At 40.1% G+C, this 144,179-nt stretch overlaps 1 protein-coding gene and 1 pseudogene across 1 annotated transcript; one reads left to right on the top strand and one right to left on the bottom strand.

Moving 5' to 3' along the window:
- Nucleotides 1–35,932: 35,932 nt before the first annotated feature.
- On the bottom strand, nucleotides 35,933–127,611 carry Dkk2 (dickkopf WNT signaling pathway inhibitor 2). Its single transcript, NM_001106472.1, is given in 4 exon segments — nucleotides 35,933–37,746; nucleotides 40,311–40,466; nucleotides 41,567–41,717; nucleotides 126,647–127,611. Coding segments are annotated over 4 exon segments (780 nt in total). The 5' UTR covers nucleotides 126,869–127,611; the 3' UTR covers nucleotides 35,933–37,495.
- A 13,454-nt stretch (nucleotides 127,612–141,065) lies between these two features.
- Nucleotides 141,066–142,273, top strand: Actr10-ps1 (actin related protein 10, pseudogene 1; annotated as a pseudogene).
- Nucleotides 142,274–144,179: the final 1,906 nt, after the last annotated feature.

The raw sequence follows: 144,179 nt of genomic DNA, 5'->3' as shown, positions 1-144,179 counted from the left end.
ACCTCTGACCTCACAAGTCACAGATGTTTTTCTAACTTACAGTAGTAGATACAATTCTTTCTGTGGATGGGCCTTAAATTCAAGTGGAAAGTTGCACATATAGCAATCATGGCACTATTACATCAGTAGGCACATGTTATATAGTCTGTTCATAGTATAGCACATGGCATATACATGGCATATATAAGCAAGATTGCCAGTGAAAAACTATCTCCAGAAACCATAGTGCCCATGGAACTAAGCTAGGCAACAGAGAAGGGGCTTCCAACACAGTCCAGAGCTGATTTCCCTATGTCTTATAGAAAAAGCAAGTGGTTTTTTTTCAATATGGATGTATCATCTAGATCTAGCAGGTGATTAGTAATTAGTAGCAATTGCCTTCATGGGTTTGGGGATTTCAGGAGTCTCTTTGGTCAATAACTCACCATGTAGCAGCCTGCTTTGTATACCAAAAGGTTTATTTAGTAATATTGTAATTTCTAGAAATGTTTTTGAAAAGTGTATGACTGCTTGTTTTTAGAATGTGGACAGGGTCTCTGAAAATTCTCTCCATCTGTTCTAAGTCAATGAGCATCAGTTAGTCTTGGACAGCTTAAAGAATTATAAACACTAAACATGACTGAGTTCCAATTTGTATCAATTCTTTCCTCAATGCTAGGTACAGTGGTATGAGTAGAGGATTCTGTCCCATCTAGCGCTCCATAATCCACAGCCATTTCCCATGATCCTCTAGTCTTTGCATTCTAAAGTACTTCCATTTCCATAGAGCCACTGTCTATCTTCTTAGCCCGCTTAGTCTCAGTGAGGCCAGCTTGTGGTGGTCAGCCCTAAGGGACAAGAAAACTAACTGGAGTAATAACTAAAAAGAAACAAACTACCTATTAGAATACAGAAGTAATCAATGGAAAATAACCACCCACAACTTCAGTATTTGAGGGGGAAAGAATGCAGATAATATCTAAAGAAAGAGCACTATATTTGTTAATAAAGCTAGGAACAAAACAAGGAGTGATAATACTACAGAGTAAGACCAAAAATAAGAGAAAGAATAAAAAGAAAAAAATAGATGAGAGGAAACAGAAAGAAACAAGACAGTTCAATAATATTTAAACAAAAAGCAAACTAAAACAAAGAAACAAGCAAACAAAAACAAAAAGGAAAAATGTTTAAAGTGAGAAATTAGAAAAAATAAGAAACACGAAAGAGAAAAAAATGTTTCTAATTAGGGCAAAACGTGGACAAAGAAGAAAACAAAGATTAGAATTAAACATTAAAAGCTTGCCTTGGTTTAGACAGCTGTACCCTCAGTGCTTGTGAGCTTGAGGCAGGACCATGAACATGAGGTCAACCTTGGTCTCAACCACAAAATGCGTCTCAAAACACATCTCAGAAACACCCACCCCAAAGGAATATGACACACATGCTTGTTGCTGTATGTTATACAGCAACTACAACGCTCGTCAGTGGATGGTCAGGTGAAGAAATATCTACTTACTCAAGAAGTAAAGCATGGAGAAATAAAGCTAGCCCTTACTGGAAGCTTCATGTTACCTGGTGAATGTTCATAGTGCTACAAGGTGGTATGCGTGCTAATGGAGTTCAGTTTTTCCCAACTAGGAATCCTGTGTGCTACAATTAACAACTGGCCTGCCAAACTGCTCGCCGAAGCAATAGTGGAACCAATGTTATGAGAGTAATCAGACCCTTTATGATTGGGTCTAAGGCCCCACACCATGATACTCAACACATACTTGGCACTGTTAACATGGCCAAGAACCTGTGGCCAGGCAGGTTATAGATCCTAGGGAATAACCTAATACTATTATCTTGCTCACTGGATATAGTATGAAGATAATTCCTAATGATTTATTGATAATGCCTGTGTATTTATGCTCTCTTACCTCTCTTTAGAGAAGCCTCTAGCAGTAAATGACAACTAACATGGAGACCCTCAACTGTTGGATATAAGTAGAATAAGAAACGAGTCCTCAAGTCCAAATGAGATACACATGCTACCCTTTCCCCCAAGGCTCAGGTATCTTCACAGAAAAGGGGCTGGAAATTCTGTTAAGGCCAGAGGTGGAGGTGCTTGTGTTTATAGGCTTGTGTGTGTACTTGTGGGTCTGCTTGTGTTTGTGTATGTGTACTTGTATGTGTGTGTTTGTGTGTTTGCTTGTGTTTGTGTATGTGTACTTGTATGTGTGTGCTTGTGTGTGTGTGCTTGTGTTATAAAAGCAAAAATAGGACCATGAAAGCAGAGTGGGGAATCTTAAAGTTGGGGGTTGGAGGCAATGTAATTCACCATCCAGTGATTTAAAAGCAGAAAGGAGGACTCTTTGCAGGCAGATGGAAGGGTAGTGGGGGGAGGGGTGGATAGGAGCAATGTATGGAAACAAAAATGCATGAAAACGGAATAATGAAACCTATCTTCTCACAAGCTGGGGAATTTAATTTCGAAAATACAGAAAAGTATTCCCAAACAATTCTTTCATTAGAGATTGAAAGAGTAAAAGGCAAAGAGTAAAAGTAGTTACAACATAGAAGAAAAATACATAGGGGTCATAGAGTTGGTTCAGTTGTTAAGAGAACTTGGTTTCCAGCATCCAGAGGACAGTTCACAACCAGTCACTTGTAACTTCCAGGGGTTCTGACACCCATGTCTGGCTTCCACAGGAGCATGGCACACACACATGCACACATGCCACAGACACACACATACACACACACATACACACACACATACACACACATACACACGCACACTAAATAAGTAAAACCTAAAAATTTTATATGTAAAAATAGTCTCCAAAGAAAAAGAAACAAATGAGCAACAAAAATTCTAATGCCAGGGAAAATCAAGCAAGCAAACACACACACACACAAAAGTGGATACTTGTTCTTCTGCATGAGCATCATTAGTGTGAGCAGTCAACTTTTTTTTTTGGTTCTTTTTTTCGGAGCTGGGGACCGAACCCAGGGCCTTGCGCTTCCTAGGTAAGCGCTCTACCACTGAGCTAAATCCCCAGCCCATGAGCAGTCAATTTTAAGCTCAGTCCACCGGAAACAGACTTCTGTCTACCATGGCTTCTGCTATGTATCCCTTTGTGAGAGTGAACGTTGCCTTTTCTTTCTCCTTTTATGTTTTTAAATTAAATTTCTTCTTTGAAATTTTCACTCTGAGTTTACAGATTAAGAAAAAAAGAAGCAAAAAGAAACACATCTCCCCATGTTGCGAAGTCTCGACAGCATTAGGCCGTGGAATGGACTAGAAGACCGCGTTCTCCTTGACTGGTCTTCCAATACCACCAACTTAGGAACCATGGACAATCTGGGATTCCTTCTCTTCTCCTTCCATCCAGAAGCCTTGAGGATGTTTACAAGTTCTAACCAGATTGTGTTTAGTTTGTGCATAATCCTTGGAGCAGATCCTGGAGAATGCAGGGCTGCTGGTCGGAGCTGAGTTGAAAGCAGAACCATCGCCCTCTGCTGGATGAACATTTAGCGTCCCATTACTCGCAGGGCACGGTTACTCACTCTCCTGAGCTCTGAAGTTGAAGTGGTTTTATGACAAGCTGATAACACAATATCATCAATGCTAAATCCAAACGTCCAAATCAGAACTAAATCCCAAGTAGATTTATTTTAGAATGAGAAATAACTATGACATACAGTCACACGAATAGAGGGTTTCCTACAGCGGTGTGTGTGTGTGTGTGTGTGTGTGTGTGTGTGTGTGTGTGTGTGTGTCTGTGTGTGTGTGTGTGTCTGTGTGTGTGTGCATGTGTGTATGTACCGAGTTTTGCCTTGATTTGTCACACCTTCAGACGTTGCTCTTGTTTCCTTGAATTCGAAGTTTTGACATTGTCCTTTAAGAATGAATAAAAGCAACACCTACAGGGATTGAAACGTTAAGGTTAGTATTTATTTTTCCTATTTCATGATTTTAATGTGGTTAACATATTAGTTTCCTTATTCTTTCTCTTCATAAATCTAAGTATGTCCTTGATACTTGATACAAATAAATTGAGATTTATTTTCTATGGAAAAGGTAATTCCAGAAACAATAGTCATCATCCCTTAGGGCAGCTACTTCTAAGTTTCTTTGGGTTTTGTTAGTGACTCATCAAATACAGTCACAACTTCTCCAGCAGAGAAATGGTCAATACTAGCTGACAATTTGATGAATGTGAAATTATGACTCTTTAAAAAGATGTTATGAAGATCTTAAAGGTTAAACTTTAAAGGGATTTTAACAATAAGTACCCTTAATTTTCTAATTCATGGTAAGGACATTGAAAGCCTGACAAAACCTATCAGAACTGACTGAAAGTAGTTAATAGAACTTCTCTCTCTGAGGGGCACTAACTTGAGTCAGGTGTACAATTCTTCAAAGCTGTGCTTAAGGACTGGCTGCACCCTTAGTCTAGGTGTTAAAACCTGTGCCTGGTGAGTTTCCCTCACATAGGCACGGGGGTGGGGTGGGGTGGGGGGGTGGGGGGGAGTGTCCTCTGGAATTTCACTGCTACTTCCCTTTCTAGATATAGTTGTTTAGTTCTGTTGGAAATGTATTATAATAAAAACTCAGTTCTTAGCTGGCAGACTAGTGCCATCAGAAGGTGAATGCCGGCCCTCAGTCACGATGCTCCACTCTCTGCAGAAGCTTCTACTGCCACAGTGGGAAGTGCCAAGAATCAAATCTCCCTGAAAAAAAAATGCTGAGTGGGGAGCATCAAGAATCCTGAGATCAGGAGCAAACTTGAGCCTCGGAACCACAGGTAAGACCAACTTTTCTGCTGCAAGAGACCTGCCTGGTGAACTCGGGACACACAGAGGCAGAATTCCTCTAGGACCGGGCACTTCTTGTGTTTACTGGGAGTCCCACACCCTCGGATCCTGGCCCGCAGCAGCTCTCTGCTCCCAGACACCGTGGGAGAGAGACCCAACCGCCTGGTCAGGTGGGCACTCCTGAGGCTGCAGAGCGGAAGAGACCACCAACACTGCCCACACCTGCCCACATCCCTGGCCCAAGAGGAAACTGTAAAAGGCCTCTGGGTTCCCATGGGGGAAGGCCCAGGAGCAGCAGGACCCCTGCGCCTGAGACACCGCCTGAACCTGAAGGAACAGACCGGATAAACAGTTCTCTGCACCCAAATCCCATGGGAGGGAGAGCTAAACCTTCAGAGAAGCAGACATGCCTGGGAAACCAGAAGAGACTGCACTCTGCACACATCTCGGACGCCAGAGGAAAACACCAAACGCCATCTGGAACCCTGGTGCACTGAAGCTCCCGGAAATGGCGGCGCAAATCTTCCTGGTTGCTGCCACCGCAGAGAGCTCGAGGGCAGCACCCCGAGAGCGAACTTGAGCCTCGGGACCACAGGTAAGACCAACTTTTCTGCTGCAAGTGACCTGCCTGGTGAACTCAAGACACAGGCCCACAGGAACAGCTGAAGACCTGTAGAGAGGAAAAACTACACGCCCGAAAGTAGAACACTCTGTCCCCATAACTGGCTGAAAGAAAACAGGAAAATAGGTCTACAGCACTCCTGACACACAGGCTTATAGGACAGTCTAGCCACTGTCAGAAATAGCAGAACAAAGTAACACTAGAGATAATCTGATGGCGAGAGGCAAGCACAGGAACCCAAGCAACAGAAACCAAGACTACATAGCACCATCGGAGCCCAATTCTCCCATCAAAACAAACATGGAATATCCAAACACACCAGAAAAGCAAGATCTAGTTTCAAAATCATATTTGATCATGATGCTGGAGGACTTCAAGAAAGACGTGAAGAACTCCCTTAGAAAACAAGTAGAAGCCTACAGAGAGGAATCGCAAAAATCCCTGAAAGAATTCCAGGAAATCATAAATAAACAAGTAGAAGCCCATAGAGAGGAGTCACAAAAATCCCTGAAAGAATTCCAGGAAATCATAAATAAACAAGTAGAAGCCCATAGAAAGGAGTCACAAAAATCCCTGAAAGAATTCCAGGAAAACACAATCAAACAGTTGAAGGAATTAAAAATGGAAATAGAAGCAATCAAGAAAGAACACATGGAAACAACCCTTGGTATAGAAAACCAAAAGAAGAGACAAGAAGCTGTAGATACAAACTTCACCAACAGAATACAAGAGATGGAAGAGAGAATCTCAGGAGCAGAAGATTCCATAGAAATCATTGACTCAACTGTCAAAGATAATGTAAAGCAGAAAAAGCTACTGGTCCAAAACATACAGGAAATCCAGGACTCAATGAGAAGATCAAACCTAAGGATAATAGGTATAGAAGAGAGTGAAGACTCCCAGCTCAAAGGACCAGTAAATATCTTCAACAAAATCATAGAAGAAAACTTCCCTAATCTAAAAAAAGAGATACCCATAGGCATACAAGAAGCCTACAGAACTCCAAATAGATTGGACCAGAAAAGAAACACCTCCCGTCACATAATAGTCAAAGCACCAAACGCACAAAATAAAGAAAGAATATTAAAAGCAGTAAGGGGAAAAGGTCAAGTAACATATAAAGGCAGACCTATCAGAATCACACCAGACTTTTCGCCAGAAACTATGAAGGCCAGAAGATCCTGGACTGATGTCATACAGACCCTAAGAGAACACAAATGCTAGCCCAGGTTAATGTATCCTGCAAAACTCTCAATTAACATAGATGGAGAAACCAAGATATTCCATGACAAAACCAAATTTACACAATATCTTTCTACAAATCCAGCACTACAAAGGATAATAAATGGTAAAGCCCAACATAAGGAGGCAAGCTATACCCTAGAAGAAGCAAGAAACTAATCGTCTTGGCAACAAAACAAAGAGAATGAAAGCACACAAACATAACCTCACATCCAAATATGAATATAACGGGAAGCAATAATCACTATTCCTTATTATCTCTCAACATCAATGGCCTCAACTCCCCAATAAAAAGACATAGATTAACAAACTGGATACACAACGAGGACCCTGCATTCTGCTCCCTACAGGAAACACACCTCAGAGACAAAGACAGACACAAAGACAGACACTACCTCAGAGTGAAAGGCTGGAAAACAACTTTCCAAGCAAATGGTCGGAAGAAGCAAGCTGGAGTAGCCATTCTAATATCAAATAAAATCAATTTTCAACTAAAAGTCATCAAAAAAGATAAGGAAGGACACTTCATATTCATCAAAGGAAAAATCCACCAAGATGAACTCTCAATCCTAAATATCTATGCCCCAAATACAAGAGCACCTACATACGTAAAAGAAACCTTACTAAAGCTCAAAACACACATTGCACCTCACACAATAATAGTAGGGGATTTCAACACCCCATTCTCATCAATGGACAGATCATGGAAACAGAAACTAAACAGAGACATAGACAGACTAAGAAAAGTCATGAGCCAAATGGACTTAACAGATATTTATAGAACATTCTATCCTAAAGCAAAAGGATATACCTTCTTCTCAGCTCCTCATGGTACTTTGTCCAAAATTGACCATATAATTGGTCAAAAAACGGGCCTCAACAGGTAAAGAAAGATAGAAATAATCCCATGCGTGCTATCAGACCACCACGGCCTAAAACTGGTCTTCAATAACAATAAGGGAAGAATGCCCACATATACGTGAAAATTGAACAATGCTCTACTCAATGATAACCTGGTCAAGGAAGAAATAAAGAAAGAAATTAAAGGCTTTTTAGAATTTAATGAAAATGAAGGTACAACATACCCAAACTTATGGGACACAATGAAAGCTGTGCTAAGAGGAAAACTCATAGCACTGAGTGTCTGCAGAAAGAAACAGGAAAGAGCATATGTCAGCAGCTTGACAGCACACCTAAAAGCTCTAGAACAAAAAGAAGCAAATACACCCAGGAGAAGTAGAAGGCAGGAAATAATCAAACTCAGAGCTGAAATCAACCAAGTAGAAACAAAAAGGACCATAGAAAGAATCAACAGAACCAAAAGTTGGTTCTTTGAGAAAATCAACAAGATAGATAAACCCTTAGCCAGACCAACGAGAGGACACAGAGAGTGTGTCCAAATTAACAAAATCAGAAATGAAAAGGGAGACATAACTACAGATTCAGAGGAAATTCAAAAAATCATCAGATCTTACTATAAAAGCCAATATTCAACAAAACTTGAAAATCTACAGGAAATGGACAATTTCCTAGACAGATACCAGGTACCGAAGTTAAATCAGGAACAGATAAACCAGTTAAACAACCCCATAACTCCTAAGGAAATAGAAGCAGTCATTAAAGGTCTCCCAACCAAAAAGAGCCCAGGTCCAGACGGGTTTAGTGCAGAATTCTATCAGACCTTCATAGAAGACCTCATACCAATACTATCCAAACTATTCCACAAAATTGAAACAGATGGAGCACTACCGAATTCCTTCTATGAAGCCACAATTACTCTTATACCTAAACCACACAAAGACCCAACAAAGAAAGAGAACTTCAGACCAATTTCCCTTATGAATATCGACGCAAAAATACTCAATAAAATTCTGGCAAACTGAATCCAAGAGCACATCAAAACAATCATCCACCATGATCAAGTAGGCTTCATCCCAGGCATGCAGGGATGGTTTAATATACGGAAAACCATCAACGTGATCCATTATATAAACAAACTGAAAGATAAAAACCACATGATCATTTCATTAGATGCTGAGAAAGCATTTGACAAAATTCAACACCCCTTCATGATAAAAGTCCTGGAAAGAATAGGAATTCAAGGCCTGTACCTAAACATAGTAAAAGCCATATACAGCAAACCAGTTGCTAACATTAAACTAAATGGAGAGAAACTTGAAGCAATCCCACTAAAATCAGGGACTAGACAAGGCTGCCCACTCTCTCCCTACTTATTCAATATAGTTCTTGAAGTTCTAACCAGAGCAATCAGACAACAAAAGGAGGTCAAGGGGATACAGATCAGAAAAGAAGAAGTCAAAATATCACTATTTGCAGATGATATGATAGTATATTTAAGTGATCCCAAAAGTTCCACCAGAGAACTACTAAAGCTGATAAACAACTTCAGCAAAGTGGCTGGGTATAAAATTAACTCAAATAAATCAGTGGCCTTCCTCTACACAAAAGAGAAACAAGCCGAGAAAGAAATTAGGGAAACGACACCCTTCATAATAGACCCAAATAATATAAAGTACCTCGGTGTGACTTTAACCAAGCAAGTAAAAGATTTGTACAATAAGAACTTCAAGACACTGAAGAAAGAAATTGAAGAAGACCTCAGAAGATGGAAAGATCTCCCATGCTCATGGATTGGCAGGATTAATATAGTAAAAATGGCCATTTTACCAAAAGCGATCTACAGATTCAATGCAATCCCCATCAAAATACCAATCCAATTCTTCAAAGAGTTAGACAGAACAATTTGCAAATTCATCTGGAATAACAAAAAACCCAGGATAGCTAAAACTATCCTCAACAATAAAAGGACTTCAGGGGGAATCACTATCCCTGAACTCAAGCAGTATTACAGAGCAATAGTGATAAAAACTGCATGGTATTGGTACAGAGACAGAGATAGACCAATGGAATAGAATTGAAGACCCAGAAATGAACCCACACACCTATGGTCACTTGATTTTTGACAAAGGAGCCAAAACCATCCAATGGAAAAAAGATAGCATTTTCAGCAAATGGTGCTGGTTCAACTGGAGGTCAACATGTAGAAGAATGCAGATCGATCCATGCTTATCACCCTGTACAAAGCTTAAGTCCAAGTGGATCAAGGACCTCCACATCAAACCAGACACACTCAAACTAATAGAAGAAAAACTAGGGAAGCATCTGGAACACATGGGCACTGGAAAAAATTTCCTGAACAAAACACCAATGGCTTATGCTCTAAGATCAAGAATTGACAAATGGGATCTCATAAAACTGCAAAGCTTCTGTAAGGCAAAGGACGCTGTGGTTAGGACAAAACGGCAACCAACAGATTGGGAAAAGATCTTTACCAATCCTACAACAGATAGAGGCCTTATATCCAAAATATACAAAGAACTCAAGAAGTTAGACCACAGGGAGACAAATAACCCTATTAAAAATGGGGTTCAGAGCTAAACAAAGAATTCACAGCTGAGGAATGCCGAATGGCTGAGAAACACCTAAAGAAATGTTCAACATCTTTAGTCATAAGGGAAATGCAAATCAAAACAACCCTGAGATTTCACCTCACACCAGTGAGAATGGGTAAGATCAAAAACTCAGGTGACAGCAGATGCTGGCGAGGATGCAGAGAAAGAGGAACACTCCTCCATTGTTGGTGGGGTTGCAGACTGGTACAACCATTCTGGAAATCAGTCTGGACGTTCCTCAGAAAATTGGACATTGAACTGCCTGAGAATCCAGCTATACCTCTCTTGGGCATATACCCAAAAGATGCCCCAACATATAAAAAAGACACGTGCTCCACTATGTTCATCGCAGCCTTATTTATAATAGCCAGAAGCTGGAAAGAACCCAGATGCCCTTCAACAGACGAATGGATACAGAAAATGTGGTACATCTACACAATGGAATATTACTCAGCTATCGAAAACAATGACTTTATGAAATTCGTGGGCAAATCGTTGGAACTGGAAAATATCATCCTGAGTGAGCTAACCCAATCACAGAAAGACATACATGGTATGCACTCATTGATAAGTGGCTATCAGCCCAAATGCTTGAATTACCCTAGATGCCTAGACCAAACGAAACTCAAGACAGATGATCAAAATGTGAATTCTTCACTCCTTCTTTAAAAGGGGAACAAGAATACCCTTGGCAGGGAAGAGAGAGGCAAAGATTAAAACAGAGACTGAAGGAACACCCATTCAGAGCCTGCCCCACATGTGGCCCATACATATACAGCCACCCAATTAGACAAGATGGATGAAGCAAAGAAGTGCAGACCGACAGGAGCTGGATGTAGATCGCTCCTGAGACACAGCCAGAATACAGCAAATACAGAGGCGAATGCCAGCAGCAAACCACTGAACTGAGAATAGAACCCCCTTGAAGGAATCAGAGAAAGAACTGGAAGAGCTTGAAGGGGCTCGAGACCCCATATGTACAACAATGCCAAGCAACCAGACCTTCCAGGGACTAAGCCACTACCTAAAGACTATACAGGGACTGACCCTGGACTCAGACCTCATAGGTAGCAATGAATATCCTAGTAAGAGCACCAATCGAAGGGGAAGCCCTGGGTCCTGCTAAAACTGAACCCCTCAGTGAACTAGACTGTTGGGGGGAGGGTGGCAATGGGGGGAGGGTTGGGAGGGGAACACCCATAATGAAGGGGAGGGGGGAGGGGGATGTTTGCCCGGAAACCGGGAAAGGGAATAACCCTTGAAATGTATATAAGAAATACTCAAGTTAATAAAAAAAAAGAATCCTGAGATCAAGGAAGGCAGAGATTAGAAGCAGCTTATTCGAAGGATATGGTATAGCAAATGAGAAGCCGCCTCCAGGGTAAGTCTCCAGGGAGTCAGGTGGGTAAGACAGAAGCTGGGCTCTCCCACTTATTTCGAATGACAAAGGTCAGCTTTGCATGGGTTTGGTAGCTAGGAAAGGACATAGAAGATGCAATAAAGTGGGAGGAAGACTTGAGTTTCTCAAAGGAATGACATGCATTTATCATGCAGAGAAGTGTGTAGAAAGGAAGTAACAGAACAGGAATCTGAAGGGTGAAAGGATATTAAAAATCCATGATTTTAAGAGTAAACTGGGGCTGACGAGATGGCTCAGTGGCTAAAGGGGCTTGCCTCCAAGCCTGATTAAACCCGAGTTCCATCCTTGGGTTGCACATGTTGGAAAGAGCGAACTGACTTCTACAAGTTATTTTCTGGCTTCCAGCATACCCAGTGCCACACACACACCAATGTGTGTCTGTTGCCCACACAAACATAAACTAATTAACCAGGGAAGAAAGAATAAATGGGTTGCCATTGCAACAGTAATCAAAGGCGTTATGCAAATGAACTGTGGGGAAGAAAAGCGCTCTTCTGTGACATGAGAAACCGATTGTAAGAAAAGTCTGACCACAGAGCACGGGATACTCTGCGGATCCTGCTTCAGACTAACAACCCTTCACAATCCACAGCACTTCATGGCTCAGTGAATTTTGAGGAGGAGAAATAAGCCATGCTTCCCAGAGTCTTTTGCTTTGATAAATAGGGGGATGCTGATGTAGAGAGAGAAAATAGAGTGTTGGCAGGGGAGAAGAAAAAGTTTCCTTGTTTGATGTTAGGCTAGCAGTGTTTGTGAGATATTCAAGAGACAGGATCCCAAGACACTTGGTACACAGTGAGATTTCTTAACAGGAGTCACAGCTTGTTGACCTGTGGTTGGTTAATACATGTTACAGTGGCCCACCTGACATTCCTTTTTTAATCTTCTGTGAGCCACTTAACCCCTTCTATTTGAGAAACTACTACTAATCCTGTGTTGTTTCACATCATGCATGGTTTCTGGTTAAATTCAATGGCTCCAAGACGAACACATGAAATTATGGAATTCAGAGATTAATGGAAGGTGCAGAAACTGGACGGAGCAGAATCATCCTGACTGAAGGAACCCAGACACAAAAGAAGCAAAAAGTACGCATTTTCTCTCACCAGTAGATGACTCTTTTGAATATTCTCTCTTGCACATGGGTATTAATTTTGAATCTACAGATAGGTGTGTTTCATTTGGAATACCCATAAAGGGCAGGACATTACTAAGCAACAGTTAGAGATGGGTGTTATAAGGATGAGAGAACACACTGGAATAAGGATGAAATAGGAAATAAAGGAACAGGAAGTGTTAAGCTAGGGATAAGAAGCAAGGAATCATGTAAAGGAGGGAATATGGGGAGAGAAAGTAGCATTAAAGACATTTCAAAAAGACATATGGAAACCTACTATCACAGCAGCTATGTGCTCTCTCTCTCTCTCTCTCTCTCTCTCTCTCACACACACACACACACACACACACACACACACACACTCACAACAGAGAGAGAGAGAGAAAAGGAGGGAGAGGGAAGGGAGGGGAGGGAAAGAGAGTTAACAAATGGAGCTGACCTACAACTGGGCAATAATGTCCTTGTCAGACCCTAGAAGTTAACAAATAAAATGTCGGTGTCAGGAGTGGGTTACTTGTTTGGGTGTTGTTGGCCAGCGAGGTCTCATAGACCCAGAGATATTAAAGGCTTTGGCCATTTCTTCTGGTTATTCTCCAGTACTTAACGGTAAGATCTTATTGATGAAAACACCACATAATTGAGTTATAAATAGAAAAATCTCAGCCAAACACACACATAGAAGAGCGCTTGGCCAAGAATGAGGAATGATGGCATCCGATGACTTCAAAGTACCTGTGTGTTAAGATCTCATCTTGAGGCAATGTTCCAGTACACTAGTCTTCCTGATTCTAACTTTTCCCCACTAATTCTAGCCACAAGAATAATCTAATCAAGTTATGTTAAGCTATGACACTCTTTCTGCCAAACATAGTCACATCTCTTATTTCATTCAAAATAAAAGCAGTACACTTACAAAATTCTCATGTAGAATGCTGCCAGGTGCCTCACTCTTACAATCTAGAATACCCTGTAGTCATTTCTTGGGGAATAGGCCTGATCCTCTTTTTGTCTCCCTGTAACCTACTCTGACAATTTTGTTCACATACTTAAATCTTATATATGTATTTTATTGTAAACCACTTATAATGCCATCAGGAATAGTCCTTTTTATCTATTAATTCTTCTTTAAAATGAAAACCACTGAACAAATGAGTACAGTGCAAACCTCACTGTGCCTAAAACTAGATCTTTCTTCAAATGATAATCCAATCTGTATCTTATTTTGAAATCAAGTTGTTTTCATTTGAATTGGTGTCATTAGCTTCTGACATATCCCTGACCAGGCATATTCATCAAACAGATGCAATGTAAGGCAAAATTCCTTGAACTGGATTCCCTCTGAAAATCTGCAGAATTGGAAGAATAAAGATTTACAGGTTCTTCAGATACTTTGGGCTATGTTGAGAGAACAGAAGCCTAAATATGAGACCAAGTATTCAGGGGAAGAACTTCCTCTAAGATGCATCACCCCAAAATGCTGCAAACTATCCCAGGAAGTCAAATGAGATGCACTGAACTTCCAGCTCACAATTTGTTGTACAGTATACATTTCTTTTTAGATAATTTTAGTGGTCCTTTTCCATCTCTGATATATATGAAATTATGTGATTTGTTTCCTGACTAGTTACCTTTCCACACTAGTAATGGACCCCTTTACAGAACCTTTGAGATTTTTCACTATTGTTTTTATATAATGTGTTTGGGTTGGTACATAAATAGAACAATAGAGACCATTATCACTTTGCCGTAACCTAGCTTGAAATATGTGCAATATATTAGAGGCAGAGCGTGGAGAGGAGAGACTACAAATGATCAGGAATCATTCACGCTTGCCACCTTCAAAGACGTCAGGGAAGAGATTCTTCTTTCAGAATATTAATTTCCATAGTAACCACACGAGTATTCTGTAGATGGAATCCATGAATTAAAAGAAAAGAGAGCCCCAGCAGGGCAGGGGACACGATAATGGAAAGTGTTACTTTTTAAAAGATGAGCAGCTGGAATCTCCATATCAGGCCATTCGAGCTAAACCCCCATGTATTAATGCGCTAATACATTCTAAAGGTTTTCCGGAAGTGTTTTAAAGTGCAGTCACACAAACCCTTTCACTCTGTCTGGGAGCTTTCAGGTGCCTAACCTCTAATAAAGATGAGGATGGCTCCCTCTTCCCCACACCCAAGGGGATAGTTCTGCTGAATAAAATTTCTCAGCTTATCCATCACATCTCCTTGAGGACCCGAATGTGAAGGCTGCACATGCAATCAGTCTATCTTTCCAGGTGATAACTTTTATGTTTCAGTCTGCTTTCCAAAGATAGCACCAGGCCTTGCAAAGGACTTCTTCAAAGTCCAACTCCACAACCACCATGGTCAGAGTAAAACCAGGGTCCTGACCATCACTTCTCCAGAAGTGACCACCAGAGTCCCTTCCACTCATTCGGAGATGGGGCCTGTCAGTAAGAAGGAAAAATTGTGTCCCCATAGTCCATTTTCCGGGCTGAGGCTTTTTTTTTTGACAGAACAAAGACTGCCATTTGGGCCAAAGTTGAGGTCTTTACTAATGCACCGGGAGCTTTAGTTCTCTGGGAATAGTGCCAAGACCACCAGACGTATTGAGCTCACAGAGTTTTACCATCACGTCATCAGAATGAGCTCCAGTCCCTCTGGCCAACATTGGATTCTGACCAACATGAGCCAGGTTAAAGGTTACCAACTTCAGGATTGCCTTGTTCCCCACCCCCTCTATATACTTCACATCGTTCCAGTAATTAAACTGTGTTTATCGTTGCTTAATGTGTACCAGATTTCAGGCTACTGACTGACAAATGGATGCTCTGCTCCATACAGTTATTTTACTTGAATTCTTACAATCTTATTTAAGAAGGCTTATTCATGGGACGCTTTGAAATTAGAATTAAGAAGTAACTCTAAAAGCAAATTCTCATGTTTCACTCTACTGAGCCTTGCCTTTCCGAAAAATGAAGTAGACATAGTGGCTTCATTACTTTTGTAAATTACAGTAAGGCTGATGGGAAGAAAATATATAATTGATTTAATGACACTCCAGTGTCAGTAATGGTATCTGTCTCTATGAGTATTAACACATCTCAGAAGTATTTTGTGTTGGTATAAAATTGTGGGCCTTAAAGGGGATAGGAACTCCACAGGAAGACCAACAGAGTCAACTCGCCTGGACCCTTAGACTCTCAGAGACTGAACCATTAACCAAAGACCATACATGGGCTGGACCTAGGTCTCTCCCAATTCCTATGTAGCAGATGTGCAGTTTGACCTTGATGTGGGTCCTGAATAACTGGAATGGAAGCTATCCCCCAAAGCTATTGCCTGTTTGTGGGATATGTCCTACCAGCTGGGCTGCCATGTCTGGACATAATAGGAAGTGCTTAGCTTTGCAGAGATTTGAGGTGACAGAGTAAGGATTACCCAGGGACATCTATTTTCTCAGAAGAAGTGGAGAGGTGATGTGGAAGGATTGTGGGAGGGGGCAATAATCTGGATGTAAAGTGAATAAATAAAATAATTAATTTAAAAAGTAATTCTAGTATCTCATGAAATGTAACTGCTCTGAACAATGTAGTTTTCTTATAAAATAGCTGTAGGAAATGAACATCCTCCATAGTCATGGATTTTACTAGCAATTTTTATTATAATAGGCAACAGATTTATTGAAAACCTATATCTTAATTGGAAATACAGATGGAAACCAAATAAACTGAGAATGTATGTCCAAGAACTGACAGAGAAGCTACACTCAAGATGTTTCAATATGGCAGCCTAAACAGAAAACAAACAATGATGGTAGCAGTTTGTACTAAGTAGCTAAGGAGGAAGAAGGGAAGTCTCAGAGGCTCCTACCCCAACAGAAAAATATCACAGGCAACTAGTGACTTCTACCTGTGGAAATTAGCCTCTCCCAGGATGAGCCCCATAATTGGCCACTCAATAAAAAAAATAATCATTCCTGAAATCATATATACACAAGCTTCACTAAACAAACTCAGAAGGCTATTTTTATGGATTTCTGCATATGCACAGACATATACTACACATGTAACAACAATAAGCAAAATTAGGTTATCCATTTAAGAGGGAGTGAGAGGAATTTTATGAAAGGGATTCGGGGAGGACAGGGAGTGGGGAAAGTGATATGAATATATTTTAATTCAAAAATAAAAGTAAAATAGATACTGGTAAAGATGAAAATAGGCAAATAATATTCTATTAAGAAAGTCAGATAAAACTATTTATTTAAGTAAAGTTAATTCCTGAAAGGTCAAAAAATAGATTTATTTTATTTTATGTGTATGAGTGTTTCATTTGCATGTAGGTATGTGTACCCAATGTGTGCCTAATACATGAAGAAATCAGAAGGGGGCTTGAGATTCACCCCAAACTGGAGTTACTAATAGTTGTGAGCTGCCATGTGGGGGCTGGGAACTTAACCTGGGCCTTCTGCAAGAGCAGACAGTGCTCTTAACTATGGAGCCAGTTCTACCCTCCCAATAATTGTTATATTTGCTGTTTTGTTCTCTCTCTCCCTCTCTCTCTCTCTCTCTCTCTCTCTCTCTCTCTCTCTCTCTCTCCCTCCCTCCCTCCCTCTCTCTCTCTCTCTCTCTCTCTCTCTCTCTGCTTTTTAAGTGAGGGAGTTTTTCTGGAATCTTCTAGACAGGGTAGGACTTTTCAAGCCTTTGCTATTCCTTTTTAGAGGTATGAATCTTGACATCTTATTTCTATTTTCAAACCACTGTGTGTGTTTCTGAAGGTATGGATGCTCGCACAGAGCTCCCCTCAGGAAAATCTCTCTTCTCAGAGAATGTCTCCTTCCCTGGGGGAACAAGTTAAGTGTTTTCTAACTAGAACACATTACTGAAGAGGTAGGGTCTCTGGCTTCTATTCCCAACTGCATCCTCAGACCATTGAGTGACCTTCCATAATTCAACTTCTCCATGACACGGAGGACATTGCTAACCAAAATCAGAAAAGAGATAGGATATCTGCTTAATGTTTAGTCCAAACATCTTGCCTGAAAGCTATAAGCTTGAAGAGAGAGAAAGAGATCAGCACGTGATGTCATTGCTTCCACCAAAATAACAGAAAAAAGAGGCTAACTAAAACAACTGTACTTCCTGGGGGGGCATTGTCAGGTACTGAGGAAGGCATGGACAAAGAAGTAGGTGTCAGGCTGCTTTCCCAACGTAAAATACAATGTGCGCATCTTGTTTTTCTGACAAAGTGAATTTATAAAAAAAAAAAGCCTTCTAGCAAGGTGTGATGTGCATTGGGAATGTTTGATGAAAGAATACGGGGAAGTGATTGGGGAACCTGGCAATATGGACTTGATTTGAATCCTTGGATGAAAATCCTCCTTTCTGGGCCATTTCCATGACTTGTAAGATTAAGGTGATGACATTTGCATTCTCCAGTCCAGGATTATCTAGAGGGGAAGGAGAGCTCAGTTGAATTGCTTTAGTGAATGCATAAACCATGACATTTCCGGAAAGATAATTCTGATTAAAGGATCATAAAGCCTAAGTCCATTCGCCTCTCAGCATGGGCAGCAGAATTATACACAAGTGTGACATTTGCCTGAGTTGAAAGAGGAAATTCTTCTTCATCATCATCTGCATCCTGGTTCTGGGTTGAGGGAAGCCATAATTTTCAGATGGTGATGTCACATCCATTCCCACAACAGAGATTAGACCATACCACAAACACAGATTTATGCTTTCATGGGAGAAAGCTTATGTTTTCAAACATTTGTCTTTAACAATGGGCTACTGGCAGGGAAGAAAGCTACCAGGCACACATAAAAGTATGTACTGTGTTCTCAGTTGATGGACAGCCCACAGACAAAGGTACTGATTACTTGGTGGATTCCATTTCTGTGATGTACATGCATTAACTATTCCATCCAAGTCATAACTCAATTAGTGTCATAGCACATTTTAGTAGGATAATTACAAAACTGTTTACCACAGTGAATGGTAAAACTGTAATTAAATATCAATGGAATTTCTGTGTCAAGAACTTAGAGTTTCCATTTTTAAAATCCATATTTAATAATTGAGGAAATGGGAGCAAATACATTGTTATTTTACCCTCCTCTGTAAAAATATAATTGACTTAAACATCAAAACTTTTAGCTTTGAAAGTATTGCATTACATATTTTTTACTGCTAAAAGTTATTAATGTTTTATAATATCATGACTTTGGACATAGTGGTTTCAAAACAAAGTACCTTAGGAAGTCATTGTCCCCATTTCAGTATCTGTTGATTCATCTGTGCTTTTTATTATTATTTCCTTTTCTTATTTTTTGGTATGAATGTATATGGTATGTATGTGTGTATGTCACTGAATATGTATGCAGATGTGATTGCACTTCTGTGTGGTACCCAGAGGTCAAAGTCAGGTATCTTCCTAGTTCTTCATTCTTTTTCTTCTTTTGAGACAGAATCTGCCATGGATCTTGGAGTTCACTTGTCTTAGACTTGCCTTGCTGGCCAGCAACACTCAGATTTCCTCCAGTACTGTCACACAAATCTGGTATTACACATTCATGTTAGAGAACTCATCTATTGATGTGGTTAGAATACTAAGAATCTAAATTGAGGTCCTAGTCTTGCATGGCAAACACTTTAGAGGATGGGTCATTTCCTCAGATTCTGCTTTCCAGAAATGAGGCTAACATTTGGTTCTCATCTTTCCAAAAGTCAGAAACAAATGAGAAAACAGTATCAATGACAAGATTTCACTGCTTCATTTAAACAAATATTTATAAATTTTCATCCTCTGCAAGATTAGGATGTGCTCTTAACCACTTTGCTGTCTTTCTAGCCTGATTTCTTTAACATCCCCGAGATGTGCCTTGAGATTACATGAGTTTACTTTGGTCCTCCAGAGGTTGTAAAGTAGAAACCAATTTTTGCAAGATGACCATTAGTAGTGGGCTAAGGAAGAAATTTGGAAAAATATCCATCACGATAGCCACAAATAATATAAAATATGTTGGTATAACTCTAACCTAGCAAGGAAAGGATCTGTATGACAAGAACTTCAAGTCCCTAAAGAAAGACATCGAAGAAGCCTTCAGAATATGGAAAGATCCTCCATGCTCATGGATTGGTAGGATTAACATGTTGAACATGGCCATCTTACCCAACACAATCTACAGATTCAATATATTTCTGATCAAAATTTCAACACAATTTTCTATAGACATTGAAAGAGCAATTCTTAACATCGTATAGAAAAACAAGCCCAAGCTAGCCAAAAAAAATTCTGAATAATGAAAGAACTTCTGGAGTAATCACCATCCCTGACCTCAAGCTGTACTATAGAACAATAGTGATAAAAAATGCATGATATTAGTATAGGTTTAGGTTGATCAATGGAATAGAATCAAAGACCCACAAATAAAGCCACACACTTACAGACACTTGATTTTTTATAAAGAAACTAAAACTATACACTGGGGGGAAAAGCATGTTCAATAAATGGTGCTGGTCTAACTAGAAGTCTGCATGTGGAAGAATGCAAATTTATTAATATTCATCACCCTGCACAAAGCTCAAGTTCAAGTGGATCAAGGACCGCAACATAAAACCACATACATTGAATCTAATGAAAGAAAAATTGTGAGATAGTCTTTAATGCATTGGCATAGGTGAAAATTTCCTGAACAGAATTCCAGTGGTTCAGGCACTAAGATCAACAATTAATGTGACCTCGTGAAACTGCAAAGCTTCTGTAAGGCAAAACAACAACAACAACAAAAACAAACAAACAAACAAACAAACAAACAAACAAAAAACTGTCCAAAGGACAAAATGGCAACCTCTTGATTGGTAAAAGATCTTCACTAACTCTACATCCAGCAGAAGGCTAATTACAAAATTTATAAAGAACTCAAGAATTTAGACTCCAAAAAAACAAATAATCTGATTTTTAAAAATGGGAAACAGGGCTGGAGAGATGGCTCAGTGGTTAAGAGCACTGACTGCTCTTCCAGAGGTCCTGAGTTCAAATCCCAGCAACCACATGGTGGCTCACAACCATCTGTAATGGGATCTGATATCTTCTGGTGTGTCTGACAGCTACAGTGTACATATATATATATATATATATATATATATATATATATATATATATATATATATATAAAATAAGTAAATCTTTAAAAATGCTTTTAAAAATGGGATACAGAGCTAAAAGGAGAATTTTCAACATAGGAATCTCAAATGGCAAAGAAGCATTTAAGAAATGTTCAACATCCTTAGTCATCAAGGAAATGTAAATCCAAATGACCCTGAGATTTCACATTCCACCAATCAGAATGGCTAAGATCAAAACATTAAGTGACAAACATGCTGGCTAAGATGTAGAGAAAGAGAAACACGCCTCCATTGCTGGAAGGATTGCAAACTGTAAGACCACTCTGGAAATCAACCTGGTGGTTCCTCAGAAAATTGGAAATAATTCTACCTGAAGACCCAGCTATTACACTCTTGGGTATATACCCAAATGATGCCCCACCATGACATGAGACATGCTCTACCATGTTCATAGCAGCCTTATTTGTGATAGTCAGAAGCTAGAAACACCCCAGATGTCCTGTAACTGAGGAATGGATACAGAAAATGTGGTTCATTTACACATGGAATATTTTTCAGCTATTAAAAACAAGGGCATTATGAATATTTCCGGCAAATGGACGGAACTAGAAAATACCATCCCGAGTGAGGTAACCCAGACCCAAAAGGACATGCATTCTATGTACTCACTGATAAGTGGATATTAGCCCAAAAGTAAAGCATACCCTGATACACTCCACAGTCCTTAAGATGTTCAAGAAGTGGAAGGCCAAAGGAGGCTGCTTAAATCCCACTTATAAGGGGGAAAACAATCATGGGGGCAGAGGAAGGGAGTGACCTTTGTGGGACAGGGGAGTAGGAAGGGAAAGGGGGGCAGGATCAGTTTGGGGGGAGATAAGAGAGAGACCCACAGGACCAGGAGAATGAGTGGAAATATGCAGTAGCTGGGACTAAGGAGTGGGAGGAACTTTAGAAAGTCCCATAGATCTAGGATTGGGGGAAACTCCCAGAACTCAATGTGGGTCACCTTTGCCGAAATGCCCAAGAGTGAATGGATATGGAATCTGAAGGCACCACCTCCAGCAATCAGACAAAAACTCCAGCAGAGGGATGGGGAGAGTAACCCATCTACAATGTTCAACTTAAAATTGCCCCCATCTAAAAAATATACAGGGACAAAATGGGGCAGAAGCTGAAGGAATGGCTGAACAGAGACCTGCCCAACCTGGGATCCATCCCATGGGCTGGCACCAGTCCTTGACATTATTATAGATGCTATGCTGTGCCTGTCCCCTGAGAGGTTCCACCAACACCTAACTGAGACAGATGCAGACACTCACAGCCAAGCATTGAACTGAGACCCCTAAGAGATGGGGGAAGGACTGAGAGAACTGAAAGGGATGGCAACCCCACAGAAAGATCAGCACTGTCAAGTAACCTGGACCCCTGGGAGCTCTCAGAGACTGAGCCACCAAACAAGGAGTGTATGTGGGCTAATCTTTGGCCCCAAGCACATATGTAACAGAGAGATGGCTTGTCTGACCTCAGTGGGAGAGGATGTTCCTATTTCTAAAGAGATTAAGCTTAACAAAGGACATACAGAATCTTAAAAAGAGTCCCATAATGTTTGCAACGATGTAGGGTCTGTTTGTTTGTGTTAGACATCTGAGATCTTCCCTGAGTAAAAGGAAAGTTACATGGGTAGCCTGGTCCGGGGAATAATTTGCTTAAATTCTAGTAAAACACAATTTTAATTATTCTGTATATTATAATGTAATTATATCATTCTTTCCTTCCTGTTTTTTCCTCCAAACCCTCCCATATTTCTCTCCTTGCTCTCCTTCAAATTCGTGGTTGCTTTTTTCTTTAATTGTTGTTACATGCATATATGTATATACATATATATTCCTAATTATAACCTGCTAGGCCTGTATAAATGTTACTTGTTTGCATGCTTTCCAGGCTGACTGTTATTTGATAGCAAATGGGTGTGCCTTTCACTGGGGAAGACGCTCAGCATTCCTTAGTTGGCTGTAGGTTTTTGTGTAGAGTTAAGGCCTCCTAGGCTTTCCTCCATCCACATAGGCATGTGCATTGTTGTTTTAAATAACTACATGGGTTAGGTATAGAGCGATGGACTAGGAGGGAGAGATAGAGCTCCCCAAGAAGAGAAATAGAATACAAAGTTATGGATAAAATTGGGTGGGTAGGGAGGTGGGGAGGAGCTGAGGGAGGGGAAACACACTTAAAATATATTGAAAACTCTATTTTCAATGAAGAAATAATATAAAATAAAAGTTTACAACACCGTAGGGTCCTAGAGAGATGACTCAGTGGCTACTAGAAGTCTCTTATAAGAGACCTGAGTTTGGGTTTCAGCATGCAAATGTCAACTCGCAACCATCACTGACCCCATTTCCAGGAAATGCAATGCCATTTTCTGATCTCTATATACTTCTGGATGTGCATGGTGAAAATACATATACTCAGGCACATACAAACATGTGAAATATTTTTAAGTATAAAGCAGCAACAAAACTCAACAAAACTTCTCCTTTATTATTACTTCTATTGGCATAAATTAAGGGAAACTATCTCATGTTATACTGTCGGTTAGTTATTCAATGATAGAAAGAATTGACAAGTTCAGTTTTCCTGTATTGGATCCTGAAAAGAATAATCTCCCTTGCATGCCATGATGTCATATGCTTGCGATACTCCTGTGACATAGAAATAGAAATGCAAATGTTTCACAGAGTAGGAAAACACAGCTCCTTTTAGTTTGGTGTACTAGTGTGCGGCAGTGGAAAGCTCTTGGGAAGGCTGTTCATTGACAACTGTATCTTCTGAGGTCACTAAGGAGGATTTACCGTTTTCTCGATTATAGACCAGAACACTGAGATGTGAGTGCAGGATGGCATTAGCCAGAGATTCAGTAGATTTATAAGGTTTTATTTATAAGCAGATTTATAAGGTATCATTGACAGGTGAACTAACCTTATCCGTACATGATTTGCAATGGGCTCATGTATTTAAGAAGCAAACGTGAGCTGCAAATATTATATCAAAATTTCACTTGGTAATGGAGAAAGATTAAAAGTTCAAAATGGGATTTCTACTGAATTCAGGTTGCTTTCATATCTTGGTAAAGCAAAAATAGCTAGAGTTACACAATGGTTACTGAGAAAAAGTGAGGTCAAGAACAATGTCAGTATGAGAAAGAACAGTGTAAGGAACGTCAAACTCCAAGGGGGGAAACGTGTCCAGATTCAGAAGCCTGAGAGAGTACTCTCAGTGACTAATGTTGTTTCAGCAGATATTTAATTATTCTTTGAACTGTCAGGAGGAGGACTTCACACACACAGTCATTGTGGGAGTCAAATGAAAGTCTACCCATACAAAGCATGTCACAGATCAAGGGCTCAGCTAATGTCACTGCAGCAAGAGCTGCAGAGTGTGCTGTGCTGAGAAATGGAACCTGAAAGCAGAGAAGAAAAGGCTCACTGGGGTCAGCGTGGAATAATTTGCAGGGGAGTTAAACCTGCATCTTTGGGACTACTAAGTGGAGTGGGAAGTTCTAATGTTCTTGGTGGACCATAGATTTGAAATCTAATGGATGAGGGAGGATCAGCCCCAATGTCTATATGTACAAGTGCCAGAAACACAGAAAGAACGCCCAGGTCTCCAGAGATGGACGTGGAAGTGCTAAAATGCAGGGAAGCAAGAAGGATAAAGGGCATGTGTAGGTTATTAAAGTGGCTAGAGAGGAGCTAAGCACCTCTCTCTACTTACGGGACCAATTTGCTCCATTCCCTCCTCCCAAATCAAATCTTACTTTCTCCCAGGGGAATCCTTTGAAAAGCAACATTTCAGAGGGATCTGTCTCTTGTTTTATTTATTTTCTCCTCAGAAAATATACATTATGCACATTGGAAATACATTGACTCTCTCTTTCGCTCTCTCACATTCACAGACCCCAATAATGAATGCTCCAAATTATGTCTACATGTTCTTGAAGACATTTACATTTTTTGCTTCCTCATCCAAAAAACTTGAAAAATAGAAGATTATGAAAGGGAAAGGCTCACAGGCACATTAGTGGAAATGAACGTTAGAAAACATTCAAGGATCGTCAAATGTAATGACTTTCCAATTCTTTGCATATTTTAACGGTCATAGTGGTATAGCCTCATTTTATTATTGTACTTTTCCTGCTTACAAAGCATCACTACTCTAATTTAAATAACATAGTCTGGCTTTCATAGTGCACTATAACTCTTATCCCCCTAATCCAAGGCACAACCACAGTCTGGACCATTTAGAGGTCATGCAGATTCAGTTCTCTTGGTGCTACATTTATAGATTTGCTGGATGATACAGGAAGACAGTGTTGTGGAAGTTTAGAAAATAATAATCAGATAGTAGAAAGTAGAAAGTAAAGCCAGAACAAGACACAGGAGTTGTATGCACACAGGTAAGAATCTTCTCTCATAATGCACAACATCAGAGTGCAAAGGACCACCATTTTACAGAGGTAATAATACCTGGTGATTCTTTGGGAGTAAGACATGGTCATAATGTTTGTTGCTCCTATCTAGGTAGAAATATCATGAGCAGAAAAGCTGAAGCAGGGAGAGTTTGAGGTTCTAAACATCAGAGAACTGAGCGTGGCTGGAGGGACAGGAGAACAACAGTGGTAGAAGCAAGGACAGGAAGATTGGCCAGAGTGTGCAACATTTAGAAGCCAATCAGGGGTGATGGAAGATATTGGAGAACTGGTAACAAAAATATAATATTACAACCTTTCCTTAATATTCAAAATGGGGAAAAGGCTGCATTCAACATTAGAAAAGAGAAAATCACTGTGTGTAATGGCACATGGTGGGTGAATGAAAGGGTGAGGGAGCGAGAGAACTCTGCTCTCTAAGCCCTACTAATGCCAAGCAGAAACTCAGGCATTTTTCTGCAGCACATGGTATTTCGTTTTGAATTTCTGCTTTGTTTTCCTTTGTTCTTTGGGCATATCTAAAAAAACAACAATATTTTATAGGAGAAACATGTAGTTGTCAAATGATACGAAGTTTTTTACAATTGGCATATAAGCCAGAACTCTGTAGACAAAATTGAAAATCCTTGGAAGTCAGACAGAGCCCTGGTTTTGAATATTTAATGACTTTATGATGCTATATCTCAACTTTCATAGATGGGGAAGAAGGACAATGAGAAAGTAAAAGTCAAGGGTCAGGATTCAGTGTGGCTGGTGTCAGGCAGGAAACTTATGAATGGCAGGGACTGAGTAAGTGCAGAGGGACAGACAAGAGAACTGTATGACAGCATCAGGATTGGGAACAGGAAGCAAGGGGGGCGTTGAATTATCGAGGAATGGAAACACAAGAGGTACAACCATTGGGCCCAGAGCAGCCCATGCTGATACTCAGTTGGTGCTGCACACCTAACAACTCCACCTAACTACACAGGTCAGGGCTAACTCAGAGGACGTGACTACTAAGTCCTCAGTTCTCACTGTTAGAGCTTCTATGGGCACCTCCTGTTAGCCAACATCTGTAAGGAGCTTGAGGAACAGGAAGTCCAGAGCATGAAGCAGATGCTTGTCAATCTTCCAGGATAGAGAAGACAAAGGTAGAAAATCCAGATACCTTTATTATTTCCACATTACTATTTATGTTTCAGGTATGAGTGATTTCAAAAATTCTGATACCTCTGAAAATGATAGCAAATTAATGAAAAAAAAAGAGTTTTATAGTTGGGCCATTTAAAAAACATACCCCAATTACAAACTGGCCAAAACCAGTTTAAAGTTTGACTCATTTAACATGCATATTGTTAGAAAATCATGTCAGACAAGCCTTTTCCTTTTGATTATTCACGTTATTCTTTTCCAAAATAAAACAACATCAAAGTCCAAGGGGGTCGCAGAGACTGAAGCAACAATCACAGAGCCTACACTAAGTTATTTACAGTCTGCTAGGTCCTCTACATATATGTCATGTTGTATAACTTGGTCCTCTTATGGGCTCCTAACAGTAGGAGTGGGGAATGTTTCTGGCCTTTTTCCTTTTCTTGAGACCTTCTGGATTGCCTTGTCTAGGCCTGATATGAGGGTTTGTACATAGTCATATTGTAACTTTTTATGCTGTTGTTCCATTAATATCCCTAGATGATCTACTCTTTCCTGAAAAAAAAAGTGAGAAAAATGAAAAAGAAAGAAAGAACAAGAGAAAGAGGCACACACACACACACACACACAAAGAGACAGAGAGAAAACAAAACAAAACAAAGCCAAAAACATAGAAACAGGACAAAAATGTATTCTTCTGTACACCTTTCAGATTTTCATGAAAAGTATTTTTCAAAGATATTACTTTTAATTTTTTTGTTTCTTAAATTATGTGCATATATTGTGACTGTGTGGGAGTATGTGCACATGAGAGTATGTGCTCACAGAGGCCATCAGAGGGTGCCAGGCGCTCTGGAGTTGAAGCTTGATGAGGTTTCCAGCTGCCTGAGGTGAGTGAGGGGAATCTAACTTGGGTCCTCTGCAAGAGCAGCACATGCTCTTAATCACCCAGCCACCTTCCCAGGCCCCAGCCCATAATGTTGAGGGAAGTGGCATCTGAACTGAGGAACGTGTCCTCACTTCCTTTTGTTACTGAACTGGCTTGGTGAGTGAGGAAATGAAGACAACACAGTGCTGTTTCTGAGATAAGGAATCACCAGCCTCCCAGAACCCGGTGAGTTCTCTAAGTACAGTCCACAAAGAAACCAGAAACAGTAACTGAAAGACAGCCTCAGGTAAAGTGGGGCCAGAAGTCTTTACATCACTGGGTCTCCTGTGACCCCAGCTCTTGTAGCCAGTTCATTTGGCTTGTTGAAGTGTACTGAGACTTTGTATGAGAAAGTCTGCAAGTTTGAATAGTTTCTTGGAACACATTGATCTGCTCCTCTCTCCTAGGTGGTCAATCTCTTTGGCCTGTTCTACTGTTAACCTGAGTGGGTTTGCTACAAGGCTTCTTTCTGTACCAAGTACCTATTCTTTCTGTAACCTGAAAACAGCTCTTTTGTGTGATGTCATACTAGTTGAAGACATACTTCTGACCCACACTCTGTACAGCTCCCCTGACTCTGCCCCCAATCTCTCCATAGCTAAGGTTGATTTTTAATCCTCAAATGGAATCCCAGAATGTATTGGAGTGATTATTACCATAAGAATTCCAGATCCCTTGGAATATATAAAAGAAAGCCTCTCTGGGTTTTTTTTTTCTCAAACATCATAGAAGAATCTTGAAAAGTTGCAAGGAGGTGTGTTAAAGCAATAGAGTTTGAGACTCCAACAGACATTACTTGGTCATACTGATGTCTAAATCAGATTTAAAAATGGCACACCGCTGGGCATAGACTCAGCGTCTGTTGGAACAGAAAGAACACAGCTGGCAGGAATGATAGGCAAGGTAGAAAAAGAAACGGGGGACAAAGTGATCTCAATTTCAGTGTTTGTCTGAAACACTTAAGTAGGACTTAGAATATCTTACATGTGCTATGCTGATCTGATGGTCTCCATCTGTTATGAGGCTCCAGGGACCGACTGGCCATTAAACCACAGGACGAGGACTGCTGTAACAGGTGCAGTGACGCGGGAAGGTGTGCAGCAAATAAAACAAGCTCATGGCATCTGTAAGGAATGGTGACCCCCCAGGAAACTTTAAAAGCTTGTGTGCTGTGGTACTCATGACGTATGTGTGAGAGGCATGATGGCAAGTGCATTTCTCATGAAAGTACTTCAATTACTTGCATATTGTTATTTCTTTAGACTCCCTAGGCCCAGCTCTATACACTTACTTAATGCTCCAAGAGAGCTATGATGTGCTTTGACAAATTGGCTTTAATGCAAATCATTGGCCCTATGTCAATGGGAATGTTGCCTGAGCTACACCCTTTGCTAAAGTAATTTTCTAAACCTACCGCTGTGAGACAACTAGCTCTCCTCCTGAGTTTTCCCTGACACCCTTTGACATCTGTATCAAATTGAAATTCCTTATTAGCACCCTTTAGGATTTCCAGTCTTGCGTCAATGCATCTCTTTTTTATATCCACTTGAAACTCTGCTTGGTCCGTGCTCTAACTTGGGTTTCTTGATTTCCCTGTATCCTCTGGCCCCTCTTGCATGCCTCTGTTTTTCTGCAACCACTTCCCTCAGTGTACATAGCAAACTCTTTCTTGATAATGGGATCCATTTTGCATAGAATCTTTTAAGATACCATATGGCTGGTGAAAGATTTACTGAGGGCAGCTTTCTAAACATTTACTTGTACTGAACTAAGGCAGTTATTGTTATATATAAAATATGTAGAATATTTATATACTAAATACACAGTAGAGATTTTTCTTAACTCCTCTTAAGAGCAGATCTTCTTCCTATGTTCTTTTTTTCCCTTTTCTTTTTTTTCATCCTTATTAACTTGGGTATTTCTTATTTACATTTCAATTGTTATTCCCTCCCTATGTTCTTGATTATCAGACCTGACTCAGAAATTTCCTTCTTTCATCATTTGCTTTCAGCTAGCCTACAGCTAGTCCAGGAAATCTCCATATCTTAAGTCCAGCCATTTCTTGTGAACTCTGCCTTTCTTCAATCTTTCCAGCAACCTTTCCAGTGACCATAACCTCCTGCTTATGTGTCCTACCTTCCAGCCTTTGATCAGCAGTCTGATCCTTGTAAAACATGTCTGTTTATTTCCTCCCCTTCCAAAGCCTTTACCGGCTCCATCTCTTTCAAACTAAACCTGATGTTGCAACACAGCTTCCTGCCAATCTGACCCCAATCCAGCTCTCATTCATCTCATCCCAAGCCTGCTCCAGTCAACTGCATCCCACTGACAGGTGTATGCGATCACCCTTCTGCTGTCTCACTGGTCCTGTAGATCTTCAGTCAGTAGCCTGTCAGTAGTCAGTAAAGCACTCTTAGGCTTTGTAAAAACTGGATACTAAGAGGCATTCCTTGACTAGAGATTTTAAGATACAAAGACCAATCATTTTTCTTGTCTTCTCTCTCTGACTCTATTCACAGTGCTCATTGTTGTCTCCTAAAAATGTTAATATATTTATTATTTAGTTTGTTTCCCAATCCACCCTGATCAAATAGTCACTAAAATATACAGATGAGATCATTGACTTCTTTAGTTGTCATGGTGCCTGCTTCCCATGAGATCTGTTTAAAGATTTTATGGTAAAGGACAACTGGAGATAGCAGTGCCTTCATGAGTGAGTGAGGGTGAGTGGCCTCCAAAAAGCAGAGAACCTCACAGTACCTCCTTCAGGGCAAAACCTCAATGGCCTAAGGACTCTCAACTAAGACTCACCTGGTAATATTCCGTGCCACCACCTTAAAGATCAAATTCCCCAACATAATCCTCTTAGGAGCATCTAACCTATTAAACTCCAGAAAGAGGCTACTCTGGGACTGTTGGAATATGTGCTTCTGAAAATGGTTTTTCAAAGTAGTAGTTAACAATTTTAGTTCAGAAATTCATTGATTTGTGTTTATAATTAGAACAAATGTAGGGATACTGGAACACATGTTTCCATAGAATGAAGCACCGAAAATCACATAGAGGTACGGGACTGAAGATGCCAGCTTGCAACAGATTTTGAAGACTATGCCATTCAATCAAACTTATTCTCACATAAGCACGAATTGTACTTGAATATGTCAGGAATGGAAGAATTGAACACTAAGAAGGATATCCCCCATGGCAAATCTTTAAACTTGACTAGTCTGATATAATGGAAGGAATAAATCAAACACTACCCATTCTGTAGAAGGAAACAGAATCTACATAGAGATAGATTCTCTTCTCATCATACCATGTATTCAAATATAGAGCTATACTTCTGGTTTGGTAAAGTGGCAGCTGTAGATTCTTGTCCAAAATCCATAACTACACCAATCTGGAAAACCAATTGCTTTTCCAGTACCCAGCTTAATTTCCCTCATGGTGAGTGGGTCTTAAGTATAATTAGAGAGCTACTGATTCCTGACTGCCAAGACACATATGCCACTATTGCACCCTTAGTGTTACCATGACATGCTGGACATAATTATGATTCATATGTCTCACTGGAAGATAGGACTGTTGAGGCTTTCCTCCTTTGAAAGCTTACATGGCATCTTCTGGTACCATGAGAGCTACTTCTCATGAAGAAGGCTTTCAGGTCAGATTTACCTCAGAGACTACTAAGAAATTCTGTGAACAGGAGAAATAGACTTCTTTACCGAAAACCATGACAATTGGGTAGCCAATATTAAATGATCAGCCCTGAAAATATGTACATACATGTAACATACAGATTGAAGAGTTTGTGTTTATATGTTTAGCAATATGTTATATTTTATAAGCTATAAATGTATAAGTATAATATGTAATATATCATATTTTGTTAATATAATTATATATAAAGTATCTAAATATATTAACAATTTTGTTAGCTACACAAATATATACATATATAACAAAAATTAAAGAAAAAAGATACCATGAGTTTGAAAAAGAGCCATTGTTACATGGAAGGATTTTGAGGAAAAAAATGAAAATGGTAAATGATTCAATTATACTATAATCTCAAAAAATAAATATGTTTTTAAAAGTAAATAGGGAGCAAAGAAAGAGAGAAGAGAGGGAGAGGGAGAGGAGAGAGAGAGAGAGAGAGAGAGAGAGAGGAGAGGAGAGGAGAGGAGAGGAGAGGAGAGGAGAGGAGAGGAGAGGAGAGGAGAGGAGAGGAGAGGAGAGGAGAACCATATCTCTTGGTGGAACATATTCCCCCATAGATTTCAGATCAGAGATCATCGTTCCAAATACCATATTTAGATTGATGAGCAATTTTATGAAGCAAAAAGCAACTTATTGTTTATGATACAAATGAAGTAACTTCACTCAATTCCATGTACCTCTATTAGGGTCTTTGATAACTCTTACCCCTACATGTGCTGACTGGACTTTGCCAAAGATAGCGAGTCTACAAAGCAAAGATAACCTGTCTTCTAAATGTGGTGACACTTCTGTGTTAGTATTCCATATTTCCAGAATTTGTTAAACTTTGTTAAAGGATAGCTGTGTTAGAAAAATTGAATGAAAGAATCCTTGATGTCTTATTGAGTCTGCAGTCAGCTAACAGAGCATCTTGACCACAGCTGCTCGAGGAGTTCTAGTTCAGACACCAGGAACTCTTCAAAATACAGAATAATGAAGAGGAAAATTTTTGCTATTAACTTCAAGATTTTTGAAGTTTGGTTGTTTGGGACTCATTTTTAAGAGGAAGATAATGATTGCACAATTTCATTCCTCTGAACTTCAACTTGTTTTGACTTAGTTTAACATGCAAGATAATTTACTCTTTGAAGTCCAGTTTCTCTCTGAGGAATTTTAATGGATGAGGAGATGTAGTCAACTGTGGGGTTTCTCCACTGTATACTTTTATTATTACTGAAATATACTTGTGCATTCCATTATTGGATATTGGGTGTGGCCTTTATTTTTACTGCAAAATCTAAGATAGTTCATGTTAGATAGTACAACAGATGTGTTGATATGATAAAAATAATGGAGAGTTATTTTTGAGATGTGGAAACAGAGTAATTTTGGAATTGATTTAATTAACAACTTTGATTCATTTTGCAAGCTGTAAGTCTAAGAGTATTATACAAGCATATGGCCATGACTCTTTTCACTACTTTACCTCATAACATTGATGATAATGATGCTGTACCTCTGGAAACAAGTTTTAATATATCAAACTAGAAGCAGTGAGAGATTTGGGTCCTGCTACTCTTCCTGAAAGCATGCTCCCAGTGACTCATGGGTATGATACTACAGAAATGGAAACTTCTAGTTCTTTGGAAAGTTAATTATATCAAATGATATTTTGCTGGGGCACACAGGTAAAAGGATGTAAGGATGTCTTACTAAAGCAAACACATGAAAGACTGTTTTCCTGAAGTAGTCATGGGTGAAAGGATGTTTGGATGTTTGCAAACACATGGAGGGTCTCTTGATGAAGGAGTATAAATATGACCCCACAGACAGTGAGGGACAAGCACTGAGCCTTGGTTTGGTTTGCTCTACCTCATTATTCTTTATTAACAAACACACATGTATTGGTCCACTTTGCTTATCAACTTGTGATAACACTGCCATTAAAAGAAACTCACTCAAGAACTGCTCATAAAGTTCCTGCAGCACCTTGCCACTTCTGCAGCCTCGCCTCAGGTCAGTTGGCTAGCCTGGTGGTTTCTTCAGGATGGAACTACAGCTGCCTGGTGTCTGCTTGCCGAAAGGACTGAACTGTGGCTGCTGGTTCGTGCCTGGTGTCTGCCTGCCTAGAGGACTGGTCTGCAGCTGCTAAGTCATATTTGGTGTTTGCTACGAGACTGAACTGCTGCCAAAGAATATCAAGCTCACCTCCAAAGAACCATTGCTGAATATGTCCACTTCCCTATATCCTAACAGCTTTTCTCTTTCACTACCTCTTGCTGGGTGATAGGCTCGGGGAGAGGTTGAATGTTTATTAAAAGTAGGTTGCAAAAAAATGTATTCCTACACACTATCCAGTCACTCATGGGTATTCCACTAGGCCCATTTCTTAAAAGACTCACACCACCATCTAATACTGCCCCTCAGGAATCAAGTTGCCTACACATGGATCTTGGCTGAGACCCAAGTCATACTCAAGCCAAGGTACTGCATTGGTAGATAACAGGTCACATTTTATTTTAAAAAACCACAATTTTCATAATATAGGTATGGCTTTGTACAATGAAGTGCAGCGGGGAATGGTGTGTTGGAGGGGAGAGTATTGTTTTATAACTTTAACACTCATTTAATACAGAGTCAAGTAATAATTTCATCCCTTATGCACTTTTGGGATAGGAGTTGTCCAGTTTGGAAGAAATTTGAATAAAATTCTAGAGTGGGAAATGTATAATATACTTTGACACTCCTTCACCTTTGATGATAATTCTGAAAGGGAGTGGCTCACTCTCTTCTGCTGGCCCATGTGGGATATAAGACATATGAAAGGAATGTTCACACAGCCCAGGACTGATGTAGTTCACTGCCTCATGTTCACAATTCCACACTAGTGCTTAGTTTATAGAAAGACCCTTCTCCATAGATGAAAGCTACAGTCTCTAATATTAATTTTATCTATAATAAGTAGTGGTTGGTCAGCAGGTCTTTCAAACGATTTTTGCTCTTAATTAGCCTGGATTTGAAGGAAGAAAAAAATTTAATTAAATAATTGTTCCCCACATAATAGAGGGCACAGGTAGGTACTTTTTGGTAAAAAGGGAGAAAAGAGGACATTTGTTCTTTCTCAAAGTGTTATTGCAAAGTTAGTGCAATGAAAAAGAAAAAATATCACTCGCACGATTGTTAGAGTCTAAAAATACGTTTTCACAAGGAAATACAAATGGTCTCAATTTGAGGTAGTAATGACTAGGAATACCCTAAGTGACTGATTAAAATGATGTGGAAATTTTCAGCCATGCATCAGGGATCTTTAACTCTTTCCCATAGCCTTGGGACTCTTCTGGCTTCGTTAAACTGCAATGGTTGCAGGTGATTCATCCCACCTTGTCACGGATGTCTGCTTCTTATATTTCTACACACAGTACCACACGGGGTTTTACACCAACCTGGTCTCATGCTAAGAATCGCCAGTTGAGCACTCCTGACCCTTAATGCTCAGAAAGGAAAAGAAAAACCAACTTGTCAAGAGGTAGATTGGGCTGATTCAGGTCCCCGAATGGATTCATTTCCCACCATAGTTATGACCACTTGTAGCTTAAATAAATAAATAAATAAATAAATAAATAAATAAATAAATAAATAAATAACTGCCCCTAGGTATGGGGGAGGAGAAAGTTTATTATAGATAGGTGGAAGAACATAGTCAGAGGCAATAACATCTGGAAGAGTCCAGAGTGGGCATGACCCTGAACCGCGTGGGGAGACAGAGAAGGGGAAATGAGAGGCTAGCAACCAGGAGGCCCAAAAGTACAAAAAGGACAAGTAATCAGAATGGTTGGTTGAATTATATAGGGAAAAGCAGCCCAGAACCCTGGGCTGAAGAGTCAGAGTATGAGGTGGAGTGGGTGGGGTATGCCAGCCAGGAGGACCTTGTAACAGGTAGGGGCAGAGGGATGCAGGAAAAATCTAGCTGCTGGTATCTGCTTCTGTATGTAAAATGGGCATCTCAGCCACTTGTCTGAGGTTTGAAACCCAACAGTAGTGATTTCACAAAATATGGAAATGAGCAAACCCACTAAAACTGCTGGGTCTACATTTTGGGAAATTTCTCCTAAGAGATAGCATCCTGGATAAGATAGTCCCACCTTCATGTGCTTCTGGAGATGTTTGTGGAGACCTCTTATTTCATGAGGCTCCTTAAGGCAAAGGAAGAATCAATGGATGAACATCAGAAGAGGGAACGTTTAACTTTATGAATAGCAATTACAACCATTCTGTCATACAATGAGTTGTCTTGGTAACAAGAATTCAGATGAGTCCCATTCAAGCTGAAGAGCAATACCAAATCCTTTGTAAAGTCAAAAAACTTAGGATTCTGGGAGCACCCTTTTTCCCCATAAGAAGACACAAGGCACTTTGCATTCAACTTTTCGAGAGAGAAAAATTTAATATATTTCATCTTATTATACATTTCCCCTAAATTACAAAGTCGACAGCTGCAAATATATTCTGCTACAAAGCTTTCTGTAAGAAACATCTCTATAAGAAAATACATCTCATTAACACTTCCTGTAAATAAATTATTTCAAATAATAATTTTTGAGAGGGTGAATATAAGGGGAATAATGTGAAAACTAGGTTGTAGGTGTCATTGCTATGTAGGAAATTCTGACCAAAATGTTCCATTTTCACATCACAAAGATTAAACTAGAGTTTGCTCTTGGGTAAATTAACTTATGAGTTTCGCTCTAGCAGACACATGCAGAGCACAAACCACAATCGTCCGACAAGACACGGGTCAGAAGCAGAAACTCTTAGTGTACTGGACTTTGACATTGCAGTGGTATGTAAGTGATGTGTGGTCTACAAGAGTTTAAGCAATAGCAGGATTAGCCTTCCTTTCTTTCTTTTGCTTTTTACTTTTGTCCTTTATGCTCCAGATATAGTGTTCAGAAATATGTTTAATCAGAAAATAGTGAAATGGTTTCAGGGCATTTCTACAGATTAGAGATATGTTATTACCTTCTAATTTTCAATAGTTTCAGAAAATAGGGACTATATCTTTGGTAATGAAATACCCACTCCATCAAGAGGTTAGGACACTACCTTCTGATGACATCATCATTCTAAGGCTTAGGGAGAAGATGGGTTCCTCTCCTATCACCTGGCATAAGGGAACCCACTCTGTAAGATCCCCTCATACTGAGATTATTTTACAGCCTCAAAACCGTGAAACATTTTGAGGCAGAGGAGGGCAAGCAGCATTGCACCGAACTCACCTGCCTGAGAGCAAATCTCATGGAGAGCTTCAACTTTGCTTCTGGAGCCTCTGATGGCCATCATGACAATCCAGCCTGCACTTCAGACATGTGACCTTAAAGCCTGGACAGATGACAAGCTTCCCTCTACTTCCCTGCTGTGCTCCACCATACTCCAGATTTCACTCAGGCCTCTAGTGCCAGCATCCATCACCCTACTGATCTCCAGCTGTGCGAGGGCAAATGTACTTATGAGTCTATCGAATGTCAAAGTAGTGGCAAGCAGTGCTCACTCCATGATTCCGTTCCCCTCATGGGTCAGACATCTTTAATGGTTTTGCAATCTGAAAATTCTGCGCTGTGCTTGTATTGCCCTAGACATGATTAACGGCTCCAGCTTGAGTGGACATCATACTGGCAATGCCATTCCTTCACGATGCAGAGTCTGCTTTTGTCTTACATCTGTCTTTAGCAATTCAGGTGAAATTAAGTTTTTGAAATAGAAATGAGTGGTCTAAAGAGACACATTTACCCTTTTCTAGTCCATTGCCTTAACCACTTGACCATGACTACTGGTTGTTTACCGTTTTCTAATGTCTAAATGACATCTCAGTATCTTGAAGTGATCTGGAAAATACTGACTGCCTTTTCCTCTGGTCTACCAAGGCCTTTATTTGAGAAAAATCAAAAGAACAGTTTCCCAATTAAAAGGTGATTTTTTTTTGAGATGTGATTAATGATGCTGAATGTTTTCATTGCCTGTTCATCAGCTTTCCCCATGTTTTAGAGACTCTCTTTTGTCAAGGGAGAGTGAGAGTAATTTATTAAACTATAGCTTTGAGTAGAAATGTGGCTTTAAGTTATTTTATAGCCATTGCCAATCTGAAGGACATGTCCCCTCCAGCTCAAGTCAAACTCTTGGAAAATCACATGGTATTCATCAGTAATTTCCACGGTGTGCTTTCTTTTAATAATAGCATTTTCACAAATGTGTACATTATTTACACAGACGAGGTGCACAATGGAAACACTGGTAGTGCTTTGGCTGTCACTGTCTCTACTTATTTCAGTCCTGCCCTCTTCTGCTCCACATTCTTACCACATTCCTCATTCTTCCCCATTCCAATCCGGGTTTTCCATCACACCATAATGCATTAAATACACAAATTCACAGTCTGCTCGTGATGACTCTTCCAGTGTTTATCAGATCTTCTGGCACACATGGAGTCTGGCTTTGGAAGAGTAGGTAGCATCCTTCCACACTTTGCAGGACAGGCCCTTTGCACAGTCACACCTCTGGAAAATCTCCAGCCCATGTGAACCCTTCTTGCGTTGTTTGGTACAGACTTCCCCCTGATGGAGCACTGGTTTGCAGATTTTGGTCCAGAAGTGGCGAGCACAACAAAACCCATCAATGCAGTCTGATGACCGCAGACAGGGGTCTCCTTCATGTCCTACAGAAAACAAGGCCAAGGGGATTACAAGCGTTCTTGAAGCAATTCCTACTTTACAGTCAGAATCACAGAAAATACATGATCCTGCATTAAATTGCCACTGATGATGAAAAGTCTTAGATTTGTACCAGTGTGTTGTCTTTACTCTCGTATCTTTCTCCATTATCTACCATCTGAATATGAAGTCCAATGAACTGTGTTCATCTTTAGTTCATCATAGCCTACCTTTTTCCTATTTCTCTCTGTGTGTTTATGTGCACATATATGTATGCTATTTTCCTTGAAGGGGAGTGTGTGTGTGTGTGTGTTCTTGCACATGCAAGAACATAGATATGAATGAATCTGAAAGACCACATTGTGTTGGAAATCATCCTCCATCATTGTCCCGCCTTATTCTTTGAGTCAGAATCAGTCAAACCCAGAGTTAACTGATATGGCTAGACTTGCTAGCCAGCTTTCTCTGGGGCATTTCCTTGTATCTGTCTTCTGAGGCTGAAGTCACAGATAAACTGCCATACTCCCCCCAGCATTTACAGAGTAAGGGGGATTGGTACTCCTGTCCTCATGTTTGCATGGCTAGCACTTTACCCATAGAGTCGATGCCCCAATCTATCAATCTGTAGTATAACTTTAGATAATTTCCTGATGATTTTTTTCCTCTATGGGGTGAATTGGAGATTTAAAAAAAGGCTGGCTTCAAACTCATAGTTGAACTAAAAATTATGAGAGTTTGATCAGCAGCAGGAATTCACTACATTTATGCCAAGAGACTCTCAAGGAACAGGTGATGCCAGCATCCAGGGCCTAGATTCACTAGCCAGAACCTAAGGCCCCACCTGACAGCACCTGAAGACAAAGGAAACATAGCCACGCCAAGATACCAATGGAGGCCATGAGAGTAGGAAGCTGTTTAAACTCAGCCAAATGCACGTGACAAAGAGTGCTGGGAAATACAGCCTACAAGGAGCCATGAGTCAGAACAGGACAGAGAGACGTTATCCAGCCTAGTGCAGGGCCATCAGACTCAGGAGTAACCAAGAACTTATTTCAAACTATGTGAGATCACGAATCTGGGTGTTGTATACACACACAATTAAGTCACCAAATAGAACCCTCTCACACACATCTTGGCTGCATTGACTTCTGTTTCAGTACAAGGCACGGGTTGTCAAATCATCCTAGCTGCCAGACTGCAAAGACATTAGGGTTCTGAGGTTCTTACAGCTCCTCACTTCCATTCTATCATAAAACTCAGCCATAGAAAAGCCATTAAACAACATATAAATCTGTGTTTTTATGAAGCATTTTTAGGTGATGCAGATGAGTCTCAAAGGTCATTGTGTGGCCACCTGTGGGCTCCATCATTCTAGATGTAACTATTTCCACTATAAGATTTTAGTGCAACTCACAAGCCATGCAACACAAGATTTCTTTCTATTTGTACCCAGAGCATTTCATACATAGTTAGACTGAAATAACAGAGAAGTTGATTAGTGCTGTGCCTTAGATTTCTATTGGAATGAGAAAAGACACTCATCGAATGCCAACTCTTTAGGAATTCGATGAAAAAGAAATAAAAGATACAGGACAAGTCTCAGGGTCCTGGTTGATACAGCAAAATAATAAATAAAGATACATTATTTGCTGACATCTTTAGCTTTATACAGGTGACCACTAGCGATCTAGGCTATAGCCATTAGGCAGACCTTCTCCTGGACATTGTCTCTTTAGAAGATAAAATATAGGGAAATAGTTTCCTGGTGAGACAAGCTATGGAAATAACATGAATAGAAAAGAAAAATAGGTTTTCACATCAGGACTTCCCAGAGCACTTCAGTGTATCAAAAACTCCAAAGAACAGGGAGATGCTTTATTCCAAATTCTTTAGAACACTGGGCATTTTAAATCATGTACATCTTGAAAGAGGAATATACAGATACACTTGGGAAAGGCCTCCTTTGGGTACACCTGTGCTTCATGCTTTCAGTTTTTTTGAGTTACTGTAAAATAATCTCACACTAATCGAAGTTTGTTATTGGTGGGTGGAAGAATTCTGAAATGTCTCCACAGGGAGAAGGGGACTTTATACTCATACATAATTCCGTAAACCGATAATAAACTAATGCTTCTTATAGATTGGTCTATGGACTACATGTCATCCGATTGTTCAGTGAAGTCAACTTATTGAATCTTCAAAGGTGAAAAAATGGCTGGCAATTTCATTGCCAGCAGCAATATTTCCTCATGTATTCTTCACAGTGCTTTACTCTTTGATAGATTTGGAGCAGACAATGTTTGTTTAGAAGATTTCTTAATAAGAGAGGGATGCTTAGAAAATAGAAAATAGCATGGCATGTCAGGCCTTTCCCATAATATATACTTTCGAGCAATTCTATGAAAGCTCTCTCATTTTTTGAAACTAAAAGTCAATACACTCAATTTAGATTGTGCATTGGTGAACATTTTAATAACAGATTCATAGAACCAGAATGAATAATCAATGCCTTCTTTAACTTCCTTATGAAAGAAAGGATAGAGAACCATGGAAATACAGGTGACCTTACCCTTTATATGAGGCATCTTGGAGTGTGGCCTTCCTAGATTCTGCCATCCCAGGTCATGGTTGGAATAGTGACCATGGTTGCGATCCCTATGCCGAGTGCCATCCAGAGCCGGGATATGTGGGGTCAGGATGCTCTCAGTGACTGGGATGCAGATGCCTGGAAATGAGGATGTAAACAGCTCAGTTTGACTCTACATCCGGTGATGTTCATCCTACCTGTGTCAGCAGGACCTCTGTGTGTCTGTGTGTCTGTGTGTCTGTGTGTCTGTGTGTCCGTATGTCTGTTTCCTAATCTACCTGCTATGTATCTCTATGGCTGCTGTTCATTTCTCATTCACTTACTGAGGATAGAATACTTTAGATCTGGAGTAACGCTTCCTAGATCTGAATTTGGCCTCTTTCAAGATCAAATGACACCATGCAAGCAGTAAAATAGGGATAAAAACAGAATTAATCTCATCGAATTATTGTAAATATAGTCAAAGAGCTTAGAATAGTGACATTGTGAAAAATTAAGTCAATGTCTGCTGTGTTTTTCTTTTCTTTTTTTTTTAAGTCCTCTGGCAAGATACCTGGCCAGGGACCTTTTTTTTTTTTTCATGAGTAAAACTATCTCTCAGTTTGGCCTACACAACTCTCAACCAGTGTGAGGCCTTTCATCCTCCCTTCAGTTCCTTTGTGGTTCTCACAACAGTTTTCTGCCTAGAGGCCAAAGCAGGCATGACAACGAGTTGGTTTTTATGAGTAGAGTTATGTTTCTACCCACTTTCTGCAGTTTCTTAAACAGAATGTTTGTCATTTCTCTATTAAGGCTGAATAAGAGTCTGAATGCCAATTCATTAGAGAGTCCTTTGTACTTGATGGGCCAGTCACCCTCCTCACCTTGAAAGGCTGCCCCAAGACATCTTGAATATAATAACACAAAACTCTTATAAACCAGGTCAGTGAACTCACAACTGAACTGCCTTTCTTGGCGTTCATATGTTTAGTAAACAACACATTCAGTGATTCTGCACATAACACTTCAATTTTTCAGTGGCATAAATCAATGTAGAACGTAGCCTAGAAAGTGGCCATTCACAAAGAAACCTAAGGTTTGGAAGCTGATTCTGGTATATCATAGTAGACAAACCAGGATCCCAACTCTCCCAAATACTAAAAGGTTCATATCTCAGGAGCCTGGAAAACATCATTAAACACCTTTCCATACAGGCTTTTAAGGAAGAAGGGCCTGTTAACACCTAGCAGGCCTCTTACCATTATTACAGCGGGTACCAGGGCAACACATCCCATCTCTATGGCATCGCTTCTTTTTCCTCCGACAGACCATGCAGGCTGAAGATCCTTGGTGGGGACTGTGGCAGTATCTTCCAACTTCGCATTCCTTATCGCTGCTGCAAGGGTAGGCCTGGTATCAGGACAGCACAGAAAGCAATGTGTGAGGCCTTGGGACAGTGAAAAGGCATTGAGGAACAAACCTGAAGGGAAATTAAGTCATGTTTGAGGTGCCTGAATAAAATACACCATTGTGTGTAGTTCTGAACATTGGTTCTCCAGGGTGACCCTTAGCTGATGGCTCAGTACTGGCTTTTGGTGGTGGCAAAGATGACTCTGATGATAAGCTTTAAAGTAGAAAAGCACCATGAAATTAACATTGCCCATACATTTCCATTGGCCTATGTTAGAGTTAGGATTTATACTTCATGCCAATAGGTCCCTGCGGTAAGAATAGCCCCAGAGGCTGTGGTATTGGTGACTAATGGCAGAGCACAAGAGCAGCTGCACCACTCCATTCTCACCTACTACTGAAGGGAGGGGGAAGAGGAAGGAACAGTAAAAGGGGCCAATGTTTGTGCTGGAAGTTAAAATGTGTTAGCTGCCCAATCTGATAAGAAAAATTTCTCACAATCTCTGCCTGTGGAAAGGGAAGGGGCAAGTCTTCCAGAATAATTTGAGAAACAACTTGTTGGGCACACAAAACGACATACCCCAAACAGAACAAAGGACCTTGCCCTCATCCGTACTTCCTCCAGAGAGCAACAGTGGGATCTGCATAACCAGAGATGCTGGAACTTGGTTTGCCACAGTTTTCACAAAGCCCAAAGGGTCTCTGCTCACACAACCTCCTCTCAGGAAATCACTGATTATTAATGTATTTCTTTACCCAGCAGTAAGTCTTGAAAGTTACCTATGATGCGTTTGATAGTAACTCAAAAGATAAAAGTAAAATATGGACTCTGGTTCTAGATGTCTTGCCTTTTGGAGCGCTTGGATCATTTGACATGTATCCATTCAAAGACTAATGTCACACAGAACAATTAGATTTAGAGCATTGAGACAGGCCCTCTGTTTTTAATTTTTTTGAAGCAAGGTCTTATTATGTAGCCTGTGCTTGCTGGAACTCACCACACGAACCAAACTGGTCTCGACTCTTAACCTTGTGACAATTCTCCTGCCTCTGTGTTGAACTGGAATTATGGGCAAGCGTTACCGGTCCTTTTGTTCTATTTTATTCTTTCATATTTTCAGAGCAATTCACTGAGTTTTAACTACAGATGCAAATCACATTTTTTAAAGCTCTGATCTTTGCTTTGAAGTGTGCATAAATGATACAAAAGTGAAGCTGAATAAAATGTTTGTGTCTCTAAAATAACTACTGTGATCTGGCTGCATTCATTATGAAATCCTACTTAATGTCCTGACCCCACCCATTGCTTATTTCCTTTCTCTTTTTCCCTTCTGTCTCTCTGTCTCTCTGTCTCTGTCTTGCCCCTCCCCCCTCCTCTCTCTCCTCTCTGCCACATGTTGGCCAGGTATGTCTCATACTCTTCAACTAAAAGGAGAAAGAACAGATGAAGTTTATGTGTGAGCCTGGGGGGGGGCAAATAGATTTTATCATCATTGCAGTGTCTTATTTAACCTTGAAAGAGGAAAGCGGATGCATCAGATGAATTGGTATTTTTTGTACACATTCCGATTTCATTAGTGGACTTTTGAGAATCTGAACGAAGCTGAATTCAGAGCAGTAGTCTGTTTTTCAGGAACCCAACACTGATGAAAACAAACCGAATGTCACTTCCCGCCTTGCCACACTCTTTCCCCCTTGAGCAGTTTACCCTCTTCCTATTTAAGCCCATTAATTTTAATTGAAACACAAATCACATGTTTCTGATTCATTTACATTCATTTCATCAAATTATTTTGCAAGAAGCATTTGATGTCTTACAAATCTTTCCTTCCTCAAAAATAGGACACGTTTTCTCAACAGAGACAAACATGTGCCACCTAAAACATCATGTGCTCCTAACAACACAGCAAATTCTCAATTCATTCTGAATAGAAGTGACATGGGGTTCCATCCCCGAAGAACAGACTCAATTGGAGCAATGAGTTGATTGCTAAATGTAGCTTATTTACACAGGAAATTGCCAAAAGGGCCCTGTTGTCTTCATCCTCAGTTAGTGGAATTTGAAGATAATGGGTGTAGCTGCTGTTAGACAAAAATATGGTTTATCTGAATGGCTATTCTAACTGTACAGAAGTTTATAGGGATGGGTCTGGTTAATAACATCGGTGTGTGATTTTTTTTTGATTTGCAAGTTATAGTAATGAAGTTTATTAAAAAATAAAAGTGGTATGTACAGTATTGCCATTTCAATATCTGAAGCTCATTTTTATCTAAAACAAACTACAGGATTGGACATATATTTCTATCATGAGTTCCTGTATGTTCTCTCCTTCCTTTAAAGTAGAAATGGCACAGGCAAAGACAGAGTATTTTTCTAACATGAAATATTATAAACATTGTGTGCTTGCAGCTCAATGCCCATATAAAAATTCCAGAAGGAGTAGTTTGGAGATGTGAAAGTAGAAATTAGTAATTTTAAATAAAACATGGCTTCTCATAAGCTTCTAAAACTCTTGGCTTCAGAAAACTACGTAAAGTCTAATGCATGAATATCAACATATATGTGCTCCGTGAATATTTTCAAGAAAGGACACAATAAATTGAATAAATTAAGTTTGAGAGAAGCAAGTGATATTTGGAGACATGTCTTGCCTTAAAAATAATTAGTGTCCTCGGCACAGAGTGAGGTATGAAGCCTAATCATCATCAAGTAAGCAAAGCAGAAAAATGCAGGCCCTGATTTATCAACAATGATTATCACTGACACGTCCCACCCACTTCAGTTACGAATCCGAGACGAGGTATTTTAACACTAACACGAGGACTTGACCACTTGCCATTTCATTAGTGTTCTTTTCTGTTTGTTTCCTATGATTAAATTGTGTCATAGTAGGAGAACAAGGAGAGAAACAGGCAGAGGGAGACACTGAAGAAGTGATGGGCTTAGGATTGAACGAAGGGACATCTGGTCAGAAAATACACATACATAAAACAACCAATGAGCAACTTTCACCAGGAAGATCTTCATTTCCCAATTACCTTGGTCTCAAGAGGCCGTTACTTGGTTCTCACTTGACGAGTGCTTCATGGCAAACATAAAGTAAGTTGGAAAGACTTAGCCAAAATTTGAATCTAACATTAATAACATGCTCACCTAGTTGTGTTTTAGAGATTTAAAAGTGAAAGGCTGATGTGCTTCTTACTGCAATGGTTTATAGCGGGGATTTTTTTTTTATGGCTTTAATGACTTGGTCTTTGGAGAACAGATACCTGTGTGTGAGATGAGGGGCAGTCTACTGGAAAACCAGTGATCAAGTAAGAATTAGAGCGAGACCTATATTCTCTTCCAGAGCTGATTAAAAATCTCATTTTATCAACATCCACAATCATTCACTATCCAGACTCAGGCATGGTTATGGTGTAAATTATTTAGGGACACCTAATAAGAGGAGAAAATTAGCCATAAATTAGCTCAATTAGCTATAATTATAAGAGACTGTCCAGAATGCAGCTAAAAGAAGAAAAATAGACATTTGCCTTAACCCCACCCCTGCCTTCTAAAACTAGAGTTGTTTCTTTCTATCAATTACTAAAGTAGTGGTTGTTGTCACCATGACAGGAGTTACAAAGGAGAGAGGGGAGGAGAACACATTGAACGCAGCTTGAATCGAAGTCTATCAGAAATCAAATTTTCTTTATAGTACAAAGATTTGAAGTCCCGATGTGCCAGGGTGGGTTGGTACCTAGGAGGGGTTCTCTGGGGCGGGGGTGGGGAGGTAGGGCTGTGAGGGAGGAAGGGATCTGCAATCAGGATATAAAGTGAAGAAAGCAAGAAGGAAGAAAGGAAGGAAAGAAGGAAGAAAGGCAGGCAGGCAGGCAGGCAGGCAGGCAGGCAGGCAGGCAGGCAGGAAGGAAGGAAGGAAGGAAGGAAGGAAGGAAGGAAGGAAGGAAGGAAGGAAGGAAGGAAGGAAAGAAGGAAGGAAGGAAGGCAGGCAGGAAGGAAGGAAGGAGGGAGGGAGGGAAGGAGGATGGGAGGGAGGGAGGGTGGGTGGGCCGGCCAGCCGGCAGGCAGGCAGGCAGGCAGGCAGGCAGGAAAACAGTGCAAAGTCCATTTCCACTGTGCTAGTTTAGAATGATTATTTACAGTTTTAGCAGTGAAATGAGGAAGAGACATCAAGTAGCTTTTCGAAATACGTAATGTAATCAGTGGCAGAGGATTTTGAGTGTACTGAGCAAGGTTGTTCACTGGTGACCTCTGTGCTGAATCCAGAGATTAGAAAAGTACACTTGCCCACATCTTTCTAATGCCAACAGCCTGTCCTGACATAGTCATGGAAAGACAGAAAACTGGCCAGAAACACAGCCACATCTATGACAAGGATTCCAGTTCACAACATCAGTTTTAGCTATAAATCAGAATTAGAAGCAGAATCCTGCCATGCAAATCATGACAACTAGAATTCTGAGGAGCAAAGCAGAATGAAATGCAGCCATTCCATTAGTTCCCTGAGATCATAAGGAATATTGCTTCAGGTTTCACTACAACACTAACCAAGAAATAGACCCTTTGGCCACAACCAAGCCTTCCACATTCTCAAAAGAATGCTATTTTTCCTCTTTGATGATGGAGGGAGAGAAAGAGACAGATTGTTCATGTGGGGTGACTGGCCACCCATCCGGATTCTTGCAAGATCAACCTACTTTTGTTGTTGTTTCAATCTAGACAATCCTTCGTCCCCTTGAGCACTGTTTGTAACAAGCACGGAAGTTGACTGGAGCCAGGAAAACCTCATCAGCTGGGCAGGCGGAAGACAGCCTGCGGGGGTGGGGGGGGCAAGCCAGCTGTGTGAATGAAAAAAAAAACCTTTGGGTGGATAGAGGGTGTAACAGTGAAGGGTTGGGGAAAGGAGCATGTCTTGGGCTCTGCTGTCAAAGTGTGGCTGGCCATCACACTTGGGACACCACAGCCTTATCCTAACTCCTCAGAGGAGAGATTAATTTCCTAAGTTTTGATGCTCTACCTGGTAGACTCATATTTCCATGAGAGCATAAGGGGTGCTGCTTCAAAGGCATGCATGTCAAAACTGCACATAAACATTTCATCATGGGGATGCTTCGTGGATAACACCTCACTCTATGTGAGAATACTTATCCTCTCCTTTGTCCACAATGGCAAAGCATCTTTGAGGACTCATGGATATCAGGCTTGGGGGGAATAAGCTATATTAAATGTGAGAGAAAAGGCTCACAGTCTCATGGTGTGCATGATATGAACAGCTATTTGTCGATTGACTCAACAATCAGCAGACCAGAATCTACTGACATGGCCTTCGGGGACTGATTACAAGTTATCAACCAGGTACTTTTAAAAGCTAGATCTGTGAACTGCAAATGTTTTGCTGGCTACTCTAAGGGTGTTCTTGGCAAAAATATGCATGCCTTTTCACATTTAACATCTAAAATGCATAAACGTATTTGTCTGGTTAATACAATCCTTAATGTTAAATATGTTGTAATATCAACCTTATGGTAATTTAATATGGTGAAATAAACACATACAAAACAGCATTTTCATCATGAGATTAATTTTGGTCTACTTTCCCATGAACATTTCTTCTTCAACTAATACTGTGGATTACAGTGAGTTAAATTTTGAAATACCAAAGTCATTATCGCAACTTTGAATGTTTTGCTTCCAGATTTTCCATGATTTCACTTAAGAATTATGGATAAGGGCCAGGAAGATGTTTCAGCCTGTGAGGGTACTTGCCACCAAGACTGATGACCTGGGCTCCATTCCTAATGGTAGGAGAACACAGACTCCCCCAGGGTGACCACTGACTGCCACATGTACATGTACAAAATGGCACATGAATACCCAGTCACACACACACAGGGAATACATAAATACATACATACATACATACATACATACATACATACATACATGCATGCATGCAAATTTTTACAAAATCAATGATAAAAGAAAGAAGATAAGATTTTAAGACAAAGTACTAAAATTCAGACCAAAATTTTAGTCAAGTGCTATAAGTCTATAATTCTAGCAGTAAGGTGGCAAGACAAGAGGATTACAAGTTCAAGACCAGCCTTGACTACATAATGAGTTCAAAGCCAATGTCCAGACTATGGGATCCTCCCACACCCCCCACAAATATATAACATAAAAATGTTTAAGAATTTTGCCTATATTTTCATCTATAATGCATTAAAAGCTCATCAACTCAGATATAACCTTAGGCAATTTCAAGAAGAATATCCATGGAAGCTAACAAAACTAAAATAATTTGTGTTTCTGACATTACTATGACACACAAACACAGCAAATTCTCCCAGCCTCTGGCCCTTACAATCTCTTCTGCCACTCTTCCTCAATGTTCCCTGAGCACTGGGGTCAGGAGTTGTTCTGTAAGTAGGTATTCCTATTGAAACTGGGCCTCACAACTATGCAGTTTGGTTGGTAGTGGTCTGGTTGGTTGTGGTTTTATCTAATTCCCTCCATCTATTACGAAAAATGGTTTTCATGACTAGGGATAGGGTGAGGCCTATACTCATACCTGAGAATTTAGAGTTATACCCACAAAGTCTCACCAACATGGCTACCTAAATATGAGCTGAGCAATGACAATAGATTTGTGGAAGTATAAAGGAAAAAGACCATGAAGCTTCAACCTTACCCAAGGGTAACTACAGGCAACTAAAGGATGCACAGAGTAAGAGAAATAAGTCCTTCCCCAACTAACTACCTAATACCAAATGATCACCCCAGAAAACATGCAGTCAAGTAGCATTGTACAAACTAAGTATGCTATATTTATGGACATATATGCATATACATATACATATAGGCATGTAACAGTAACCAATAAAAAAGGTCATGAATTTGAAAGGCAGCAAGCAAGGGTCTATGGGGAGGTTTGGAAGGAGAAAAGGACATAGAGAAATGGTGTAATTATAATCTCAGTAAGAAAAGAGTGAAAAGCCAACCAACAACAAAACAGCCATGGAATCAACATGGCTGAATCAACATTAAGTTCAGTTTCCTAAGAAGAATAAAAAAATTACGTGTGTGTGAAGTTCAGAGGACAGCCTTATGGAGTTCCATCCACCTTACAGATTCCAGGGGCTGAACTTAGCTTGTCAGGCTTACACAGCAAGTGCCTTTACCTGCTGAGCTGTCTCGCTGTGGCTATGCCCCCAGCTTCTATCTTCTGAAATGATAAAAACCCAATGGCAGAGTCTATAAAAATTCAATTAAAATTCATATTATTATTAGATAACATTTTGCCTAAAAAATTCATTGAACTTGTGTGTGATGAGTCATGTGGCCTGCTTAACACATTTTCTCTTACTTCTTCACAACCAACCCTTTTGTTAATCTTGCTTTCCCAATCATATTCTACTCAACTTTTATTATGATTTTCTAAAATACTATGATTCCAATATAGTAAGCAATTCTCACTATTTAATGAATAAATCATTTTCCTAAAAATATGCCACTAGTGTGTTTCATGTTGTATTTCACTGTACAGCTTTCTTATCTAGTATAGGCTCTTTATGCCCATATTAATTTGCCTCTTGTCCTCAGTTCTGCAACCTCAAGGCTTAAATATAGAATCTGGGCGGGAGAAAATGCATGTCTTACTCACTACATATATACGGGTGAGTTTACATTTGCCCATTTTGTTAGTGTTCAAACAAGACCTCAACTCCAACTTCCTCAGAGCTGTTCACAACCATTGACTGAGGTAACTTGTACAAGAGCATTACATCTCCACACCCAAGCATGGTACAGCCACGGATGTGAACAACTCAAATTCAAAGTTACGCTTTTATTTACACCTCTTCCAAACAAGAACAGACATTGTTGATGTTATTCCCAACATAATATAGTATAACAATTGTTACAGAGAGCTTTGTAATAGCCAGTATAAGAAGTCTAGAAATGACTTAAAAAATAAGACTGCGAAAACTTGTGCATTTTGTGCATAAACATTACTTCATTTCTAATAACTCCATCCCATTATCCTTGTTTAATTTAAAGAAAAGACAGGAAATGGAGTTCTGATGCAAAAGCTGAAAGGCAAGGGAACACCTGTTAATGCTGCCTTGGTTGTAAGTTAAGAATGATAGATTTCTTTCAGTAGCCAGAAATGCAGTAGTTCCTCCAGTTAATTCGGGAAGTCCCACCGAGTCCCAAGAGGAAATGTTAATTTTATACAAGAAAAGGTAGATATTCCCTGGCTTTGTGTGCTCTACTCGGTCCTTTTTCTAAGATTACTTTTATATATGAGATTGGAATAAAATTGTATCATTTTCTCCTTCCCTTCCCTTCCCCTCCCTCTCTCCAAAACCGTAAATATAACTCTCCCTGCCTTCTTTCAAATTCAGGCTTCTTTTCTTCTTGATTATTGTTTCATGGATATATGTATGTGTGTGTATACATACATATATTCATAAATACAACCTGTTCAGTCTGAATCATGTTACATCTTTTCAGGGTCAATTACCTGGCTTTGGATGACTGTGCTCTCCTCCTGGGGAAGGCTCTCCTCCAGCTCCAGCATTTCTTAGTTGATTGTTACTCTTTTAAGCATAAAGGAGATTCTAAGGAACGTTTTTTGAATGGTTTTCAAGCCCATGATCTAAGCTCTGGCTTACATTACCTACCATAGAGTGAATAGACTCTGCCATGTGGTCAGAACTTTTCCATGTGGTCAGAACTTATGGGAACCTAAGTAAGGGATGTGACTTACCTGGATCTTTACTGATTCTATATGATTATGATTGGCCATTTGACCTCTGTTAAAACACAGAGTGAAACTGCTCCTATATGTGGCCATAAGCAGTGCTTTAGCATGAGTCAGAAGAGTCCTATGAATTTGGCTGTTTTTACAGCAAGTCCTTTAAGACCTGGTGACTGACTGGGTATAATTATCTAAATTTAGAGGAGTAAACCACTCAACTTCATGTTTTATTCAAAATTTGGGGTTGATCTTTATTAAAATAAATCTCATTCCAGTCTTACAAATTTGCCCAATTTCATGTCTTTAGAAATATACTGTGGTAAGGCAGATTTTATAATTGCACTATTTGAATTATGCCTCCAGATCAATTTGTTTAATGGCTCTAGGATAAGTGAGTGAGTTTCATTAGTCCCTTGATAAAATGGGCATATTTCCCTACCTTCAGCAGTGCTTACCTGCTTACTTCCTCATAAACAGTCCATATATTCTCTTTAAAAATACTTATTTTCAGACTTCCCCCTAGACATTCTATTTCCATAAAATTGAATGTGGTCCAGAAATCTGTCTTTAAATAAATTCTGCTCTGGTGAGCACACAATAACGGAAGATAGAGAGGCATGGATTTACAGATGTTGCAAGGATTAAAGATGTATCTTTTGCAAGTATCACAAAGATGATGGCAAGCTAGAGAAGTTATGAACCCAATACCTTCTCCAGACAAGAGTCTAAGTGGAGACTCTTTTCATGGCACCAACTAAGCCTAAGAAACCAGCCTATTGGCAGCAGCTATTTCCAGAAAGGTTCATCCTCATTCCTAGTACTGATCCATTGTGCTTGAGGGAGAGCTTGAGAATTTCTAGAGCTCTATGAAGAGTAAAGGAAGAGAAGCACACACACCGTCATGCACTGGGAAGGATACAGGGTGGGCTCAGCTGTCACCACATCCATCACTGCTGCATCCTTCCATACCCTCATGTGGTATACACCTGTGTCATGTTGGCAACAGATACCAATGCATCTTCCTTTGTATTTTATATCCTGAAGGTATCCACAAAACAAATAGCTTTCATCCCCATACAATATGTGAAAGACAATGTGAGCTCCCATTAGTTTATGCTCTTAATATGTCCTCTGCTTTTCAACTCCCAATGAAAGGTACATTTATATTTACAAGTTGATATTTTGGTAGATGCAAAAAAACAAGTTCTTGTAGCTTACTGCTTTAAAAATACTTTTATGATTATAAAACAGCCAGACATTGATAAATATTTCTGTTTTCAAAGTACAAATACTTGGTAACTTAAATGTCATATGAGTTGGTGACCAAATACTTGTAATATTATCATGAATTTAGAAAACGATGGCATAATATTGCTGTGGTTGTGCATGTAATTATGTCCATGAACATGTGAGTGTGTCTAGGAATTTTATCAAGTTACCTCAGGAAATTTACCAAAGAAATATATATTTTACATGAGGAAAGGTAGAAAAGGTTATTAATGAGAATAGAAGAAAGAAGAAAATTTGAATTACACGTAATCCTTTAAAGATATTTTATAACTTTCACTAGATAATGCATATCTAATTAAAATTAATAAAATTTTTAAAGAGCTAATGTTTCAAGATTCAAAATAGAGTTTTTTTATTTGTTGTTAATGTATTCCTTATGTTTTTTGTTTTGTTTTAAGAAAGAACCAGTTTTCTTATTTTTTTTTCAGTTTTCTTAATCCAAAGTTTACTGCAAGACTTCATGTGAATGCTTCCCAAGGAAAGTATTCTGAATAAGTTCATAAATTTCACCTTCTTGTAACAATAAGGCTGTCAATTAAACATTCAAAAGCATATTATCACATGCATACATACCCACACAATGCATTGCTCTAACAATTGCCTAACTGGGCTAATGTTTGTTATTATCTGGGATGACTTCACCTGATATAGGGCAGTCAAATGGTAACAGCTCTCTCCTCCTGTTGAATTCTCCTTCATTTCCTCCCGGAATAAGGCCAGACTAAGTAGCCACTGGCTACATTTTATTCTAATTTTAAGGAAACAGCTGATAAAAGCAGATAAAATTTGAAAGGCTGTTCATTTCTCGTCAAAGAGATGAAAAGAAAACCCAGCAAAATACCTATCTTAGTATTCATTCTGCAGCATGGAGTTTTCCACATCTGTTGAAGAATGCTATAAGTAAAGATTACTCAAAGATTATAAGCTGTTCCTATGAGAGCCAAGAGGGTGTGAATGAGAAGACATACAGTTTTCATCCTTTCAGTGTGGCAGTGTAGAGAGGTAGTAATATCAGAAAAAGCTGACCCAATATCTATATAGAGGGTTACAACAAGAACTACTCTGTAGCTATTATCGGACTGCACTGACTGAGAGACCTTTTATTACAGACATAGGGCAAGGCTGTGATGCACAATTACAGGGGAGTCTTGGAAAAGCAATTGGACCAGAACTATGATAATCCTAGCCAAAGTATGGAGCATGTAGATGCCTTGTTTGATCAGCCACAGAACGAAGGACTAGAATAAGTCGCTTGCTTATTCAGAAGTAAAAGAAACAGGAGCTCTCATGTGAGAAGAATTTTACCATCTTATTCTTTGCAAGTTCAACCTGATACCTGCATTTATGGTATCTACAGAACACAGCCTGTTTTCTCCAGTCTGTTCTGTGTAACTTGTTAACTAAGCCTCTGTGTCCTTGACCTATGTTTTGTTCTCTGCTGTTCAGATTGTCATGATGATAAGGCAGATCAGATCTCACATAGCAATGTATGCACAAGACATGCCAAGTACACTTATATAGTCAATTGAACCATTTCTGAGTTCCAAAATCTAAGACAACTAGGAATGTTTGAAGCAATTTCAAAGTGTCAACTTCGAGCTGGGGTAAAAGTCTCCCAGTGGAGGAGTACTTGACTTTCTGACAGATGAAATTTGACAGTGACCAGGGTCACTTCTTTATTTAAGACATTTTTAAGATTTCTGAGTGGAAACGCCTTAGATTGACGAATAGTTTTACTTTTAGTTTCTGATAATAACAATAATATCACCACATGTTATTTATTAAAATAAAGCACTTTTCCAAAAATAAAAATGAATAAGTATCTCAGTGTACATATGGACTTAGTTCTCAGCCTCGTATCCCACGAACCAATTTAAATTCTTACTGTGTAGAAAAATGAAAGAGGTCACCACACATGGGCCAAGAGATACTTGTCTCCAGAACAACACGGTATAGAGACATCACTCATTGAGTTAGCATCAATTTCTATCAAACTTTTCTTTCAAAAGCTTTGGGAAGGAAGGAAATTATAAGCCAGATGATGACTGTTTTGATTTTTGGTGACCCTGGTGGTCAAGTATCAGCCTCAGAAATGTGGTACATCTTGTGATGACATACTTAATGTGTTAGTAATCCCAAAGAGAACATACTGAAGACATTGGTCCCCCACACCACCCACAACCTAGTGCATCTGCTTTGGTGTGGTGACCCAGGCATTCTCAGTAGAGCAAAGGGGGACAGAACATTTGTTACCAGATTAAACCAAAAATATCATGTTTTGGATTCAAGTCATTTTCTTCTCATTCCATTGGCCCTTTCTGCCTGTGCAAAGGGTATGCACTCCTGTATTCTGGCTGCTTCTATTTGTGGGCCCCTGGGCATTTCTAAAGATTCCCAGATCTTTAGACTCTCTTTACTACCTCCATATTTAACCTTACATTCTAGCAGCCCTTGCAAATATATGGGCTTTTAAAATGTGAGTACAGGACAAGGCAGGAAAAGAGAAGCAGAGTGTAGCTAAGAAAACAAGAGTTCCTACAGGAATTAAGGTGGATCTGTATTGCCTGCACACAACCAGAATGCTAGTCTTATTAAAAATAGAGGTTCATGAAAAGGGGTAATGGCGTTTTTAAACAATGATCATTCTAAACAAGGGTCATTCTAAAGTCTTTCACTTACAAAAAAAAAATCTGCACCGCATGCCATATATTCAAATGTGTCCAGAAAATATTTAGAATGTTACACAAAATCTGCCTGGTGTTGTTTGATCATTTTAACCAAAGAAGAAAGAAGCTATCATACAAATAAGGTTACCAGAAAACATTTCTATTCTTGGCTTGGTGAGGAATCTATTTTCTAACTACAACTTTACCTTTTGTATCAGGAATGCCAGCCGAACTTGGCTACATGTAAATCCTCTAGCCAGCCCCAACCTATGACTCTGCATTTAGAAACATTTACCCTCTGTCAAGAATACTCTCCCCATCCCGATTCATCATAAAGGTATTTCTATCTCACGATTCAGAGATGGCATTGCCTTATTTCACTCTTGAGCAGCTCTCCAGGCTGACTAGCCACTACGGGCTGAGATAGAGTTGACATTTGTATCCCTGATATAGAGCACTTATCTGTGTGCACTAACTCTCAAAGGACACAGAGCATGCTCCGTTGAGTGCTCCGTCTACCTTCTCTATATTCTCTGAGTAAGAACATATTTGGAATGCATTAACATTCCTTAACATGTCTTCTCCTGTGTTGTTTTTTTGTAACAATGGAATAAAATTTATGGATTTAAATCAACTAAACTACTTACAATCAAATAGGAATGATAATAAGATAAAGCTCAAAAGCTCAAAGATGGTTTTGTAAGTATTTTCATATTGGTTTTGAAAGCCAGTCACATACTACTAAAGCCATTATATAGGAAGCTGTTTTTTGAAGAAAGGAAGTTGGATAATGAGACATTTTATGGGTAGGAATTGGGCCACAAGTTTCTCTCCATATGACTAGACTCCCCTTTACCTTACCTTATATTCATCCTCTTTTCCATGTATACATTATCTACAATAGAAAGCAGGACCCTTCATTTCTAAGTAGCTGTGGATTGTCTGTGCCAGAGAGGCAATGATGCCCTGGTAGTTATCCACTGCAGGAGCTGTCTTTGATCTCTTTCCTAATTGTCCTCTGGAAATGCTTAAGAATTTTTGCTAGGTTGGAACACTCACAATGAGTAATTCTTGGATCAAGGATTTGATTACTGATTACTTCCCATTCCTAATACTTCTTTCCATAGCTTCTCTGCTTCTGCCTCTAAACACTGTCTTTAATTGTATATCACATGTGATAGTTTCCTAGTGAGCTACCAGGAATTGTATTGAGGATTGCTTTTGCAACAAAGAATTAATGCTATACCAACTTAGAAAATCTTAGTGGTGTTGAAACCCAATGTCACAAGGTACCTTAGTTACAACTCAGGTAATGAGTACAAAACAGAAGGACACTCTTCAGGTGTCCATTTTTGCAACCACCAGAATCTCCATGTGATGACTACTTACAATACTGAACCAATTGAGCTAAATAGGATTCTTTATCAAACACATTAAATTAGTTAAATATTACTTGTATGTCAGCTTTCAACCAAGAGAGAGTGTTTACAGGTTTTGAATAAAATGCTTTCAGATGTTGTCTATAATTCTTGTTCATATGCCCTCAGTTTCCATAATCACATCCATGATTATTGGAATTTTAGAAAAATTCACATTCACAAATGCAAAAGATTGTTTGTCTAAGTTCATATTTGATACTTGCACAATGATACTGTAAAACTGTTTGCTGGACAAAGGGACAAGAAATAAGGACTCTGCCTTCTAGGTTGAATGTTTCCTATGCTGGTCTATTTGGAAAAGGTTGCATGCTTGTAAGGATCCTTCCATTTTCATTGCCCAGAATAGACTGAAGTGTGGGATTCTTTTATTCTGTAGGAAGAGGATAGACACAGCCACACCTGGGCACAGCAGGTTTCAGACAGGATGGATTATGTTGGGCTATAACATTTCCTGGGTTTAAATGTGATCACCAGAACTTCATTCACACAAGCAAGTCAAGTGGTTTCCATACTAAGATTAGGTGAAATGAATTTTTCTTAATTATAAAACCCAACACTAGCCAGGCTCCTGTCTGAGAATAGATCAAAAGCATAACAATCTGCACATGGACTGCTTTTCATCTGCCCTCCTGGAGCACAGCACTATACAACACTGATCAAATGCTGCCTGGGGCAAGAAATCGAAATGCCAAGAGCAGGTCCTTGAAACAGACTGCTCATCCCATAGCAACAAGAGCTTTCCTTTCATTACTGACATATCAGAAATCTTTACACCTTGCAAATTGTGCTTCCCAGAAACATTCGGATGTCATTTTTACATAGAAGCATTAATAAATATTAACAAACCCACTTTTAAAAAAAGTCTGGTCTTGCTTTCTGGAAATTATTGCGGGACAAAAGGAGACTATTTCAAAACGGTCTCACAGAATGATCATTTCAAGGTGTAATCGGCCTGTTACTGATTATAAAACAATAATTAATATTTAATAGCAACTGTACATAGAGTTTTGTGTCTTCAGAGTTAATACCAACAAATTAATTATCTGTCACAAGCTACCAACACATGTTTGTAGAACTTCAAGAGCTTTAGTATCCATGTGTGTCATCTTATGTCTACAGTGGGACCCCTCCATGATTAGATATTAATAGACATTCTTGCATGTACACAGATGGGGTAGCAACATCCCCACACCCCAACATCTGGCTGACTCAGTGGTGAATCTCCAACTCAGATCCATTCTAAGGCAGAAAACATGTTTGGAGTGATAGACTGGTATGGTTTTCATTGAAGACAAGTTTAACTGAAAATAATAAATTGTCTGGGAATTTGGGTGCATAACCTGGGTGTGGTAGAAACGAGGTTTTCCTATTTCTAACTAGAGTTCCATAACACCACACGTAACCTCAGCCCAGCCACAGATCCTGAGATCCACCAACTAACAGGCCAAAAAGTCGCCTCCTGTTAACAGATTCCCCAGTCACAAAGCCTTATGCTCATATTTCCATGGGACCTTGACAATAGCAAGTCTTGGAGACTGCAGATATTTTGCAGATGTGCCTTCCACAAAATGATTTCACAACTTGCCCGGACATTTTATTGTGTTTGTTGATTTGTAGAAAAATAAATAATAATCTCTAGTTGTTATTAAAAGTTGCAAATGTTAATTGTAATCATTTTTCTTTTGTGATTTCCTAACTTGTGAAAACTTAAGTCCCTTTTCCAAGTGTAGAAGCCCATGAAAGAATTATTGATCTTAGTTATGACGGTGTTGTTTTGTTATCTTTTCAAAATTTGTTTCTGTTAAAGAAATGACTGAAGTGTTTGTGGAGGAAATAATATGATAGGTATAATGTATTTTATTTGTTACATTTGTTTTTCTCCTTGGGAAACAAGAGGCAGTTGGAAAATATGGATGAAAGAAGACTAGGTATGCACGAAAAATTGGTCAAAGATATAGGACCAATATGTGAGGCTTCATACATTTCATATCCTACACTTTTGTGCTTGATAGAAATTTCCATCAAAAACAAGAGATGTTTTGTAAATGTAGATAAAAATATAATATTAATCTAGAAGTGATCAATCCCATACATACCTCACATTACTTGAACCTTATACACAGCCTGGGCAGTGTTCTAGATGTGCAATCAGAATTGTCACTTGGCCTCATCTTCTACTTGGAGAGAAGGAAAGGTAACCTCAAACAGCCTGTGCCAGGCTAGAAAGATTTTGGATTTGATACAAGTAAGAGGTTCTACCCTCTGGCAAGTTCTACCCTCAACTGTGCACAGGTAACTATGAGTTAGCTGGGTGCAGATATTGATATTCTAAACTATTGATATCTGTACTATTGAGTATCTTAGTTACTCAAGGCCTCTAAGGAATGAGGATTACCTATTCAAAGCCTGCTTGGGATATAGACCAACTTTAAGGCCAGCCAGCCTGGACAACTTTCTGAGACTATGTCTCAAAAGAGAGACAGAGAATGACACAGAGAGACAGAGACAGAGACAGAGACAGAGGGACAGAGGGACAGAGAGAAAGAGAAAGAAAATGACAGATACACAGAGATAGAAACAGAAAGATAGAAAGAAGGAGAGATAGAGAGAGACTGAGATAGAGAGAGACAAGGAGACTTGACAGACTAGCATGATTTCTCAATCCTTTCAGATCAAATTCCCAGGCAGCCAAAGGGGAAACATATATATTCCCAGTCATGGGGATCCATTGATGAGTTTTGTAAAGTCCTAATATAAGAAGCAGTAAAGATGATTAAAATAGGGTTAGTGCCCCCATAGGGACAAATAGAAAATGGGATACAATATACTGCACTTGTGGAGAGTCATAACCCAGGCACTACTGACACACCCTCAATACATCCTCTCATGTAATACATGAGAGACCTTGTCACCTTGGAGTAGAAAAAGGAAAAAAATGATATAACCAAGCTGAGTGTATGGAGTGACTTGACTGTTTTCAACTAATCTTTGGGTCCTGAGAATAACTGGGATATGTATGTGTAACATGTGATATAATCAGGATTATATATCAGGAAGATATAATGTGATATAATCAGGGAGAGGAAGAATAAGAATAAGAAAGAGAATGAGGAGGAGAAGGAAGAAGGAGGAGGAGGAGGTGGAGGAGGACGAGGAGGAGGAGGAGGAAGAGGAAGAGGAAGAGGAAGAAGAAGAAGAAGAAGAAGAAGAAGAAGAAGAAGAAGAAGAAGAAGAAGAAGAAGAAGAAGAAGAAGAAGAAGAAGAAGAAGAAGAAGAAGCAGCAGCAGCTACGTATCTGTGTTCTTTGAGCAGCCATCCCCTGACATAACATCTGTAAAGCACCCTATGGGTGGCACATGCATTCTGTCAGAGAATTAGGAAATGGATTGTGTTGGGCTTTTAAAATGGTATTAATATACAAGTCGTGTAACATAAAATTAACCCCTTTAAGATGAATAGTTCCCTTGGACAATGTTGTCACACATTCACAGTTGTTTAACTGCCCCTTCTGGTTCCAACGTGTTTCATTGCTCAACAAAAAGCCCACTAAGCAGTTTGGTGATACACTAGAACTTTTGAGTGTCCAGGACAGGAGGCTTACTCAGATCTACTGATGACCTATGCTTAATTCATATAAAAGTAATAACGGAATCCAGCTTTTCAAACTAAATTTATTAGCCGATTAGAGGTTCTCAAATACATGCCTCCACCAGACAGCTAGGGAATGTATCAGACACAGGCTGATGGTTCCACCTTCTACATCTCTGAGTCAATAAGTCTGCAGTGGACAAGAAAATCACATTGCCAACAGATTCCCAAACAATGCTGATGTCACTGTCCCTACAGTGATCTATAATGAGCAATCTTAACCCCAATTTCCTAATTATAGATTTTTTTCTAAATTTAACCAGAAGTGTCTATATTCAAAGAAATAGTCATAGTGGAAGCACTATTTTCTCTGTGCATAATTTTTTTTGTTTCGTTTGTTTGCTTTTGGCTAAATCACCATCCAAAAAAGGCCCTGTAGGTAACTATAGTTTGTCTGCTTAAAAATTGCCATGTAAATGAAAAGTTTGTTCCTTGCTGAAGTCTTAACTTCCCCTTAAGTAGTTGAGCATTTCTCTTTCAAATGTCGGGGAGAAATATTAAAACTATATGTTTGCAGGTCAGCACCAATCAGAGGTCATTTCCCATAATAATCTGACACAGTGTCTGGCATACAGTCGGCATTAACTATCAGGTAAATGAACTCATTTATGTAACAATTAAAGGTAAATTTCTTTTAGTATATTTGAAGTACTTCCAAGTACACGGCCACAGAACAAACTCTGTGTTTTGTATTACGGGCAGGGATTTCTATACTGGTTCACCCTCAGCCACGTTTCAGCTCAGCACTGTAGTCTAACAGCACCAAGAGGTTTCCTTCAAGGCACTAATTACACCTCCAGAGGCATTCCATCCCCTTGGATTTCTGTAGAAGTGAATGCCAATGTTTTAGCATCAACTTAAGACCACCACCCATGTGTGTGCATGTGAGTTGATGAAAATTCCAACATCTGTCCAGCAGATCTGCCTGTGCCCTTCTGGTGACTAAGCTTGAGGTTGGGTGAGGTGGAACATTGCAGGAGTCAAGAGTGGGGCTGACGATCTGACGATGTCTTGTTTCTAAAGTGCCTGGATCCTTTAATCTTTCTTCCTTTGATGTCTGAGATTTCCTTCTCTAGGCAGTGACACTGGGACCAAAGCAACACCAGGAAACCATTTTCCAGTAAAGGGTGTGTGCACTACGAACACCTGCAGCGCCCCTGGAACCAGGTGACTTGAATTACACACACATTTCTATATTTCTGCTTTGTATGTGGGTGGCAATTTCAACCTGAAAAAAAAAACCTATTGGGTAAAAGATGATGGCTCTGGTCACAGCCGGTGACTTCTGTTTGTTTTTGCACAAGTATCAAATAAAATCACAAATGATCAGAGAGGAAGAAGAAACTTTGTGGTTCTTATGAGTATAAAAACATTAGCGTGCAAGCCAGTAGGACTTTTGTACAAGTGCTTTGTAGATTCAAACAAGAGAGAGAATAGCTTATGGTCAAACTCTCTATGCAACTGAAAGATAGAATTTGGGATTCAGTCTTGATATGATCGTTATCGGCGAGTGTGCGAACTTTTTGCACCCTGCTTAACAATTGTGGGCTGCTGGCTTCTTTCTCATCTATAGAATCCAGGTCAGCTTCCAAAACGTTAGGACTGGGGGACCTTGTTTTGTTTTCTGTTTTGTTCTGTTCTGTTTTTGTTATAACAACCTGTCCCTTGCACTTGAGAAAGGAACTACCAAATTCTGGGAACTGGTCATTTTTCATTTGCATTGCTTTTCTATTACAAACATACTGTAAATTGATGCTGATTTGGGCATCAGAAAATGTTTTCCTCAGTCCTGCTTATATTTAACCTCTACCGGTTAAGTGTAGGGGGTTCCCTAGGATGATATCATTCTCTATTCTTTCTGTAAGATTTCCTTTACATACAACCATTTCCTCTTAGCTCTCAGTACAAAACCTTCTTGTCTCCTCCTGCCTCAGGTGAATCCTCCACTTCCTCTTGCCTTCCCAGAAGAATATTTCTCAACAGATCTAGCCTCAGGTTTCTTACTGTACTATAAAACCTTTCTCTTTAAAATTCTAGTGATGGCTTGTCCCTAAAGACTAAATATTCCCCTTTCACTGTTGAGTATCCTTTAGAGACCTTCCTGAGTTTCATGGGCCATGTACCCACATAAAAAAGATTAGGATAAACCATCTTCGCTTCATGACTTTCTAAACAGCCTTCAAGAAGTAAAAATTAGTGAGGTTTCCCAAAGTTTGATAAAAGAGCTACAAAGCAAGTGGGTTAGGAAGCAAGGGAGCTGAAAGGTAGAGAAGCCAAATCCAGAGTATTTTTAGTGAGAATGTTAAACATATTAACTTCTAAACATTTTGTTTTGAATAAGTATGACAGAATATTAGAAGTTATTATCAGAAATGAGAAACTTAGATGTTTATTTTAAAAATTACATTTAGAATCATTTTAAAATATGGCTTAAACAAATAGAGTTAATGTATCTGGCATTTTAGAAAATATTGTTATTAAATAAAAATAACACAGTCAATTAGTTCATCTTTTAAAAAATGCCATTAAAAACAAACAAAATGTTAATATGCTCAGTGACTCAACAAAGTAAAACCTTATTTAAAAAACAGCCTCAAAGCCTTAAAATATGACATCAGTATGCATAATTTCTTGCATTTAAATTAAAAAGTATTAATCATTTCTAGAGCAGAATCTGGATATTTTCTTATCCCCAAACACTTTCTCATGCATCGTTGGTAACTATAAAAGATCTGTACACATACAGAGTTACTACCTCTGATAGGATCTGATGCAATATCAAAATTTTTGATAGCCTAAATTTTCTAAAACTTGCTCACCTCCTTCTATAACATGTGTTGGTCAATTTGTTTACAAAAAGTAATCCAAACCATAAGAATAGACTCTTTGCTTTATATTCTAGAGATAATTTTCTCTTTTATCTACTTTTATAATCCTTGGTATACTTTTGCAAGTTTCATCTAATTTCCTGTTTTAGCTTAGTTGTTTCTTGGTATCCTTCCTAGGTAACCACTTCTATTTTGTGGTATTCCCATTTGTGTTTCAACTTCTTGTTTGCATTTTCTGTGGATAACCAGCTGTTAAGCTTAAGAATGCCAGATGTTAGTATAAGATTTGAGATGCTGTTTCCAGGGCAACCAGCATCAGAACACTGGGCCCTCTTCATCATTCTGCTTGCTAATCTAAAGAGAGAACTGAAGATTACCTTTCCCCATGGAAATGAAACAGATAAGATCACTCCAGTAATACAAAATAAAATGGCTATCACATCTTCTACTGCAGCTCGGTTTCTATCATCTTTAATTTTTCCACTCTATGTAAGGACAGAGTATTGAGAGCTGGATAAAGTGGAAAACAGAGAAGGCTTTAACCATCACTAATAGACAGATCCATTACATTTAGACAGTTTCAAGGTTGTGGGTCATTGCCTCCCTAGACAGATGTGAGGGGAGAACTTTGTGACTTCCTAGCCTTCTCTCTTTTTTCAGCATGCATAGGGACAGCTGTGAGATTCATGGTGTTCCCCAGAACAAGAGACTGCTATAGCCTTCTTCTGCCATTCTGCAGCCACAAATGATTGAACACATTACAAAAATATAGCTTGCAATGATATATAGCACATTTCATGGAACAAAAAAGTGTCTTTCAGGTAACGAAAATCAAATGTGTTAGCCTTTGGGCCTCTATTCATTTACATTATGATGCTAATCAAGTCTATGTGCTCTCGACATCTAGAATGGTTATCTTTTAATACCAAGGATTGAACATGTTAGCCTCAGGCCTCAAACATTTAGCCACAAAAACAAATAAACAAAAACCAAAAACCAAAAACCCTCCAACCTTCTTTGTTTATTTCTTATTTTTTAAATAAGATGCCACTAAATTATCCAGGTTAGCCTTGAGTTCACCTTATGACCCAGGCTGGCACTGAAATGTGTCTTAATCTCTCCAGTAGTAAGAATTCTAGGCTTATGCCACCAAGGACACACACACACACACACACACACACACACACACACACACACACACACGCACACACACACACACACACACACATTATAAAAGTATAAAAGTCATGTTGTGCAATGTGGTCAGGAAAATCCATGTATTAATTCCAAATATCATCTATTGCAAATTACCAATAAACTTCAAATCTCCACAAACACAAAGTGTGTTCAATAATAACTACTCTTCTGTGTATTGTATTATCCAGTAATCAACTGAGCTACAATACTCATAGTATGCTGTAAAAGTATGATTTCAATGAATTTACAAGACTTACTATGCTCAAATTGGAGTGTAACATCCTTCCAGATGTTGTTATCATTGATGTACTGTCATAAATGTCACAAGCAAAACGGTTAAAAGAAAAGCAGGTATCTAAGAGTTCTAGGACTGTGTTTTAAGTTTTTTGTGGTACAGTGTTGTTTGTTGATTCATATTTTTTGGTCTAACATTATTGTCACTTTCCTTCCTTTATGCATTCTACCTGCTTATTCTATCACAGAAAGTCAAAGAGGCAAGGGAAATGTTTCTTAGTATTGCCTTTTAATCAAGAACTATCATTTAAACACCACTCTTACTATTTTGAATACCAGCTTAAACCAGATTTGAAATGTCCATTACTGTGTGTCAGAAGAATTGGTTCTTTGGCTGTTTGTAGTATGCACAGAGCTCCTACAGCCCCTACCAACATTTCGTCAGTAGAATGAAGAAGGCATTTCTGGACAGTATGGAAGGATTCTTCACTGTGGGCCGTGACCTCACACATTCATAATTAAGAACACTGCTCTGTTTCCATTGAAGAAGCCTGGGAAACTGTGCAGTGAGGCAACTTCACATGTCTTCTCAATGGAAATTTGGTTATTCATAAATCAAGTAATAAGAACAAGACACAGTGTACTAGATTTTAATACTAATTTTCTTAAAAATAACAACTTACTGGAAATGCGATGGGCTGTTATTTACTTCTCTAATCTTATACTGTTGTCCTCCAAAGAGTTGAAGGTTAATTAGCTTGTGAAGCCACTTCTTTATACATGTTCTCAACCTGCTCTCCTGGCTTTAGGTAAAGTGTGTCGTGCTACAGATTTTTCTCTCTTAAGCAGTCTGTTTGCTGGCTCCATTTGCTAGGCTAGAGCATGACCTGGGGCTGAGAGGCCAGAGGACTCCCCAAGGCTCACTCACTAGTGTGTCTAGGTAAATGTTTCCATCCAATGGACTCACACACCCAGTGGAGATCAACATACCACCCAGGAGTTTGCCACAATTAGTCTTTTCGCACCTAGTAGCACAAAAGAAGAGTAAAATTATTACTATTTCCCAACAATGCCCCCAAATACATGACAACACATGGAAGCCTTTGGAAAAATCGTGACTAAATCTTGATTTACTAATGGCTTTATTTTCCATAATTGGAAATGTAGAGATTAAATTGCAACATTTCTCAGTAGTGAGCTACTTTCCTAGAACGCTGATCAAGATGAAACACTCAATTTAAGCCACATCATGGCCAAGTGAAGCTTTAAGTAAATATCATGCATAGTTGACTGTCAGCTCAACAAGCCCCAGAGGCATCCAGGAAACAGATACCTGCACGTATCTGTGAAGTATTTTTCTAAATTGATTAACTGAGAGGGGTGGAGCCACCATGCCAGTGGACAGCATCATTCCTTGTACCAGAGTCTGAGAATGAATAGAAAGAAGGGAGCCTGCACCCCACTACCCATCTCTCTCTGCTTCCAGACTGAGCATGCAGTGAGCCTGGCTGCCTGGGATCCTGCTACCATGCCTCCTCTGCCATGACAGACTGTACCTCCAAACTATGAGTTGAAATAAAATAACTCTCTCTCTCTCTCTCTCTCTCTCTCTCTCTCTCTCTCTCTCTCTCCCTCTCCCTCTCCCTCTCTCTCTCTCTCTCTCTCTCTGATTCTTTCTCTGTCTCTCTGTCTGACTCTGTTTCTGTCTCTGTCTCTCTGTCTAACTCTCTCTCTCTCTCTCTCTCTCTCTCTCTCTCTCTCTCTCTCTCTCTCTCCTTTCTTTCTTGGCCATGACAACTAGAACACAGATACAATTAACCTTTTGTGGAATTCTCTCTTCTATGCCTTTTGTCCATTCTCCGGTCCTGGTAACAGGGTTCCTATCCATGTTTTCATCTGACCGCTTTCCCATTGCTATAGCATTTGGCACCTTGTAATGTAACAACTCAAACTTTCCCTGCCTAAGTGTTGGTCTCACCTCGGTCAGCACGTGCCCAACTCACTTCTCTGCTACTTGAGTGGCTCAGGACACCATCGTTGAATTTATTCAGGAGTATTGAACTTGAAAGATAGTTTGATTGAAGTTAGAGGCCTCGTATTTGTTACTAGCTCTTTGAAAATGTTCAGAGAATTTAGCTGACAATAAAAATCAAAGGTAATTTATTCAGTATCGTCTGCTTTACAAACATTTGTCCAACATCTTCTGACAAGGATAAAAATTGTTATTGATGTTACAGTGAGCATTAACAGGTACGTTACATACAGTTTTAACAGAAAGACTATGCTACAGGAACTTGAAGTGCATTGTTATTGCTGCTTTAGTAGCAAAACACTGACTCTTTGATGCTCAAATGCAAGCACAACCACATCCTTTTCTAGAAATATCAATCAAAAGTAGAAGCAACCCTGAGGCTTATGAAAATCTTCTTGCATCATCAACATCTATGCAATTTGAACCCGTATTTAACAAGCAGATCATAACATGATGATTAATCTCTATTCCTAGATATCATATAATAATCCTACCACACTGAACATGTGGCAAACACCATGAACTCTAAATGCATGGATGCATGGCTAGCAAGATTTTCAAAGGATATAGTCAGTAAGACCTTAACAATGGAGGGCCAAACTTATGCACTTGAACACAGCTGCTTCTAATATTTGGTATCCAATTCGATCAATTATTTTGATTCCTGATACAGTCTATTTTGTTAGTTTTTGTTCTTATCCTTAAAATAAGTCGTAGTGAGAGACAAAGTCATTCAGAACCTAAGAGAGACCACAGAGATATCTCAGCTAACAAAATGCCGTTTTTGCAAGCCTGAGGACCTGTGTTTGAGTAAACAGGGCCCACATAAAATTCAAAGCTTAGAAAATTGTGTCCATAACCCCAGAACTGGGGAAGCGGATCCACAATTGATTCACGGAGCTCGCTGGTGTAGCTACAAATAGCAAACTCTGTGAGAGACCATGTCTCAGAAAGGTAGACAGTAAGAAAGGTAGACACTAATAAGTACCTCCGGCCTTGGCATGTGCATACAGGAGAGGGACATCTGTAACTCACACCACACAGAATGAAAAAAGAAGTAAAAGCCCCTAAGAGACAAAATGACATTAGCCATGAATAGAAACAACTCTTGAAGTGTCTTAATACTTAGATCTTACAAAGACCATACTTTGGAAAACTAAACTAGAACATAATCTTAGCTGCAGTCTCTGACCCTGAAATCACAAGATATTACAGAGATTTTATTCGCCTATATGGTAAAATATTTTAGACGTATAAAATGGTTTCCCTAGTGGGATGGGAATGAAATATTCCAAGTTTCCACATCACGAAAATTCCTCTTATTAAGCCACTTTTATGAGAGTCTGGTTGTCTCCCCTAAGTTTATGTTCGGATTGATCCCCTTCTTCCTTCTCGGGGACTTTAGAAAGCCAGTCTCCATCCCATCCACACAGTTGGCTGCCGTGCTCAACGCCAGGAAGTCATTCCTTTCCCTTCATGTGAATCTTTTCATTTATCTAAGAAATAAACTCGCTTCTTTTTATGCATTCATTTATTTTGTGTTTCTTAAGAGGCTATAGAGAGAAAGCAGGACTTAGACTTTCGGCTTTGAAAATTCCCACAAGTAAGTACATCTGGACCGAGCGAACAGACTTTAATAGAGAGTTCAAAAGTTTTATCTCTACTTTTAATATGGGCCGTGTTTGATAATGGGATGGAGCAAAAAGTTCGACATACAGAAAAGTAACTTTAGAAGTTTCCAAATTAAAGGATATTGAAAAAAATTAGAAATGGCAAAGGCTGCTTTCTCTCGTTTGTCCACTTGTTTGGTTACGACTTAACTCTCCTGACACCCTTTCCCCTGGGGAAGCCACTAGACTTCTACAGAAAACGGTGCTCTGTAACCCTAGTCAGCACTGGCTGCAGCGGGTTTTTAAGTCCCTGTCTGAATTTGCTCCACAGGTCATCAGCATTCTCACTGGCATCCTAACGGGAAGGCAAAAAAACCCCTAAAATCAACAAGAGGAAGAAACACTTGGATGACTAGATAAGCATCAGAACTTACTTCATTCTGAGCTCTGATTCGGGTCTCCCTAAATCAGTGTTCTGCAAGCTCTGAGACAGTTCCTGGCATTTTAGGGCCTTTCCCATCACAGCCATGATGTTGCGAAACAAATAAACTTGCCTTTGTGGTAATTAGAGGAAATTATTGTAATTAATTAGATTCCCCTTCTCTGCTAATTCACTCTCTAACAACAGTTAGTAATTAAACCGTAAAAGAACAGCGAGTGGGTTGTCTCTCCTGCGTATGTCCTTCCTCACTGCCTCTTTATCACAGTATGACAGGCCTGTTCTGGTTGAGAACAGCTTTACGACACGTATGTCTACTCACTACATGTCTATTATTCACTCTAAGTCTAGGGGCATGTGCTGTTTGCATCTTATGTCATATAAGTAACCCATGAAAGAATTCATTTCTTAAAATAATTCATCTATTTCTTTCAAGTCTATTATGGTAAAGGAGAATGTTGATGTATCGATATTAGATACAAATTTTGATGTGACATGATAAAGAAATGGTCTAAATATCGTGTGCTCTTCCTTTTTCTACAAAGTCAAGAATCGCCAGTTTTCTATGTGCTCTAAAGTAGCAATTCTTCACTCATTAAATCTTTCAGTAGAAAAAAAAAGTGTTCTGACTCTGTTGAAAAGCTGGTACATTTTGTGGGTTGTGTATTCTGTTAAGTTTTTCGGAGCTGAACAATATTTAATATTTAATTATAGTAACCATGTCTTAACACCATGTTAATTTTTAATCTTATTTAAACTTCTAAAACCTTGACATTTTCACAACGAAATGGTATTATAATTCCAAAAGAGTCGACCAACCATCTGACAATAAATTTTAAAATGTTTTAGATTTATAAATTATTTCAAGTGCTCGCATTTGTAGCTATGAACAGACTGTTCCAAAAAAAAAAAACAAAAAAAAAAAAACAGCAATTGTAAAGAGTCCTGGAATTCTTTTGCAAGCACGGGGTCGTAGGTTTTCCCCTTCTGGTGTTACTGACATTAACAATTCAGTTACAGCCATGCACTGTAGGTCAGCAGAGCGGTGGTTATTATGATTATAACCACATCATGTAAATTCATTGATATTCAAAATATACTTCATATCCTCGTCTACTAAAACTGTGCTCACACAATTCTCTTAGGTGTATCATATGCTGCACAAGTCAGACAAATCCAAGAAACCAGCTCTCAACTGTACAGGGGTAAGACCATCTACCATGCCTTCTTGTCTCTACTTCTTACAGACCTGTGTGGCCTTGAACTAGTTACTGCATCCATTCGGGCATCCCAAAGCCGTACTCAGTGAAGCTTCTTGGAGAGTGAGGTGATGTAATAGATGTGAACTGGTTTAAGCAATGGTCTTTACGAAGCCTGGTGTCAGCTCCTGCAGTTGTTACCACGGCCATGGCACCGGTGAGAAAAGAAACCTGCAGATGACCCTCAGGTCTCAGCTGAGCACAGCAAACCTCAGACCGGTCCTTGATCCAGAGCCTGTGAATCTGCCAGGATGTGACTGACATCTTTATTTTTGCTATCCTCTGGTTCCACAGGTTTGACTAGGGAGGATCCCTCATTCTTAGGTTTGAATATGCAGAACGAGTCACCGCTGTGTTAGAAATATCTGTGAGACCATCGTCAGCATCAAAGACAGTGAGTGTCTGCATCCATCGTATTAAAGATATTTCTGAATCTTTATTTTAGGCTGTCAAATCTTCTATGCATTTAGTTTATATATGCATAATAAAATATTGACAAAGCTTTCTCTATCAATTTAGCCCAGCCCCTATGTGAATCCCTGCATTAATTGTAATGCTTTGGCATTGGACGCACATACATCTAACCTTTTTCTTCCTGAGGATTATTCCTTTTAGCATTTAGGAATGACCTTTCTTTTTTTCACCTCACCGCCATTTCAAGTTGAGTTGTTCATTAGCCCTGCAGCTAGTTTCTTACTGGGTATTTTGCTGCATCAAATCTAATTATACTTTGTTTCCTATAATCCATTATGTCATGCAAATATTATAGCTCACACTGAGTCCCGGCTCCCCACTAGACTGCTGATCCACTGTACTTGACCTACTAACCTCTATTTGCTTTCTTCTCTAATCAATAAGACAACAGTAGACAACTAGGGGAAGAAAAGTTACAGTTATCACCAAGAATTAGAATTTTCTAAACCGTTCTGGCACAGAATTTTAATGAAGACTGTGATTTCAAGGGCCAACTGGGGACAGATCGTTTAAAAGGAAAAAAAATGAGGATTTTTGAGGATTTTCAACCAAAAAGGGTACCAGGGGAACTATCATTTGCTTTCTCTTTCCACATGTTATTGTTCTCACATTCTCATTTTATATCTTGTAAATATGTTTGTTTCATGTTTAAATAGGCCAAAGACTTAGGGGAAAATGAAATACTGTTGTTCTGGTAAAGGGGCATAGCAGTAAAATGACTCCTAAGGACATACTGCTATCCCCATGGATGGGTACCTTGTTCAGTCATCATCAGAGAAGCCTCCTCCTACAGCAGATGGGAACCAATAGAGACCTGAAGACTGATGTGCAGAGAGTGAAAGACCATGGGAAACTCAGTTCTATGCCTCCATGAAATGCCTCCCTCGGGGCTCAGGGACCACTACAGAGGCGGAAGCAGAAAGATAGTTAGAGCCAGCGAGGATGCAAGGCAGCAAGCAATCAAGGCCTTCTAGACACAACAGGGCTGGCACACATATAAACTCACAGAAACTGAGGCAGCATGCTCAAGGCCTCTACAGTTCTGCCCACGTGGGATCTTAGAACTGAAAAAAGTAGACACGTGCCCCTGTCCGTTACCCGGAAGCCATATCCATATAAAGGCCCCTTGCAAGTGAAAAATTAGTTTGCTCCATGGGAGTCTTGCTAGAGAAACAAACTACTCTTAAGGGTAGACTGCATGTCCAGCAATAGATGTCTAACAGAAAACAAACTCAGCTGAATCCTTGGATGTTCTTTGGATCATGATGATCACCCGGGACTTTTCTTTCTTCTTTAAACTCACAGGCACTTTGCATATATTATAGCTTCTGGTTTGGGGGTTTTGTGGTGTTTCTGTTGTTCAAATATATACCTTTGGCTCCACATGACTTTCATACGTTCTTGCTTTGACGATTGTTTGGTTGTTTTATCATATTCCAATTTTTTATTTTATTATATTTATTATTGTTATATAGATGCTTGTTCAAAGGTATAGGGGACAGAAAGTCTTAATCAGAATATATTGTATGAAGAAAATAGTCTATTTTCTTTAAAGGAAAGAGGAAAGGAGCCAATTGCAACACAAGTCTTCTCAATTAAAAGCAGGAGAAATTGTAGCACTCCACCAAACGAAAAATTGAATGCGTATACCCTCGTCAATTGTTTTAACTTTTTATGGGATTTTTCAGTTTTCTTCCTCATTAAGTCATTATGTTGAGACAAAAAAAAAAAAAGCTTTGGTTGTTTTGGTGTCCAGTGAAATCCAAGCATATGTAGTAATATAAGATGCAAAATTAATTTAGGAATCTGTAAAGTATTTTAAGTTCATAATTTCAAATGAAGTTAAGATTTGACTTTCTGCACTACATCCTGGACAATTAATTTACACACACTAGGTGACGGAGATTACTGGACAGTGGCCCAGCAGTAGCCAGTACATGCTTCTAGCAAAAAGTTGCCTTCTGTGAGTTACTATGTCTTCACTAAAGGGCCGACACATGTGTGTCACTTCAGAATCACACTCTGGCATTTAGAGAAAAGCATGCATCTGTGGATATGTTCTTGGACTTTTCACACAGTGAAACTTCTGCAAAGGTAAGCCTGATTAGTTGAGACCTATTTAGTATCCACTCTGGACTCTAATCACACACAAGGCTGCCGTCTGTGATGCAACTTGATCAATTTCCTGAGCATTTTCTCATTAACACAAACTCTCCATCCATTCTCAAATTTTAATAACTGTAATTTTTCCAAGAATGTACTTGTGTTTTTAATTTAAATCTCATCTGTTAGGAAGTGCAGGGATGTCTTGCCCATTGTTTGCAAATAGTCATGTTTGAGAGAGCAGATTGTAAGCCTCTGGGTCCTTCCTTTCTTTAAACAACATGCATCATAGGGCAGAGCCTGGAAATCATCATTCTCTGGAGGCAGCCACGCCTACCAGGCTTCGCAGTCACAGGTCTCTGGTTTATAACACAGTTCAAGCAGAAGGACAGTCACAAGGAACTGCCTTCAGACAGTTATCTTCGTTGTTATCATCTGTGTGTTACAGAAGCGTAATTTTTGGCTATTGTTTTTAAGATTTCAATTCAAAGGGAAGAACTGATTTACTGAAAGCAGCCTAACCACTGACCAGAAAAAGGAGCGAATGACAGCTAAGGTCCTCAGTGGTTCCATCATCCAACCAGTTATGTGTTTATTCACTAGTCAACTGACTGGGTGAGCTATGGACTACACAATACGGAGCAAGCATGTGTGCTTCTAAGGCAATCACTATTGTGATACACTTAGATAAGTGCTCTGGGTAAATCTGACCCTGCGCTGAGCCAGTACAGAGCAAAAGGATCAGCTGTAGGCAGCGTCAGAGAAAAGAAAACCTAAGTTAAACTAAAGCCAAGATCTGAAGGCTGCCTAGTAGTTGACTGGCTGAAGAACAGTGGAAGGAACTGGAAATGACATATGTGACATCCTCATGACTGATGCCCCCCTCCCAAAGAAACAGCAAAGTGATTGGGGGGAGATCAAGGTGTAGTGACTTGCTTGGTCATCATCATCTAGACCGTTACAAAAAGATTGTTTAGAGGACGGTCAGTGATCCTGTCCTGGGTCTGTCTTCTTCACTGGGAGTCTTGTCAAACCTGAAACCTAGCACACAATGTTGGACACAATGATTGATAAATATCTGTCAAAGTGGGGAGAAAGCAAGGAAAGAATGAATAGAGAAAGATGATAGGGAGGGAGGGATGAGGAAGGGAGGGAAGTGGGAGGGAGGGAGGGAAGGAGGGAGGGAGAGAAAAGGGTAAGTGACCTCTTTATTGAGGAGATGAAGAAGGGACCTAAGATCTGAAGAGGTCTTAATCAAATTCAGCTCTATCTCTGGCCTGGATGCGCAGACCTTTTGCAGAACTCCCAAGGTGATTTTATGTAAGTTACTACTGTTCTTTTATGCTTGTGAATAATAAACACAAGATAACTAGGGAGCTTGCTTAAGGTGGCAGTCAGTTCTCCTCCAGCGGACTATGTTGTAAGCACTCAGGAGCACATGCATAACACACACAGATGTCTCTTATCTCTCACTGTGGTTTGTGATTCAGACTTTTAAAGGAGACAAAATAACGAGACCCTGATTCATGCATCCTTAAAATGATCACAAATATTGTTCACTCTCAGCTAAGTTGCTGGGAAAGTGGATCTGAGAGATAGAGATTGTATCGATTCATAAAATGCCTGGCAGGGAAGTAACTGAGTCTTCATTTTCCTTATGGATTTCTGTGTGAATTTCTGTGCTGCTGGGGCTGGCTAAGAAGTGAAGAGCAGCAGATTTTTATGTCAGAAGAAGAAACGGGTCACTATTCCTGACTCCCCACAACAAGATCAAGTGAAAGGACACTGATTCAAGCCTATCATCCTCTTCTTCCTCCCCACGTGCCCCATGTGGATTTCACAGAAGCAATACTGCTCAACTTTGAGAAATGCCCAGATTCTAACAAAGTATTCAAGGAGACCTCTTCAAGTTTGACCTAAGGAAGTCCTGGTTCCTTTCTGGAATTATGTGTGTGGTTCCTGGAAACTGTGGCTGATTTATGTTTCCTCTTCATTTTTAATTTAGGAGTCAGTTGCCTCAACTAAGCAGTTTTATGGTCTCCACTCAGAATCAAACCTGGGATGCCTGCATCGTCTGCTTTTGCTCAAAGTTCAGGCTGAAGCTTGGGACTCTCGTGGTTTGTCCATCTCACGTGGCTTCTTGATCTGTAGCTGTTTTTCTAGGTTTTAAACCCATTGTCTAAAACCATCCCATGGCTGCCCATTGTCCTCTGTCTTCCTTGCTCTGTCACTTGTCATTCCCTCTGACCCTCCACCCAAAAATTCAGTGCCATTTCCACTCCAGAATTACATCGAATATTTTCTTCTGAAGTTATTCGAGCCAGAGGTCATGTTTAGATGGAGGAGATCAGAGCACATATGTGATACAAATAAAAGATCAGTTTTGTCCCTCCATATTCTTTCAGACACTCCCATGCTCCTTTTCTGCTCTCACCAGAGAAGCTTTGAAAGCTTTCATACTCACTTTGAGTGATTGTTTCAGATATGATTTCCCTCCCAGATTTCAGTAGCAGGAAGGAACAGTCATTGTGTAATTAGCTCGTATATGAGATGAAGAGAGCAGCCAAAAGGAAGACGTGGGATCCTCAAGGTGACAGAAAGACCCCAAGATTTACAACTGGTCACGTTCTCCTGTTCGAATACGAGGCTGAAAACCTGAAGAACGAGGTGAGGTGGTCGGAACAAAGGATGACAGAGAGTCTTCCTCTCAGTTTCAAGGCTTGGTGTGAGTCAAATAGACCTTTGTGAAACCCCAACTACTGGCTTTTTAAGATAGGATTTTACTACTCAGCCTTGAAGGGTATGTAAGTCTCTACACTCCTGCCTCAGTCTTCCTCATGCTAGCATTGCAGGCTCAGTTGCATCACTGTTGTTTGAATCAGGCATCTTGATCTTGAGTCAAAGGTAGTGCAATCAAACCAGAGAGCCTCGGTTTAACTCCCAATCCTACCACTTAGGAGATGTGCGATGTTCATCATCTATTAGACTTTGGTTTTCTACTGAAAAAAGACACTGGCCATCTACTTTGCAAGGCTATTGTGAAGGCCAAGTTAATTAATTAATGGGAAGAACTGAAAACATTTTCTAGCAATTATAGGTGATTGTCTAAGTAGAAAGGCAACACACTTTTGTAAGCTTTACGAATGGGTGTGTGTGTGTGTGTGTGTGTGTGTGTGTGTGTGTGTGTGTGTGTGTGAATTACAATCTGTCAATCTGTCCAGAAGTGAGTAACAACAATCTAGTTCCACCATAATTATTTTCCTCTGACTGGATGATGTGTCAGTAGTGACCTTCCCTGTTTGGCATAGAACAGACCTACAACCACAGCTGTAATTTCCAGTGTCATTACTCTGATGATCCTGTGATCCTGCATTCTCTTCATTAATGCCCAAGCATCCCCAACAGATTCCCCAAGTAAATTGCTTTGCTGTTACAGAGCCTCTCAAAGGATTGACCCAAGTGGGGCTCGTGGGCTTTGGTTGAAATCAAATCTTTCTACCACTACAGTGCCCTAGTATGTGAACTCCTCTTAGTGGATACAAATGGTTTATTTGATTCAACTTGTGGAACTGGAAAAATTCCAGTTGTTACTGGAACAATCCTCCAGGCAAGGCAGTTCTAAACTCTAGGTCCATACCTCAGATGTTTTTCTTGTTCCTAAAGAGATAGAGAGAAACCAGAAGCTACCAATCACTTTTATTCTGTTTCTTATGAAATTTTGCTATTAAATGCAATCAAACACATCTTTGAAAAGGACCAGAAGTAAAATTTTCAAATGTCAATGCAATTGTCTGGAAACAGAAAAGGGAATCAGCTGAGTGCTAATGTTTTGTTTTAAACTTCTCAAACACAACAAATTCGATTTTGTTTGTCTCTGTTTTGCTGTACTGATGTAAACATTTATTTGGTGGCCATCTTACAATTGTTCCCAGGACTGATTTTTGCTGTAGCACAGAAATGTTTTGCTGCTTGATGTTCTCTCTGGGAAAATATACAGAGGATGGAATGAATGTATAGGATCTACTTTCAGGATAAACTCGGACACTAAGTTTTTAAGAATGATTTATTTAGTTTTATTTTTTCATGTATGTCTGTGTGGAACTGAAGCTACAAACATTAACTGCCATGTTGGTGCTGGGAATTGAACCTGGGCACTCTGAAAGAACAGCCAGAACTCTCAACTTCTGACCAATTTCTCCAAGACAGTAACTTTCTGAATACTACTGAGTGGTTCCTTCTCAAATGCATATCTTTGTATTACACACTTAAGCTCTCCTAAGAAAAAGAATTGTTATATTCTTCATAGTCCATGTTTCATCAAAGACATGTTAGCCACCTAATTTCACTCAATGCATTTCAAGATGAATTATTGAGCATCTTACGTCTTTCCTCTGCTCATACTGAAAGGGTAGAAAACAACAGGATAAATGGTGCATTGATGTAATAGAACAGTTGAATATGCAGCTCTGAGATCACAAATCAGTGGCATCTACACCACTACCCATAACAGGCCAGACCGCTTAAAGTTCATACATCTGAAAAAACAATGCCTTAAACACACGGCCCTTCTCCGTGCATAGTGTTGCTAATACTAATCCTTTCTACTGTATTCCATCTATTTTTATAGCATTCTTGGATCCGTTCTTTTCATTCTTTTTGTCTGAGAGTAATATTCTTGATATACTTAATGAGAGACCCCCCTCCTGTGTTCCTAGATGCCTTGGCTGCTGATCAACAAAAGCCACGGACACACTCAATCCTCCAAGCTTGGCATCACATCAGTCTGGAAGTAGTTTGCATGCACAGAGCCCTTTGTAGTAAATACTCATTAGAGGTTCCGTTGGCTCACTTGGTCACCCACATTTTGCAGTGGGTGGCCCAGTTGGCATGCTCCTTGTTTTATTTTCCACCACTGCAAGTACTCCAGATGTAGTGACCTGCCCGCCTTTCCCTTGCTCCTCTTAATGTGTGGGTATGGGGAACCCACTTATCTCTAACACTGGTTAGTTAATTACCCCAGGTAAGTAGACACACAGACTATGATCGCTTTCTCTCTAAAGCACCTTTGGGGGGGAAACATATTGAAGTAAAATTGTACTGTTTCAAGGAGCACTCACAACTGATTTTTCACATTTGAAACTAAGAAGCGTTTTCTTCTCCCTTCTGCTTCCTCCATCCCACCCCTGCCCTCCCCACCCACAGCTTCAGCTTCTTACAAACAACTGGACCAATTCACAGAAAAGTTATTCATTTCCAAAGTTATTCAGGAGTGGCAAAGGGAACCGCTTGCCTTGGTTTATTACCTAAACACCAAGTATTGCTGAGTAATTTGATAAGAGTTGAGAAGCATCTACAGAATGCTGTTATTCTTCTAGGATTAGCAAAAAAACCTCAATCAGAGAGAGAGAGAGAGAGAGAGAGAGAGAGAGAGAGAGAGAGAGGAAAGAGAGAGAGAAGAGAGAGAGAGAGAGAGAGAGAGAGAGAGAGAGAGAGAGAGAGAACAAGAGCCCAATATTACTAGGCTGCCTATAAACTGCAAAGTTATCATAAAGTATAAGAACTCCAAGACAGCTCTTGCACAGGGCAAGCATTCTGATTAATGGGTTGTTATCAAGGAAGTACTAGTGAACTAAAACTTACTGACCCTCTTATTAGGCTATGTCTCTGCGAAATGCTTGTAGGAATTGTATTCACCAGTAGAATCCCTGTTAGTGCAAATATTATGATCACAGTATAAATGCACATTTCTTACAACAGTTTTTTTTTCTGTACTTGCTGGTTCATGTGAAGCTGTTGTGTGATGTGAATCACCACTAGTTTCTCATACCTTAGAATGTACATAACTCTAATTTTAATGTTCTTGGCCTCTCCATGCATGAACTGAGAAGAGATGCAGATGGATAGTGACAGAATGCAACCCTGTTATTATATTATATATTTATATTATATATTATATAATTACTTAAATTATATATTTACATCCACTATCTCATTTAATGCTCAAAGTGACCATGCGAGTACATGCTATTGACTTTGCTGAGTAAAACCTAACACATCCGCTTGCAAAAGTTTCAACAAGGAAAGCAGCATCAGAGAGCAGGTTCATCTGCTTCAAAGTGTGCATTCTTTTCGTTCCCCACATTCTGACCAGTCTAGTTAATATCATGTCCTTTTCCGACAGGAAGAGTGTAGGAAGCCCCCTGTCAGCTTGCAGAGAGTCGTTCTGCATCCTGGATTCTAACTGCCGCTAAGATTTAATAGCTGTGGGGGGAAAAACAGCAAGGTATCCTCCAGTGTGCTGTAAATAGGTCACTCCATGGTAAATTACACACTCACAACTCATCCTAAAAGGAGCCCCGCATCATGGCTGGACAGCAATGCTGACCAAGGCCAAAACCATGAGGGCCTGCACGTGCTCGGGATCATTGTCTAAGTGTGCAACCCGCATGCAGATGTCAGCCTCACTACTGACTTCCTCCAACTCACTGCACTCGTGCACAAATCCAACCTCTGTCTTCCCTCATATATCACAGCACCAGGTGTTTGTTCGACCCTGACCTTTAGCCTCATAAGACTTTTGTCAAAAGCCCCATTGATCCGTCAAGAACAATTCATCACAATGGCCATGCATAATGGTTTACTATCATATGTCTTAAATTACTCATCCATAAACCTAGTCATAGAAAGTCCATTTTGGTGGATGGATTATAATTATCGATCCACCAATCTACAATATGGAAAGCGTCTCTCAATGATGCTTTGAAGGATCAGGAGGGGAACTTTCCTTTAAAGAAGGCAGTTTCTGCAGAATTAGCTATGGCTGTCGTTATATTTTGTTTTACTGGCGATGTTATTTGAAGCTCAACACCTTCTGAAGCCTATTAATATCAAATTAGTGTCTTAATTACAGCTGAAAATATGCAACTGCTTGTTCATCAGAAATGGACAGCTCTTCTCTTAGCCTTCCAACAGCGTTATGAAGTAATACCATTATTGTCTGCCAGGTAAAGGGGGCTTGTGACATGATCAAGCTAGAAGGACAGATATAAGGACACCAACAGCTGCACTGCAGGCTGGCTTACAAAAAAAGAACTTTCTCTTAAATCCATCCACTTGGCATTTGTGATGGTTCTAGCTTAAGCTGATCTGACTTGCCCCCATTCCATTTTACAATGTCACGAAGCATTCATGGCACTGTGGCACATTTGGAAGGGAGCAAACTGAGAAGGGCGATGCTTTTCTGGATCAATCATCCAGTGTGTAGGATAGAACCTTCTAGGGCTCGGCACCAGGAGTAAACAGCCACACTGCATTAGCTGTGCGATTCCCTCAAGGAAACAGAGGGTACTATGGGGGCACTGTGCAGTCATGCTATGCTGTTCAGGAAGTGAGCTGCAAGGTACACATTTTCTGCTCTCATAGTCTCAATGAACAGCGGACTAACAAGGGTGTAGCTATAATACAACTACAGGGATATCTGCTAAAATTAAAAAAAAATAAACCTTAAAACTTATTTGAAATACTGATTGTCTCCACTTGGTTAGCAGGGGCCATGCTATATGAAAAGAACAAAGGCAAAACTGTGACAAGGGACTCTTGAAGAAACCCATCTAAATTCAAAAAGAAAATAAATTTCAATAAATTCTTTGTGGTCATGCTGACATCTAATGGAAATAAGGTGTTTGGGGGAAATGATCTTACCAAAACGTGACATTTTATCTATTCTGCAGGCTAAGATTTTGGAAAGCAAGTACACACGGAGAAGTAGACATGAGGTTCCATGCCTAATGATGAAGCTACCTCCAAATGACAGCCACAGAGGAAAAAATAGCTTTCTCTCAGAGTTTGGTTTGTTCTATTATGGCTTGTTTGTTTATTTAGTTTTTTTTTCATTTGTCTCCTGTTTGCTTTCTAAAAAGACAGAGAAAGAAGGTATGGGATTGGGTGGGTGGGGAGATTCAGGGATCTGGGAGGAGATGAGGAAGAAGAAACTATGATCAAAATAGACTGTGTGAAAAATCTAGTTTGAGTAACAAAGAAGAAATCAAAGACACACCTACACCTGCACACGCACATGCACGTGCACACACATCCACGTCAACAGTGTATGGGACAGAAGTATTGCCTTCTCCTCTGTGAAGCCTGTGCTTTTGCTGACATGCTTTGGCAGGGTCAAGAAGAAATAAGGCTTCCCACGTGCCTTCCTTATCTCTGTCCATGAGAATTTCAGCCCATCCTTTTCACTCTCATGGCTGGTCATTATTCTTTCTCTCTCCCTGTACTCAGCACCACAGAACTCTCTTTCCCATCACTGTGATTTGCTTCCTCGGTAGCCTCTGCTTCCTTGAAATCCTCCCTTCTTTTGTAAGTTTGCTGAGAAGCACGTCTTTCAGATTTTGCTTAATTGTGACTTCGTTGATCACCTCACCAGGGAGATATTTTAATCCTCGTTAGTGATTAATTCTAATTTTGCCATTTTTACCCTCAGATTCTAATGTGTTGCTTATATAATAAATATTTATTTGAGCATGATCTCTCTAGATAAATTCTAAATTCCTGAAGATGAAAAATTGCAAAACTGAAGATCCTGATGCTACATTTTATCATATTGAGTAATCATTAGAGAAATCTTTAAAAGAATTTCACTGGCTCCAATCAATATCACTCTAATAATCTGTTTTGTAATTCTGTTTTAATATATGTCCCCAACTAAGCAACACTTCCATGTATGCAACAATAAAACCATGCAAAACATGCTTACTCCACTCGGTGCTTGCTTCATTTGTATTTGTCTATTTTCTTTTTCTTTCATTAGCCTAATGTTTCTCTATTTTGCTTGATGTTTTATTCTCAGGTATTTATTTTTTTTTCATTTGGGAGAATGAAAGATGAAGACAGAGAGAGAAAGAATAATATAAGGGAAGGAAGAAAGAAACGAAGCGAGAAAGAAAGAAAAAAGAAAGAAACAAAGAAAGAAAACACAGCATTTGATTGCACAACTTACTCTCTCATCAACAGCTTTGCTAACTGCACTGTCACTCATGGTTTTAATCTCTAATTGCCAGGATTCTAGGAACAGAGAATGCAATTAAATTCTGGTGAACCAGGCTGCTGATCCCAAGTATATTTGTACAACAAAAAGAGGATAGAAAATATTTTATTTATTTCAATTTCTCTATTATCCGTCAATTAATGTGACAACCATGAAACTATGCAACTTGACCACCGAGATTCCAATTTAGTTGTTTTGAAAGCATAAGCAAAATTAATCAACAGCGCATATGGATACTAAGCACCAAGTCCCAGCATCAAGTATCTGAAACTGAACCATAGAAAGATAAAAGTAGGCTTGGTGTCTTAACTAAGGTTTTACTGCTGTGAACTGACACCATGGCCAAGGCAATTCTCATAAAGGACAGCACTTAATTAGGGCTGGCTTACAGGTTCAGAGGTTCAGTCCATTATCATCTAGGCCAGAGTACACTAGCTTCTGGGAAGGTCTGGTTCAAGAAGCTGGGAGTTCTACATCTTCACCTGAAGGCGACTAGAAGACTGGCTCCCACATGGTTAGGAGAAGCGTCACATTGCCCACTCCCACAGAGACACACTTCCTCCAGTAAGGCCACACCTACTCCAACAAGGCCACACCTCTTAATAATGTCACTCCCTGGGCCAATCATATTCAAACCAACACACTTAGTGAAGATAGTTTAGGATATGTAAAGCAATGAACAGAGAGAATGTTTACACAGAAGAAAGGATAATACTTTAGTATTATTTCCTTCAACTAAGTAGAAGCACAGTGTTTTCAATAAATTGATGTATATTAACAAAAATAATTTGATATAAAACTTAACTCAAATTTAGTAAGTGAATCATAGGCTATTAGGAATGTAAATATTCTGTCTCTTCAATGTAAATACCCTACTTGTTTATTGTTCTGTTGTTTTAGAAGGAGAAAACCAATAAAGGGTACATTGGTTTCTCCGTATTATTTATTGTAACTTCACACCAACTTTAAATCAAAATAAAATTTAAACAAGAAATAAAGAAGGAAGGAGGGAATGAATGAATGAATGGTAACTCTCATCAGATGTCTGTTTAGATCCCCAAACTGGTACGCAGCTTGTATATGTTCCTCTCATGGTGGCTCACATGGTTTTAATCTCTAATTGCCGGTATTCTAGGAACAGAGAACGCAATTAAATTCTGGTGAACCAGGGTGCTGATCCTGAGTACATTGTACAACAGTGCACCGTGTGCACAGTAAGCTGGTCACAGAATGGAAGGGGTGTTAGCTCACATTGACTTGAAGACCTACTGGGTACCATGTGAAGTGTGATTTCAGAACAGCACGGTATTCAGCTTCCTCACATTTATTGACAGAACTCCCTAGAGTTTGGACATTTACCCAATCTCTTTTGAAATACCATCTAGTGCTGGGAATCTCTCTGAGCTGAGATGAACTATGGAATCCAATTCTTGTTCCTAATTTTTATGGTGTATAAATAGTTTCTGTTTCATAAAAAAAAAAGATCTCTGGGAGAAAGGATGACTTTGAGACTCAATTTGTCGGTTCGAAACTCGCTTTGGCAGTGTACATTGTTCAGTTTTGATGAAGACATGTTGATTGTGGACTGAAAGAAGAACACTTGGCGTTGTAGTCAGCCCCAAAGCGATTTCTGACAAAGCACTTGGTAGAATCTTTCTTTCCATCATTTGTTTGACATATGATGGTTTTCAGGATAAGTTGGAACTCTTCCTGTGGAATAAGTCTACCAAAGAACGAACTCCTCTATCAGCTAATGGCTTGGGAAACTAGACTAGGTTTTCTATTTACACACAACTCAGATAATTGCTCGCACACACACATCATTGTCATTGCCGTCAATTGACTCATGTCAGAAGCGTCTACAGTCTTCCTAATTGAAAGCAGCTGGCGCATTCTAAGTATGGAGAAACCCGCCTTTAAAACCATCATTGCACATCAGAATCCATGATTTAAAGGTTCCTTATCATTCTCCCCATAAAGGGAGTCAATTATTACATAGCTGTTAGCTCTCCCCCTATTATTCCCAGACAATTATGGATAAAGTCAAGAATACATTTCATTCATGCTCTAAAATTAAATCTGTTATCCCACAATTAGACATAATCATGACCACATATGACTGTGATTTACCATAACTAAAATAGATGGTGTGAGATTTACTGCTGGCTTATGTTTGAAATAGCAAAGGCAGATTTTTGAATTAAATAATTGCATGCTAACTGTATGGAACGTAATCACTGCTCGTTCTCCTTCTCAGACACTCTCCCCTCGCAGTCGAATGGTTAAAAATGCTCCGTTAGGAACGTTTTAAGTTATATGTAAGATCACTCTCTGAAAATTAAAACTTTTCATGTCCATCCACACACGTGTGTGGATTAAGCTCTTTGAAAGTATGGTCAGTGTTAGAGAAGAGGAGACGGAATGGGAGCTTTCTAATGTATTCTAAGTTATCTTTGTTGGCAGCTTCGTCTTGTCACTGTGTGTGTCTAAGTCAATTATCCCATCTGAACATCTTAATAGCTCCAAGTCAGGAGTCTGGCAAACACTTCTGCTTCGCTCGTCCAGAGCTCCTTTTCTTGCTTATGTCACCTGATATTTTCTTTGAAAACTTGTCCCCAGCCCTGACTGAAATCTTGAATCATTATGGGTGGAGCATCCTATCTTTCCTTGCCATGAGCAAGGTGGCGCACAAAACCCCCCACTAGCCACTAGGACTCCAGAGAATTTGTGGGTTGAATAAATATGCAAGGGCTGTAACTGCACCCTAATGTCAATATATTTTTGGTGTCTCCTAAAGCTCCATGAATCGATGGACTTTCAAGGTGAAAATCTTGCTTACCCTCAATCCTTCTTGAAAAGAAAATATTGATCACTTAAGAGTTGACATCTCTTTCCTATATCTCAAAACATAATTGACGTGAAGCTACTACCTGCTTCTTGAAGGTAATTTACCCAATGTGTGGTACAGTCAAGAAAGTAGACCACAGTCACTGAGCTGAACTTAGATCAGTCTGACTTGAAGCTTTGACTTTGAACTTAGTGTGGCATTTTCTATTTCAGAGGAGTTCCAAAGTGAGCAGACCTAGGTTACTACGGAGGACACATTAGACTAGATGGGAAACCTAAAGTGTACACACTAAAAAGTATACCTTGCCTTGTGATAATGACACAGTCAGCATTTATTATATACATAAAGGATTCTTTGCAATAAATAAAGACTGCTAAACCATGACAAATTTTGCAATGACCCTGGAGGTTCCTGTCGCCCTTCTTTCACTGTTTAATGTCACACAGCTGCACATAGTTCCAGAATTAGCATGGGTTCAAGCGCAGAACCTACCTGCATTTTAAAATATTTTATCACCCACTCATCTAGCAAGGGATACACAAAGTCTAGGGTAAAGAATGTTAACACGTGTGTAAACATTTTTAAACTCCCATGAAAAGCCACACTGGTGGCAAGTCAGAGCCAAATGCAGGAGGATCAAATTATGTCTAGATTGAAAATAAGCATAGAAGCCACACTGGAGTCTTTAACTCCAGAGTCTAGGACCTCCATCCCACTTGTCACTTGGGTACTATTTTTATGCTTCAGCCGCCATTTTTATCCTTGACCAGTGACTTACAAGGAAAACAGTACTATCCAGTGGGATCAAAGGTAGAAGATGAGGTTGACTAAGATTTCAGTTGTGTTTGGGCCTAGCTCAGTTGCAGGCAGCATACTGCAGCTGTTGGATGGATTTCTGTCAGCTTTTGCCTCTCCCTTCCTGGAGGTGACCTGACGAGCCACCCTGGAATAACTTCTGATGGGAGTGTGGTGAGCTCTGGTCTTTTCTAGGTCTGTTTCAAAGTGGTTATGCCTGGAGCCAAAGAAGAAATAGAATGTGGTCTGAGGCACAGTGTAGAAGGGAGAAGCCAGGATGAAGACCACCTACTCTTCAAAATAGTTTTAGAATCAAAATCCAATAAATTCAACAAGTTTCCCCATAAATTTTGTGTAAAATGCCTTGGAGTAGAGATATTTATTGTGTAGTGTGCTAGAACGATCGTGGGCAATGAGGACAAGCAAGCCTGGTTTTGATTTGATTTTCTATGCTTACCAGCTGTGTGACTTCAGTCAGGCAGTTTCTCTCTGCCTCAGTTTCCTGGTTTGTAAAATGAAAAGTGTATCAAAACATTGGCCTCCTTCGGGACTATAGAGAAAGTTGACTCCAATAGTCAAAATTTATCTGATGTATGATAACTAATTTATTATACTAATATTTCCTGGCTAGTCTGAAAATATCTGAAAATATTCCATTATATCACACTGTAAAAATCCCACCAATTGTTTTTGAAATAGCACCAGAAACTAAGTGTTCCTGAGGTAATAGTACCCATTGAATAAGTCTCCTGGAGAATAAACACCCTTTTCTGTAAGAACACAGTGATGATTTAATTTAGTTCACAAAGAATAAAATGGCCTTGTTAAAGGAGATTGGTTTGTTTGGAGAGGATCTTTTGGTTGCTATTCCCTCCCCTGTCCTGTGTGTGTGTGTGTGTGTGTGTGTGTGTGTGTGTGTGTGTGTGTGTGTGTGTGCGCGCGCGCGCACGTGTGTGTGCACATGTCTGTCTGCTGTCTGTCTATCTGTCTGACACTAGGTCCTCAGAACAATACTGATAGCATGATCCAGCTATGTATCAGAGGGACACAGTAAAGTTAGCACACTTTGCAAGGAGTTAGTTACAGAGTTTAGGCAAAACTTAAAGCTAGGCTATTCCATAGTGGAAACACACACAGTAATTGGCGATTTTTCTAGTTTAAAGAAACAAGTTATTTTGATTTTAATAATAGATCTAGCTTAATCCAATATAACCCAAATATCAGTTAAATGGTAAGTGAACATGAAACATTTTTAGTAAGATGTTTTTCATTTTTTTCGCATTAACTTTTAGAAATCTGGTATGCATTTTGCATTTATAGTCCTCTTCAATTCAAATAATAAATCTTGAATACAAGGTTGTCCCGCCAATGAATTTTGTTAAATAAAATGAAGCCGTATCAAACAGAAAAATACTGTACGCATTTTGTAAAAGAAAATTGTGTTTGTTTTTATTTAAAAGTTGATTAGTGTAAATTAATTAATCTTAACTAAATCAAAGACAGAACTCAGCTCCTGATTCTACCGTGACGGCAGTCAACAGCCACATGCACTTCATAATTCCCCCATCAGCAGAGTCAGGGTTACAGGTACAACCCAGTTGGTACAGCAGTCCAAGGTAGGCAGGGCACAAACCCCTTTGTTTTTTCTGTAAACCCAAGCATTTGTGTGCAGTATCCTTACAGAATCTTGAAGAGTACAGCCTCAGTGCTAATGCCTTTGCCACTCACCTGTAGATCAGAAATTCATCTTAGACATCCAAAGAGAAGAAAACAAAGGGATAGGTGTCTACAACCAAGTCCCAAGTAGCATCTCACAATGTGAACTCATCCACCGTGGCTGGTTGGAAACTAGCAGCCTAGGAGAAGGCAGGAGATAGGAGTATACTGCTAGAAACTTGTCATTCCCTCAATGACTCTAGAAGGCTGGACTCCCAGAGCACTCACCTTGGCAGAGAAGGATCAAGGGAGAGAGATATTTGTGTTCTAAAGAATATCCATTTCTTTTTTGCTTTCTGCCCACTTTGAAGAAAATGTCTGCCAACAGGAAGCTGAAATTGGTGACACCCACTACAAAGGCGAGATTTTAACTGAAGCAGACATCAGACTTTTTACTTCCTTGATGAAAAGGGTTTTCTGTGTCCGCATAGAATGTACATAAAAGAAGGAACTTACTCCACCTCAGAATATTTGTGAAAAGAATTCTTTTTTTTTTTTTTGGTTCTTTTTTTCGGAGCTTGGGACCGAACCCAGGGCCTTGCGCTTCCTAGGCAAGCGCTCTACCACTGAGCTAAATCCCCAACCCCGTGAAAAGAATTCTTGAAAGTATTGAACTTTACATGTATGAAACAAGGTCACTTATAGGAAGTGTCTGTATTTGGCACGGTGACAGAATTAAGAAACTACACATATAAAATCACATTTGTTTATCAAGCCCAACTCTGATTCTGGCTGTTTGAACACCTGAGTCCAAAAGCTGTCTCCCCTTCCAAACCATAGTCCTTCTGAAACTTCTTTTTTGTTCTATTTTACTACTGTAAGGGCCAAGCTTTTCACAAGCTGCCCAGCATGCTCATCCCCACCATGGAGTCCGCCATTTCCCCTGCCCTGTGGAATGTTCCCCTCAGTGTTTCTCTAAGACACTGTTTGTTATGTCATCTCACTCTCGTGAATCTTCCAGGACTCCCCTTCCTAATCCAAAACCAGTTAAGCTCTTAACCTGGCCTTCAGAAAATTCTGTGATTTGAGTTTAACTTATTTTTTTCTGAAAGATCAAATAAGTAACAGCCATGTAGTGAAGCCAGATTACAGCCACTTGCAGACCTCAGGCTCGGTTTGCTGTAAGACTTCATTTTATTTGTGGCCTTTCACACCCACACTTTTATGGGCACATATACAAAACATACTAACACACACAGAGAGAGAGAGAGAGAGAGAGACAGAGACAGAGACAGACAGAGACAGACAGAGACAGAGACAGAGAGACAGAGACAGAGAGAGATGCATGTGTACGTGCATACATGTATGCAAGATATAATTCTTACCTGTGATTTTCTAAACCCCCAAGATTATTGAGATTCAAACTCCTGCTCTCTGAATCTCATAAGCACAGGGCAACACGAAGCACCAAGTACACACTCAGATCAACAGGAAAAGCCAACCCCAGCTCACATTGCCAGTCAGAGTCTTTCTTGTTCTGTTTGTTTCTCGGTCTTCCCTGCCTCATTCTCTGGTTTCCATTCTGTCATGATGGTCTGTGTTATCTTAACATATTTAGAGTTTTGAAGGACAGTCACTTGCTTACGCCCTAAGGGAAGCATCAGGGCAGGAAATGGCATCACTTTAAAAGCTAACATACATGCTTCTGCCTGAATAGATTTATCCTGTCCTTAGAGGCCACATGTGTGGGTGGAGCTTCCATTCATATCTTCCGGAATCACCACATTAGAAGATGTTAAGTCTCTGAGTTTAGAAGGCTCAACCTATGCTAACATATTTCTCCCCCAATGCCTTTCGCCCTCCCCATCTCCTGACCATTGAAATTCAGCTTCTGGATTCAAGCTATTCATGAAGGTCTAGACTTCAGTGTGTGTTCTTGGAGATGCGGACAAGTCCTAAGTAAAATAGATGCATATTGAAATACAAATAGTGGTTAGCATAAAGATAAGCTTATGTACTGCAGAACTTCTCAGAGCCTTTACTATGCTAATAAATGCAAATCATAAAAAGACAGTGTAGTCGGTAGCATTGCTTATCTGATAGATAAAGTTCCCTGCAGTATACCTAGTGCCCAGAACATTAAACCGGATCCTGGAGGGATCTATAACGTCCGGTCCAGGTGAGTGATCAGACAGAGTGCACTGCAGGTCTAGAAGAAGGATGCTCTTTGGGCTATCATTATCACTAAGCAGATCTAACTGGTACACAGCATGTGTGTCCCTGTGTCCCCAGGGAGAGGACACACCCCTGTGTGAATTCAACGAGGATCTTTGAAGAGTGCACAGAGTGAGAATAAACCTTTCTAGAGTCATTTGTATCAGAATGTCGGTCAAGTGCCAACTGGGAAAAGGGTTCAGAGCATGACCTCTACTCTCTAGCGTGAGTCTTGGGGTTCCATGAATGGTCATACATCTTGGAGAAGAAGTCCCTAACTCTTTCAAATCTGAATACTTTTCTTAGCTCTCTGAGTTGCTCTCGGGAATTAAAGAGACCCTACATATTAAGGATTTATCTTCGTAGCTGGTGTGTGGTGAATGCTGAATGCTTCTGACAACCTCTCATTTATTTCTATGAAACGGTTGACTTTACCTAGGAAGGTCCTGTCACTCTCTCCTGGAAGACCAATCAACTTCAAAACTAATAAAAATTAATAACTATATTGGCCACATGGATGACTGAGTTAGGCCCTGGAGGGATGACATTCTGTGTAGCACTTATTCATAAGAAGAAGGATGTCATACACTCTCAGAGGGCACTCTTCTGGAAAGCCAAAATGAAAATTCGCAATTCTCACGAGGTGATCTCTAAAGGAACTTATATTCCTCTTTTTTTGAAACCTTTTAAAGATTTCTAATATTCTAATATACCACCTAAAACACGGGCTCCTGTTTAAAGTTAAAAGTCTTTCTGAGTTCATTGCCTTGTACATAAATGTTATTAATAATGCTGAAGTTATTTTCCATCCCAGGGTCGGATGCCGTGGGAAAGTAATCTAAGGTTTTGATGTTTCACACAACACTTCTGATGTTATCTATCTTGCTTGTGCAAGAAGAAAACGAACAGGAGCAATGAGATGGGGAATTTTTGTGAGTTAATGGAAATGTTGTGGCTGACCAACAAAGAAACTTCCCCAGCCAGAATCAAAACAATGATATTAACTGGGAGGGAGAGAAGCCGGCAGCATAATAATGTCACGCATTATAACCTTATCTAGTGGTTGAAGTAATTTAGTTTGAAGGACTTAAAAAGCATTTTGTGGTTTCTGTAAACTGCCAACAGAGAGTGTGTTTAGCAGGCCCTCCTTTGGCTAAGTCCTTTCCTCATTTCACTGGGGAGAGCATGATCTGTCTGTCTGTCTCTATTTCTCTGTGTCTCTATCATTTCTGTGTTTCTTTGTCTCTCTGTGTCTCTGTCTCTGTCTCTCTCTGTCTCTCTCTGTCTCTCTCTGTCTCTCTCTGTCTCTCTCTGTCTCTCTCTCTCTCTCTCTCTCTCTCTCTCTCTCTCTCTCTCAGCTGCTACCAACATTCAGAAGAGAAAATCCATGCTCCCAATATTTCCTCAGAATAGCCTCACACATTGATCTTAGACCCATCCCTTTCTCTACCAGGAAAGTCCATCAAAACCGATCACACACGGGCACAGCAGTACTCAAAACCAGCTCACAGCTTAAGTTTACAATTAAGGTCCATTAAAAACACCGAGCATGGTTACAAGTCGATTTCCTATTGAAGAAGACAGAAGTGAAGGGCTAATCCATGTTTAGGATTCAGTGCCATGACTTTGACCAAGACAGTGACCAGGGAAGAACAGCTGCTGCTGGCCCCTCCTACTCTCTCAGAACCCTGAGGCTCAGGGAGGTGTCCCCTGTACAGCTGTACTATAGGAGAACTGACACACACCTACACAGGATGCGCCTACACCAACACCTTCTAGAACTCAGTGGAACTTACATCCTCACTCAATTTTCTACTAAGATCAACTGTCATCTACTTTCTTACTACAACACATGCTCTGTCAAATCTGTGTAGTGCTCTGTAAACATATAGTTCACAGCTTCTAGACAGCATCATAACCATGTCAATTTTATATATGTTATCAATTATATATATATATGTGTGTGAACATATGTTAAAACTATTACTAAAAAGATTAACTTCCTATCATGAATACGCAGTTTTTAAATACTGTACCAGAGAAAACAAACCAGTCTTGTGTGCAGAATGAGGGGCATAGTTTAATTTTATTGAACACGTAAATAATAATCCTAAATTTTAATTCTGTGATACTAAGAGAGTTTATGGGGTGAAATTGTTACAAATTTTTTTATAAGACTTTTATTTTCAAGTGTGTCTGGGAGGAGTCAGTGTGCACATGACTCAGGTGCAGAAGCTGGGGCACTGGTTTCTCCCAAAGCTATAGTTTCAGGGTGTAGGGTGATGGCTGATAGGGGTTCTGAGCTTCAAACTTGGATCCACTGCAAAATCAATAACCTGTCCATAGCTCCAACCCAAGAATTTCTTTAAGTCTATTTTGGAAGGGTTTTATTTGTCATAAAAACCAAGGACAGTGCATATGTACTGATGTCTATTTGCCAGTTTTTGCTTCTTTGGAGTCATGGGCTGTCCCATACGTGCAATATGTGTAATTCAGTTTCTAATGGTATAAGGTTTAATCTATGTAAAAATATACGGCTCAAAGGGGAAATGGTACACACTGTGAGATTCCTAGTACTGATTGTTCTGTTCAGGATCCCTTCTCTTTCCAGGAAGGTAGCCAAAGACTTCTAGTAGACAGAAGATTGTGAGATCACAAGGAATGGTTGTTGTATGAAACCCCTTTGATCCTGTAGTTCTAAGGTAAACCTTATGACATCACATAGATATTTTTTCAGTTTGACAGACCTTGGAAGTTACAGCCACTCTGGGCCCTAGACATCAAAGAAAGGGTGAAACCTGGTGACTAACCTCATGTACAAAAACACAGGGTCAGGCCACAGAGAGCTTTCCACAGTTCCTTTGGTGCTCCGTTTTCTTGCTTAAACTGGAAGAGGCAATAGCTGCATGAGATTGACTTTCTCCCTTTTCGGGTTTGGTTTCAGACACTGCAAAGTGTCTGTCCTTTACCTGGCTTACCCCGTATCTGCAGTGTAAAGGTAACTCAGAAAATCTAACTTTCATTTTGCCCAAAATAAATGATTGAAAATAATTGTTGAAATGAGTGGAAGCAATGACTTTTTGCCCCAGCATTTTAACACACTACCGGAGCTCTCTGGGGATATAAAATAGTCCAGTTGTTTTTTGTGGAATCCGTGATATTTACAAATTTTATGCAAATACAAAGTTGAGTGTTGAATTTCTATAATGCTGACCACTGGTCATGGTTCTAGCTGTAGAGATTATTCTGCAGATTGTTTTATAACAATTCCAATCATCCTTATAAAGCAAAGCAAGGCCCTTTCTACAGCTTTAGCACCCAACAGATAACAGACTCTCGGTAAACGTTTATTCAGTAAGTTCTGGGTGACTAGTGACTTCCCATCAAGACTTTATTACTGCCAGACATTCTTTCCTGTTTCTAAGGTTTAATTGTTTGTACATCCTGTGAAATGAGTTTTTGACTCCTTATTAACTGAGTTCTGTGCGTAACTATAAAATAAAGACCAATTAGATATATGAATAGATCAAATCTCTCCCCAAATGTAGAAGCCTATCAACAAGATTGTTGTAGGCCACGCTGCTATATGGATGCCTAAGAGATGCATTTACACATTTCCTTACAGTTCAATGCTTCTTTTAACCAAAGCAGATGAAACCTTCTTTATAGTCTCATCTGAAAAAGAAATTAATAGGGATGGGAACCATAGAAAGTCCACAGCCAACAACACCCATGATAAAATTTGTGGTAACCCAAATCTAAGTTTTATTCCCAAAAACCTCCAAGACTCCAGGTATACTAAAATAAATACTTGGGTCCACAATTATGAATGAAATAAGTCAGTCCAAAATGTTTTAATTGGGCTTCCACTTGCATTTCTTGCTTTAAATAGCTTCTTCCTTTTCTCTTTTATGGTCTACCAAATTGCAACTGACTAAATGTACCTATTTAATGAAAGTTGATTCCATTAGAGTGTAATCTTACCCAACTATTGTTTTCTTCTGGAGGTTGTAATGGAGAACACGTGCGGATGTTTAGCAGGAGGCTCCTGTTTCTGGAGTTACAGTCTTAAAGCTGTCAGAACCGCTCAGGAACAAGAACGAGTCAGAGCTCGCCAGGCTTAGGAAACGCCCACTTGGTGAACATCTAAAGTGGAGGCTGGAGAATGGTGACCAACCAGCAGGGAGGGCAGAAAACTATCTAAGCAAAGAAACTTTCTCTTCTCTTCTCTGGTGACCCAACACTTTGTCCACAAATTAAGTGGTTCATGTCCTAATACATTTTTGAAGGCATTGGATTTGAAATTCGTTTGGTTGCAACTTCAAAAAGAATGGCATCGCTTGGTGTATTCTGGGTAACATGGTGGGGTAGAAGCTGCCTTAATGTGAGCTGATTTAATAAATAAAAATGAGTGAGTGTATATGCCATGTAAGTGTGCCAGGACCTGTGTCCATAATAAGAAGAGAAAGGAAAGGCCAGGAGAGCAAGGAAAGAGACATTTCAAGAGGGGGAAAGGGAGAAAGATAGGGTTATGGAATTTATGGTGTATGAGGAAAAGATAAAAAAGAACCATTTGGGTAGAGAAAGGAACTCAGCAAGACAGCAACAGATGATGGGAGACCAACAAAGAGGGAGACACGTAAGAGCAACCCATGAAGGCACGGACGGAGGAGAAGGACCCACAGAGCTCATCACCTTGCACACCCCCTTAAACATTGTGGTGTCCCCAGATTCTGTCCCCCAAACAAGCAAGTTTACTTTAAATTCTTCTGGAGAGAAGAAAAAGAATATTTAACCTGAACTCTGACAATACCAGTTAATAGGCCAACAGGGATGGGTAAATCTCAAAAAATTCTTGCCCTAGGTGAAGAACTACAGGTAAATAATGGACGAGGTGTGTGTGTGTGTGTGTGTGTGTGTGTGTGTGTGTGTGTGTGTGTCTGTGTGTCTGTGTGTGTGTGTGTGTGTGTGTGTGTGTGTGTGTGTGTAAGAGAAGGAAGGAGGTAGAGAGGGAAGGAGGGAGGGAGGGACACAGAAAAAGACAGACACATAGACAGACTGACAGACACACAGAGACTGAGAGTCAGTCTTCAGGGACAAGTTTCCTCAGGTCTTAGCTTATTCAGTGTCATTCAGTCAGCACATACATATAAGTAACATACATATAAATAACAGTGTTTTTCAGTAAACACATATAAAAAGTGGTAAATGAATTCAGCAGGTTGTGTGTGTGTGTGTGTTTATCTGTGTGTGTCTGTGTGTATGTGTCTGTGGGGTGTGTGACAATAATAATTAAAGAAGAAAAAGTCATTAATTTGAGAGGTGTGTGGGGACAGGGAGGAATTAGATGACAGAGAAAGGGTGTAAATGATAGACAGTACTCATATATAGAAATTTTAAAAGATTGATAAGATTTAACCAAAAAGTGTATCATGCCAGATGAGGTAGTACATGTCCTTTATCCCAGCATTTCAGAGGCAGAGGCAGGTAGATGTCTGTCTTTGAGGTGGTCTACGTAGAGTTTTGAGTCACCCATTGCTATATAGCGAGACCTCATTTAAAAAAGTGTATTCAAATTTTCTCAAAGTATTTATGACACCTCCCAAAAGTACATGGTCAAACAATGTGTTGTCACAGTTTCTTAAGAAAGCCTATATTAGAATATATACAGATAGGCAGAAAAGAAAAGCACCTGGTATTTCTTTTTCCTTTTGGAAAAAAAAGATACCTGTTTATTTGTTCAAATCCAGGAGACTATACTAAAAACTTCATATTTGAGGCAATGAACTTCCAACAATTTTATATATTCACAGATTGATCCTTTTATATGACTTTTATAACTGATAGAAATAATTTTCTGAGAATTCTTCAAAGTTTCTCTAAAGAACATCAGAAGCACTAAAAAAACGAGAGCCGCAAAGTCGTGTTTTATCCTCAGCTCTCAGAAGCAGAAGTAGGAAAGGCTATGAGTTTGAGGACAGCCTGTGCTACATAATAATTCACTCTCAAAAAAACAGGGAAAACAGCAACTCCAAAAATATACATACTTATATTAGTACATACATTCATATACATATATATATAATATATATACACACATACATACATTCATATATACACACATACATATATATGTATATATATATACACACACATACATATATACATACATTCGTATATATATATATATATATATATATATATATACACACACACACACATACATACATAGCATCACTGACTCAACCACTGCAACATGATAGGCATCTTCTTGGAATCATGTGCCCTAAGTTTCTTTCGGAAACTGAGCAAAAGTGATTGCTTACAGGAAAGTACATAGATCCTTGAATCTGGAACCCCTGGAGTCCTAGCCTAACTCTGCATCTTGGCTTTTGTGTTTGTTGACCATTGCTCCATCCCCTCATATCTCTATGCCCACCTTCTAAGACTCTACTGAACCTATCAAAGCATGAAGATAACCCAGAAAGTTCTGGATCATTATGTAATATACACATGATTCAGAATACAATACCAGTGCCATACTTCATAAAGGAAATTTTATATAAAATTATATAAATGTGTGTGCATGAGTCTATCATTTTAAGTAAAGTTTATTTTTTATTTAATTTCGTTTTTAATTAAAAATTATAGTACTGTAAAAATAAGCAAATAGCTAATTAAAATATTCCAAGTCCATTTCTGCCCTCATCTTTTTAGACTGTTAGAATCTACAAACTCTGTTGTAATTTTTAGTACCCACTAGGCTACTTAAAATCTGTTAAAATTTCAACCCTTCAAGCAATCAGGGCGGGAATGATTGTGCTGTGTGAATGGAAGGAGGTTTTGTTTTGAGATCGTATCCTTATAGAAACGAATAAATGTGATAAGGCGATGTGTAGTGTGAAAAGAAATACAGAGATGATAAGAGTCCATTCAACTGGAGGAAAGTGTGTCCCAGTGATAAAAGCAGAGAGAGTGCCCACCCCAACACATCAAACAATGCAGTTTCACAGAGCCAGAATGAAAAGCCATTTTACACTACTTATTGACCTCAAGATTGGCCATACACCTAATACATTCCTACTTTAAAGAAACACAGGCACTGACTAATGGCAACTTTTTGGCTTTACTGTGGATTCTTCTCTGCTGGTATTATGGATTTAAAAACAAAGCTACTCGTTTTATATGATATTAATGATATTTTATAGGATATCAATGACTGGAGATTAAATTACAGTGTTTCTGTTTAATTCATTAATAGCGTGTCCTTTATTTAAATTAGAATAAAGAGTGTTGTTTGCAACAGTTGGGCAGAATGATTGTGAGTTTATAAACTAAACAAAACATGCCACCAGGCTCTGTTCACTAGACCCTAAAGCACTCAGACCACGTGAAGTGTTAGTCATACTGGAACAATTACAGGGCAAAGCACAACTTAACCAGCATGGGTGAACTTGCCAGAGAACCTTAGTAACTGTTCGATACCTTTTTGGTCTGCTATATGCTTACTCTTTTCCATTTTCCTGCTTTTCCTGTCCTGTCTTTGTCTCGGGATTCCTAAATGGTGACCTCTTTGCAATGCAGCGCACCCTTCTAAACCAAAACACCAAGGAGACAGATTTCTAGGGCCCATGGTGTGCCAGGGATGACATCAGACCGTACACATCGTCTCATAAAAATTCACACAAGGTTTATATCTCAATTTTACACATGGGACTGAAATGCGAATAATGCTTCCCCGTAGCCACACAGCTGGGAAGTTTAGATCTCACTCCCTTCAAACCCTTGGGATGAGGTAAATATTCTCAACTCCATAGCTACAAGAACCATCCTAATGGTAACCAGCTATAATGTCATAGAAATGATACTTCCTGGGAAAATTAGGTGTAACTAGTTTCCAGCTCACTTGTGCGCTCTCTCTCTCTCTCTCCCTCTCTCTCTCTCTCTCTCTCTCTCCTTCATCTCTTTTCCTCCCTATCTGTCTCTCTTTCTTTCTCTCTTCCTCCGTCCTCTCTTTTCCTCCCTACCTGTCTCTCTCTCTTTCTCTTTTCTCTCTCTCTCTCTCTCTCTCTCTCTCTCTCTCTCTCTCCTTCATCTCTTTTCCTCCCTATCTGTCTCTCTTTCTTTCTCTCTCCCTCCTTCCTCTCTTTTCCTCCCTACCTGTCTCTCTCTCTTTCTCTTTTCTCTCTCTCTCTCTCTCTCTCTCTCTCTCTCTCTCTCTCTCTCTCTCCTCTCTCTCTCCTCTTCTCTCCCTCCATCTCCTCTTCTCTCTTCTGTCTCCTTTCTTGCCTCCCATTCTCTCTCTTCCTCCTCCCTTCCCCTCACCCCTCTCTTTCTGGAATATTAAACCTCACTTAGGCCAGGCACCATGACTTCCTGCATCACAAACACACACAGCAGGAAAAAAAAACATCAAACACCTACAGCTGTGAGAAGGTGGGCAGAGTCAAGCAAGGCTCATGTCCCATTACTTGAAGGGAGTACACGGTTCTGATGCCACGTTGCTGATGCCAGGTCTTTCTGCTCCGGACCAATAGGAGAATCCACACATTGGTTAATGAAACCACAAGTAATTTGTAGGAACTTGACTAATCCACAAGCTTCTTTTCTACAAGAGTTTCTTAATTGTTTTTCAGATTCATTTCTTTCCTTGTATATGTATGAATGTATAGCCTTCAGGCAAATGCCTCTTAGAGCCAGCTAGGTTGATTCCAAAACCTCTCAGAAAGTACCAGGACCTGGAGACCAAGGCTTCCAACAGAGACACCTGTGAAGTTGGACACTTTACACACAAACCACAGCCATGTTTATATCAATTAAACACTGACTGTTGGGCTATATAGGAAAGCATCTTTAATGCTCCTAGTAGTGATTCTGTCTGGGGTATAGTACAGAGCATACCATTTGTGCTTTCTGCCCATTGTGTCCTAGTTACAAGTTTTCCATTCACAAAAGACTAGACCATCAGTTACCATCCCCACACCATATAATATGCTACCTTATTTGCAGAAGATAATGGACATGGAATAGTTTCTATGGGGAAAAATTGCATATAATAATGCCCTAAAAACATTTCTGAGATAATTAGGGGGAAAACAGTTATTCCAGAAGTAAAATATACATTAATCACGTCCCTTTAAAGGGAGATCTTCATCATTCCAGCTCCTCCATCCATCCAACTACTCTCTACTTCGGTCTTGGAAAACTCACTTGTCTTCATTGACAAGAAATACAGTCACTCCGTCAAAGTTAAGCAGGATGCAAAATATTGCATTCCATGAAAATCTTAGCCTGAATTTAATTTTTTGCACTTGGTACATAATGACTTTTCCATCTTTCTTCAAAGAAAAGAAATCTTCGATTTCAAAACCATGTGTTTGGGGGGTAGGGTGGGGGGGAATCTGTCCTGAATTAGATCTTTCTGAACTAGTTGCAAGACATTCCCTTCACAGCACCCAGTTTCTCAGTGTGGAGATACGTGATCAAATTGCTCAACCCCGCTAAGTCCTCATTTTAGCGTTGCTGGACTCTTTAGTTCCATCCCATGGCTCTGCATTTAGCAAGCCTGCTGGTTGTCTCAACCACTTACTTGCTTTTTCCCATAAGCGGAAGCTGGATCTAATTTCCAAATGAAAGGCCTCTTGACTGAACATTTATTTTTACGAAGGAAGGAATGGCTTTACAGTGTTTGCCATTTAGGCTTTTTTTTTTAATTTGGCTTTTTTATTCTCTGAAAAATGTGAATGGAAAAATGTTTATCTGCTGGAGGGCTTCACATGCTTCTGCTTTACTGCCTTCATAAGTTCTCATGACAAAAAGAGAGAGGGGGAAGAAAAGGAGGGAAGGAGAGGAGAGAGACATAGGGAGAGAGGGAAAGAGAGAGAGAGAGGGAGAGAGAGAGAGGTAAACAACTAGTTTCTGAAGAAATGTTGAGTCAAGGCTAAATCGGTATAGCCTATGAAGAGCATAACAAATATTAAAACCATCTTATCATTCTACTCTACCTACTTTCCCATGGTTCTGGTTATACTTCCCATCTAAGTAACTAGCATCACCCAGTGATTAATGGTATAGATCCTGAAATACATAGTCATGTCCATACAGTCACGTCCATTCAGTTAGCACTTAATAAGTGTGTGATCTTAGATCATTGGGTTTCACCTTCACCTCCTTGTCTGGAAAACAGGAACAATGCTCACCCTTTGCTGCTACAATTGGACATTAAATTAGATAACATGCACAAAACATGTCAAAGAGCACCAGATAATCACATTCAATAGGGGTTGAGGACACCTAATTTGTGACCCTTATTTCATGATTATGAGTATACAAAAAGTCAGTGCATGCCCGCTATCTCAAGGGGTAAGAGAGAACTAGCTATAAAAGGCTCGGTTCTTAATCCAATACTCAGCTTCAATAACTGATCTTTCCATTAGGAGCATGAGAGATCTCTATCAGTTTCTTCCTGGTCCCACCACTCCCACCCCTGTCCAGGAGCAACTCACCATCTTTTTGGCTCTGATAGGTGCTTATACAATTACGTGTTTCTGTCTGAATTCCAATGTTTACTGTAAATCAACTTGTCTACTGCTCACACATTCACTGTACAGGCTAATTATTGTTCTGGTGATCTCCCCTGGATGATTATGCTGGTTATTAGTGATAAACAATAATGCTTTCCCAAGAAATGTTCAATGGTGATTTTGAATTCCAGCTAAGAGTGTTCACCACCTAAATGGCACACATAGTAGGCAGAATACTCCAAAGATGTTCATAACCTGATTTCTGAATATAAAGTATGGGTTGCCTTCAACAGCAAAATGAATTTTTGCTGGTCTGATTTGGTGACTTTCAAATGGGATAGATGTTCTGGAATGTTCGAATGGGTCTCATCTGATCACGATAGTCTTTAAAACTGGAAGAACTTTCCAAGCTAGAACCAAAAGGAGGTTTTATTAAGAAATAAAGTTGCAAAAATGGAGTTTGAAGAGACCTCAACCTGCTATTGCTGGCTTTGATGGTGAAGAGGTCCCCAAGGCCATCACTTCGAGAAGCCTTTTCCATTGAATAAGGCAATAAACTGGAGCACAGTCGTCCACATAACAGAAGAGTTCTAAGAAAGTTTATCCCTCACAGATTGTGCCCTGGTGGAAGGATTGTACTCAACCCCTCCTAAAACAATACTGTTTCTCTAGAGCAGTGGGTCCATGCCTGTCAAAAAATTCTCAAGAGAAGGCTAAAGCCTTATTTCAATACAATTTGTATTCAAAAGCAAGAATTGAGATGACATTGACAACAAAATCGATAGCGTCCTTGACTTCCACAATCAACAGCAACATTTTAAAAACGCATCAAAAATAAAAATTAAAGTCCTCGTGGGTATCCAAAGCCCCAAAGGGTAGATAATGAGTTAAAAGGTAACTGTTAGAAATCAGAATGAAAGCATCAGGAAATTGTAGTTTGAACCAGATTTATACTAAAATGGATTTTACTAAGACAAATAGGCTTTCCGGTATCATTAATGGTAATTGTAGTTTCATGGAGGGTTTTTGTAATACGGGCAGGCAGTGTGATTCAGAAGGAAGAATTTCAACATCGCAAAGAAAGTTCAAAACAGTTGGTTTTTCTGAGTGTTTGACAAAGGTCTGGAGAGGAAGCCCTCCCTGGCCTCTGGTCCTCTCTGTGTGCTTTGATATCCATAAAAGTTTATTTGTCTGCGTCAAATTTCGAGGAGCTGTTTGAAATCTTTGGTGACTCCAAGATCATGTTAATTGCATTCACTGGTCAACTTCAAATTCCATGAGTCACACAGTGGCTGAACGGAGTGCAGATGGGTTCCTGTATGCAACCCACAGACCTTGAGAAGTGTGACAAGTAGAAAGGCCCAAGTGAGGATGTTTTAATTCCACTTAGAAGGGGGAAGGAAATAATCACAGGAGGCAAAGGGAGGAGGGACCTGGGTGGAAGAAAGGAGGGGGAGGGAAAAGGGGAACAGGATCAGGTATGGGGGTGGGGAAACAAGAGAGAAGCCCAAAGGGCCAAGACAATGACTGGAGATAAGCCCCCTCACATTAGGGGTTGGATGGCAGGTGAAGGGACCTCTAGAAAGTACTATAGTCTCTGGGGATAAGAGACTCTAAGGACTCAGAGGGGGTGACCTTAGCCAAAATACCCAACACTGGGGAGAGGGAACTTCAGTAGACAGACAGGGCCTCAAGTGGAGGGACAGGGTTACTAACTCACAGTCAAAATTCCTGACCTAGACCTGTTCCTGTCTAAAAGATCTACAGGGACAAAAATGGAGAGGAGACTGAAGGAAAGGCTGTCCAGTGACTGGCCCAACTTGGGATCCATCTCCTGGGAGCTCACCAAGGCCTGACACTATTACTGATGCTAAGATGTGCTTACAGATGTGAGACTGGCATGGCTGTCCACTGAGAGATCAGCTGGCTGATACAGAAGCAGATACTTACACCCAACCAGTGAAGTGAAGTCAGGGACCCCCTATGCTTGAATTGGGGGAAGGATTGAAGAAGCTTAAAGGAAGAGCAATCCCATAGGAACATCAGCAGTCTCAACCAACCCAGACCCCAGGGAGCTCCCAGGGACTGAGCCACCAACCAGGCAGCATTCATGGTCTGCTCTGAGGCCTCCGACACATATGTAGCAGAGGTCTGCCTGCTCTGGCCTGAGTGGGAGAAGATGAGCTTAATCCTGGAGAGACTCCAAGGAAGGCAAGGTCTGGTGGGGAGAGCACCTTCTCGAAGGCAAGGGGAAGGAGAAATGAGATGAAGAACTGTGGGGGAGAAACTAAGGAGAGCGGCAGTGACAGGAAAGTAAATAAATAAAAAAATAAAAATTGAAAAAAATCACTATATATGTATATATATGCATCTACATGTGTACATATGAACATGTTCTTGACATATATATTGGTATGTATATGATTATATGTCTATAAATTTAATTTTTTTTCTTCTCTCTCCTTGTCCACTACATTTCTCAATCATACTCAAGTGGCAGATAAAGGCAGCTGATAATTTTTGGCTAATGTCCTGTTTTGGTGCAAGACAATGCAATTCAAGGTTGAGGAAATTCAAACTATTAAGTGAGAATCAAAATTCTGTTACCAAATTTTGATTAGAGAGCACATCACCTTGCCTAAATACTGCTTATTTAAAAGCTTGCATTGCCTGGATGAGAAAATGCAGCGATTTTTAAGTGGGGTGGTCAAGTGAATTAGGGAATATTAATATGACAGTTATCAGGATTTCTATTCCTGCACAAAATATCATGACCAAGAAGCAAGGTGGGAAGGAAAAGGTTTCTTCAGCTTACACTTCCACATTGCTGTTCACCACCAAAGGAAGTCAGGACTGGAACTCAAGCAGGTCAGGAAGCAGGAGCTGATGCAGAGGCCATGGAGGGATGTTAGTTACTGGCTTGCTTCCCCTGGCTTGTTCAGCTTACTCTCTTATAGAACCCAAGACCGCCAGCCCAGGGACGGCACCACCCACAATGGGCTGGGCCCTCCCCGCCTTGATCACTAACTGAGAAAATGCCTTACAGCTGGGTCTCATGGAGGCATTTCCTCAAATGAGGCTCCTTTCTCTGTGATAACTCCAGCTTGTGTCAAGTTGACACACAAAACCAGCCAATACATATGTCAAACATGGATTAGTTGAGCAACCTTGGGGGCAGTTCAGTGTTTCAAATGTTCAAGAAGATGTTCTTTAAAATAGGGTTTTATTTTCCTCAGGACTTAGAGGTGGAATAGATAGATGTCTGCCTGTACCTTGAAGGAACAATTACCATAGCAACTTTGCTTTTCTTACATAAACTATATTTTTCTCCAATAAGTGATCGGGAATTTATTAAAAGAATTAGATGAAGGTCTGTGTCGGCTTTTAAGCTTTTGCTTAAGCTGAGACTTCTGCCAGAATATGTATGCCCTTCCGAGCCAAGGGACTTGGAAGCCACAGAAGCTGCGTTCTTTCTTGCTTCGATCATGAAAAATCTTAAATTATTTACAATAGCTTTTAAAATGTGGCATGAACGAAGTGGATTGCTTTAAAAATACAGATAATTTCTCTGTTGTTATGCTAAACTATGGAATGTTCTGAGATATGATACCTGCGATTTCAAACCAGCGGCTCTGCAGTCATCCTCATCTCATGGCAATGAAGTCTGGATCTGGTACAGAGACCTGGCCTTAAGCTCAACGTTAGGTTTGCAGGAGACGCCGTGTGATGCTTAGGTCTAGGAGCTGGTGCTGTGCAGTGAATGAATCCATGTTATGTGGTGGACATTCACATCGGATAGCACATGTGGTATTGCTAGGACTGGAGGCTAAGAGCCAGGACCAGAGGCTAAGAGCCACAGGTGATTCCCGGAGCTCCCTGTTGTGCGGGCGTGCTGGTTCTCTGGGACACATCAACTATCAGAAGAAGAAAGCTTCCCAAACCCGAGTCTGTAACTTCCCAACCAGCACTCCATTTCGCATAGCACGAGTCAACTCCAGTGCTCTACAAGTTATGCCCCTACTGATCTGGAAAACAAGGTCACAGTGAAAATAGTTAATGACAACCACTAATCAATCCTGAAGTAGAGTACGCCATTTAGGCTTCATAAATTCCACTTTCTGGTGCGTGAAAAGGGATTTGGGATTTGTAATTCAAAGTCCAGACATTTGCTATAGGGCTGCCACTGTGTGTACATGTGGGTGTACATGTAACATTGTGTCTGCTATGGTGCAAAAGATGGATGCGGTGTTATACCAAGGCCAAATGTTCAGGGTGGATACAAGGTAATGTTTGTACACCTAGAAGGGGATCTTGAAGCAAGACGGTAAGAAAGGCTTCTTAGGGCAAGTGTCACAGATTGTCAGACTGTAGGATAAGAAAGATTAACAATAATCAAGAAATCCGTAATGGGAAAAAGTAACCAGTATTTTTCTTAGTAAAGATAAGAAGTCTTGTAAATTATGGAGTTGGAACTAATCACACTAGGAGGCTATATCTGTATCTTAAAGGAAAGAGAAACAATAAATTTGAAATTTGAGTGTACTACCATAGCTACAATATGGAGGGTTGAAGGGAGAGGGCCTAGGCATCTTGAATGTTTTACACACACACACACACACACACACACACACACACAGTTCCTGTCATTCCACGGAAGGTTTTAATGTGCCCCTCTTTGGCTAGTGCTTATTTTGCCATGCTTGGGGGTCTGAAATGTCTAAAATTAAACAAAGGTGGGGTTCAGATGTAATACTGCCACTGAGGAGGGGCCTGAGTCTATTGTCACTGGCAGCTTTCTGTCAGGGACACTGAGAATTGGCGCCACGGTGTGGCCTTGGAAAGAGGGAAGGGAGAATCTGGACTGTTTGTGTGTTTTTGAAATATTATTGAAAAAAATCATTTTTTAAAAAAAAATTCCATTAAGAGCACTAGAAATGTGCAGCTGGGCGGAGAGAGGGGGAAAGCTGTGCTCTTATTTTAAGCATGTGTATTAATTATTGAACAAAGCTGAGTGGGAGCCTGCAGCTGGAAAGTGCAGGAAACTGAAATTCTAGTTCAGAGTAAATTCATGAAATTACACTTCAGCAAGGGAACTCGCAGCTGGGGGAGGGCAAAGGGGACAGTGATATTTTTTAACTGAAATAAAGCATGGAGCCCTCGCTTTGACACAGTATTGGAAGGGAAGTCCTGGGAGTTCGGATCAGAGTAGAATCAGGCGTCACTCTGTACAGCACGAAGGAATCTTTGGCTTCTTGGCTAAGTAGAGATAATTTTTTAAAAGATGATTCTTTGGTATCCATTTTGTAGATCTCTGTAATCTGCGAGACTTCTTCCAGAACTCCAGAGTAATAACATTTTACCCCATGAAGACTATTCCTTTATTCCTTAAATTTGTACTTCAGTGAGATTTATTTTTCTTGGGATTCCTAAAACAGCTTGCCACCTGTGAAATTTGCCATCAATTTACAAATCAAGTCATGTATATGTGCATATATATATAGTCATTTTTATTTAAATTACCTAATTTACCTACCATGAACCTGCTTTTTTAAAAGAGAGGACACAGTAATATTTAAATGTATATACCCAATGGATTAACTTTTTATCTAATTTACAATCATGATTCTTTAGTAAATCCCTGTCTAGCAAAGAAATATATATATATATATATATATTATAGTGTCCCATGGTTCCTTTTCAAGGTACAGGTTAACCTTTAACAAAACAGTAAAGTATGAGAACCCTGATGCAATAAATTATTTTCGATGTTATTCTTCTAGATCAAAATACTCTCCTAAGTATAGACCAGTGTTTAGTTTTCTTATCTTTTAGACAGGGTCTCACAGTGTGATCCTAGCTGACCTGAGACTTGTGATGTCGTCCTCCCTGGCCTCAGATTTTCACAGAAATTCATCTGCTTCTTCTGCTCCCGAGTGCCGAGGCTCTACCACTGTTTGCATAAAAGCTTTCAATGTTATAAACTTAGAAAAGCACCATGTTCTGTTTGAACTTATTCAAGGAAATTTTGTTTATTTCTGTTACTGGTTCCTGGACAACCCTCATCCTGTCAGAAATTCTAAATAAATACTAAGAGTATAGATGAGAGGAAAATCTTATTTTTCACATTTCAGTATGATTTTTTTTGACGTCTGCCGATCACTCACAAATATTGGTTCATATAATTGTATAGACCCCAAAAGCCCAAATCAAGCAACCAGTACTACAAATTGTTTTCTTTAAAGTGGCAGACTTACTTTACTCATTTTTGAGAAACTATCCACTGAATATTCAGGTCTAGACATCCATAATGCACTTGACTGCCATTCTTTCAGGTAACATTCGCTGGCCACAAAGAAAGTATCAGTTCAGATGACCAATACTTTCTCCTGAGATACCTCATATGCTGTAGTGTAATGTTATATTTAAAATGTTTTAACTTCTTTTACTGCAACTTAAAAATTACTAGCCTTTATTAAAAAAAGAAAGGAAAGAAGGAAGGGGGAGGGAGAGAGAGACAGGTTTAGTAACATTTGCAGAAAAATAATTCAGGAGCATTACTTGTAGACGCATTTAATAGACTTCACATGTATTCAGTGTTGTGAGCTCAGAACTCCTCACTGCCTTCACTCCTTATAAGTAATTCCGTGTTTATATTGTTTCCTGGGAAACACTAGCAAAAGGGTAGTGATATGCCTTACAGAGACGTTGCTTCTGGGAACCATGAATGCTTTTCTGAAAAAAAGAGAAAAAAAAGGCTGTTTCCAGGGTAGGTGGGAAATAGTCAGAGCATAATCTTGACCTGAGATGGTAGAGAATCAGGGGAAACGGGATTTATATGTTAGGGGGACGTCCCGGAGGGTGGTGTGTGGGAGAGTGGGACAGAGATTCATCACTAGCCAGGGAGGAGGCTTCTAAAAGCTCTAAGACCTGAGTTCTTTCATCCAACTTTCCCTAACAACGTTCAACATGATGCTTTCAACATATGGCCTCTAAAAATGCTTTTACAGCCATCTCACTTTTTAAAGGATGTGCTCAAAGATGTTTGTCTCTCTCTCTCTCACACTCATCCACGCTTACCTCACCTGAGTGGAAGGTGCCCATGTTGCCTAGTAATTCCCAATGGGGTTGCTCTGTCTCTGTCTGTCTCTGTCTCTCTCTCTGTCTGTCTCTGTCTCTCTCTCTCTCTCTGTCTCTGTCTCTGTGTGTGTGTGTGTGTCTGTGTGTCTGTCTCTCTCTGTCTCTGTCTCTGTCTCTGTCTCTCTCTGTGTGTGTGTGTCTGTGTGTGTCTCTCTCTCTGTCTCTTTCTGTCTCTCTGTCTGTGTGTGTGTCTGTCTGTCTGTCTCTCTGTGTGTGTATGTGTGTGTGTCTGTGTGTATGTGTATGTGTGTCTGTGTGTGTATGTGTGTGTGTCTGTGTGTGTCTGTAGAAGCATGCTTAAGTGTTTTGGTCAAATGTGACCATGAGCCTGACATTCAACCCAAGACCTAGAACATACTAATACTTGTTTCTATGTAGAAATATATTTCTACATAGAAATCCTCATTCAAACTCCCTTCACTCCTTCCAAAATTAGCACTATTCTCCATATTAACTATTTTTTAAAATAATTTGAAATATATACTATATATAATGCTTTAACCATTGTGCTTCTGATCCTCATTATAGTCCTTTCTCCCTGGAATTGACTGCTACGTCTTCACTCCGCCCTAACACAGCATGGTGAGACTCTACCATGACCTGTGCAGACATGCTCTCCCTGTAGGCAATGCTCTCCCTGTAGGCAATGCTCTCCCTGTAGGCAATGGACGTTTAGGCTGCTTCCTGCCTCGATAGTACAAGTCATGGCTTCTTGGCTTCTAAACATGTTTGGTCCTGGCTTCTAAACATGCTTAAGTTTTTCTCTGGGTTATTCCTAGAAGACCCCTGCCTAGATCACCAATATGCAGATAAGTACTTCAGTATTTAGAGTTACAAGGGGTGACCAAGTGATTGAAGAGATTTCATATTGAAGATTCACATGCACACACCCATGTACTTCACAGTGCCCAGCTTAGTTATTGAAAATGTTATAAGTTGAAGGATCTATATCTCAACTCCCATTTACTTTCTACACTAATAAGATGAGGACTCTATTCAAATCCTTACTAGTGACGTTTACTGGTTTGATGAATGCTTTTCCATGGGTTTCTTACTTTTGCTTTATTGACTTACAGAGGCTTGCTGTATACTCTGGACATGAATTTCTAGTCATGGAAAAGTCTAATAAACTGCGCTAAATACAACTCCAAGGCACTGCTTCTTTCTGGTTTTCTTCATGGTGCATTCTTATTTTTTAAAGGGAGCTAGGCTTAATTTTTATATGCAGTAAAATTATGGATAGTGTTCAAATGCAGTTTTTCTCACAAGGCTAGCCAATGTTTGCAAGATCATTTTTAAAATGGCGCCATACCATACTCCATTGGTGATTTATGTGTCAGTTTATGCAGAAGTCTGTTTTATTGGTCGGTGTTAATGATACAGTGCCCCCTGGTAAGCTGTGCTTTTTCTCACATGAGCCACACATCCTGGTTCCCTTAATTCAGATTGGAGACTGACTTGAGACTGAGATAAAAGGAGATGGTTTTAATCGTTCAAATGAGATACAATTTTCTTAAATATCTGTGAACTACTATAGTAGTTAAATTTTGGCAATATGAGCAAAATGAAAAGAGAGACAATACTTATAATGATGACTATCTATAATAGGGAATATAATAATGATGCCCTGACCCTTCTTAAGTGATACAATTTTCCTTTAGCCTAAACAAGGCTTGCTCACTAAATGAGTCAAACCAGAGCAAAGACAATTGAAAACTCTTGGTTAGGATCTGAGTCCTATATTACCTCCACACTGCATTCTGTTACTCTACCAATCTGCAACTAGCATTGTTTAGCTGTTAACATTACTGCATGCATGCCCTGGGTAGAGAGAAACTAAAACATATAAACACAAAAAAACTAAAGAATAATTTAGGGAAATGTCAAGAAAATGGTTGGGTATGAGTCTTGATATCGGTTTGCCTCTCGGGCAATGTTTCACACACTCCTTTCACAGTACCGCAAAGCACATGCCTTTCTTTTTATAGGGTATGGTTAACAAATGATATTTCAGTAATTTTTTTCTCCTTTGCAGTGGTAGAGTTGATGATTTAATTGGTTTCTAGAATATCCATTTTTAAATGTTATAAATGTAAACAGAGAGAACAGATGCAGGACTGTAAAGTAAAGATGTTTCTCACATTTATACGCAGCTATTTTCTTAGAAAGATCTGCTTTGTCCTGGGTGCATCTCGTTGAGCCTAATTGAAGTCCCCGGGATATCTTCCTATGGCCTATTGCGAGTCGTTTGTTAGCAGATAGTGGCCTTTTAAAATCTAAGAATGCATTTTGACGTTACAGATAAGAGACTCAATTAACTCTTAGTAAAGGACTTTCCTAATGGGCTGACTATGAACGATGGGTACAGATGAATCTACAGCTTCATAGAACAGTTACCAATGTAGATGTTGAGACAGAGAGAACCGTGGGCACAGGACTGAAAAGGAGAAAGATGGATTTTGGATGTACTCAGAAGAATTATCTATTCCTGTAGCTGTTGTGTGGCTACTCGAACATAAGAAAGAGGAGCTATGCCCACGGACACAAGAGACACCAACAGGCATTTAAATCCAAATCATCACTAAGGCACAAGAATGTTGCCAACGAGTAAGTTTGTCCTCGTTTATTCTGAGCAAACCTGTGTTGTTTTGTGAGGCATCCCTTCCCCTTAGTATTCAAGTTTCTTCAATTTTTTATTGGTTATTTTATTTATTTCCATTTTAAATGTTATCCCCCTTCCCAGTTACCCCTCTGCAAACCTCCTATCCCATCCCTCCCTGCCCCCTGCTTCCATAAGGGTGCTCCCCACCCAAACACCCACTCCTACTCCCATTCCCCCACCATGGGGCATTCCCCCACCATGGGGCATTGAGCTTCCACATGACCAAGGGCCCCCCTCCCATTGATGTCAGATAAGGCCATCCTCTGCTACATATGTGGCTGGGGTCATGGGTCCCTTCATGTAAAGCTGTGCTCTGTACTGTGGTTCACAATGAATGCCAAGCTCATGTTCTATCCAATAGTCCATGCTTTTTGAGGAACAGGCTCACTCCTCAGCAGGAAATGATCCTTACAGCATGATGGCAAGAGTAGGAAGCAAGCGCTTAATAGATGATAACCTTTCTGTTCCTGTGCAGCTGATTATCTGCCTCTGTTAGTTTAAGGAGGATCGCTTGACTCTGTGTGGCAGACCTGAATGAAAAATAGGTAGGTTTAAGTGTATTTTTGAAATTTGTGATTTTGTGAAAGAGGAAGAAACAGAGGTAGGACATAAACACGGTCTGCACACCTGGGTTGTGGTCCACTGCCCCCAACTCCCTGTGCATCTCCAGAGTGTTTTGTCTTACTTGGCCATACTCCCTTTGAAAGAAAGAAAGAAAGAAAGAAAGAAAGAAAGAAAGAAAGAAAGAAAGAAAGAAAGAGAGAGAGAAAGAAAGAAAGAAAAAAAGAAGGAAGGAAGGAAAGAAAGAAAGAAAGAGAGAGAGAGAAAGACAAAGAGAGACAAAGAAAGAAAGAAAGAAAGAAAGAAAGAAAGAAAGAAAGGGAGAAAGAGAGAAAGAGAAAGAAAGACAAAGAAAGAAAGAAAGAAAGAAAGAAAGAAAGAAAGAAAGAAAGAGAAAGAAAGAAAGAAAGAAAGAAAGAAAGAAAGAAAGAAAGAAAGAAGGAAGGAAGGAAGGAGCCAAAGTTTAAAAACATCTGGGCTCTGCACTGGGAAATAGTTTTGGTGAGACTGAAGTGATTATGCAAAAGATTATGCAGAAGGAGCAGAGACTGTCTCTTTGTTGTCTTATTTATGAAACCTTTTACTTTCACAGTAGCTTTGGTCAAATGCTATGAAGTGTTTACCAAACCTGTCCTGTTTTCCACGTTTGAAAATGAGCCTTATTTGAAACCACTGAAGGCTTCCCATCTTGGGCATGCATTTGTTCAATCGTCACCCATGATTACAAAAGCCACCCACTCCAGTGCAATTTTTAGCTTTGTCTGTTGGCTGGCTTGTTTGTTTGAGTCCTGCAGTATTGTTCCTCTCAGCTGGACGGCACCACCCTTCTGAGAAGCACCCTAAATTCTGAGAGGTGAAAGGGTTAGCCAGCCACGAAGGACAAGACAGAATATAAACTAGGAAATCAAAACCAAACACTTGGCCCCGAGTCTTAAGACCAAACCATCTAAACCCTCTGTCCACGCTACATCTAAGTCAGAGAGGCTACATCATCACCTAGGTCTGTCCAAGTTGTTCTGGTGAGGGAGGTGAAGCTGTTGTCCCAGGAAAATAGCATCATCAGGCCATACTTCCCCATGGAAGTGTGGTGTCAGAATCGCAAGAAGGTCCAACTCAGGACACCTGTGTGCCAGATCCGCCCAGCTGCGCCCCAGGGCCGGCCAGCGCTGCCTGACGCCATCTGCCGAGCACATGAAATGCCAGTTCCTTGCTGAAGATGGGTTTGAAGGATGAGAGCCTTTAAAGAGAAAGCTCACAGCTCGGCTGTGACATCCCTTAAACTTTCTCACATTTTAAAATAAACAATTTTAGGAAGAGAGGATTAAAGGCTTATGTCTGAGAGATGACAAGGAGGGTATATTGTGAGCTCCAGCAAACACTGCCTCAGAAGTCCTCGTTCAGATCGGCATTTGGCTTTTCACTCTGGTGACGGATGAAGCATGACCCTACTCTTGGAAAATTCCAGGTGTTAAGCATGTGCACATTCCAGACGTGCTCTGTGTTCCTGGGGCTGGGTTTGCAACAATCAGACCAGCAAGGGAATCGCTTTTTTTCTCTAGTTCTTCAGACATTTAACAAGACTTTTGGCCCACACCTTCACTTCCTGTGCGGACAAGCCGGACTCTAGAATCCTTATACTTATTACCATTCTCACCACACATGACACTAACACCTAGGACAGTGTATTTCTTTGAATTTGAGGGTTAATTTCCTACAAACCATCAGCATATCCCTATTTGATAATCTGCCTTCCAGTAACTATGAGTAATTATACTGTGCTTAAAATATTGTATTTTCCCCTTAGTCTTTGTGGCCAGTTTTGTCCTGTTTATTCTAATTTTAATGGCGACTTAGAACACAAATACATTTTAGAATTGTCTGCAGGAAGACAAGACAGGAGCTTCAGTAATTTCTAATGTTTACAGGCAAAATTCTGTGAAGCTCTTGAAATTTCTAAATCAAATGAAAGCTCCAATATGTTGAAAATAACAGTTCTCATTTTTACAAAAATGAGAAACAAAGTGGTCTCCCCACTTAAGCCAAGAAGGCAAAGTTGTTATATTTTAACAGAAAAAAAATAGTAATTCCGTCCGGAAAGTTGAGTCTCCAGGAAAGCAAGGACAGCAAACCCTAAGCTTTTGTGTCACCTACAAGGTCCCTTTTTAATATACCTTTCACTCCTCCTCGGTCAGATCTACACTGAGTGCTTTGCAGGACCCCCAGAAGCTGATAAATACAGAGAGATTAATGCATATTTAAAGAAAAATCCTGGGAGAATGTAGGTACCCCACCAATATTAATCACGGATAACATCTAGACAAAGACACCACATACATCTCAGCTATCTGACAATGCTGGTGCTCAATGAAGGGTGTTGCTAAAAATATACGGGGTCTTTCTAGTGAAACCACATTTGATGCCAGGCTGCGTTATGCATGGATAAACAATTACTATGGTTCGCATTTATTCTATTTGATTTGTGTGTGCTTGAGTCACAAGCAGCTGTCCGTGGTTTCTTCCTTCTCCTTTCATGTATGCTAGCTGCAGACTATCACTCCTTCAGATCCCTGGGCTTGGCCCACTGTAATGATTACTATTGGCACTTTAGGGAACCTGATAACCGGGATTTGAAGTCAATCCTCTGCTCACAGCTTTGGCCGTGCACTTTCTTAAGATATTTAAAGCAACCTTCACATGTCCAGAATTTCCTCTTCCCACCATCAAAGCATCCTCTCCAGCCAGGCCTTTGGCTTTCCCAGAAATGAACTTTTGTTTTTTCCTAAATAGAATTACTGGCGTGGCTAAGCTACATTATTTTTTATTTTTTATTTTCTTCTTCTTTTTTCTTTTGTCCTTCATTTTTGTAAGCCCTGGACCATCAAATATAGTTGCTCTTTGGTGTTGAAAGCTCATATTTCCTAACAAGAAAAAGCTCAGTGTGTACGCCAATTTAATTTGTAATCAATCAGTGGGTGATTGTGCCCTAAGACCTGCACATGTACCGATTTAGCATTTAACGACCCACAGACACTGACATACCCTGGAGCTGCGGCGGCTAGGACTCCTCGGAAGTGTCACTTCAGGAAGATTTTTCTCCTTAAAAGACATTTCTTTCTAAAAACACATTGGAGCCAACAGGCAGGCAAGGAAGTGTCTGAGGTTCCCCAAAGTATGTTGGAAGCTGTGTATTAGTTTGAGCATTGCAAAGACATTTTTACAGTGTTAACAATTTTAGATTTTCTCTGAAATTTTAACTTGTTTGCATAAAAATAAGCCTTCGTATAGGCATTGTTTTCTTGTCGGAAGGCATGTGTTTTAACTAACAAGTTACACATGAAGTGGCCTGTGTATCCAGATTGGACTCCAGGGAGTTGGACTGGGTGTGGCCTATGCATGACATTTCTTTCAGGAAGAGTGGGCTTTGGGTGGAGAGTGCATTTCTAGCCTACACTGGACCATCGTGACTCTCTCAGAACTCTCTTAGAAGTAGGAAGCATCTTATAAAAACTCTCCCCAGGATTTCTAACAGAGACCGGTTCACAAGATAATACTAGAGATTCTTCTTTTTTTAATTTAAGATTTTATAAATCCAAGTGAGGTTTCCATGCTAAAACAAACTGTCATTGAAAGGATTACAGGATGCTAATGCCTTGACCCAGAATAACTTATGGGTCGTATTGGAATTGTTTTAGGAAACAATACTAATTTTTGTTTGTCTGTCTGCTTTTGTTTGGGGCTTTTTTTTCCCTGCATCCTCACTGCACATGGTCACTGAGTTTGTGAAAACAGCAAAAGCCACCAGGTGCCCAGTATTTTGAATGTGACACACTAATCAATACGCAAGGCATTGGTTATAGTCACAGGTTAGGGCCAAGGAGAAATAGACATAAGGGTCACTTCTGAAGCCAGTCTCAGAGCAAGGGTCTACTACATTCTAACCTCAAAAGAAGGAAATTTCACAGTGATTGATTTAGGGATGTGTGAATATGCCTTTTAAAGTCTGTGGCAGAGCTTTAAAGATGTCTCTGATCGAGTTGAGTTCTCTACTGTGTTTCCGCCATGTTCTGCCCCACTGCTTCGCGGTGCTGAGATCTCAGGCCCTTTGCTCTCCGTGGCTCCCATGACTCCATGCTGAGGTCCCAGCCAATCCCGCACCCCATCTTTGTCATTTCCTCCCACATTTCTAATTCCTTGTAAGCTGCCTCCTCCCGCTGATGTTTCTTTGGTGTTTTGTAAATTATAAAATTAGAATCAGACTTTCTGGGGAAGCAGCAAGAGATTTACAAAGAGGAAAATAATCAAAACTTTAACCCCTGCTGGAATACTAGGGAAATAGGAAGGTCTCCTTTCTTTACATTATTCAGATGTTTTAGTGGCTGTTTTTAGATACAGCCTTATTCCTACAGGTCATTCCGACTGTCCATCTATGTATCCATAACGCAGTCTGTCAAGACGTAAATGGCTTCATTGTCTGTTAAGATAGGGTGTTTTTACACAGTGGTTAATATCTAGACTTGTGCCATTCATGTATAATAGGAAAGATAATAGCTTTTGTTTTATATAATTGAAGTGAGCAAGATGACTAAAAGATTCAGTGTAAGTGTTCCTCCTTAGAAATCTTGATGAAAACTTATCAAGTCCTCCCGTCCCACTGCTATAGTACATGGACCTATGAGCCTCTGCTCAAACTCAACATTTCAACAGATTGTCTAGAACACTACACTGGCTACATTACTACATATACAAAGGACCCAGCATAGCATATGTGTCTAATAAATGCTGGTTAACTGGGATCATTATGTCTTATACACTTCAAAAGGAAGCAATTAACAAGTTGATTGATTCACCCCAATAATTTAATTACATCTGAATTTTCATGTATATCCAAGTAAAGATCTTTGGCTGGTTTCTCTGGCCTCCGATGTATACTAGGTGGCCTAATGTAGAGAGAAACAGTATAGACTCAAACAAGACTGTCTGTCTACGTTTTCTTTTGTTTAATTTTTGCAGTAGTGTGGACTGATCCACAGGACTTTTTGCAGGACACTGTGTATAAAAGGTAAGCACTCAGCTACTGAACTACATTCTCAGCCACAAGCCTGCCTGACTATTAACTCTGCTATTCATGTGCCATGTAATTTAAGGGACTAAATAGGGGAGCATAACCATCTCCTCTAGAAAGGGATGGATGATGGAAACTGGGCTAATCAGACTTTTACTTTAGAAAACTCACTTCAGAGAGAGCATGGAAGACATCTCGCAGAAGCATAAGACACTGATTTTATTTTATGGAGAGTGACAATGATGTCCTGTGAATCTAGGCAGCAACTGGATGACAATAACACAGCCAAACTGGTCAGTGACAAGACGGAGCAATCTTCATCAGAGAAGAGAAGATGGAAGGCGGAATCCCTAGTCTGTTTCTAGACTGAACATTTAGGTGACTATTGACCCTTGTGAATTTTGTAAGGAGTATAATATGCAAAGCAAGCTTTGGAGAAATAAATAATGTTTTGGTTTGAATATATTTGGTTTAGATCATCTTTCAACTGTTCAAACACATATACCTCCTGAGTAAATAAAGGCATAGGCCTGTGTCTGCAGATCTAAACATGGAGCCTAACAGCCTGTGTGGCTTTCATTGACTTGCACCACTGGAGCATCTCATTTTATAGATTTTCAGTAGATTACAGCCATCAAGTTTCCCTAATTTTATTGAAGAATAGTCACATATATAAAATTCATTACATGTTCTCATTTAACAAGAAAACCAGAGGTCATAAATTATGCTGAGAGTCAACTAAGTTAGAACAGTTTACTTACTTTGAAGAGCAATTTTAACTTACAAAAAAAAAGAACCACCATGAAAAGTCATGGGAAAAACTTAAATGTGCATCGAAATGTTTACCAACAATAAAGGCAGCACACTATATCATTCGAACCCAGCAAGGTTCTGGGGTCCACAGAGTTATCACTAGTTAGCAGGGGACAGGAGGGATGAAAAATGCAATGACTTGGAAAGATCAGAGCCTAATGGCCAGCTGTCACCATTCCTGTCCTCTTATGATCTGCTCCATTTCCCTTTGACACTAAAATCATGCTGAAGGAAAGGCCTTTAAATTAATTGTGCCCTTTAAAAGAACTATAACGATTTTGTGAGAATAAGTTTTTCCCTGATATTCTTATATGTGTGTCCATTGTATCTATGTCTCTGAGATTATGTCAGTTATGCTACTGAAGAGAACGTTCCTCCATAACAGACGAACATAAATCTCAAAAACTTTGGAAAACGCCCCTTCTCCATCCACCCGCTTTTCCTCTGTCCTAGCTGATGGCTGTTTCACAATAATGAAGCTGGGCTTTCCTGGGAGTATTTCCCAGATTTAATTCATCCTCAGCCTTTTGATCTATTATGGGTCCAAAATACAGCACCCAGGGAGCACTTCTTAGGTCTTAGGTATGGCAGGAAGAAAAGGCACGGGTGTCTTCTTGACAGCCACGGGCAGAGCACTGTATTGGCAAGGAGAAAATGTGCTTGCAGAATACAATCATAAGAAGAGCTAAGTGTTTATCAGAAGTGCAGAAGTATTATCCTAGTGCTGAGGTTTCAAAAGAAAATGCAAGAAAATCAAAACGGACGGGCCATAATAAAAAATTAAAAACCTGAAGCTATTTTCCCAGTCTCAATCTCCTGCTTCTTGCACTTTGTTTCCATAGCAAACGTGTAAATCTACCAACAGGGAAACTATAGTCGTGCTTTTACAATCATAATTTACTCTTGGGTTGGTTGATTGTCTAACTCAGAGTTGACATTTATAAATTTAAGATGAGAAGGTCTTAACTTTTTCAATACAACGGTTTTTAATGATATAAGTGCCCAGACAATTACTGTAGATGTACTGATTAAAAGGCCCTGGGTGTTAACCGATTGCCTCAAGGTCTAACATAAATGACTAACTCTGTCTGCTGTGCCTGCATCTAATCTTCTCTCAGGTTCACCTGCTAGGATAGGTAGACATTTTAACCATCCTAACAGTGTCTGATAATATCGATGACGTGTGCGTGGAGATAAGGATGCTGATGCGAGGTTTACAGATGTCAGGAACTTTAAAAGGCCCATAGCTTTTGCTTACAATTCTAATAGTAGTGAGAAAGGAAGTGAAGTGATCCGGGCCCACAGCTGGTAGAGTCAGACAGTGGCACAAGTTCGCAGGTGGACGCCTCTCTTCACAAGGCCTTGTCCCTAACACCAGCAATGTGGATTCTGAACATCTTCAGAAAATGATGCTGATTGCCAAGAATGGGGCCCAGCGATCTCTGCTGAGCACAGCTCATAGTTCACTGGCTCAGCGTTATTCAAACTGTGAGTTTTAATCACTAGTTTAAGTAATAATGACTCGAATTTCTGAAGGAGGTGGATGAGGGAGGAAGAGGAGGAGAAGGAGAAAGAAAAGGAGAAAGAGATGCTGATAAAACAGGGCAGAGAAGGAAGGCACAGAAATTTTAGAAAGTGCTCCGTTGCCAGTCATAATAGAATTTGTGCTTACAACATTGCTGGGGGCGTGACAGGAGAAGGCCATGCTAGATCACAATGTGAGATACATTTCTGACTCTGGCAGGAAAGTCTTAAAGCCACTGGCCCCTATCCTAGTGAGCCTTGGACCAATGTCAAGCAATCTGCAGCCTCTGTAGTTCCAATCTTCCTCCCCCCCTTCGAGATGCACTGCAGCCTCAGCCAGGCTTCCCGCTAATCACATCACTGAAGTGTCGGGCCTGGGAAAGCAGCGAGGACGAAACAGTCACAGCCACTTCCCTTCATTAATTTTGTTTAAAGCCCACGGATACAGTTGTCATCGAGACACTGTAATCTTTGATAACACATCTGAACATGCACAGACTTCCAGCGGCTAAAAGAACCACGCACAATTTATCTCCGATTGGGTTTTTTTTTTTCCCTTTAATCAATTCAAGACAATGAATTTAATTCTTACACAGAGCTCGGCTGACATCGGGTTTACTGAAAAACATGGCTTTGAGTTATTTAAAGGGCTTATATTAGGGTTGATGGAGCCAAGTCCTAGGGAGAATTCTAGGTACTATCTGGGCAGTATTGCTCTCTTTTGAGAATAGGCTCAAATACATACAAGATAAAGAAGTAAAACTAAATCAGTACCCATGTGCCTCTTGGGTACTAGCTCAGTCTCTTTATGAGTTCTTGATGCATTTAAATTTGTAGATGATAAGATGTCAGTCTTAACAACCATTATGCAGATAAGAATGATCTTGTTTTCTTATCAAATATTCAAGCATTTCTTAAGTCTTAAGACACTGTTCGAAAGGAGAGTAAGAGTGTCTTCACATTGAGCATAGCAAGGTTATAGCAATATATATACATATATATATATCCTTTACTATCTAGTTCAATCTATGGAGAATAAATAATCTGTTAGTTATTTAAAGTATTATTGTACAACTTAGAATATGTAACACTTTATAAGCATAAATTGTTACTATATGTTCATTTTAACTAAACATAAGAGGCTTTAATACCATATGCACCACAGAGCAGGGTGAAAAATTCTTTAAGTTCCAAGATTTAGAAATAGCAAAGATTTAAAAACAAACAAAGAAACAAATCAAAAACCATACCTGCTTTAGTAGGGACCTAAATATCTTTCATCACCAGGAGGTGGTGAGACAGAATAGAAGAGGAGAGGCTCTCTGATCTGACACGCTTGAGTCTTACAGCCTATATCAGTCCAAAGGTTTTTCTGAGAGTTGTAAAAAGCCAGGCCCTTTTTTTTTTTTGCCTGAGTTCTGACGGTTTGACGTTAGATGTGAATGGTTTGTGTTTTGTTACTGAGGATTGCTGTTGTTTCTAGCATGCTTTCCAGAACTGTTATGGAAAAGATGGGACTCGAGGGGTTTATCATATTAAAGGGAGACACCTACATTCGTAGTAAACGGCTCTATAAAAGGGAAAATCCTCTCTGTCCTTGACTGAAATTAGGAGTCAGAGAGAAACAAGCAGACGAGCATGGGAGAAGGGCCCATGTTTGCAGGTAGGTGACAAGAGTCAGAGGAGGAAATAAATAAAACAGAAAGCACAAAATTAGAGAGATAGTGAAAACTTGGGTGTTCGAAGTTAACAACGGGCCACAGAGTGCTGGGGAACAAGGACTTTAAGTTTTATTACAACACCACAATTCAGGTCAAGCCCTCTTTAAAGGGTGTGCAAGAGAAACCACCGTTTGCATAAGACTGCAGTTTCCGATGATTTGAAACTGAAAATTCACTCTGTCTTCCCATTTGGATGAAAGCTTATACTTCATTCTTAACTGAATAGAAATACCATCAGCAGATACCATTGTTTCTCACATACCCTGTTAAAAAGAAATTTATTTGCACATTTCCGTGAGATGGATTTAATCCGCAACATTATGAGAATGTTTCTAATTTGTGGGGATTATAAAACCGTAATTCAGGGTGAAGTGTCAAAACTGGAGGGAAGGTGGAAATGCTGCATTTCCGGTTTATCACTGCATCTCAAACACAGTTGATATGCAAAGGGCAGTGTCCTGTCCTGAATTCTGAGCACAGCATGTAGGCCCGGACTCTGAAAAGCATTTGAATGTCCTGCTTTTGAGGAATTGTCTTAACTTTAAACGTCATCAGATTAATGTTCTTGGAGCAGACTGCCTGAGTACGCTCAATTACTTTGGTTCCTGTGGTTAAGCAAATAATATTGTCTTGGGTATTAAAACCCCAATTTGTTATGATTGTATCCTTGAAGTCTGAACTATTCTTGCTTCTGCACTCACTCCCTAATTTTTCCGGTTACCCAGTAATGTGCTAGCTTCCCTTCTACGGCAGTGACATGCCATCACTTTTAATGCTACCATTCAAAGAAAAATATGGAACGGTACCAAGTTCTTTAGCTGGTCTTATTTTGCGATTCTCAGCCTTGTGTGTGTTTGTGACTTTGCTTCAGGCATATCATATGGTCTAGTCACTTCTCCCTGTCTTGGTAAGGAGGATTAAACAGGCCATTCTTTGGTGCATGGACACAATAATGTATGTTTCTGTACAGGCTGAGGGAGTGATGTCAGCAAACTGAGAGGGTGTGCTTGTAAGATTTTTCTTATATGTTAGACTGTGTGATTCTCATTCTTGCCGTCCATGGTATTATTGTTATTGGGAAGTTGTTGTTATTTTGATGTTAATTTTACATATTTAAAAGAGCTAAAGACATTGAATGACAGTTCCAAAGATTTCCAGCTGGGCAATGGTGAGCTACTCTTCAAAACCAAAGAACCGGAAGGCCATTTGATAGCCTAACAAGCAGCTAGAAGAGAGAATGACAAAGAATTTTTAAAAGGCAATAAAAAGTCTAAATACAGACAGTTCCTCTGAACTATGAGAGTAAACTGTAGCAGACACACCATGGAGGAGGCCTGGTCTCACGGAAGTGTTCACATTCTGAGACATGTGTGTAGCAGGATATGCTGTTCACGTGAAAAATATCCCAAGAACATACCACTTTACTGATGACACCACTGTGTAATTAGATGCGAGAGGTGTGTGGATGTGTTCTCTCTCTCTCTCTCTCTCTCACTGGGTGTGTGTGTGTCTGTCCTCTGTCTCTGTCTCTCTCTCTCTGTGTCTCTGTGTCTCTGTGTCTCTGTCTCTCTCCGTCCTCTGTCTCTGTCTCTGTCTCTCTCTGTCTCTGTGTGTGTATGTCTGTCTCTCTGTCTCTCTGTCTGTCTATCTGTGTGTGTGTGTGTGTGTGTGTGTGTGTGTGTGTGTGTGTGTGTGACCTGCATGCAGGTACTAAAAGAGGCCAGCAGACGGCACCAGACCCCTGTAACTGATGCTGAAACCAAATGTGAACTACTTCATTTGGGTCCTAGGAGAAAACTCTAGGCTCTGAAACGCACCAATGACTCTTAACTACTGAACCATCTCTCCAGCCCATGTTTTCTTCACATACCAAATACCTCACTGTTTAGAAAACTAGGGGAATTAAGGCGAGTTTCACGAGCTGTCTGTAGGACCAGAAGAGGTAGAGCAGTGGAGGGCTAGGAGTCACGTCTGACACAAAGTGGATGGTCAATCAATAGTACTACTTAGTAACATTTAACATGTACTGTAAGTGCTTGCACGCTTGTTTAAGGAAATCAAACATTATGTCATAATAAGTTATTCTTCTCTCCAGGAGAAAGAATATATGCTTTACCTTATCCACACAATAACTCAAAATATTGAAAGTTACCACCTTTCCCTCTTGAGATGCTGATTGACCTTATCATTTAATGTAATTAATCACTCATGGATTTTTAAAATTTTTGTTTTATCCTGACCCTATATATACAGCCGTTTAATGTGTAGATTTGAGCTATTTGAACTTAAACTATTATGTGCACCAAATTATAATGTAACAACAAATTAATTGAATTAGATGCTGCTAAAGATTTGAAGGAATAACTGATTTATATTGGTCCCACTATTTTACTACGGGAACAAGTTAGCTAGCGATCTCTTAAAATGTCACTGCTTTCATGGGATCTTCCTGATTTGCTTTTCATATTTCTAATTCGTGGTTCACTGATGAATCCAAACCATTTTTAACATCTTACAAAAATTATCTGCTTTTCAGTGGTTGGTACAGTGCAAGCCAATTACTTAATGGTACAGTGACTTTAATATCAGATTGAAACTGTCAGTCTTAAAGATCTCTCTGATTCAATTTACCATTATCCAGAAAGTAATTCACGGCGTTAACTCTCAAGGAGGATTCTGACTAGATACTGGTGCTGTTCATGGCCTCCCTGTTATTAACTTGGAACCAGAGAAGGCAGTGACCCAAAGTTGTCATCATGAGACACTCATTGAGAAGCCATTATTTTAAATATTTGGATGGTGACTTTTCATCCTGTGGACAGATGTTCCTATTTAAAAAGAAAGAAAGAAAGAAAAAAAAAAAGAGAGAGAGAGAGAAAGAGAAAGACCTTCCCAAATTTTCTATCAACTGACCTTGTTGTTTGAGAGAATGGTTTAGATTTGTACTAAAATAAACAATTAGGGAAAACAAGACACCCTCCCCAGATTCTGGCCATAGTACATAGAAAAAAAAAGAGCATTCCTTACTTACCTGATTACTTACCTGAAATAGCAATGCTAAAGTTTGTTATGCATTCTATCTTAAATCTTCCTATGCAAAATTAACATGCAATGACAAAGAATGGGAAATAAATCTCTTGGTCGTTACTAATATTACTTCTGATTTTTTGTTTCAGTTCATTTGGATTTTCAGACTATTGTTTTAGGGTAGTGTTGAGAAAGAGAGACAAAGAACACCAAGTTTCTGGGTAGGAAGTTGGGAGAATCTTGCAGGAATTGGAGAAAGAAAAAGAATATAATTAAAATATATGAAAAAATTTTAATGAAAACGACTAAGGGACTCATGCAGGCAGTATATGGCAGAAATCTTATCAATGATCAGATAAATAAGGTGATGGTTTATCTCTTTTTATACACCAATACAAGTACCTAGAATATAGTAAGGCAAATCAACGTAACACATTTTCGGAAAGAATAATATTGTAATTCACCTTGATATTGCCTTTATATTAAAGAATAATTGCAGGCTGACTTTAAATGATAAGTATATTAACTACTATAAATCTCTTCTAGAACTTCAGGGATGATTTTAACGTATATTTTAAATGGTCGCATACATAAAGAATCAGGGAAAATAGTGCCCTAAAATGGAATATAACATTACCCTTCTATGACGTCGTTGCAACTTTAAACATAGATTTGGAAAGGAGGGAGCAGTGTAGAAATTTGTATCCAGGAGAATAATAATAATAAAAAAATCGTCATTCAGTCAGAGTCACAGCTGGAGTGAATTTAAGTCACCTTGTCCTTTTGCTCTCTCTGGTCTGGCACAAAAATAAAATGATGGATACTTATACTTAGAGCATCATTAAAATGCTTCTCCTGCTAGTCATAGTAAGCTTCCGCTTGTGTCAGTGGTCTGCTCCGTAGAAGCGACCAGGAAAGCAACAGAATATAAATTGTAGATTGTTTCCAAATATTCTCAACTGTTTTTCGAAAACTTAACTATAAAATGACCCACTCATTTTGTGATATCCAAGAAGTGTTGACCGGTTATTTATGTCCTAGCAGGGAGAAGTTGGGCTAAGGTTAAAATAAATCTTGAATAATTTTAGAAAGCAAGGCTAGTGGCTACAAAAAGAAAAAGAAAAGACAGAGTAATTCATTTCACCTGGTGTTTTTGGGAAATTTTCACAGGTACGGATAGAAATTGTAAATTTCTTCTTCAAAACGTAATCTTATGCTTTCCGAAAGAGAAAGCGAGCACTGAGAGAAAACACATTGCTGACCAGAGGTGCTGTAGGGGGATATAGCATTTTATTAAAGAAAATGAAATCCACCAATATCAGCGGTCTCTAAAAGAAGTCCCCCAAGTTCCAAGTTCAATGAGTCTCAATAATGCTTTGCTCAGAACTTGGTTTCCTCTGAGCAACTGTCCTTCAAGTAGCCAAACTGTATTAGAAAGTTATAGAATCGGGGTTGCATTAAACTAGCTGGAGATCCTCTCCACAGACGGGACTCCAAGCAGCTCGTCAGCATCTTAAATATAACTATTTGTCACCGATCAAATAGTGTCACCGATCACTTTTTAGATGTATTTGGCCTTTGTATAGCTTTCAAGTTCAACACAGCAACTAAAAGACCAAGTGTGATACAGAGAACAGATGAATGTGATCACAGATCCACAAATCTAGAAGGTTTTTCATTAATGCACAAAACACTGTGGAGTATAAAGATGAAAATGATTGTTTGATCGCTTTAGAATATTCCTAAGTTTGTTTGGAAGGTGCCCCATAACATCCAATATGCAAATCTCTAGAGACGCTATTGGGTGACGGCAAAAAAATACGTATTTATTCCCATGATTTTGAAGATGATATTTAAAATTACTTTTGGTTTCAAACATGTGAAATACCCCCCCTTAGGAACTGAAATACATAAATGTTACAGATATGTATCAGTTGCGAAACTTGATTTGTACTGTACACATTTACAGCAAGCACATTTTTTTAAAAACCCATTAGCAACGCCAGAAATGAAAGTTAACTTAAAAGAACAGAATAGCTCATTAAAAAATCATTTTTCCTAATTAATTTCATACCAACTACCTGTATATACTACTCTCGATTTTCTTGATCAGTTCCCACTCTAAGTTTTCATGGTGTCTTTGAAAGGAAACGTAAGTATTTTCTATGTCAGTTTCCACCATAAACCAAAATAATCCCCTACAACACCTCTGGTCAGCAATGTGTTTTCTCTCAGCGATCACTCGCTCTTTCTGAAAATGTAAGGGTGTGTTTTCGAGGAGTAATTTACAATGTACTCACCTTCCCTACAGAACAGGAAGAACCTATAAATTAAGAACACTTCCCTTTCCTGAAATTAAACTGCACCAATTCTGGGAAACCCTGGAGCTTACTTAGCCTTATTTTCACTTTTGTGAACCAACAGATAATTAAATTTCTTCCAAAAAATTTATTCTGTAACAGAAATAAAATTTGTATTTTGACTCCCTATTCTGAAAGTTTTAAATAGATAGGTGTTAAATTTCAGTTTACTAAAAGGAAGATTGAAGACTATGTTTCTAATCTCTCGATGGGAGGTCGGTCATATCCTCGAGATTCCCCCTTCTGTATCTTTAAGGACAGATATTTCGATGTCATCAGTCACAACGGAAGATGATGGACAGAGCTAAACTTCTTAGGCCTTGGGTGGTTCTCCAGAAACAGCTGCTTTCATCAATGGGCACTGTACTTTCAGTCCTCTCAACTGAAATTTGCTACATGATGGTCAAAACTGGGTACCAACACCGCTGTTCTAGATCTCTCTCTCTCTCTCTCTCTCTCTCTCTCTCTCTCTCTCTCTCTCTCTCTCTCTCTCTCTAGCATGCTAGCCCGCTTGGTCTTGCTCTCTAAAAAAAGCAAACCAGCAGACCAGCAGTGGATCATTTCGCTTGGGTGGATTTCCTAACTTACTCCCATTTGTGAAAATTAAGACTTTTGGAGACTATTTATCCAGTGGGATACAGAAGATAGAATAAGGGTTCAAATAATTAATTTCTCATCTTCAATAAACCACCTTGTTTTCATGAGAGTATATGCTTTAAACCAAACCACTAGTGAGAAGACAGAATAGATACAGTGTAGTCCTCCTAGATAGCAACTATCTTCCCGCTGCTCACCATGGCAGCTTGTTTTGCTTACTCTTAATTCCAGTGTATTAGATTCTTGAGAACCTATATTCTAAGAATCTCTTAATTATGCTTAAATACCTATAATGAAATATATTTTATATGCTAAGCTCTGTGAACATATCATGAGTTCAACTTACTTGCAAAATAAATAATTACATGTTTAAATTGATTGGTTGAAGCAGTGGTTGCAAACTTAAAAAACACATACACACATAATTAAGGAGGTCTTTGAGGGACAGCAAAGATTATCTATAGCTATCAGTCTAAAGGTATATTAGCAAAATATTAAGGGTGAGTTAAATTTGGAGATTTCTTTAGTTCACTCTGTAAGGCCCTCATGGCTGCTAGGGTGACTGGTGGATTGACAGAATAACATTAGGAATAAGGACCCTCAGTGATGTCAGAAGTAAGGGCATGCTGCAGAAACTCCAGGGATGTATACATGGATAAGACAGAGACAATCCTGGAGAGACTGGTGATTTTCTGTTCTTGGGAGAACTATAGCTTTCTGAAAAGAAGAAGGTGAAATGAGAAGAGAGCGCTCTGCAGTAGAAAATCTGTAAATGCCCTTTCAGCCGAGGACCCTAGCTCATGATGGACCTCAAGGAGAAGGTTAAGTTAATTGCACTTGAAAATGTTTGGGTGTCTCCCCCGGAAACAGAAATGGTAAGAGGTTGCTATGTTAGTGTGGAGGTGTGTAAGAGAGGTAGTACATGCAAAACTCATGTATGTATGTATGTATGTATGTACACATGTACATATATATAATTTCTTATTTTCCTTAAATTCTTTTAATGTCCTGGGATTGAAGCCTGTGTAGTCCTTTAAGAGAATAGCTGACATTTGGGGTATTTCAAAACACTGGGAAGCACTTTCATAATGCAAAAGCAGTGCGGGAGCGCGGGAGCGCACACACACACACACACACACACACACACACACACACACACACACACACACACACACACACCAGGCACTCAGGCCATGAGAGGGCAGTAGGGGGCCAGGCTCAGGCTGGAGTCTTCCCTGGCTGTCCAGCCTTCACTGCCAGCCTTGCCTCTGCCTCCTGGACTGTGGGCAGCTGCAGCTGATGACAGCGCGCTGAAAGCGGGTGCAGCCTCAGCTCTGGGCGAACCAGAAAACCCCGCATCTGTTGAACGTGCAACTCCGCCCGTGGTTGACACGCGTGAAAGGTGCATGTGCTGTTTTGGCAAACAGGCTTCCCCCAAAAGAAGCGGAAGGTGGAGCTGTGGTGGTTCCCAGTGCCCACAGAGCCCCCTCTTCTGGCCACCGCGCACCGACCACACTTGGTACCCAGTGTGTTTGTGTGTGCGCGCGCCTGCGCGCCCGGGCCGAGCTTCGCTTCAGTTCCCTCTGGGTGTCTGCATAACCCTTTGTAAATGACCACCAGTCTATCTCGCTGTGTGACAGACATCAAGACGCCCACGGGAAGTGCCCTCTCTCAAAACCGGCTTTGGTATGCCTACTGTGTTTCAGGCACTTAAGACATTGTCATCCTCACCTCATTATTTTCTTCCTGCCAACTGATTTCTTCTCAGTTCTACTTGACAGAGAGATGTGAGTCTACCAGTGCTAAGAGTTAGGCAGAGAAAAATAGCGCCAAAGAGAAAGAGAGCGATGCCCCTTCTCAGCATTGTAAAATGCTTTGGGTGCCTGCGATCCAAATTCTCACTGCACTGTGACATCCCGCGCTGTCACTTATACTACTTACGAGTTTGGATCACACAGAAACTTTTCATTGGAGGACAACAGCAGGCCCTATCTTCCGGAGTTGTGAAGATTAAATAGGTAAACGCTTAGAATCAAGGCTAGCACATCCCAGTGGCTATGTCATCAGCTTCTGTTCACATCCATAGCATCCTCATGTCGGGTGGAAGGACCATTCTGGACACTTTGCCAAAGAAACGCACTAGATCTTAAAACGTACCCGTGTCTCAACACAAAGATGAGGCAGAACTCTAAACCTCCCGCTGTAAACAAACATCCCAGAGACCAGCAAAACACCCAGGTCCTGGCTCCTGTGCAGACCCAGCTTCAGCAACCCCCTCCCAAACAGCGCCACACCTGGCTTGACTTTTGCAGGGCTCAAAGGCAAACTGCTGAGGCACAAGCTCTGGTCCCTACCTCTCCTGGCTGAAGAGAGTGTTTGTGGGGGTTTCCTACCTGCCCCAGACTTTTGCCCTTCTTACTGCCGCCGAAAGCCAGTCCTTGGTTCATGCCCGCAGATCGATTGGCAGCCTGAGCAGGCGTCTCCCCACCTAGAGAGGACTTGATGGAGTTGAGTTTGGCCCGCGAGCTGCTTAGCTGTGAACTCTCCACCATCAGCACCGCGGCCAGTAGGAGAAGGCAGCGGGATGAATCCTTGACCCGCATCAGCGCGGCCATCTCCGGGTGAGGGGTTCCCGGAGTTGGGTGGAGCCCTGAAAGATGTGAAAGCCAGGAGAGTGAGGACGCCGAGACTCGGCCCCTCACGATGGGGCTGGTGGGCTCCTCACAGACACAGTTCCCCCAACCCTTCCTGGATCAGACACTCAGGACTCTTTAGAACTCGGTCTTAAGCCTTAAGCCTGGAGCAAGCGCGACCCCGGTGAGACCCGCTCCTCTGGCGGGCAGGAAGTTCTGCAGTCCCTGGAAGCAATCAAAGGCCAGACGCCTTCTCGCCAAGGAGGCGTGACCCAAGGTGCTGTTAGACCCAGCCCTGCAGATCGCCCCGCCGGCTTCTCTTGGTGTGCAACACCTTTGCTCTTTCGCCCGATTTTCCGCGGTGATGGAATCCTCCCTCTTAACCGCTCCTGGGTTCTCCCCCAGCTACTTCTTCTTTTTCTTTTTCTTCCTTTCTTTTTTCTTGTTTCCCCCGGCTTTGGTTGCTCCTCTGTCCTCCCCTGCGCTTAAGCTCTCAAACTTTGCACCACTCAAGTCCCTCTTTTCCAGGTCCGCAGGCTTTGTGACTGGTGATCAAGAAGCTCCCCCACCCCCTCCACCGGACTCCGGAGAGCTGAGGCAAGCTGAGGTCCCAGCAAGCGCGCTCCCACTGGTGCGGTTAAAAGTTGTCCCTTGGTTCACACGGGGCCACCAAGCCCTGAGAGCGAAGCAGTGATGTGCTGCGTGGAGGGCCAGTGCTCTCTTGCTGCTCTCCCCCGCCCTCTTAGCTTTTTATAGCTTTCCTTAGTGGGTTTTTCCTCCGCCCCCAATTCAAGAGTGACAAAGAGTGAAAATGCTTCTCCCCTCCACCCCACATTCCAGCCTCCCCTACCCCCAGAAGGCGCTCTTTCTGAGACTGTCTCTCCTGCTTCTCACCTTTCCTACCATCCCATCCCTCCTTCACTCTGAAACCAAACTTGGGGTTCACCCCCAGAAGAACAAGAGGGGAGCTCGTCCTGGCTGATCACAGCTCCGAGAGTGATTGGGAGTTTGGAAACAGAAGGGAATGAAGAGGAAAAGTTGTCCCTGTTTGTGGTGACTGCCACCAATCACTGCTTCTTGGTTTTCCCACCAGGCTCTAGCCTCCAGCTAGGAGAGCTGGAAAAGCCCTGTAGAACATTTGTAAGTTAAGTTAGCTTCGTGGATTGTGTACAACTTACTTAGATTTTAGCCTGTGCCTCTCGGTTAACGTGCTGTGCGAGGCTGCCCCACAGTAGATGCATCGTGGGGTTGCACTTCGAATGGGGGCGATGAACGAAGGGGGAGGCAAGAGAACAAAAGGAAGAGGGACTACAGAAAGGGGGCAAGAGGAGCAAAGAAAGAGGAGGAGGGGGGATAGGGGACCATTCTTTCCCCAGTTGAAGTGCTTGGATCTCCCCCCCCCTCATTCCTCACCCACCCTCACATACGTAGCACACATTTATCCAATCAAGGAGTGAGGAAGGGGATAATATCCCAGGCTGTGGGACCTCGCGGCTTGAAGAGGCACTTTTAGGATGCCAAAACGTCCACTGCAAAGAGGAAATCCCAGGCAGGAATAAAAAGCCTAATGGGGAACCGGATGGGTGGCGAAGTGGGCAGAAACTTCTGGTCCTGCCTCTTGAGAGCTGCCCCGCTCCCCCACCCCACCCCGCCACCAGGCTTGAATAGTCTTTCAGGTCAATCTTTGAGGCTCAGAGTCCTGCACTCTTCCACAGAGGCACAGAGCTACCGAGCGAACCACCAGGAGCGGACGCGCTGGCTGGCTTGAGGCACTTGGGGGCGCCAGTAACAGCAATCAGCCAGAAGCACACACAGCAGAAACAAGCTTTGTGGGCAAGTTCTGGGTTAGGAGAGGTTTCCTCAACCAGGAGACCAGGAGCAAAGGTTGCTGCATGTTTCTTTAGCAGTCCAGTCATGCAGTGTCCTTGAGTCACAACTTGGAGTCAGACAGGGGACGCCCGCTGTGACGAACAGGCTCCGTATCACAATTTCGAATTTTTGAGTCGAAGTCTCCTCTTTCACATCTGATTCAGGCAGATAGCAGCCTGTCCAGGAGCCTAATTTAACATGTCGCTAAGGGGAAGGTTAAGGACATTTGTATTTTCCACCCGACATGCCAAGACTTAAGGTGTGCAACTAAAAGCTGGGATCTCCTGGGCTCCTCAACTAAGGTGGTGGCCTTGATTTTTTTTTAATACACAACCAAACAGGAAATAAAGCATGTTTTATCTCGATTGCCTTATTGCCTTAAAGTAAAACAAATGATTGATTTACTTTTTGATTTATTCCTGAGGGCATGTTCTAGTTATGTTGCCCAAACTGGCTCCAAGATAGTAATCCTCCTGTCTCCTCCCCTCCCCTTTTCCAATTCCATTTCTCCCTCCTCTTCCACCTTTTCCTCCTTAGTGCTGAGATTACAGACAACTGCCATCACGCTTGTCAGACCTTCATGGTTAATGGTTGTCTCCCTTTTTAAATGCATAAGAATAAAATGGATGACTCTTGAAGAAGAGATGACAGGGAAATGTGAGGGTCCTTTATACCTAAGGCAGTGGGGACTGCAGTTAACAAGGGCTAGGAGGAAGGAAGGGCACCACTGTTTCAACAGGCACCTTCTCAATACACCATGAAAAGTAAACCTGAGACATTTGCTAAATCACATCGTGTCTAGAGCAAATGATAATGAAATAAACACCCAACACTGTCTAAAGGGAAGATCTCATGGCAAACGTCTTTATATATGGATATATAATTTTATGCAGCAAAAGCTGTGTGTGTTTGTGTGTGTGCCTGCGTGAACCCAAGAACAAATTTGTTTGGTTTTAAGGCTAAGCAACGCTCTAATGGAACACAGGGGAGGAAAATGGTCTGCAGGTTGTAAATAAGCCCTTAGTCTTTACAACAGACAGTATCTTTTTGCTTTTGATTCAATTTGATTTGCCAATCAGAAACATTACAAAAATTCAGGAAATTAAGTGAGAAATTTGATGATTTGGATACTATATTATTTTTTCAACTTTGATTTCTTATTAGTGTATTGTGAGAGGAGTGGGTATAGCCTGGTCTGTGCAGGGGTCAGAGGGCATTTTTACAGAGTTGATTCACTCAATGTACCTTGGCATGAGCTTTGGTCATCAGACTTACACAAAAGGTTGTTTTATTAGCTGAGCCAGCCCTGACAAGTATTTTATAGGAAAAGAGGAGTCAAAAATATACTTAGATATATATGCACCAAACAATCATATAGCCATTTGAAAGGAAATAAAATCTGACCATATGTGGAAGACAAAAAAAGTTAATGAAGAAAAATAAAAGTTTTGACTGTTTTTGACACTTTATAATTTATATCTAATCAGAATTCTAACACACACACACTCACACACACACACTCACACACACACACATACACACACACTCACACATACACACATACACACACACTCACACATACACACACACTCACACACACTCACTCACACATACACATACACTCACACATACACACACACAAACACACACTCGCACATACACACACACTCACACACACTCACTCACACATACACATACACTCACACATACACACACACAAACACACACTCGCACATACACACACTCATGCACACACTCACACACACTCACACATATACACACACTCACCATACTCACACACACTCACACATATACACACACTCACACACTCACACATACACACACAAACACACACACACACTCACACACACATTCACACATACACACACACTTACACATACACATACACAAACACACAAACACACAAACACACATATACAATGCTCACATACTTGCCACCTGAATGCAATATGATCAGAAAATTAATTTCAATCATGATATACTTACTGCATAAATCCCTCTTATTGAAGGATTAAATATTAAATAACAATTTTAAATAATAAATAATTAATATTACGTAACAATTAAATATAAACAACCCCACTTTAGACTGAAAAGGTAGCGAAAACTGGTTTCATTGATAACCCAAATGTTTTCTATATAACTATTTGGTGGACACATATATTACATACACAGGAGATACACATATACAAAATTAATAGCTGAATAAACACATGCCTTGGGCTGCTGTCATGAGTCCACACATGTTTTCTCCTTGTGTGCTTACTTAAATAGGAAGAAACACCATCATATTTTACTTGGGAGGGTTGATTTCCAGATCTCTGGTAATAACGTAATTAGAGAACAAATGCATAAAAAGACGACTGTGCATAAGTCAAGTCAAATCTCTTCTGTTCAGAAGAAAGTGTGGACACTTTGTTCCTTGGCTGCACACTCCCTCCCCTCTCTCTTCCTCTAGCTCTGGGCCATTTTGGCCCCATTAAAAAAGAAACAACTCTCTCAGCCGTTGTTCCAAACCCAGATTTCCTTCTAATACTTAACCCTAAAACAGGATTTACCCTTTTTATTCCCATTACAGCCCCTTCCTAATTCACTCTATCATCATCCCTCCTGGATTAGTGTCTCCTGTAATAAATAGTTCCTTCAGCAGTTGCTTCTGAAATTGCTGCACATTTAGTAAGCGTGGGGCCCTGCGAACAAGGAGGTGAGTGGATGGAGTCTGTGAACTTAATGAGACGTACATCCCACTGTCAAACTCTTGACTCACAGACAGCTGCCTCTAGCCCATCAGGAGTAGCTACTCCAAGCCCTCTTCTCTTCTCTCCCACTGGGAATTTTTCAAATCTTCGAATTCAGTCTCTTCTAGGTTATCTGCAACTTGGAAGCTGGTGAGGTCAGGAGATTGTAGAAAGAAAGATGATTAAATACATCCCCTGGAATGCATATACATACAGCATACAATATGTGCCCCATATTTGAATTTGGATACAAACGGCCCCAGTAATGGTCACTAAAAATTAAAGTGCTATTTATTGGCCAACCTGGGAAGCATGGATACAATTCTACAGGCCTCACAGGATTCCAGATAATCTTCCGTATACAGATGGCCATTAGAGATGAACCTGGGTGTTTATTAAGGATTTGGAAAGTACGGTTATGAGTCTCCTTACTGTGTGGTGAACCTGAAGACTACCAGATCCTGTTACCCTGTGGTTCTCACAATTTGGTTCTCAACACACAGGAATTAGAAGTTATTAATCCTGACTAAGGAACAACAACAACAAAATATGTTCCTATCAATTGTGTTTAAACTGGTTTTAACAGATATAATTGAGTACTAGCATTCTGGGGAGCAAATTCAGATATGAGAACAGAAACTTGCATCTCGTATGTGACGTTTGCCTTAGCTCACACTATTGACTGTGCCCTGCCTTCATCTATGATGAGCTAATAAAAGAGACCTCATCACATACATGCAAATCATTGACCCAGGCCTTCATACACACACACACACACACACACACACACACACACACATGCACATACACATACACAGACACACACACACACATACACACACAGGCACACACACACTCACACACACACACTCACACACACACTCACACACTCACACACACATAAACACATACACACATACACACACACTCACACACACTCATACACACTCACACACACATACTCACACACACACACACACACACACACACACACACACACAAAATTGAAATAGACGAGGAGATTTCACAATGAAAAAATTCAAAGAAAGAACTGCCTGGCCAGCGTCTGGTTTTCTTGAATGCTGGTTTATCAGTCATCCTCCTAGTGTTTTCCCTGAATCAAATTTAAAAAAAAATTGCTATCAGTTTATTTCTTTGTAGTCTGAACACAAGACTTTTATAAAATCCAAATAGTACATCCTAGGACTGAAGTAGATAAACTTCTATTGGCTCTTGTGCATGGAAGCGACCGTAAGTGGGGTTGGAATCAGAAACAACACTACATACTCAAATCTTTATTTCTCCTTTTGATACACATTTTCTGTTGGTCATACAAACCATATGTTCTTCCTTGTAATCCATTTATCCTTACTGTGAAATTCTCAAAGATTAGTTTCAAGACCCGGCTTTGGAAACAATGCTACAGCTGAGTGAGGTGGCTTACACCTGTAAGCTTGGCCCTCAGGAGGCTGGGGTAGGATTGCTGTGAGGTCAAGGCAGGACTGGATTACAGAAAGAGTTTCCGATTAGTCCAGAGGATCCAATAGACCCTTGTCTCAAGCAACGGTGATAAGAAAACAGTATGGAGGTACGGAGGAAAATGTGACATAAAAGGGCAGAATGCTTTGTTCCTCATTGAAGTTCAGTCTAAGAAGTCTCATCCTGCTAAACAAAAACTTTTACGTAATCTGGACTAGAGATGTCTAGACTCGGTTCATTAGAATTCCAGGTACCCAAAACACCAGGAGCTGTCATCCTGTTGGTTTCCTGTGCTGTACAAGTACTGAACCCATGGGTCTAGTGCATGCCGGGAAGCACTGCCAACAAGATATATCTCCAATCTCACTTTTCTACGTCTTAGCTTGAGACAGGGTCTTGCTAAACTGCTTAAACTAACTTCAAATTTTATTCCAGGAAGACTTTGAACTTGATCCTCCTGCCTTGGCCTTCCAAATAACTGGGCTTACAGGCCTTCGTTGGTAGGATTGGATGAGAATTATAACTTTCTTTTAGGAAGAAAGAGGACACAGCAAAAATAAGTTTTAAATACTTGTGTTGTTATTTCTTTTGGAGGAGGACTACGTTTGTTGCATGGGCAGCTTTAATCGGAACCTGTTGATGGCTGAGTTCTGGGAACCATAGTGAGTATACAAACTCAGCTAGCCAACAGCAAGATGGATTGATATCTGCCTTGTATTATTAAAGATGTTTCCAAACACTGCATTACTCAAATGGAGAAACTATTCAAATTGAAATTTTATTCTGTCAGCAATTACCTGGTCATTTGTAGTAAGAAATACCAAAAGAGGAAGGAAGGAAAGGAGGGAGGGAAGGAGGGAGGAGGAAGGGAGGGAGGGAAGGAGGGAGGGAGGGAGGGGGGAAGGCAGTATAGTTGATCCAGTCATGATATAATGTGTTGCTTACTGGTCAACAACCTAACATAATGACTAATGAATACAGAAAATCCTTGGCCACATTCATACCACACATAAAACACATTGTAGTACAAATGGAAAAATAATGAGAATATTTTCAAAAAAAATAAGAAAGCTCCCAAGTTGAGATTCAGTATCTGTATTTAAAGTATAACTGGCTTTGGTAGCAGAAAATATAAACTGGATTTAATTTCTCTCTGAATGATCATCTTAAGGTAGATCTCAGCTTTTCAGAGTATAAAAATATATATTATCAACACTGGAGCTCAGACTGGTTTGGAATGTGATGGTCAAGATAGCATTCATTAGTCGGCAGGATTTTATAGGTAATTGACTAAGGATGCATAATGCTGGAAATAATAGTAATGAAACTTCTTAACTGCTTACCATTGCATGTGTCAAGGTTGTTAACCACCTGACTTGTATTATCTCTTATTTATGTCCCATAGTTCAAATCTAAATCAATTGAGCATAGAAGCCAATGTTAGAACAACGCTGACTAAAGGGTGTGGCACTAGTGGAAATGAAGGTAAAGCAGGGAAATCCAATTGGGTGTATTGATTGGTACCTCTGTGGCCTTGTAGCAGGTTCCAGCACGGATGCTTCTGAGAAAAATAAGGTTCCTCCCATGGCAATGGAGTCTGAAAGCCTATTTACTTAGCCACATGTCTGAGTAAATAGCACAAGCATTGTAAAACTCTTAAGAGCAAAATGAACATACACAGCAAGGACAGGCCTTTAGTTCCAGGATGCTGGATTTGCTCACTAGAATGACCATAGCACAGTTCTCCTGGTGGCTCAAACAACAGACTTTCATTTCCCCACTATGCTAAAAGTTAGCATTTAAAGACCAACATCAAGTTTTAGGTTCTTTAGAGGATTTTCTCTGTGGCCTTTAGATTACCATGTTCTTACGGTGTCTTGAAATGCTCAACTTTTTACCTTTGCCCAAATTTCTTCCTATTAAGACACGCCAGTTATATCCAACTGGGTCCTCCTTGACGACCTCCCCCATTATAGTTACCTCTTCATGGGCCTTACCTCAAGTCTAGCTACATACTGAGGACTAGGACTTTAACGTGTCAATTTCAGAAGAAGAGAACACAACTCAGGCCACAAGAGATGGAATTATAAATGTGATATATATCAAAGCACTTGGGAAAAGCTAACATTTTGATCCAAAGTGCATACAGCCGTCCACCCAAATCCATATATGTAATGGAGAAGCTTCATCTCATGCCCTTTTACCTGTGTTATTTAAATGTCAATCTATCGCCATTAGAACAGTGTTGATGTTAACGTCTTTAAATTCCTTCTAGATGTGACCTATGGCTAAATTTGAATGCAACCAGCAGAGGCTAAGTGTGGTTTTAAGATTCCACTGGGGCCTTGAAAGGGAAATCAAATAATGAAAGCTATTTGCCAAGCAGATAAGGTCATTTCTACATTGTTTTAAGAGAACCTAGTTAACAAGAGATGGAAACAATAAAGCAGCAGTACACGATACAAAAATGAAATCATCACAGATCAAAGAAAATAAGGGAGCAGCAATCAGAAACAGTGGTCCAGCAATCAGCAAGTCATTCTGTTACTAACTTAATTTGTCCATTTATTTAATTTGATTTGTTCGATTTACTGAGTAAATTAATAGTTGCTGGGAACCACAGCACCTTTAATTAGTTCAAGGCAATGAGAAATATGCAAAAGCAGGGCAGATATCTAATCTCACTGAAACCATTCATGAAATCGTTTGTTGACATATGTACACTTGACCATTAAGTATAAATTTCTCAAGGAATCTGAGGGGCAGTAAGTTCAAATCGAGTTGAGGTTTTTGTGCTATGATTTCAACTACAATCCCTAAAATGCCAGTTGGTTGTTACTTTTGAGAATGCATGTGCAGATTCATATGTGCCAAAGATCAAATAGTACCTATTATAATCTAGCAACTGTTTATAGTACCGCTAAAGTTAAGTCAACCTTGTTCACCAATAGCAATTTTGTATATTTAATTTAAAAAATTAAATTTAGAAATCTTCTGTATTAGATGCCTTTTGTATTTTAAATCGTAGAAATATGATTATGGAACATAATTGGATTATTAAACCTTTTCATCTTGGGTGTTTACAAACAGGGTCTCACCGTATAACGTTCGGTGACCTGGAACTCATTCTGTACACCCTATTGACCTCTGACTCTCAGTGATCTTCTTTTCTTCCTTGCCTTTGTCTCCCAGGTGCTGAGATTACATGAGTTCGCTACCCCGCCCTGGCTGACAACTCCCCTTTTGTGCTATAATCTAGAACATAGCTTTTCTCCTCCCTCTAACACTGACGCTAGCCAGTACTGGGGCCAGAGATACTCACACTAGAACGACTTTTAACATCAAAGAACAAGGGACATCAGAAACCTTCTAAGTGCTGCTTTCAGAGTCATGGAACTACGTGAATTTCTCTGCCCACATACGAGTAAGATTCATGGGTTAATTTATTAAGAATGCCCACAGCTGTAAAGTCAACCTAAAGGCTATATGACAGCTCAAACACCTCATTTCTTTAGCCAGATGTAGACAAATCCCGAAACTTACAAATATGTCAGTTTACAAGTTATTTGCTAGGAAGTTTCTGCCTGAATGTAGCAAGGACCTGGGATTTCCTTTGAGCAGCCACTTAATGTTAAGAGGTGTGAAACAAAACCATTCTGTGTAATGCCCTTAAGTAAATTCGTGTAAGTTGGGTGTGGGAATGGCAACACACATTATATTATTCTCCAGCATCCAGAGAGGTCCTGATAACTGCAATCATGAAGTAAAAATTAATTATCAGTTCCTCAAACTGGTGTGAAATGGTGTGAGAACCCCAGGTTCGTACACTAGTGCTCCCCAGAGAAGATCCAAAAGACGAATGCAAAGGGCGAGTGACCAAGTTTTTTTTCTGGAGAAAAGTGTTTCAAAGGTCATGTCTGTTATCAAATGGATAAATCCAGTCATTTCCTTCCACTGAAAGGAGGCAGAAGTAATTTTAAAATAATTGACTAACTGAATGTCAATCTTAAACTCAGGAAGATCTACCTACAGGGGACTGTCTCTGCCAGAGTCTGTGCTAAGGTTTCCTGAGACACTGGGAAATGCTTCAAATTATCAAGACTTTCTCTGGCTACTGGGGGTGGGGGGAGGTAAAAACAGAAGAACAACAAAATCCACAAGCAATACCCATGCTACTGTAGCTGCTGCAGCTGTCAAGCACCCACACAATGTTTATATTCTCTGATGCTGGTTCTTTAAGAATTGAACCCAAAAAGCATCCCCTCCTCTCACACACCCCACGTTGACTAAACTTGCTAAAGAAGAAACACCCATGGAAGCAGCAGGTACACAACACAATCCGGGATCTTGGGGGGAGGGGATGATGGTGAGAACTTGGGAATACTTTATGGTGTAGCTGTTCCAACCACACTGCCCATCAGCGATGGACAGCGTAAAACCAGAAAAGAGACTCCAGGGTAAGAGCCAAGACCACTGCACACAAAGAGAAACACTTATAGTAAGATTAGGTAAGGGGGCGGGGAACCACAAATTTCAAGATCACAGTTTCTGTGAGAGAATTTTGAGGACTATTAACGGGGCTCCAAGAATAATTAAGCCCTCAAATCAGAATAAAAGAATTATCATCATTAAAATAAGCATTCAACTAGAAAGACAAGGACCACGTAAAGCTGTAAAAGAAATAAGGAATAGAAAGCAGGACAGGAAAGAACAGGGACAGAGATAGTGTGTGTGTGTGTGTGTGTGTGTGTGTGTGTGTGTGTGTGTGTGTGTGTGTGTGTGTGAAATAATAAATGCACAGCATAGAAAAAGAAGACACAGCATATTTGGACATTGAAGGTCCAAGTAATACAGCAAGTCAACTACTAGAAGCAATCATTTATGGGATTTTCCCCCCTAGGACAACAGAATGATTTGAAAATACAGAAGGCAAACTTTCACGGGAACAAATCTTCCAACATGAACATCACAGTATATTTCAGGTTAGACCATTGAACTTGAGAAAGCTCCTTGGCCAAGAAAAGCTCATTTCCCCTGAGCCCTGCTACTCCTTTGTCATTGTGGTCAAGTTTCCTGGTTCTCATGGAATGAGAATGCCATCCTCTCCCCAGGCACAGAAGATGGGTTTGCTGTCACCTGGAACCCCATCCTGTAAGGCCAGAGCAGTCACGCATGGGCAGTAAAGTAACAGGGTGTGTCTAGTTAGGGCTTTGATAGGGAAACAGATGCTGTCTCACCGTCTCTGGAGGGCTTTTCCAGCTTCTGAAAAGGAAGGGAAGAGACAGGATCGTGCGAATGGCACAGAGGGATGAAGACGGATATTGTTAAAGACACAGTGTAAAAATACAGTGTGAAAACCCGTGATAGATACACGGACATACAGGGAGGCAGGCGGGCAGGCAGGTAAGTAAGTACAGAGACAGAGACAGAGTATGCAACCAGTAATTGCTTCCTGCAGCCAGTTCTAACTAACGTGGGCAGCCTGATATCATATCCCTAGCGCCCACCTAAAAGAGAAGGGTGTGGCAGTAGCTGTCTGCATTAGCAGGGAGGTAGAAGTCTGATGACTGAGGTTGGGAAAGCACACATTTAAATCTTTTATTGTAGATATTTCAATATTACTTAATTTTTTTTTTTTTTTTTTTTTTTTTTTTTTTTTTTGCTGCCAGTATCCACTTCAGCTCTATTTGTTTTGAGGTTGGGATGCTCAAGTATTACTTGAGTGCTGAAACATTTTTAAATTATCAATATCCCGAACACACTGGTGAATAACTTAAGGCTCTGGGGGAGGCAAAAGATTGGCATTTTCACCAATTAAAGTAAACGACTCCAAATGTCTATCAATTAAAGGTTCTCTTCCATTCTCAATTGACCGACTACTCCAACAAGAAATGGTGTGAACATTTTATTTCCTGTGGCCAACTTGCTTTCTCCTGCTGCATTTAGGCTAACAGGAAATAGATTCTTGTTCCCTCTGCACTCATGGGTCTCAGGAAACAAGTTATACATTGGGTCACTTAGGTGTAGAGGTGGAGTTGCAAATAAAATTTTGCAACAAAAATCCAAAATGCATTATAAGATACAAGGAATGGAACTCTGATTTTTTTTCCTGTTCTTCAGCATTGTTTGCAGAATACCTTAGCCTCACTTGCCACTGATAAGTATTTCCATGGCAAGTGGTCATGGACATCCTCTTAATTACAAATGACAGGGGGATGCCCAAGCCATCCAAGCTAGTCTCAGAGACTTCAGCTCCTAGTATGCTGAGTCACAAAGAACATATTAGACCTCTGGAGATTTAGCTGGATAATGTTCCACATTCCCAGTAACTGGTTCAAACTGTCCTGCCAGTGTATTTCCAACAGGCTTTGGGGACGTCCTTTGCACATTTTCCACCTTGGACACTAGAGGGAGGTTATTAAACAAGGCGGTGTTTGCAGCAAGGTGACCACGCTCTGGTTTCCCATCTTCGTCTGGCCTGTGGCTGCAAGTAACAGAAGGCAGCTCTGTACCCTGATGGCTCCCTCATCACAAAAGACATTTCTACAACGACTCCTCTACCGTGCATGCCGAAAAACACCAGTTTAGGAAGTAGTCCACAGCTACTTATAAAAAAGGAGTCTAGAGTGAGGAGTATAACACAGATAAAGGCCTTTAACTGAGGTAAACCATAGCTCAGACAAGTTAACTTACTTGTATTTACAAAGTAAACATTGAATGATAAATGGATAATTGATTTAGATTCGGTCTCACATAGCCCAGGCTGACTTGAAACTTCCTATGTAGCTGAAAATGACTTTGAGTTTCTAATCCTCCTGCCTCCTCCTCCAGCGCTGGGGTAGTTGGTATATACCACAATGTTCTGTTTATATGGTGCCAGGGATCAGATCCAGGGCTTTGTGAATGCTAGGCAAGCAATCTGCTAATTGAGCTAAAGCTCTAGTCACTAAAATTGTATTACAGTAGCTAAACATTTATTAATATCATTTGAGGGTACTATCACTTGATACGATGCATTTTGGTATAAAATATACAGTGATATACTATCTGTGTTTATGCTCTTGACGGTCCTATGACTCCTTCTCTCCCAGGAAGTACGTCACCTCTCTGAACCCTGTCCTGTGTATCCTCCATTGTCACGGTTGCATGGGGTCATTCCTCTGTCATCTATGTAGTTCCCTCTCCAGCCAGATTTAACTTTTTTGTTCTAACTAGATGGGTGTCTGGCACACAGAAGATATCCCATGTTCGAAAACTAACTTAATCCTCTTCAAATATACTCAGTAGAACTCTTTTGTGCTTTTCTTTAACAATGACTCTGTGATCTCAACATCTGTTACTTTGAAATGTGTTTTTATAAAGACAATGCCACTATGTTCCCCTGACAAAGAGTCTTAACACACTCTAACGCTGATGGATAGCCCCTTTATCTTGTATTTCTTGTGGTTTGACACTTGAAATCTCTTCATTTTTCTCAATTTCTGTGAAGAAGAAATCCTCTTATTTTTTGCCATTTTCTTCATTTATAATTCACCTATATGTTTAGCATAGTCTAAACATTGTGAGAAATGTCTTAAAACAAGAAAACTATAGGAAAAACCATGTCATTGTGTCAAGTAAATCTTTGATGTTGTGCCAATGAAGAGTATTTAATAGTCTCTCTCCTTTGGACACTATCCCTCTAAAAATTGTTTTATCACTAGCCATCAACTAATCCCTGGTAGAACATCAACTCTCAGTGGCTTAAGTTACTGCTGTAGGGCGTGTTTCTGTTTTAAAATAAAAAGAACGTGAGGGACTAGAGAAATGGCTCAGTGGTCAGGAGCTCCTCACACAAAGGACCTGGACTTGGTGCCCAGTTCCCACATGGACACTCACAAGAACCTCTAATTACAGTTTTGGAGGATTTGGGCGCCCTCTTCTGGCCTCCTAGGCAAATAGACATTCATAGTTCACTCAAGGATGGGCAGACACTCAAACCCATAAAATAAAAAATTTTTAAACTCCTTTAAAAGTAAAATAAAACCTCGCCCAGCAGACCACTTACTTCATCATCTCTATGTCGGTCAGTGATGCGGCGCTCTGAAGGCCTCGGGAGCGGTGGCGAGAAGACGGAGGTCGTGATTGACCTAGGAGAAGCCTTTACCAAGTGTGGATTCGTAGTGTGATAAATTCCTAGTGTGATAAAAAGAGCTGGCATGTCTAAGCCAATCAAAATTGCTCCGTGTAATATCGATACAGAAGAATTATATTCCTACCTAAAGGAATTCATCCACATACTGTATTTCAGGCATATGTTGGTGAATCCCAGAGACCGCCGGGTTGTGGTTATTGAGTCGGGGTTATGTTCTTCCCACTTCGGAGAGACCCTTACTCGAGTTCTTGTCAAATATTTTGAGGTTCCATCTGTCTTACTTGCTCCAAGTCATCTGGTGGTGCTCCTGATGTTCAGGATTAAGTCTGCCATGGTCCTGGATTGTGGATACAGCGAAAGCCTGGCGTTGCCTATCTATAAAGTTATCCCAGTACTGAATTGCTGGGGAGCACTGCCCTTAGGGGAAAAGCCCTTCACAAGTACACTGTTGGAACAATGTACGGTTGACAGTGGTGCGGCCAAATGACAGTCTTCCCTCGGTGATGGGTTCAGTTCCAGAGGGTGTGCTAGAAGATATTAAAGTGCGGACATGCTTTGTAAGTGACCTGAAGCATGACTACACAGCAAAATTTAATATTGATGGAAGTAATGAATGTCCCTCTCCACCTCCAAATGTCAACTATCCACTGGATGGAGAGAAAATTTTACATGTGTTTGGATCAATCGGAGATTCAGTTGTGGAAATTCTTTATGAACACGATAATGAGGAGAAGTCAGTTGCTACTTTAATATTGGATTCCCTTTTACAGTGCCCAGCAGAGAATCTGGTAATCACAGGCGGCTCGTCTATGTTGCCAGGATTTCTCAACTGATTGCTTACAGAAATACGGTGTTCGGTAGAAAAGCCAAAATACAGGAGGACACTTGGCACCAAGAACTTCTGAATTCATTCTCCACCTGCAAAAGGCTAATTGTGTGGCCTGGTTGGGAGGGACTGTTTTTGGAGCATTGCAAGACATACTTGGGACCCGCTCCATTTCAAAGGAATACTTAACCAGATGGGCCGTATACCTGAATGGTGTTCTCTCAATAACCCACCTCTGAGAATGGTGTTTGATGTTGGGAAAACGCTACCACCGCTGATGAGAAGAACATTTTCCACTGAGAAATAAATGATTAAATAAATTCAGCTTTGCTTTATTTCAAATATTTAATCAATTACAAGTAAGCTGTACAAAGTATGTAGGATGATTTAATACATAGCAGTGGCCTTTACGTAGCAAAGTATTTCTGTATACTCTCTTTGCATTGGTATTTAATTCATGTGACTTTGTCTCTTGTGTCAAATGTTGTAGTGAATACTTGTGAGATCCATTGCATTTCTATCAATAAAATATAGTTAAGCTGTTCAATTTTGTTAAAAAATAAAAATGAAATAAGAAATAAGCTTAAAATCTGTGAGATTCCCCCAAAACTAAACAAGTGAATCTCCATACAAGTTGGGGAAAATCATTAAGCACTCTGAATCACACAAGATGTTGGAGCTCCTCGGGCCATCACAGGATAAAAGGTCTTTGTGTTGGTAGATCCTGTCTAGAAGATGATGACCTGGTCAATAACCCATGGCTGGCAATAATACTCTTAGAGTTTAGGCAGACACTGGAATTCAAGTGATACAGAACTGGGCGAAAGTCTTGAAGACATAGGGCTTATCATTCTTAGATTTCCTAGTACAATGTGTCCTCCTTATAGAAAGAGCATCTGGTTTTTCATTACAGAAGCCTCTAACTCCTTTTCCCCCTCACCACCACCACCCCACCCCCATTTAACATCTCCAACTGTGGACATTGGACCAAGAACCAACAATTTGTTGTCTTCTATTCGGGAACACAAATGTTGATTCTTAGCAGCAAGAAAGAACAGCGAGGGAAGCACTGGGATTAAATAGCTCTCGTTAGAGCCTAGGTGTGAATCAGCTGTAGAGTGGTTGTCTAGCCCTGGGTTCAATGTCAGCGTTATCTCAACTGGGAGAGTGTGAGGTTACCAGAGATTTCAAGTTTGTTTCAAAGATGTTCGAGAACTTACCATACTATCTGATATCACCTACTGTGCGACAGATATCATAGAAAAACTAAAGCCTACCATTCTCCGGTAAAGAACTATCTGCTAAGACTGAAAAGTTCCCTTTCAGGTTTGTATGTTCCATTATTCACACAATTTGAGTCTGGTGATTTTACTATCTACTATAAAGTTGTGTTCTCTCTCTCCTTTTTCTTGGTGTACAGATCTCTCCAGGTGGCGTATGAGGTTACAGAGAAAACTGTTCTGAGTTTTATGCAATGAATTTGCAGTGAGTAAGGGAAGAAGCCCAGTGAAGGGCATGACTCTCTGGCTCCAAAGCACCTGAGGATCACTTGTAGCTCAGCACAGCATCCAGACCTGAGGCCAAGCTGTGCTCACCCTGCAGTTTCCTTCAAGAACTTCACCCCTCTGCGCACAAGGCTTCTTCCCTCTGTAACTTCAACTTTAGCTGGTTTTTTTTTTTGCCTATCACAGCTTTTTATGATTTTAGGACTCAGGTTTCAGCAAGGTTGATCACTCAACCAAGCATTCTAAATTTCAACTTCCTTTCTTTTTTTGGTTCTTTTTTTCGGAGCTGGGGACCGAACCCAGGGCCTTGCGCTTCCTAGGTAAGCGCTCTACCACTGAGCTAAATCCCCAGCCCCCCAACTTCCTTTCTAACAGCTGGTGATCTGTTCTCTTCTGAGGCAGGTGTGCCTAATACAGACAGACAGACAGACAGACAGACGGATACATAGATACATAGATAGACGATAGGTAGATAGATGATAGATAGATAATAGACAGATAGATGATACATAGATACATAGATAGATGATAGATAATAGACAGTCAGACAGATTATATAGATGATAGATAGATAGATAGATAGATAGATAGATAGATAGATAGATAGATAGATAGATAGACAGATTAGATAGATTATAGATAGATAGATAGATGGATGGATAGATAGATAGATAGATAGATAGATAGATAGATAGATAGATAGATAGATAGACAGACAGGT

The sequence above is a fragment of the Rattus norvegicus genome, chromosome 2 (genome assembly GCF_021556685.1).
Source record: "Rattus norvegicus strain SHRSP/BbbUtx chromosome 2, alternate assembly SHRSP_T2T, whole genome shotgun sequence".
Taxonomy (NCBI): domain Eukaryota; kingdom Metazoa; phylum Chordata; class Mammalia; order Rodentia; family Muridae; genus Rattus; species Rattus norvegicus.
Note: the sequence above shows the minus strand (reverse complement) of the source record. Positions and strands in the feature narration are given on the sequence as shown.